This window comes from Dipodomys merriami, unplaced genomic scaffold (assembly GCF_024711535.1).
Source record: "Dipodomys merriami isolate MVZ:Mamm:240054 unplaced genomic scaffold, mDipMer1.0.p SCAF_4, whole genome shotgun sequence".
Lineage (NCBI taxonomy): Eukaryota > Metazoa > Chordata > Mammalia > Rodentia > Heteromyidae > Dipodomys > Dipodomys merriami.
Genome location: NW_027205603.1, coordinates 61738288 through 61882466, shown reverse-complemented (window position 1 = coordinate 61882466; position 144179 = coordinate 61738288). Strand labels below are relative to the sequence as shown.

Sequence of the window (144179 nt, the reverse complement as noted above, 5' to 3'; positions counted from 1 at the left end):
TTTCTTTCTTGCTATTGTTTCTAACATATTTATAAGATGATTTCTTTGTTGCTTTATATGTCCCTCCCCCATGGTAAAACCCCTGTTTTCACTGTATTTGATGTTGGTATACTTTGTGGGGGAAGAGAAAAAACAAATCATTTAAATAGAGATACAGGTGGACCCATTGCAACAATGAGATGTACAAGATGTTATGTCAAAAAATGAACTTTACAACTTTGGCGGGAGTGGGAGGGTGGAGGAAATGTGGGGGGGATGGGGAGATGGAAAGGGATGGGAAGGGGAAACAAAGGAGGAGGCAACAATGCTTGACAAGAAATGTATTCATTACCTTGTTCATGTAATTGTAATTGTAAATGTATGGTATTTTAGAAAAAAAAAAAAGAGTTTCATGGACTTTCCTGCCTGGGCTAGCTTTGAACAGCAATCCTCAGATCTCAGCCTCTTGAGTAGCTAGGATTACAGCCTTGAGCCACCAGTGCCTGGCTAAAAATAGTCTATCTTTCTTGAAAGCAATTTTAAGTTGAGAACAACCAGACAGAAGGTACAGAATTCCTTTGTCCTCTGCACTGGTACAAGGAGATCCCCCCTGTTACCCATATCTGCCACACAGTGATACATTTGTTACAATCTGAACCTACATGAACACATCACTATCACTCAGGGTTCATGGTTGGTGTTAGGCTTTCTATGGATTTGGATAAATTCACAGGGGTGTGGACACCACCACATCACACAGGATAATTGCCCTACCCAGAAAGTCCCCAAGTCATCTCTCTACCCCTCCACTCCCAGGCCTTGACAACCATAGATCTTTTGGCTATCTCTGTAGTATATAGCCTTTTCCACAATGTCATGTAGCTGGAATCATGAAATCTAACGTCTTTTTTGAGCTGGCTTCTTTGACATAGCGATATACACTTACATTTCTTCTGAATCTTCTCATGGCTTGCTTCGTAGATCATTTCCATTTAGCCCTGAATGACATTCCATTGTTAGATTCAGCACAGTTCATTTATCTGTTCCTCTATAGAAGGACACCATGATTCCAAGTCTGGACAATTATGATAAAGCTGTAATAAATGTCATGTACCAGGTTTTGTGCAGACACATATTACTCAACTATATGGGGGAGATACCCACAAAGCACAATTGCTGGATTGTGTGGTAAGAGTGTTTTGTTTTGTAAGAAACTACTCAGCTGCCTTTGCCAGTGGGCTGGGCCACTTTGCCTTGCTGCTAGCAAGGAATGAGGGTTTCTTCTGTCCTGCAGCCGGCCAGCATTTGGTGCTGTTGGTGGTCTAGAACATCTGTCTAGACCATTGTGTTATCTTGTTGCTGCTGCAGTATCTTTTCAGATGCTGTTTTTTCTTATTTGTTTATCTTCTTCATAAAGATGTCTCTTCAGATCTTTTCTCATGTGCTCAATTAGATCATTAATGTTCTTATTGTTTCTTAGTTCCCCGTTTAGCTCTTATCAAATATCCCCCCCCCCTTTTTTGAATGGTACATAGGTTTCAACTCAGGGCTTTGAACATGTTAGCTACATCCTCTGCCACTTCAACTATGCCTCCAGCCCTATTCTCTTTAGTTATTTTTTAGATAGAGTTACATGTTTTTGCTTGGTGCTGGCCTGGGCCATGATCTTCCTACCTATATCTGCCTGTCAGTGGGATCAGAGACTGGCACCACCACATCTAGCTTGTTGGTTGAGATAAGGCATTGCTAAATTTTTACTGAAGCTTGCCTTGATACATAATCATCTTCATCTCTGCCTCTAAAATAGCTGAGATTGCAGGTATGAGCCACCATGCTTGGCCCCAGAGATGTCTTTTAAAAAATATTTTCTACATGTCTATGAGTTGTGTTTATCCTCTTGGCTGCATAATTTTTAGCCAGTTGTAGATGTTTAGTGAATATTGGTTGAGATAATTGAGATAATTCTAGTGGCTGATTACCTATGGTATTCATCAGAAGGAATACCATTCATCAAGATGTATGCATTTCTCTATATACAAGCTACAACTTCAACAAAAAGTTAGAAAAATAACCAGGGCATTCTGACTCACTTCTGTAATTCTAGCTATTTGGGAGGCCGAGACTGGAGAATTGTGGTTCAAAGCCAGCCTGGACATAATGTTCTCCTAAACCCTATCACAGCTAATAAAAAAGTTGATGCTGTGGTGTTCCTGTTATCCTAGCTATGCAAGGAGCATTAGCAGGAGGATTTCAGGCTGGCCCAGACAGAAAGCACGATAAAAAAAATAGTTTCAAATATAAGCTATCTCAGCATTTGTTACAACATTGGAAAGCTAAGTAACACAATATTTTACTACTTATTATGTTTATAACATGCCTGGCATTGGTCTAAGCATATTACATCCTAATATATATTTTCCTCTCAGCTACCTTAGTAACTTATAAAGAGAAAAATATTTGAAGTAATCATATTTGAATAATAAAAAAAGCAAAAAGGCTTGAGGATGTGGTTCAACTGGTAGAGAACCTGCCTGGTGATTGTGAGGTCCTGAATTCAAACCCCACTACTGCCAAAAAAAAAGTTACAGACATACAACCCCAAGGTCAAATACAATTTGGAAGTTAAGTTTCTATTTTATCTGAAATGCGTACTCTTTAGGTAGAGAGGAAGCTAGAATTTTGAAGGAATGTTAGAAATACTCTAGTTCTCACATTTGATGGGTGACAAAACTTAATCATAAAGGGACAATTTGACCTGTCACTTCAATTAGGACTTTACCATAGGAGTAGATCCCCAGAGAATGTGAACAGCCCTACTAGCTCTAATAGACCTGTTCTCTGAGTCTCCATTTCCTTGTATAGATGAATTGGTATAATAAAAACAGACTTCTCGGAGTTGTTATGTGGATTAAATAAAAATACGAGATGGGAAGCAGCAGCCTGAACTGGTGCAGGGTAGGTGCTCTGTAGGTGGCTGGTAGAAATGTCACTGCCATTGCTATAGTCCCAAGCATGGGACTACCCAACAAATAATTACTAAATTCTGTTCTATAGCCTCATTCGGAAGGGAGGAAGGAGGCATGAGAGTGATTTTTGCCTTGGTCCCCAAGAACAAATGAATAATACATGTCCAAAAAAATTTAAAAGATTTTTTTGGAATCTAAAATGACAACTTTGTAAGTAAATGCAAAATATTATTTTCTGGGTCATAGAATATTAATAGTTACACTACAACAATGACCATTTAGACTTTGCTCCTTCTAATTAATTGATTACATGCCTTTCCCACCAAACTAGCTTGGGCTAGAGCTCAAAAGAGCTTCCTAGTTCTCATCCCCACCCCTGACCCTGAATACTGGGGTGAGATCCTGGAGCAGATAAGGAGTATACAGGTCTCAAAGCAAGCAAGTGAGGCGGAAAACAGCCCAGAACGTCTCTTTTCCTATTGATCCTGAAGGCATTGCCTTCTTATATTTTTTGAAATAATTGTTTACTAGTTTAAACATTTAATATAAATGCTTAAAATGTACCACATCTTTTGTTTAAAAAAATACTTATTTTCACACTTCCTTATTTCTACCAGAAGCTTTAAAAACTGGAGTGGCCTTGAGCCCCCATAGATTTGGAAAAGACTCTGTCACCACACCAGTATTAGCATAATAATGTTGATGATGCAGCTTAGTGAGTGCTCAAGCAGAGGTGTGGTGAAGAGTCTGGAGCCACATCACTCACACTTCATACAGGCTTGGTTCAGGCTAGTGTCCTCTGGCTGATTCCTGAGGTTCTTACCTCTGTCATACATGAGGGATGAGCACCTTCTTACTTAGATATGGTGAGGATAATGTACATTAGGATGTAATGTACTTAAATCAGTGTCAGGCATGTTGTACACAAAATAAATAGGAAAATATTATGTTTCTTGGCTTTCTTGTGTAGCAAATGCTGAGATGATCTGCTTTCAAAGAAAAATAAATTAGTCAAGTAAAATGGTGTACATTTGTACTTGAGAGTTGGTGACAGGAGGCTGAGGCGTTCGAGGCCAACTTGGACAAAGTTACTGAGACCCTATTTAAAAACAAAATCAAAGCAAAAGGACTTGGTTATAGCTCAAGTGGTAGAGTACATGCCTAGCAAACTGGAGTTCTTGGGTTCAATCTCCAATACCTCAATCAATCAATCAATCAATCACTCAATCAAGAGAAAAATCTATTTGGGCTCAATTTTAGAGGTTTCAGTTCCCCATTGGTTGTCCTGTTGCTTTGGGGTCTATAGTGGCCGCTCACAGTAGAAAGCATGTAGAAGAGCAAAGTCACTCACCTCATTACCAGAATGAGAAAAAAGAGGAAGAGCCCAACATCCTAGAATCCCCTTCCAGAGCATGGGCCCAATGACCTAAAACCTTCTACTAGGCCCGGCCTCTTATAGGTTCCACCATCGACCAGTAGCTTCAAGCAGAGGACAAGCTTTTGAGTGATATGAGCCTTTGGGAAACATTCCAGACCCAAACTATGGCCCATAGTTAATTTACATATAATACAATTTTTAAAAACTGAAACCACTCCCTGAAGTAGGAAAGACCCGTGCCCAGTCCACCTGAGCCTCACTAGGCCAGGCCATAGGACAACACTGACCATAGAGAGAAGTTCTAAGCTGTAAGGCCCTTCCCACTCTAACCCTTGTCTTACTGAGGTTCTGAGGATGAGGCCTTCTGGGGGTGGGAGCAGGAAACTCCTCTTCTGTCTCTTACTCTGTCATATCCCAGCTCTGTCCCTCTAACAGCTTTTCTATCCTTTTACCTCTTCCAAGAAGTCTTCCAGATGGCTTCAGCAGAAAAATCACTCCTGCTATTCAATCTCAGCTCTTAATAGATGCATTTGCAATCTATTGAGGGTGAGCATCTGTTCCCATTTCACCCTCCTCTGCACTGGAGGAGAAGGGTAACTGTGTCACAATCCGCACACTATGGGCTCTAATACAGCTGAATCACTGGATATTGTATAATAATAACAGTTAACGTTCATTAGGAACTTACTGGTATACTGCCTGGAAACCAAGATGAATGGAGAGGGCAAAGTGAAAAGCTTGCCCCCTCCTTCCCACTCCTCCTGCTCCTACGAGGGGCTAGCAGAACACATAAGGCCAAGGGATGGCAGATTCAAGCAATTCCTGGCTGAGTATGAAGGGTAGAGGGTGGGTAAGATGGAGCTATGTTATTAAGCTCCACAATCCATGTTTAGCCTCATTTGAAAATGCATATTAGTATTATGGCCCACCTCATGGGGTTCTTAGGAAGATTAAAACAGATAATATGGATATAAAGTGTTAAGTGAAAAGCTGGACACATATCGAACATTTATGAACATTAGCAACGTCATGGAGAAAATAGGGCACAGGCTCCACTCCATGCTATGCTCAGAGCTGGGAAGGGTGTCAAGCCTTTTCTACATATGCCTTTTCTACAATCCCAGCCTACTACCAGAAAAAGAGAATAGGACAGATTCTGGACATCTACTTTGGCATGGTGGCACCTATTCTAAACTTGGTGGAAGGGGGCAATGTGGGTGATGTGGAAGCTACCAGCTAGTTCTAGGGGCTGGAAAGTTCAAGGTCAGAATTCCAGTAGATTTGATATATGGTAAGAACTTGCTCTCTGTGTTGGCAGAGAGGTGTTGGAAGCAAACAAGTTCTCTGGGCCTCTTTCATAAAGCCTCAGCCCCATGCTTTTTCACCTTCCAATCGCTGTATCACCCTGGAGGTGAGGCGAACCTAACCTAGAAGATGCACTTAGACTGGGTATAAATGATCAGTACACAGTAACAAGATGCTACCACAGTGTCTCAAGGTGTTTGGCTTCCAATGTACTCCCAGAAATAAGAATGAGCCTTTGTGTTTTTCATTTTCTGGCCAATGTTTGGTATTGTGAAGCATTCTCACTTTTGCCAGTATGATAGATATGAAATAATATCTTAGTGAAGAATGTATCTAGAGTCTCCTACCATGATCAGGACTCTATTAGGGTCTTCTGATGTTCTTCTTGGCCATTTGGATTCGCTCTTCTGACCTTGACCATTCTCTAATTTCCTTTTTTTTTGGTTGATTTTTGTCTTTTCATTTGCGTGGCTTCTTATTGTGGATATTTGTGAAAATATTTCCTCCACTTTATAGTTTGTCTTTTCCCTTTTTAATAGTGCTTTAATTAATAGAATTTTTAATTTGTGGTGAAAATAAACCACATAAAAGTCACCATTTTAACCATTCTTTTTTTTGGAGGGGGGAAGTTCAGGTCATGGGCCTGAACTCTGGCCTGGGCGCTGTCCCTCAGCTCTTCACCTGAAGGCTAGTGCTCTACCACTTCAGCCACAGCGCCACTTCCGGCTTTTTTTTCTCTGCACATGTGGTGCTGAGGAATTGAACCCAGGACCTCATGCATGCAAGGTAAGCGCTCTACCACTGAGTCACCTTCCCAGCCCTTAACCATTCTTAAATGTATCATTCTATGGCATTCACTGCAGTCACATGGCAGTGCAAATATCACCAGCAACTCTAGAACTTATTTTTCTGAAACCATCTACACAGTCTCATTAATAGTGGTTGAGATTTTCACGCATTCACAGTTAGCCATCTTTCCTTGCAAGGATTGAACTTTGTGTCATGTACTAGAAATTCTTTATTAATATATTGGATTTTTTCTGAAAAAAATAGATTACAACCGGGTGCTGGTGGCTCACATCTGTAATCCTAGCTACTCAAGAGGCTGAGGATCACAGTTCAAAGCCAGCATGGGCAGGAAATTGTGTGAGACTCTTATGTCAAATTAACTTTAAAAAAAGTGGCACTGTGGCTCAAAGTAGTAGAGCACTAGCCTTGAGCAAAACCACTCAGGGACAGAGCCCAGGCTGAGTTCAAGCCCTACAACAGTTCCCCCTCTTCCAAAAAATAAAGATTACAAATTTGCCTTTCACTTTTATGCCTTTTACATATAAAAAGAATCTTAGAAAACTGAATCAACTGAAGGTCAATTTTCTATTTGTCCTCACATACAACCAGTTTTTCAGCCTAGTTTTATCCTTGTCTCTTTGATCTTCAATCTTAATTCTGTTAAATATTTTTCCTGTATATGTGAAGATATATTACTGAACTCTATTCATTTTTTTGTTGGTCTCTTTTTCTCTCTTTGTGCCAAACCACATTGCTTATAAATTGTTAGCAATTAAGGGTAACTTATTTTCCCCTATTTTCACTATCTGATTCTTTTAAGACTTTTTTCTTGGTTCATTGCCCTTTTATCTAGTTCTAGTACCAGTTTGTCAAAATCTATGAAAATCTCTGTCAGGAATTTGATTTGAATAGTATTGAGTTTATAGATTTCTCTGAAAAAAAAGTGGTGTGAGTGCTCCTATCCATGAATGTGGTCTATATCTTCGATTATTTAGGTCTTCTTTAGTGTCTTTTGATGAGCTTTATAATTTCTTCACAAAGTTCTTGCATAACTTTGGTTGTTTATCCATAGACCCCCCTCACATATTGTTTTGTTTTTATAAGTAATGTATTTTATTAGTAGTTTCAAGAAACAAAATTTTATTTTGAACTTATATCTATGAATCTAGTAGAATTCTCTCCTAGATTTTTCTTTCCTTTTGGAGGAGGGATTGCTATAGTTCAGCCTGGCCTCCAATGCTCACTAGCTTCCTACTTCAGCCTTCTGAGTTCTTGGATTACAGGACAACTGAGCTTCCATGTCCGCCTCCATCACTTTTTACAATAAAGAACCATTTCATTTGTTCAGATTGTATGCATGATTAATGTCTATTTTATCATAAAGGGGTAAGATAATATCAGAATATAAGTTTATACATATTCAGTTCAAGGTTCATTTTCTACCTTTCTGACTCATCTGTAGACTCATCTAAATACCAAGGTGTTCAGGAAATGAGACAGAAGGATATAAGAGACATGGAGTCATTTATTCCCAGAGGAAGTAGGGATGTTGAAGTAAGTCTACCCTAATCCTTAAAGAAATTGATGCTGATAGTGTCTCCTACCAAAGCCATTTACTCATGCAACACATTTTCAAAGCTCCTACTCAGAGTTCTCACAGTGGATAGCAGTGAGAGTAGTAAGCAAGTGTGCAAGATTCGTAAGAGTCTAGTGACCAACAGTAGTGAAATAAACATGCAGATACACAGTCGTGAATGAAGATAAAGCCATGAAGGGATGTAAATGGGATCTAAGGGTCCCTCTTAAGGTAAGACTTCCTGACTCTCTATAAGACTTTCTTGAAGATGGAGGTGAGGAGCAAGAGAAGCCCAGGGTGGCCAGAGCTAAACAGGGTGAGGCTCCAATGCACTGAGGCTGCTCCAAACCAGACTATATATGATGTTTGGGGTCTTGTTAAAGGTTTCAGTTTTTGTTCTAAGAATCACTGGAAGACACTGAAAGGATTAAATCCAGGCTGAGGGACATGATCCGACTCACAACATTGCACCCAGTTTTATTGATTCCATCATCCTTTTCTCTCTGATCTCCAGTTTTAATTGTGTTAAATATCATTTCTGTAGGTGCAAAGATACATTTCTAAGCTCTCCATTTTTTCTTTATTGGTCTATTTGTTTTCTTCCTCTGTAGCAAACCATACTCATTTCTAATGTGGAGAATAACTTAGGGTAGACATCATGGGAAGACTGGTTAGGAAGTTATCCCAGTTGCCAGTGAGTTATAACTCAGGCCTGGAGCAGGATATGGCCTCATCTCCCAATGGTAAAATCAAGCTGAAAAAACCCAGTAGATGTTGGTTCTGTGTCAAGATATGTCCATGTGCTTTCTCCTTGAACCCTTTCAGCATGAGACCCACCTGGGCAATACAACTGTCGCAGATACCCAGTGGGTGAAAAATGGAAAGCTCACAGGAACAGTGATCTAGTAATTAATCATTTACATCAGTCTTTTTGAAGTTTGCAAAACCATCTTCATCTGGACCATCTGTGTTGCCATCCCTGAAAAAGCAGAGATTTTGATAGACTCAAAAGTATTCTGATCATCCTGGAGACTCACAGAAGACACCAAGGAAGTTGGCCAAGCCATGAAGGTGGGCAACGGATTAGAGATGGAGTGGGTCACCCAGCCTCCAGGACAAGGCTCTCATTTTGTTTCCTGGAGCCTTTTCAGTCTGGTTCTTTGGCTTAGGAGTTCTCAAATTTTGTCTGGAGGAGCAGTAGGGCTCATGTTTCATCCTTTTTCTCCCAACTTTGACCCAGCAATATAGCACAATAGTTAAGACTTGTGCTGGCTGGGTATACATCAGGTATGTACTTTACATTGTATGAACTTGAATGAGTTTGCATCCTTCAGGGCTTCATAGATGACTGGAATAAGTAGCAGTGAAAACAACCCATGGGTTTTGTTCTTTCCTCACTGCCAAAGACAGGTGGCTTAATTTCATTTTTCAAACTTTCTCACATTTAGGGAAGGAAGACTTTCCTTGAAATTTGACAGTTTTGAACTGAAAGGTAAAGTTGGGACATGGCGTAGGAGTAAAGAATGTTGGGAAAGCTTTCAATTGACTTTTATTGACAGTGGGAAAAAAATTCATTAAAGAGATGTGGTGCTTTTCCTCCCCCCAATATTGCTCCAAGAACAAGTTCCAACACTTTGAAACTTGAAATTGAATGCCAAGGGCCTTCAATAAAATAAATATGTTGTCTGTGTTTAAAAAAAAGTGAGAAAAGTCATTCTTCCTGTCAGCAGCCAAGAATTCCTTCTTTTCAACTTGAGTTTGAGAAGGGAACATTTAATAAGTCTAAGGTGGGAATACTTCAAATCAGGTTTGCTTTTCCCTTTATATCACTGATGTTTGCTACAAAGCTACTAACTAGAATACAAGATATTTGCTTAAGTTCCAGCCCAATGGAGTGCTTAGATGGTTATAGACTAAGTTTAGCCGAAACATAAAACATAAAACCCAGAAACATAAAACCCAGATATAGATAATGAAAAATTCCCCTTTGCTTCATTTTCTGATTTGCCATCCTCACATTAGTACCTCTTGTGTGCATCTTCTTGTCTCCACTGGTAGAACGATGACATTTTCTTTTTTACCCTGTGCAGTTGAATAACCTTAATTTAAGTACAGCACTTGCCATCATCAGTAGCTCAGGCTAGCCCATTTTGTGGGCTTCTGGTAGAAGTAGAGTTCTTGGAGGAGATGCCAGATGTATGTCAACATCATCTCCTCTCTCCCTCTATATTCCCTTCCCTTCCTTTCCCTTCTCTTTCCTTCCCTTCTCCCTCCCTCCCTCTATTTCCCTGACCTTGAATTCAGGATCCTCCCATATCTACCTCCCTGAGTAGCTGGTATGATCATCCCTTCAAAGCTCATGATCCACTGTTCTCAAGTCAGCCTGGAAGAGTGAAGTGATTGTGCTGCAGTCCATATACCCAGTGGCTGGCCAGGCCCCTAGGATCCCAGGCTAACCTCAGGCTGTCTTTGTACGCTATATGTACAAAGACAGGCAATATGGTGGTGTTTTCAGACCCTTTTCCAAGTACGAATGTCAGTCCTGAAATGTAGGGGTTCAAGTTAATAAAACCTGCAAAATCATGGACTCAGAGAAGCTTTGACTTCTCTTTTCCTGTGATTCTGCTCAAAAAAGGAACAGGAGGAGAACAGTCCTGGTCTTCAACTTAGCCCTACTCAGGAGGATTGACACAGGTGACTGACTGAGTTATTACAAATCTATCCATTACTGAAACTCTGCAGATGGCTTCACAGTTCTTTCGAGTGTGAATTTTAAGTTAACTCTGAAGATGCACTTGTAGGTTTTGTATTTTTCAATGTCCTGACCTTTCCTGAATTGGCTTATATCAGAAATACTACTGGGGAGCCAGATTGAAGGATTCAAGTTTGAGGCCTGAATAAGCAAAATATAATAATAATAATAATAATAATAATAATAATAATAATAATAATAATAATAATTTAATGAGATCTTATCTCAAAAACCAACCTGGGTGTGGTGGGGCTAATCTCAGAGATGTGGGAAGCATAGAGAGGAGGATTAAAGTTTTATTTTTCTACCTGAAAAGTCAATTAAAGCAAGAAATGTTGGGGATGTGGCTACAGTGGCAATGTGAGACCCTGAGTTCAGTTCCCATTATTGGAAAAAAAAAAACCTCAGTGGAACTTTTGTCAGTTTGTCCTCTAAAATGATGCCCAGACACAAAGGACAACTCTAGGGATAGAGGGCTCTCATTTAATAAGGCTAATGGTTGTCAGACATTGTGGTACAGACTTAACATCTGTCACTATTTGATTGTTACCTGTCTGTGGGAAAGGTTTCCTGTCTTCTTCACTTGAAGCCTAGCAAAGGTAAGGGACTAGGTCCCAATACCTGCTGTCATAAGGATGGACTGTGATCCTAGCACCCTGATGCCTCGATGTGGGGGGTGGGAGAGATGAAAGAGGGCACAAAGGAAACTTCAGGCAGCAGCAAACTGACTAGGCACCAGTAGCTCATGCCTATAAACCTAACTACCCAGCATGCTGAGATCCGGAGGATTACAGTTTGAAGTTAACCCAGGCAGAGAAGACTGAAAGACTCTGTCTCCAATTAAGCAGCAAAAGGCCAGACTATAGGTGTGACTTGAGCAGAAAAACGTGATCCTTGGTACTGACACATGCACACAAAAAAAGCAGCAGCCACCTTATATGCACAGAGTCCAAGCCTCTTTCCTGCATGCATGTGGGCACCGGGATGCTGCTCCTGATAAGCAAGAAACACCAGATTTTCAGCTAATTTCTATTTTCTTCATCCATCCAGGCATTCTGGCCTGCTGAGATATTTTTAGACTAGAAAACCAATGTAAAGCCAAGGATTAAACAACTTTAATTCAATGGCATACACTCACATCTGGCAGACAGAATCTAACTTTATATAAAAATAAATGCCAAGGCAAGCTACAGTTTTTAGTTTGGCATAAAAGCTACTTTCTACCAGTTGTTCATGAGTAAAACATGTTGGGCTGGCTTCTGAAAAGAAAGAAGCCTGGAAAGAAGTTCATGACTTCCAAACAAAATTTAGAGGTAGAGGGATTCAGTACTTTGCAAAGAACAAGGAACTAAGGCAGTGATTTTTTCACTCAAACTGTGCTGGCCTCCGGTGTGGTCTTTTTCAGATGTCCCTGAAGAAACTCTGAGATGCTTGAAAGGGAGGAGGGAGGGCTGGAGAAAGGAGGAGGAAGCATTCTGAAGTCCTCCCTCCACTGAACGCTGGAGCATTTTCCCACACAAATGTGTTCAGCCTTTATGCTAGCCAGACATTTCTTGTGCACCGCAGGTCTATTATCCTTTTCCCTACTCAGGAATTATCCAAGATGTGTAGCCAGCAGTCTCTGCCACAAGCTCCCCCAGCCTTTAGTCTCACTCCCATATATGGAAATCTTTATCACATCTCTTACACCCAGGATGGGACATTTTACAGAAAGTGTTTAGTGTATTGTAGTCTTTCCAGGCTAAATCATCCTAAACGGGTGTAATCAACTACTAGAGCAGCTACTACATTGTTGAACATGTTTGAAGCCCAGATTTTATCTTCCTCAGTAGTTCTGGGATAGCAAAGTGAAATGAGGCTTTTTGGAAGGAATCCTTACTTCCTGTCTAGGAGTCAAGCTGAAAGGCATGATGGGAAGTTTTCCCATAACAAATAAGCCAACTCTTTTCCTGCTTAGGCAGCCACAGCCCAGAAGCAGAAAAAGACAACCAAGTTTCAGGCCAGCTCAGTGGAAGTGTAATAAAGTCAGCGCTTCATAGACAGATCTTTAGTGATGCTCTGCTCTTGCTAGGCAGGTGGATGCATAGAAGAAAACCAAACCTAGAGATTGTACACATTTCTGCTGCACTATGCTGTGCGGAGAATTCCTCATCCTGTTGTCCTTTGCAAGCTAACTTCTCTCACTGGAAATGTGGAATTCCAAAGTATACTCAATCCCTCAGGACCTCACAGCAATACCACCCCATTCAAAATCTCCCAGTGAAGCCAGGTGCTGGTGGCTCACACCAGTAATCCTAAGTACTGAGGGGGCTGAGCTCTGAAGACCATAGTTTAAAGCCAGCACTGGTTGGAAAGTCCATGAGACTCTTAATTAACCACCAAAACAAACAAACAAACAAACAAAAAACAACTGGAAGTGGTGCTATAGCTCAAGTGGTAAAGTGCTAGTCAAGCAAAAGAGCTCGGAGAGAATGCTCAGGCCCCAAATTCAAGCTCTATAATGGGGGGGAGAGAGGGGACGGTGTAGGGGGTAATCTCTCAGTAGCTCCCATTATGTGAAGATCAACTAAAACTCTTTGGAATAGAGTTAGTGGGTAATAACCATTTTTGTTTGGGGGACAGAGGTTGAGAAGATTGCAATTTGATCACATTGTGAGAGTTTGATAACCTAGGCAAAAAGTTATGGAGACTCTATCACAATTAAAAAAAGAAAGAAGAGAAAGAGAGGGAAGGAAGGAAAAAAGGATGGAAGATAGGAAGGAAGGAAGGAAGGAAGGAAGATGGAAGGAAGGAAGGAAGGAAGAAAGAAAGAAAGAAAGAAAGAAAGAAAGAAAGAAAGAAAGAAAGAAAGAAAGAAAGAAAGAAAGAAAGAAAGAAAGAAAGAAAGAAAGCAAGCAAGCTCTGGTGGTAAGGGAGTCATAGGTAGGGAGATATTGGTCCAAGGCTGGCTAGGAAGCATAAACTCAAGGCCCACTCTGAGAAATAAGTATAAAAAGATAGAGACCTGGCTTAAGTGTTAGAGCACCTGATTAGAAAGTTCAAGGCCTTGAGTTCAACTGATGAATTCAACTCAAGTATTGAAAACTAAGTATTGAAAAAAAAAGACCCCTCCCAAACTTTTTTTCAGGTAGCTGTGATTGAGCACTATGGGGGACACTGTGGGGTGAATGAGGCTCTTTAACAGTGGCAGTCTAAGCAAGGAAAGTAGTTGTCATACTAATAAACTGAGTGAGAAAGGAAGAGGGAGAGGGAAAGGGAAGGAGGAAGAGAGGGAGGGAAGGAGTGAGAGAGAATGAGAGTATCATACTCCACTAAGGGCATTAATAATCCCATCATGAAAATCCCAACCTCCTGTAAACCTCATCCCAACTTCATGTAAACCTAATTATTCCTAAAAGTCCTTCCAGATACCACCATACTGTGGGTTAAGGTTTTCAGGGGAGGCAAGTGATGGAGAAAGGCTGAGCTGGGCAGAAATGCCTTCCCCAGCTGCTTTTTCTCCATTGACTTGATTCAGGGTTGCCTTCTCCTGCAAATTTAGATGCACTGGAGTGGGAAAAGGTGGGAGGATGTGTTCCATCTTGCAGGTAGATCATTGTCAGACTGTCAATCAAAGATTAGCAGAGAGGTACAGGTATGGGTGAGGTCTGGGAGGGAGGAGGCTGAGGAGGAGCTACCAGGAAAGATAACCCAAGGTCATAGACAGCAGCCCTGGATGATAATCCTTATATTTCCTTCTGAGAAGATGATCTGCTTGTAAATCCCCTTCTCCCACCCCCAAGGTCTTGCACATGCTAGACAGATCCTCTACCACCAAACCATATCCCAACCCTGTTTGTAAATTCTTACTGACATTTTAGATCCATGTTGTATATTTTCTGCTCTGGGATGTCTGACCTCTTGATCTCTCTTCCAAAGCCAGATTCCCAGAGGTCAACGAGATAATTGCTGTGTCAGTGTAGTCAACTTCCCGTACGTGGTAGGAAATGCCCTTTTCTCTAGTCAGCCCCAGAGTCTCTGCTCTTCAAATCTGGCTTGGGGATGAGTGTAACTGCTTTGCTCAAAGCCTAATCAAGCCAGGCACCTTTGGGCAGAGGCTTGCTTGGGCAAATGACTGTTCAAGATAAGGCAAACCTGGAGAGCATCTCCCATAACCAGGCATCTGTCATGAAACCTGGCCAGATAAACACCCTGGTGTATATGTATCATAGGTTTCATTTCTTTTGTTTGTCTGTGTTTTTAGAAGTACTGGAGATTGAATTCGGAGCCTCCTGCTTGCTAAGATTTACCACTTGCACTACATATCAGTCCTTTTGACTTTAGTTTGTTTTAAAGAAATAAGATCTGGAGATTTTTGCTCAATCCTTGGACCTACTATCACTATCTATATCTTATAAATATCTGGGATTACAGGCACAAGAGACCATACCTGGCTCATTCTTTGACGTAGATCTAGCTAAATGTTTGCCTGGGCTGGCCTCAATCTGTGAATCTCCTATCTTTACCGTTGACTGGTTTTTGTTTGTGTGTATTGTTTTAAATCAATGGTAAGGTTATCACATGACAGCAGCAATAAACATTGGCTCAAGCATACTACTGGGGTTTTGAGGGGCCAGTTTAGCGGTCGTCTAGTCAACATTCCTCATTGTCTACAGGCAAAAACCCAGGCCCAGAGAGGAGGGGCAGCCAGTGAGGTAACAAGCCGGTCACTCCAGAATTGACCCAGGCTGAGTGAAGATGTATCTAATCAATTTTCCTCTCCCATGTCCTTGGATATCTCTTCTACCATTCCAGGACATATATCTCAACTTTTCAAAAATCAATTCTCCAGAGCACTGTTTCTGATGATTCTTATATTTTCAAATTGGACTCTAGTTTCAGAGACTCTGGTGATACCTCTCATTGTCAGGATAATTTGTGCCTGCGATTATTAAAAGAGTGTAAAAGTGCATCTTTTTTTCCCCTAGTGTGAAAAGCTGTCCTGGCACACATGTTCCCAGTGTGAACGTAAGTGCACAAGTGATTACCTCCCTGGAGTATGTATTGTTGTTTCCATAGATACGAATGACAGTTTTCCAGTGTTGAATGACATGTCTGACATGAGAACTCAGTGACTTGGTATATCCTTTGCACATGGACTAGAGGAAGCGGAAGCATGTGCGGGATGGCTCAGACTCCACATCTCACTGGATACAAAAGGCCAATGGGCTCCTAAGCAGAGGGCGAAGCTCAGACTCACTCATTTACAATCTACGTGGCCTGCAGTGCCTTTAAAAGAGAATACATAAAAATCTTTTCTGTGGAATGCGTATTTTCAAACCGAAAAAACCTAGAAAACAAGTCAAATATAAATATCTATCATCTGGATTTTGGAGCATATTGAGCAAGATCTATTTCCAGGATTAAAAATAATCTTACCAATGAAATAATAGTAAAATGACCTATTACTTTTACATTTATAAAACTGAACAATTGAAAGAGAAGCAGTTTTTCATTGTGGAAACATTTGTCTAAACACTGAGAAAATTCTAACCTGTAGAAAGAATAAGGAGGAAAATTTACCTGACATTTTGGGGCATTTTTCTATCAATCTTACTTTACATATATAGGACGTTTGTGAGGATGACAATCATAAATATTTCTCCATTAATATATTTTCCTCATAAAGATCTACTTCTTGCATATGCTATTCTATGCTTATCTTTTCTTTTCTTTTATCGGTTGTGGAACTTGAACTCAGGGCCTGGGCGCTGTCCCTGCATTTGTTTGTTCAATGCTAGCGCTCTACCACTTTGATCCACAGTGCCACTTCCTGCTATGCTTTTCTTTAGCAACTAACCTTTTAGAAGAACTCTAGTTCAAATACCATTCCATATACATCTTCAAGTAGAAAATGGCCTCCCCTCCCCTCAATTCTTTTTTTGTATATATTTTTATTGTAAAAATACTGTGCAGAGGGGTTGCAGTTACATGAATAAGCTAATGAGTACATTTCCTATCAAGCCTTGTTACTTCCTCCTTTGTTTGCCCTCTATCATCCCTCCCCTCCCCACCTCCTTAATTCCTCCCCACCCCCCAAGTTGTAAAGTTCATTTTCAACATAGTGTCTTGTACATCTCATAGTTACAATGGGCCAACCTATATCCTTATTTCAGCATTTTGTTATTTCCCTTCCCCTACCCGAATTAGAAAAATGTATATACACAATTCAGGGAATACACAATTCATGGGAATCAAATACAGTGAAAACAGGGGTTATACCATCCTCCCCTCAATTCTTAGTATTTTCTTATAAATAGAATTTTGGATCTGTTTTATTGTAAGTGCTTAGTTCAACTGATGTTCACTGAAATAAGTAATTGTCTTAATCAGCCTGGGCTAAGTGTGCTGTGATCATAACCAATGCTAATGTCTCAATGACCTCACAAATAAAAGCTTCCTTCTTCGTCATGTGAAAGTATTTTAGGGATCCAAGCAGCCATGCTCCATGTGGCACTCAACACTCCAAGCCAATCTTTGGCTAGTGGGAGAGGTGTGGGGAGGGGAAGTAAACATCCTCACAAGATGGTTCTTAAGTGCCTGCTATCTATCACCCATAGGCAGCACCTCCATGGAGGTGTAAGGAATGTTCTAGTCCCCGTCTCATTAAGGTTTTTGTGATTGACCAACTGCTTTCTGGCCCAAGTCCCAGCAACTTACATGGCTGCTATTATGCCGGAGAAGGTCCTAGACTCACTAGATACTATTCCTTAGAAGTCTGCTACATCGTTGCAGTGGTACTGGAATTTGAACTCAGGGTCTTTCCCTGCTAGGCTGGCACTCTTAAGAGTCTAACCCTCCACCAAGCTGCTTTTTTACTAGTGATTTTTGAGATGAGTCTCACTTCCTGCCAGGGCACACACTTGAGCTATGGCCCATCTTCTTTGGGATCTCAGTCACTTTGGGGATCCCTTCCATAGATTCCAGAGATGGAGTCTCATGGACTTTTCTGCTTGGGTGGGCCTTGATTGCCTTTCCTTCCATTCTCAGCCTTCCACATAGCTTGGGATGACAGATGTGTGCCACTGCACCTAGTTGTCCCCAAATCATGATTCTCCCATTCTCAGCTCCCAAGTAGCTAGGATTACAGGGATGAGACAATGGCATATAGCTCATGATCCTCCTATTTCAGGCATCTCGCCATAGCTGTGATGACAGGTGCACACCATCACGCCTGATTTCTTCTGTCAAGAGGGATTCTCCAGGACTTTTCTCCCAGGGCTGGCAATCATCCCAGTCTCAGCATCCTGCACTTGACAGATGTGAGTCCAGCTGTTGGTTGAGAAAGGATCTAATTAACTTTTTCCCTGGGCTGGCCTTGAACCTTAAGCCTCCTGATCTCAGTTTCCTGAGTAACTAGGATTACAGGCCTGAGTCACAGCACTTGGCTTCTCTTTTCTTATTAGTTATCATTATGACTAATGTGTAAATTAAAATGTTATCATTGGTGTGTATGCATAAGAAAAAATATATTTATCTCTATCTATCTATCTATGGGGCTCATGAAACTATGTAAAATTGTTCATTGTTTCATGCATGGGTAAGGGGGATAACTGTATCTATTTGATCTTTCTCTTTATGCTTTCTTTTCTTTAAAGCTTAAAGATGGTTATTTCTGAGTTGCCTTATGATTGTCTTGTGTTGTTTGCTAGAAACAACTTTGTGAGAACACACATATACATGCATGAGGAGACAAAACAGAGATAGAGGCAGAGAGAGAATAAATTCAGAGAAGAACTGAACTGAACTGTAGCAAGTCCTGAGTATCCAGATCACTTGAGCAAATCCTCATGTCCTCTACCTCCTGTTCCTCTCAACCTGGGCTCCTACTCTCTTATCTCTAGTTCCTCACTGCATGTCCACAGTGCTTCCTCTAAGCAACTTGTTCCCTCACAAGAAACAAAGACATGACTTGCTTGTGTTGAGGGTCAGTGCATTTTAAGTGGAGAGTTTAGTCCTTTACTTCCAAAGGATTAACTTCCCAAGGATATATTGCAGGCGCTGTGACAAGCTGTAAGGGAGACATCATAGGCTTGGAGCTCCTGACTTGTAAGATCAGCCTGGAGTGACAATTACCCAATCTCCTGTTGTTCTTTGTGCTGGCGTTAGACACAGACCTCAGCTCTCATTTGCTCACCTTGGCCAGGTTAGCTCCACATAGATGCCTCTGTTTATGTTATTTATCAGAAAGCAGCTGCCTCACCTGGCTACACCCTCCTTCTGTCATTAGCCCCAACACTGAGGCACAGAACATTTCCAGTTCTGTGGCTTATTTACTGTCCCTCAGTACCTTCCAGACACCCCATCTGTTTCTGTGCTCTGACAACATTCCTCATCTGGAATGTTCTTCATCTTCAGCCAGAGCCACACAGGCAGAGCTGCCACGAACCACCTTCTTCTGAACCCACAGAGGACCTCCATGCCAGGGTCCCCCAGAGTGGGGTGTCCATGGTAATCCTTAGGGGTACAATAAGAGCATCTGATCTTTGCATAGTAAAGGTCAACATCTTAGAACTTTCTTTTTGTGTATCTTTTTATTTTAGTGTATAGTTTATTTTTGTGTGTGTACAGGGACTGGGATTTGAATTCAGGGCTTTTATCTTCTTGCTTGGCCTTTTTGCTTAAGGTTGGCTTTCAACCGCTTAAGGATGCTTCCACTTCCTTTGCATGTTGTAAAATGGATAGAATATATTCATTTTAGAAATATATGACCATTTTGATCATTTCTAGGGCATGCATTATTTATTTAACATCTTAACATTTCTTATATTGGGATGCATTTTACAATTGATGCTTGAAGAAAGCTTACTCATGATTTAATTGGGGGTGACATTTTTCATGGTATATAATATGGAATCATGTACAATCTGTAGCATCTTTCTTACTCAATAAATTCTTGACTTCAATGAGGTTACAAAAGGAGAAAAACTTGGAGTCTATTTACAAACTAGGTTGTTGCTTATTTTTTTTCCACAGGAGAAATTTCAGACTAATATCAGCCTTTTGTTCAGAGACTATTGGTCAGAATACACCCACATGACCACAACTGCTTGCCAAGTTGGTTGAGAAACTAAGTTTAGTTGTGTGTTTAGGGGAGAGGAGAATGTGGATTTTGATGGGTATCTAGCAGTCTGCCACAAATACAATGTCCATGTTATTAAAAAATAGAAAATTAACATACTATGACATCCATTATGCAAATCCTTAGAATAGCCACACTAAGAGAAATGGGCCCAATGCTCATTCCCATATGGACAGTCATGTGACCCTAAAGGTCTTCAGTGTGGCTGGAATTGGTGTGCTTTATTAGTGAGGGACACATCTTCCCCATTTACCATTACTCTCCAATTGTGGTATTGCCACCAATCACAAGAGTTCCACAATTCTTGATTTTAAAAAAATGAAGAAAGCACACATTGCCCTTTATTTATTTTTGCATGCATGCCAATACTGGGGCTGGAACTCAGGGCCCGGGCTTTGTCCCTTAAGTTTTGGGCTCAAGGCTAGCATTCTACCACTTGAGCCACAGCTCTACTTTTTTGCTGGTTAAATGGAGATAGAATGTCATACATTTTCCTGATTGGACTGGCTTTGAGACACAATCTCTCTTCCTGAATTTACATGGCACATACCTTCCTGGAAAAATTCAGTGCATACTAGAGTTGTTTTCTTTAAAAAAAAGGTTTTATGCTTTATGTAAGCTAAATGACTCTAGATCCAGGTAACTATGAAGATTTTTTTTAACCTCATTAACATCCAGTGAGACACCAGGAGGCTGGGAGGGATGAGAGAGGACCTTTTATTGTATAGGACTCTTCTGTGTGTTCCAAGATACCTAGTGTCCCCAGCACCCTTCTGCTTCATTCTAGTAGACTCCCCACATAGTGACAACCAAACATACCTCTAATTGCCAAAGTGTTCCCTAGGGAGCAGCATTGTTTCTACTGAGAGCCAAAGGCCTTGCTCAATAGATACTTGTCCAAGTCACATACAAGTGCATAGATAAACAAATAAACTCACTCATCCTGGCATACTAATAGAAAGCAAGGGATATGGACATATTTGCAATACTGGTCTTGCCCCTATGCTTGGAGCTGTTACATATCTTATCTCAGTCCCCATGACAATAAGTATAAATAGTTTTATCATCACAGTGTGTGGAGAGGGGCCTTAAAAGTGACTTAGTAGAGCTGGGCACCGTGGCTCACACCTGCAATCCTAGCTACTCAGGAGGCTAAGATCTGGAGATCGCTGTTCAAAGTCAGCCCGAGCAGGAAAGTCTGTGAGACTCTTTTTTTTTTTTTTTGGTTGGTCGTGGGGCTTGAACTCTGGGCCTAGGCGCTGCCCCTCAGCTCTTCAGCTCAAGGTGAGCACTCTACTACTTGAGCCACAGCGCCATTTCCAGTTTTCTGAGTGGCTTATTGGAGGTAAGAGTTTCATGGACTTTCCTGTCCTGGCTGGCTTTGAACCTCGATCCTCAGATCTCAGCCTCCTAAGTAGCTAAGATTATAGGTATGAGCCACTGGCGCTCAACTTGTGAGACTCTTATCTCCAATTAACCACCAGAAAACCAGAAGTGGCGCTGTGGCTCAAGTGGTAGAGTATTTGCCGTGAGCTGCAGTTCAAGCCCCATGACTGACAAAAAAAAAAAAAAAGTGACTTAGTGAGTCTGCCTTCACATGATCAGTAGGTGTGGGGGACAGGATTAAAACTTGGACCTTGACTCCAGAATCCATAGTGCTCCCACTGTTATTAGGATGAGCAAGTGTCTCTGTTTGCATCTGTTGTCTTGAAGTAATGTTTATTAGCACTCTACTCTCAAAGGGACCACGTCTGGGTAATTTTTTAAGCTACATGACCCCTCTGAACATTACTGGCTATTATCGTCACCATTACCTATTGTTGGGAAAGTCAGGAGGAAGAGTGAAAGAAAAAAATATTCTTTAGTTTTAGACATCAGTGGGATCACTCAGGATGCACAATGTGCTTTCTCTTTCCAAATTAGCATCTGTGCCCTTCATTTCTTAGGTCATCTGTGGAGAATTTAGTACAACTTCGTTTTTATGTTACTGTGGTTTTGAACTCCGGGCCTTGTGCTAGCTAGGCAAGTGTTCTAACGCTTGAGTTATGCTCCTAGTTATTGTAAAGCAATTTTTAACAGTCAGCAGAGAAACCCAGATTGCACAGTCAACTTTTTCCCATCAAACAAGATGCTGTTCATTCTCTATCAGCAATGCTATCCACTGAAAAATGAAAGCATACATTCTCTTACATCTGAGGAAGAGCTGCACACAGAGGAAGAAGAGATGCTTTCCGAGTAAAGTGAGCAGTTGATGCTTGCTTGCTTTGGATGAACTGCTCATATTTTATACTCATCTTTCTTTTAGGTCTATCACATGTTCTTGGTCTATCTCAGTGTTACTGAGAAATACCAGAAAAAAAGTTTCCCAGGGGCAAATGAACACCTAAGCACAATACTCTTGTACTTTGCTGGACATGGACATTCAATGTCTGCTACTTCCCATCTCATTTGGGTCAAGGAATATCCTCTCCCTGTGCTCTGCCAGCCCTTGCAACGTTGCTTGGGTTCTCCATAGTATTTTGTTATTTTATCTCCCCAGTCTCACCAGGGACTGGTGAGGGAGTGTGGGGTCATCTCATGCCTTCCTCTCATTGCTACCCATTGGTTCAAACACAAACCAACTGAAATCCACTCGGGTTTCTTTCCCAGTCTTCATCACTCGCCTTCTAGTAGGCACTTGAAGATGTTGCTTTTAAAACAAAAGAGTCTAGAAGGTGGTTTCCCCTTCTTAGTTTCCCACCAAAATCTCTGGCACAGGGTGCTGTGGTGAAGATGCTTAGTAATGTTTGAGCCTGTTTGTGGGAGGAAGTATGTCAGACGCAGGTAGGACTGGTGCAGAATAGCAAAGGGAACTTTGGGGAGGGGAGGTGCTGTTTCCCCAGGCACCCCTGCAGAGCTGAGCCATGTGCTTGGCCAAGAGTGGCAGAGAGTCAGTAGAAGGATTGTGGACCAAGGCCAGCCTAGAGATAAAAGAAGACACTCTGCCTGAAAAATAATTAAGAGCAAAATCTCTGGAGGTATGTGTCTAATGGTAGAGTACCTGCCTAGCATGCACAAGACCCTGAGTTCAAACTCCAGTGCTGCTAAAAATCAATTAATTAATTATTTAATGGTTTTTTTTAATTATAATGATGAACTGGGGTTTTGAAAGACCATCCTGGTGAAATATCTGCTTTCATCTACTGTTCTATCAGCCAACAGAGTGATTGGATGTCCACATGTTAATAAAGCTTTGATTTTCTTTTTAAACTAGGACATAAAAGCTTTGTCCTTGGCAAAGACCATCCTGTAGCTGGCCATTGTGTCTCTCTATTTCCTCCCACAGGCAATACTTAGAAATCTCCATTCTGAAGGCCTCTTGCCCTTCAACTAATCATTTGTCACATCTTTACAACCCACCAGAGCCACCCTGAAGTCATTCCTCAAAGTCATTCTTCTTACCTGCTGTTGGCACTGCCACTGCTGTTCCCAGCACATCAAGCTGGAAGATTGGCAGCCAGAATGCCGCCAGGCTTGGGAGGTGAACAGGAAGACAGGTTTGGGACTGCAAAGGGACCCCCTAAGAGCTGTTATAAATGGAGGGACCATAGGTTTGAACAAACAGCCTGGAACTAGAAGTGAAGAGAGAGGTATCAGGTAAAATAATACCGAGAGTGGATTCCTGAGCCATGTAGCGACACTTTTTTTTTTTTTTTGGAAGAATTAGAGTGGGCTTACGGCAGAGATCTGTGAGAAAGATAGAGAAGGGATTCAGTGGTGATAGACTAGATGAAGGATGAGTTGTCAGTCTGTGCCCTGGGGCTTCCTGAGGGCATCAGATCTTCCCGAACATTAGCACATGGTTACTGAATAAATACTGCACTGTCCCTAGGAAGAAACAGGCTGGAGCCTCATCTCTGCAGTCTTAACACTTCACCAAAACATCCAATCCATGACACCACGATTGTCAAGTTCCAGACTGAGTGCTCATGGCAACTTCTTTGTACAACTGCTTAAAGATAATAATAATAATAATAATAATAATAATAATAATAATAATAATAATAATAATAATAAAAGAAAAAAGAGGATGTATATATATATGCACAGTTGACCGATAATGTCATATTGTTTTAATTTTTATTTAAGGTTGAAATAAAATATTGATTACAAGATGGGGACAAAAAATGAGTGTCCAAGAGTCTAGCAGGATCATCTTGGTACACAGATTCAGGGGCTAGGGGCCAAAAGTGGCCAAAGAACAGCCCATGTCTTTGCCCTCCTCCCCCAAAGTCCAAGATCGAATTCTGTGGAGTAGAGAGAGGGAAGTGATTTTGAATATGGTGCTAACTAGGAATAGAAAGAAGAAAAGTCTTAGAGATACAGATCAAACTATAAATAAATAATATACAAGACATGTGCCCCTGAGGATGGGCTGTCAGGTTTATTTTGGATTCTGATTCTGTCTACTACCAATTACCTCTGCCCAGCACTCCCTGGGTGTCAGCCAGGCCTTTGTGGGCCTAGCCTCACAGAGCAACTCTCCCCTCTGGCTACTTCTATTCCCTTTGAGCCCTACTGCTGGTAGTCAATGAATTCTCTACACAGAAGTCTCTGCCTGTGGATCTGTCTCCCAAGGCCTCGGATCCACAAGAGCAGTGCTATTCAACCACTGTGATGGAGGGCATAGACAACAGATGGTACAAATTTTAAAAAAGTATATAGATGCCAGTAATACTTTGTGTGTGGGGGGAGCTTCTTCAAAAGATGACAGAAGTTGAACATGATGGTGCCTACCTGTAATCCCAGCAGCACTCTTGAGATAGCAGCAGGAGGAGTAGGAAAAAGAAAGAACAAAAGAAAGAAGAGAGGGAAGAGAGAGGGAGGAGGGAGAGAGAGGGAAAGAAAGGAAGGAAGGGAGAAAACATGTTGACAGAGTCTTAGGGGGGTGTTGTCCTCAAGGTGTCATCAGGGGCACTGTGCCATTGGTCAATGACAGCCATGTCCCTCGGTGGTCATCCACCAGATTACTGGAAAGCTTGATCCCTCTTTATTCTCACCACAACCATCACTATGACATCATGCCTACCACACACTATACACAAAGAGCTCACTCTTCCAGAAACTGCTAAACATTTCACCCACTATCTAATGAGTCAGATAGCAGAACAGTAAAGAGTAGGTGGAGTGAGACTGGAGAAAGACGACATAATGTTGAATCAGCTTCTCCATTAATGGCAACATGAATCCATTTATATAATTCTCCTAAGCCTCAGTTTCCTCACCTGTAAACTAGGAATGGTATCTGTTCAATCAATCAGAACTCCACGTAAAACTCAACACAATGCTTCACATAGCCAAGCATGCTATAGATGTTGGCAACTTATTGTCTCATTTAACTCTTCAATAACCTTGCAAGAGGGCTTTGTGGTGGAATAAGCAGGGGTTCAGAGGTGAAGCAGCTACTAGATTTCAACAAAAGCTGAACAGTGCCAGCGGTAGGATTGCAACTAAGTGCCTTCTAAGCACCAGCCCTCTCATTCTGTCTTGCACCAGCCTTCTGGGGATGTGTGGAGTGATGAAGCCAGTGCTGCTTTAAATAGAACATAGAAGGAAGGAAAACGAAGACATTCTAGGAAAGAAATTCTGTGAAGAGGAGCTCTTGCTGTTCCGCCTGACCCCTTGGCAGGTTAAGGCTTCCTAAGTGGCATAGCGGAGATTTCTGGAATCTTTGTTTTCTGAAAAGCTAAACTGAGCTCCCTAATTCAAAAATCTGAAATTCAAGCAGCTCTGAAAATCCAAAGCTTTTGTTTGTTTGTTTGTTTCTTTTCACCCTGATGGCATATTGATTTTTCTCCCCAACGCTTTTCTTATAACTCACTGAGTGAGTTATAAGGATCTGGAGAGATGTGTACTTTTCATAGTCATGTGGCCTTATATGAGTGTTACATCAAAATCAAAAATAGTCAAAGGTGATTTTTTTTTTCTTTTGGTAAGGAGGATTCCATGAAGTGATAGCTATGATGTTATGTTTCTGAAACAAAAAATGTGTTCTAAGGCAAGTCTGACCTTGTGAGTATTAGAGATGAGAGATTAAATTGTTTATTTATTCACTCTATTTATTTATTTTTGTGTCTGTATTGGGGCTTGAACTCAGCACCTGGATGCTTTCCCTTAGATTTTTGTACTCTAGGCTAGTGCTCTACCACTTGAACCACATCTAATTACTTCTGGCATTTTGGTGGTTAATTGAAGATAAGAGTCCCACAGACTTTCTTGTCTGGGCTGGATTCAAGCCATGATCCTCAGGTCTCAGCCTCTTCTTTTTTTCTTTGTCAGTCATGGGGCTTGAACTCAGGGCCTGTGCGCTGACCCTGAGCTTTCTGTCTTATGGCTAGCATTCTACCACTTTGAGCCACAGCACCACTTCAGGGTTTTTGGTGGTCAGTTGGAGATAAGATTGTCATAGACTTTACTGCCTGGAGCTGGCTTTAAGCCACAATCCTCAGATCTTAGCCTCCTGAGTACCTAGGGTTGCAATGGGAGCTACCAGTGCCTGGCTAAATCTCAGCCTATTGAGTAGCTAGGATTACAACATGAGCCACTGGCTCCCAGCTTGATTGGAGTCTTTTGTGATTCCCTTCTAAGTATCTTCACTAATTGCTAAACACAAAAATTTACAGACTTACAAGAGCATACTCATTCATTTGAGCAACATTCATTTGAAGAACATTCATCTGTGTTGGGGTATGGCTCAAATAGCACAGGGCCTGCCTAGTGAGCTATAGGCCCTAGGTTCAAACCCCAGTACAAAAAAAAATAAAAATAAAAGATTTTATGTAAGGGCTTTGCAAAAGTTCCTTGTTCTCCAATAAGGAAGAATAATAAAGCTTAGGCTAGGTCATAGGAACCAGTCCAGCTCAAACTGAAGGCAGGCCCAGTTTCTCAATGAACACTGACCAATCTCTTTTCCATTCCCTAGCACTATGGCTTTTGACTCTGTGCTGTAGAACTTCCCTGCCACTTGTCCTTGCCCCAGAATGCTGAGTGTGGTATGACATAGGACTAAAGGTTGGGGTAGGGAATGTTGTAGCTTGGCATCAAGGAGAAATTAGGCTGCTCCCCAGCCTCCAGCTCCTTCCTGGAACTCCTGGAACAGCAGCCACTTGAGTGTTCTCCCCCATCATGTTGAAAGCATGAACTTTTCACATGTTGAATGTATCAATTCCACATTATCCTCTTGTTCTTCACTGTTTATTTAAATGAAATTAAGTGCCCAATGATAGATGCACTTGGTCTTATTTAAAATGACAGGTTCAGAGTTACAAAGGAAGAGTACCTCCAAATAAAGGACTCTTGTCTCAGAATATCTGTTGTGTCTATTTTCTACCATCAAAACCCCACTCGACTGCTTAAATGTGGAGCTGAACAGGTGGAGCATCATTTGACGATTATTTGTCTAGCTGTGCTTTGGCAAATGTCAAGTTCAAGTCTATGTATTTGGATGGTGGTGGACAAAAATGAGGTCAGCGGCCTCCTGGTGGGCTCTCTGTCTGACTCACCCACCTCCACTCAGCCAGTAATCACATGACTTGTAGGGAAGCAGTGGATGAATGAGGCTTCTGGCTACTTTCCCCTTATCGGGTTAAAATTAAAAACCAGTAGATGCAGATGATATTGCCAATCCCCAGCTCCAGAGCTGACCTAAGAGCAGATGCAGTGAGAACTTGGAACACTTAAAATAAAAACAAGCTGGTTGCTAGTTGCTCAGGCCTTTAGCACTAGCTATTCAGGAAACTGAGATCTGAGAATTGTGATTTTGGAGCTCACCCATCTGGGCAGACAGATCCTCAGCATTCTTCTCTATAATTACCCAGCAAAATAAGTGGAGGCATGGTTCAAGTGGTGAAAACAAAAATGCCAAGCAAGAGTGTGAGGTCCTAAATTCAAGCTCCTATACCAGCCAAAAATAAAAGAGATAACAGCAGAGCCAGGCTTCCTTGAGTGACATCTAGGATAAATAGGAGTTATCTGTGCAAGTGGATACAAAGGAGACAAAGACATCACAAACAGAGGACAGTCTACACAGAAGTTTGGATGATATTGCATGGATTTTATTTTCAAATATATCCACACTGATCAAGGGAGGGATGTGTGTTAGGTTTAACCAGCACTCTGGGTGTGATTTGTTAACATGTAAAGGAGCTGGTCAGGAGTACAGATGCCAGAGTGTTTCATTAGCTGTGAAAGTCTCTTGTGACAACTCTATACTGGAGAGAAGCTTTCTGGAAAATAGCTTTCTTAGTCCTTCTTTTCCTGCAGCTGGAGTCATATCTTTACAAATGATTTTCCACTGGTGACAGGCCTGGCACATGAGATATGTGGATGGCTAGGAATATAATCAGGGCCTTTCATGCTTGTAGGAGAAGACTATGAGAATTCAAGGTCAAAAGTCCTTCAGAATGGCTCACATGGTGAAGACCATCAGTCTTGTGTGCCACTTAACACATGATTCTTGGCCTGACTTAGCTCTACTAAATTCTGGAATATTTCCTTATCATGCCAGGTATAGGTCAAAGAGCAAAGATCTGAGCTTAGAAGAAAAGGTTGTGCATTATTGTGATGCCTGTTTCTGGTATAGCAGAATTCAATTGGGGTTTTGCACTCAGCACAACCTGCTCATATCTCTTAGTTAGGTAGTCATGGTATCTATGAGTAAGATTCAGGAGGTGATCTGTGATCTGCACCTCCCTTTAAATATGGTAGGCTCTAGATATCTTGCCAAAAGAACCCAACAGTCACACTCAGCTAAATTGGCTGGAGTCTGCCTTCCACAGCATGGCTCCTGAGTTTGTTTTTGATGGTGCTAGCCATCCTTCCCTTCCACTCTGGGGAGGGAGTCATCCAAGGTGGCTCAGTTCAGCTGAGCAGCAGGAAGGAGCAGATTCCATGGAAATCTGCCCATGTTTTACCAGAAAGACAGTGCCAGACCTGACAACTCTGCAGAGTAAGAAGACCTTTGGGCAGTAGAAGAACTGGGAGCAGGAAGAACAGGGTATGTGACCCAGGTGAGAATGAGGCTGTGAACAGCAGGAAATGAACACAGCACACCTCTACAACACAGCCTATTGGGTTGGCTTGAAGTAGCCACTCCCACCCAATTGGACCAATAGGCTTTTCAAGGTTAAGTTTATTTATCTGTTGCTCCTCTACTTGCCTCTCCCAAGTCTGCTCTGCCTCCCATTTCCTGTTGAGCAATGGCATCACCATCATCTCCCCAATTTTAATCAATCACCAAGTCTAAGAACTTCTAAAAGTGAAACACCCCTTGACTCCATTCCCACTGGCCCACCAGCCCTCCTGACCTCAGTTCTGCTTCTCTTTGTCTCTCCTCTGGAGCAGGAGGCCCTCGCTGATCTCCCTGATACCTGCATCATCTGCTACATTCTTATTCCTACGGCACAGAACAGATGCTTTTCTGAAGTGCAAATTAAAGCTCTGTACAGACAACATGTTGTCCTCAGAACGTGGTACATTGAAAGTGCTTTGATCACAAGGAATAACCAGGACTAGCTTGAGTAGAAGGGAGAGATCAATCATTGGCTTATATGACTGAATTGTAAAAAAAAAAAAAAAAAGTAAATGCTGTACCTGAGGAATCTACAGGACTCAAGTTCCATTGGAATTCTCTCTCTTTCTTTATGTGTTGTCTTTTCTACTCCCTTGCTTCATTCCCTGGGCAGCTGGGGCCTCTGATCTTCCCACTTGTACCCATATTCTTTTTTAGTTCTGTTTTGAAAATCCCGGGGAAGTCGTTCTATTGGTCTGGCTGCAGTAATGGGCCCATCTTTAAGGCTAAGGATTATGATGGCATAAGGCCACCATGATGGATTGTATAGATTCCTGCACAGGGCCAAAGTATGATGTTACATTGGTAACAATGAACATCCTTAGATAGTCCACTAATGTTCTGCCCCAATTCTACCCTCAGCTTGCATATGGCTGAGAAGTCAAGCTCAGGAATTAGAAATTCCAGAGTTCAACTTCCAGCTCTTCCAATAAATTGTGTGATCTTTGAAATGAATCTAACCTCTGTAAGCCTGTTTCCTGATCTATAAAACAGAGAAAGGCAGCATAGAGAAAAGTTGAGGAAACAAGGCATTGAGAGCCCTTAGAACACATTCTGGTTCACCATGTGTTCTTGTCGGCTCTTCCTCCTCCCAGTGGCCCTGGCATGAGTGGGCAGCTTCAGGAGGCAGCAGGGCCTCAGGCTACTGCCTGCTGCCAACTGAATGAGATCAGGGTTAATCGGAGGAACAGTCTGACCTGATTCCCAGCACCCCAGCGAAGTGACCCATCTGACACCTTGGAGAAGACTGTGCCAAGAAGAGGAGCTCTGGGAACATGCTCCTCTCCATAAGGCAGAGCGGAGAGGTCCCTTCAAAGCACCTCTGTCTCCCTGCCAGAGGAGGACCACATCTGGGAGACAGAACTTCTCCAGCTTTGTGGGTATAGTGTTGCCAGCCTTGCAGGCCTCAGCCTGGAATCATCCCCTTATTACATAATAATTAAGACACCCCTGGAAAGGGGAACTGAGTATAATTATATCTGACTCATTAAACTGCCCAGTTGAAAGTGGGAGGTCACTTTCCTCTTGTGGTCCCCACTCCTAGGCAATTTCCACCTGTCTGGAAGCTGCAGGTGGAGCCTCACCTTTGCCTTTTCTGGTGAGGGATGGAGGGGACTCAGACTCTAGGTCACCTCTTTAAGTACACCAATCACTCAAGAAAGGCTCCTGCCAAGCATCCAACTCCAAGGCCAAGTCCTCCCTTTTCCTGTGCTGCAAGATCAAAATTGGTCTTGGAATAGGGAACAGAAGGAAGGGCCGAGGGACCAGCCGAGCAAAGAATCAGCTCATTAGTAGCCTCCGTGGAGGTGTTGAAATTAAGCAAGTTAAAAGCAGATTAGTTTAAATGAGACTTTTTCTAAATGAGGGGAGATGTTTAGGTAGGAAGCAAACGTAATCATTTTGCAACCCAGGCCATAATTTGATAATTAATGGGGAAGTTGTCAGTCTAATCTTGAGGGAGCTGCAGGAAATGAAGAAATCTGTCTTTATTAAGGAACACTCAGGAGAAAAAGTTATTGGAATGCAGGCAATTCACCAGCCAGGCCCTGGTAGCAAGTCTTTATTAGATGTGTGTGTTGGGACAGTCTTTCTGCCACATCTGTATTTTGTCCTGAGTCACCAGGCCCATTACCTCCTGGAATGGAACTACAGAGGAGAGTAGAGAACATAGCAGTGCAGGGGAAAGCAAACTCAGGTTTCTTTCTGCTGCTTAGAACCCTGGAGCACTGGCCACAGGACAACAGGAGAAGACAAACTACCTGGCTCTCCAGAGGGCCGGCCACACATCTAACCTGTGCCCACATCTAACCTGCTCTTCCAGGCCCTGGGAAGAAATTCCCTGTCAAGTCCCTCAGAAGAAGAGCTAAATAGATTCCCAGGTGGTCAGAAAAGGTATGGATCCTGAGGAAAATCACCACCCTTCCAACATGGGAGGAAGAGCCCAGTAGTAAAGACCAGGGAATCTGGAATCAAATGCCTAGGTTCAACAGTCTACTTGGCCATGAGGCATGCTTGACCTCGGCACATCGCTTAAGTCTCAGAGTTCAGTTTCCTGGTGTCCATCTCAGTGGGCGCTGATGAAACATCACTCAGTGTAAAGGACTCACAATAGTGCTGATACCTAAGGTCTGCTCAACAGCTGTCACCTGTTCTTTAAGAGTTTTGCTCATTAGTATCCCAGCTACTAGCTATGGGTACTTACTGAGCACTAGAAATGGACGCTCCTGATTGATATGCATATGTAGAGAAAATATACACAGATTTTAGAGTCCTATCAGGAAAGTGAATATAGTATATGATATCTTCTTGGTAAGCTTTATATTGATTGATCATGGATTTATAGTGATTGGTTTCTACTGAGTTACATACATTATCAAAAATAATTTCACTTGTTGCATAGTTTTCCTTTTTTTAGTTGATACTGGTGGTTGAACTTTCAGGGCCTTGTGCTTACTACACAAGTGTTCTAACACTTGAGCCCTGCCCTCAGTTCTTTTTGTTTTAACTTGTTTTTCAGATAAGGTTTCAAGCATCTGATTGCAATCTTCCTACCCTGCCTTCCAAGTATCTGAGATTATAGACAGGTACCATCACAGTCAGTTTGTGTTTGTGACTAGTTTTTATCTCACTTTGATCTGGGCTGGCCTCAAACATCAATACTCTGGTTTACACCTCCTGAGAAACTGGGATTAAAAAAGATTATTGTGACAAAATAGCTACTAACATAAAATTTACCATTTTGACTCTTTTTAAGTTAGCTTTGGTGATGTCAAGTCCTCATTGCTCTGAAGATTTCCACAATGACCTCATGTTGTAAATTGGAAGCACTCACTCCTTATTTGTACTTCTCCCCAGTCCAGGTAGACTCTGTTCCACTTTCTGTCCCTACAAACATGGCTACTCTAGATATCTCATCTAAATGGAATGTGATATGTCTTTTTTGAGCTGGCTGCGTCTACTTAGCAGAATATGCTCACATGTCATTTGTAGGTTTGGGGGCATGACTTTTGCCCAGCAAGCTCAAGGCATTGAGTTCAATCCATAGAACCCCACAGAAATGTCATGTATGTTGGATCATAGGAGAGAATTTCCTTCCTTTTAAAGGCAGAATTATATTCCATTCTTTTGGGGGGGGGTTGAGGTGGCTGCTAGAAACTTTAAATATTTATTTGTGTCCCATATTAAATTTCTATTGGATGGTGATAGCTAGAACCAGTGGTTCTCAACTCTGCCAGCCCTAGACATTATAATATTTTTAAAGCCATTCACTCTCCTGAAATGGAGCTTAACATAATATAACTCACCACACACATAAAATTTTCAAAAATAGTATAATGGCCACCCAGATGTAAAGATGAAGGAAAGGAACCTATAAAGAAATTATGTCAATGCATGGCTAGACAAGAAAGACAAACAACCAGACAATTGAGTGCCTATGCAGAATCACCATTACTGGGATAATGTTACAGGATAAGTTTGGGCATGGTAATGCCATCAGAGATGAAATATTCTTTTTTCTCCCCATACTCCCTAGAGTTTGAATTTATGGCCTAGAGCTTGCATAGTTGCCTGCCTAGGTGGCCCTCTATCACTTGAGCTACATACACCTCTTCCTAGAAGTGACACACCATGATCCTACAGATTTCAGCTTTCTGAGTAGCTAGCATTATAAACATGAACCACCATGCCTAGCAGAGATGAGATTTTCTAAAGTACAACAACTCAGTCACGTTCCAACAAAACTAAGCATTATTTTTTCCATATATATGGAGAAATACACACACAAACATATATATATACACACATATATATATATAAATATAATTCCACTCCTGAGAAAATGAAATAAATTTAAATGGAGCCAAAGATATGAGTATATATAGAAACTGTAATTAGATTCTAGACCCAGAGACTTCTAAACAGTTTTTTTTTAAATCTTCACAAACACTCAATGGGGTATTTTGGTAAGCCCTCTTAGATAGAGGAGCATGCTAGAGTAATGTTTCTTTATACATGGATACAGGACCTCATACCCAGGGTAGACCTGCAGCTTCCCCTTCCTGGGACAGTCCTAGGCTCTATTTTCCTCATGGAAAGCAGCTGAGCTTCCCAGGGAAGCAGCCATGCTGTGCTGTGAAAACACAGTATGGTAACGCCACAGGTTCAATGTTCTGTGGGCTCTTTTGTTTTCCTCCCTAGTAGTCCCAGCCTTCTACAGATCCCACCTTGGCTTTTAGTGACTCATCATGAGGTCATGATGAGTCTAGCATGTTCCAGAAGTTTCAACCCTGAATTTCCCCCTTGAACTTCAAAAACAAAAGACTTAGTATCATTCTTTTCAAACTCATGTCCTCCCTTGACATCAGGCTCAGTGTCATTAATGTCTTCTTAGGACCAGAAACTTCTCTCCCTCTCCTTCCATCTTCAGCCCAGGTGTTTCCTGGCAGCAGAGTCACTGATACTGTTTCCATTGCCTTATTCTCTTCTTCCCCTGCCTTCCGCTGCTCCCTCTGTTTGGCCTGAGGTTTCTCTATGGCTCCTCATTTCTCCTCCTGACTGTAATCATCACCACCCCCAGTCCATCCCACTCTTCATAGCTGTGAGATCTGCGCCACATCTCCCAAGACATCAGCATTCTGTTCTCCACAATCAGGCTCAACCTTCCTTTGCTTCTCCTGTGAGAGGGAGGCGATGTGCCCTAGTGGTGGGCCCTGGCTGGGGGGGTCAGCAAGACCTATTTCTATGTTGACCTGGTTTTGTATTGGATTCCAATCCAAACTTCACTCATTTGCTGCCTGTGGGAAAGAAGTCAGCCCCATGCATGTCCCTCTGCTCATAGAATGGCATCACATGTCTGCTTTGTGGTAATATTCCAGAGAATGAACACAAATGAAAATGTGTTTGTAAGACACCACAGACTAACCTAACAAAGGAGAAGCTAAGTGAATTCTGGCTTCCTAAACCATCCTTTCTTCTTCTCCTCCTCCTCCTTCGAATCCCCCCAGTACTGGAGTTTGAACCCAGAGTTGGCATTTGCTAGTTAGGAAGATGCTCTACCCCTTAACTTAAACCTTAATCCTCTTACCACTGTCCTCAGAGACAAGGACAACAACCATCCTGGACTTCTTTCCATCCCTCACTGCCCCAGGACACAGGTGTGCTAGGAGATACCCAGTAAGGTGACATGGAAGAAAGATGAAGATGAATACCAGAACATGGAGATGGGAGAGATGGTCCCACCCTATGGATCCACAGCTCTTCTCTCACCTGGGAGCTTTGTTCTTTTCAACACATCTAGGCTGGGACTCTTAGAAGGAGGCAGCTTCCTCTAGGAAGATATTGCCCCAAGTTATCAGGTAGAGATCAAATTCAGGAGTAATCCTTGCTAACTGAAAAAACCTTCACACCGTGCCTTAAGGGGATAGAGTCTCTCCATCTAATGGGGCCTACCATTGGATGGAGAAGAAATTATTTTGGCATAAAAAATCCAAACATCCATTTGGAACCCTTCCTAAAATAAAGAAAAAAAAGAGCTCGTTCCTAAAGTTGTTTCTTCCCAATATAGAACCTACTTGAAACAAAGCTTGACCTTTCTGGGGTTCAAGTTCATTTATTCTTTGCCTCTACTACTTGGGCAGCTTCTTTATTTCTAAGAACAAAGGCTTGTTAAAAGAAAAAAGTCTTTAAAGTCTCCTTGAACATCAAATAGCTCTTCCGAGGAAACGCTTTGATGAGTTAAGTGTAAATGAGTAAGAGGCATACGGATTAGATTTCTCATGGAAGACACATGGATTTGAGAAGTGAGGGGGAAAATCTTTTTTTGAAAATGTGGTTTGGATTTGGATTGTGCCTCCTCTATGAGCACTGATTACGTTAAAGAATATGGATTTTCCTTGTGTTTTGCTCTCCACCTTCAACCCCAGGAACTAGCAATCATCCCTTTCCAAAAGAGTAAAGTCAGATAATCAAGGCCCTAGAGGACTGTAAAGTAGAGAACACATACATTGCCCATGTTTAAGAACCAAATATGATTTTTGTAGCTCACCCTCCCAATAGACATTGTTTGCATATATTTCTCCTTAAACTAAATGTGGCTCGGTTACCATGAGAAACTCTGGGTCTTGTGTTGGTGAGGAAAAAAAAGAAGAAGAAGAAACAACTTAGTGTCTGGTCACCAGATTCTGTGGCTGGTAATCCCATTTGACGAGGCCTCTTCCTCCCCTCGGGTAGATGGTTTTACCAGTTGTGGCCTTCATGTGACATTATTCACACACCACAAGCTGAACTGGATTGAGAATGTTTTCTTTGAGTCAGCACCGGCTTTCATTTCACTCTGTGTGGATGGCGATTAAGTGGGATTAGATTTGTGAAAGCAGTTGACACAGAATGTGGCACAGAAAAGGTGCTCATTAAATGTTGGTTCTGTACGAAAAGCTGAAAATAGACTTTGATTCCCTCTGAGGATCACAATTGCTCATCCAACATTGCCAGGCTAACCATAGGCCCAGGCGTCCCTCTCCCTGAACTGATCACTCCAGGCCTGAGAAAACAGGTCCTATCAGGTCTGCATCCCATGTTTGCTTCTTGTCTTGTTTTCTTTCTTGTTTTCTTTTTCTTTCTTTCTTTCTTTCTTTCTTTCTTTCTTTCTTTCTTTCTTTCTTTCTTTCTTTCTTCCTTCCTTTCTCTTTCCGTCTCTTTCTTTCTTTCTTTCTTTCTTTCTTCCTTTCTCTTTCCGTCTCTTTCTTTCTTTCTTTCTTTCTTTCTTTCTTTCTTTCTTTCTTTCTTTCTTTCTTTCCTTTCTTCCTTCCTTCTTTCCTTCCTCCCTCCCTTCCTACCCCTCCCTCCCTCCCTCCCTCCCTCCCTCCCTTCCTTCCTTCCTTCCTTCCTTCCTTCCTTCCTTCCTTCCTTCCTTCCTTTCTTTCTTTCTTTCTTTCTTTCTTTTTTTGCAGTACTGGAGTTTTGAATTCAGGACTTCAGGTTTGATAGACTCTTCAACCCTATATGCTTTAGGTATTTTTCAGATAAGAGTCTCACAGTTTTACATGGATAAGGTAATGAGTACATTTCTTATCAAGCATTGTTGCCTCCTCCTTTGTTTCTTCTTCTCATCCCTCCCCCCACCCCCGCCCCTGCCAAAGTTGAAAAGTTATTTTCACAATAAAAAAAAAAGTCTCACAGATTTTAATCTGGTCTGGTTTCAGACCAATAGCCTCCCACCTAAACTTCCCTATAGATGGGATTATAGGCATGAGTTATCATACCCAGATGTGGGTCATTTTGTTTTGTTTTGTTTGTTAAATAAACAGCTTTAGTGAGATATAGTGATTTATATGCTGTACTATCTTCCTACATAATTCCACACCATGCATAAAAGTCATCTCTAAATGGATTAAAAAGTTAAATTCGAACCCTGAGTCACTAAAAACTCTTATAAGAAAATGAGGAAAAGGATTCCAACCATTGGATTTGGCAATGGCTTCTTGGCTAGGCTGCCAAAAGCACAGGTGACAAAAGCATAGCCAGACAACTGGGGTTCTATAAAATCAAAAAGCTCCTACAGAGCGAAAGAACAAAAAATAGAGTGTGGAAAAAGTATCTTTATGCTATTAGAGAAAGTATTTGCAGATCTCCAAAATATGTAGGGGTGTGCTATGATTCAACAACAAAAACAAAACACAAAAATGAAAATTGACAAAATAACTTGTGGGCAAGTGGGCAAAAGACCTGAAGAGATATTTCACCAGATATACAAAATGGCAATGGAGGTATGAAGAGATAATTCACATCACAGAGTACCAGGGAAATGGAGATCAAAATAGTGAGGTACCAGCTCCAAGCCTGAAGATACATGATGATATTTCTTTAAAGATATAAAAAAATTGATCTATGCCATTCTCCAACCATACTACTTCTTGGTATATTTCCAAAGAATGTGAAGTCAAAATCACAAAAAGATGTCCTTGCATGTTCACAGCTGTCTAACTTGAAATAACTGAGGGTCTATGGGTGGACAATAAAAAACTGTGATTCATATACAAAATGGAATATTACTCAGTCTTAAAAAGGAAACCTTGCCAACTGCAACATGATTGGACAGAATAAAATGTAATGTTAAGTGAAATAAGTCAGACAGGGCAAATATTGTGTGATCCCCTTTTATGAGGAATCAAACGAAGTGAAATTCATAGATGCAAAGAGTAGAAGAGTGCATGTCAAGACAGATGGGAAATGAGAAGAAATTAATGAATGGGTGCAATGTTTCTATTATACAAGATAGGTAAATTCTATATATCCACTTTATTGAATATTGTCCATAGTTAAACAATATTGTACTGTACTGCTACCAATTTTCTGAGAGAGGTATCGGGTTAAGTGCTTTTATTACAAAAGGAATTTTATTGAAATATATGTATGCATACATACATATGTAAAATGATGAATACATACCTATGTAAATACACATATACATACATGAAGTGGGTGGTTGGACACTTTTGGAGGCTGTGGATAAGTTTTAGGCTTGATTGTGACAGTCTCATGGGTGTGTACTCACTGGATTGCATACAGTGGTTGTATGTCAATCATTTCTCAATAAAATAGTTTTTAAAAAATAAAGCATACAATTCAATGATCTTTGGTATATTCACAGATATGTGCAATCTTAGCACATCTTCATCACTTCAAAAAGAAGCCTGTGCCTGAGGACCAATAGAATAGATCCAAAGACCCAGAAATGAACCCACAGACCATGGCCACCTAATCTTTCACAAGGAAGCCAAGGGGCTGGGAAGGTGGCTCAGTGGTAGAGCATTTGCCTTGCATGCTCGAGGCCCTGGGTTCGATTCCTCAGCACCACATAAGAAAAAAGCTAGAAGTGGTGCTCTGGCTCAAGTGGTAGAGTGCTAGCCTTGAGCTGAAGAGCTGAGGGACAGCGCCCAGGCCCAGAGTTCAGGCCCCACGACCGAACCCAAAAAAAACAACCCAAAAACCAAAAAACAAGGAAGCCAAAAAAAAAATAGGAAGGAAGAAAGACAGTCTCTTCAATAAATGGTGCTGACAGAATTGCCTAAAGAGGTGTAGAAAACTGAAGTTAGATCCTTATATATCTCCCTGCACCAGATTCAACTCCAAATGGATCAAAACCTCGAGGTAAAAGCAGATACCCTGAAAATGTTACAAGAAGGAATTGGAGAAACACTAGGGCTCCTTAGCACAGGACGAAACTTTCCTAATGAAGACCCAGAAACACAACAAATCAAAGAAAAGCTGAATAAATGGGACTGCATGAAACTGCAGAGAATCTGCGCTGCAAAGGACATAGCTAGCAAGATATATTGAAACCCCACAGACTAGGAGAAGATTTTCTTTTTTTTTTATGAGTACAATTTTTTTTTATATGTGAACATACTGTACAGAGGGGTTACAATTACACGGGCAGGATAATGCATACATTTCTTACCAAGCATTGCAGCCTAGGAGAATATTTTCATCAGCCATTCCCCTAAAGCCCCCAAAGAAACAACCACCCCATTAAAAAGTGGGCTAAAGACCTTAAGAGAGACCTCTCTGAAGAGGAAATATAAATGGCCAAGAGAGATATGAAGAATTGCTTAACATCCCGGGCTATAAAAGAAATGCAAATCAAAACAACACTGAGATTCCACCTTACACCAGTTAGAATGGCCATAATCAAGAAATCTAACAACAGATGCTGGTGAGGATGTGGCCAAAGGGGAAAACTACTATACTGTTGGTAGGAGTGTAAACTTGTTCAACAACTCTGGAAAGCAGTGTGGCGGTTCCTCAAAAGACTCAACATAGAGCTCCCCTATGACGCAGCAATCCCACTTCTGGGCATTTACCTAAATGACCACAAACAAGGACACACTAAAGCTACCAGCACAATCATGTTCCTTGCAGCATTATTTACCAAAACTAAGACATGGAACCAACCCAGAGCCCCTCAGTAGATGAATGGATCAAGAAAATGTGGTACATATACACAATGGAATTCTATGCTTCCATCAGAAAGAATAACATTGCTCCATTCATAAGGAAATGGAAAAAATTGAAAAAAATTATATTAAGTGAAGCAAGCCAGACCCAAAGAAAAGTAGGTTGCATGATTCCCTCATTTGTAAGAACTAGAATATGTATATTGTATTCTTAACAGGGCATCTCAATAACCCAACGGCTTAGTGCATAGGACCATATATAATGAAGCACATCAACATGAACTCCAGTATATGGAAACAAGAAGTTATTATTAGACCCTGTATGTAGTGTGTTCTTTTTTTCTATTCTTTTATTTTTTATTCCTTTCTCAGTTTTTTTGAATCTCGTGTTTTGCATATAAGAATATTCAATATGTGGAAAGGAAAGGGAATCACAGAAACAGCAGGATAATGGATGAACCAAAGAAATATTGATACTCACTTGGTCAATGTTGGATATGAACATTACACCTGGGGGAAAGATAGGGGTAAGTGGGAGATGATGAGGGATGGGATAACAATGATTTGAAAACAATTGTACTCATTGCCTTACATATGTAACAGTAACTCTCCTGCTCATCACCTTTTCAATTAAAAAAAAAAAGCCTGTCATCTTCTGCTCTTGCCTCTATCCCTTTACTTCCTCTCTATAATGCTGAGCATTGCTCAGCCACTTCCTGTCTCTATAGGTTTTCCTACTATTGGCATGTCCCATGAATGGAGCCATGTAATGTGTGACCTTCTGTAACTGGCTTCTGTCACTTGCCATGATGTCCTTAAAGTTTATCCAAATTGCAGCATGTACTGCTATTTTACTTATTTTCATGTATAACTAAACACAAATGTGTGGAATGACCATATATACGAATAAATGTACACAGTGAGTATTGAATGAATATATTATACGAATAGACAATTTGTTCATCAATTGATGGACCCTTGGGTTTCTGGTACCTTTGGCTATTGTCAATAATGCTGCTTGAAGACATTATGTTAAATGAAATAAGTTGGGCATAAAAAGACAAAGATATATGGTTCTGTTTACACTAGGTATCTACAGGAATTGAATTCACAGAGCAGAGAATAGATTAGTGGATACAAGGGGCTGAAGGAGAGGAGCAAGCACTGTGGTTTATTGAGTGTCCTGTTTTAAGTTTTGTAAGATAAAAGGAGTTCTGGAGATTCATTGTACAACAATATGAATATTCTTGATATTATTGAGTTATCCATCTACAATTGTTTAGGTGCTAAACTGTGAATGTGTATGTGTCTGTGGGGAATACCATAATTAAAACATTTTGAGAAGCAGTCTCTCCATTTTTTTCTTCCTTTTCTGGTCACATCTCTAAGGCCAGGCTAGAGTCTAAGTGAGGTAAGGCACTAACTACTTAAGACACAGGCCCTGTCCAGAAGAAGTCATGGGGCTCCTACAGCATCCTCTCTGGCTACCTTTCCTCCTCTACAGGGCATGAGAAGGGATGCGGGCAAAATCAGCTCCCACTGTCACTGTTCCATAGGCAGCCACCATGAATAGACTGCATACGAGGTGTTCCCCTTCTGGGTGCTTCAGAGTGCTCCAGGCAGGCTAGGTTGAACTGACTGCTCTCTTTTCTGGCTAGGGTGAATCAACCTCACTTCTCTCTCCATTTTTGTTCATTTCCTGTTGATTCTTCTTTTCCCCAATCGCAAATGCTGCTAGAACAAGATGAACAGACTTAAGTAAGCTTATGACATGGTAACCAAAAATACTGTTTAAGAGAAAATAGTTTGAAATAATGAGGTATAGGAAGAACCAATTGTTCCCTAAGCCTCATATTTTTCAGTCAGAAAACCTCTGTATGAGTATTAGGTGGATTTATGTTCACTTTGATAGCAACTGCAAAAATAATGGTATCTGTCATTTATTGCGTATGTGCTATTTTTCCAAGGACTTAAAATTCCCTATTCAACTTTATCTCATAATGCTGTAATTACTACCTCCAGCTTTCAGATGGGGAAATGGTTTCCCAGAGAATAACATGAGGAAGATGTAAAGCTAAGATTCGAGTGTATGCCTGGTATAAGTCCCACACAGAGAGTGTGTGGTCTTTGTTTGTCTATCAACATTTCTGAAGGGCCCAGTTGTGGACAAGTCTCTGACCTAGGAAGTAGTGGAGACATCAAAACAGAAGAGAAAGAACCCATCCATAGGGCATGACAAAGGAATAGTTTTACGTAACTGCACAGCATTGCTCATGAATGCAGGTTGAGTATGTAATTCCCTATACAAGGAAGAGAGCAATACATAGTCTGGCTGACACTGCATCATGGAATGTTAGAGTTGGAAGGAATCTGATTCCCTTTCTCATTCAATGCAGAGATCTCTCCTGTAACATATGAGCAATCCCATTGTCAGCTTAAAGGCAATTGAGTCATTCCATTGTTTCCCAACCTTTGGGGTTTCACAGTTTCTACTTTTCATCAGCCAAATCTATCTCCCTTTGGGGAATTCTCCATTGGTCCCAGTTTCCTCTTTGAGACCAAACCAAACTGATCACCTTTCTCATTGTTTTGACTTGCTTTCTTTACTTGGAGAAAGAGAATAGAAGCACACATCAACCACTGACTTAGCTCCTGGCCTGTTCTAAATAACCTCCCTAAAGATGATAATGATGTCTTTTGTAAAGGCTCTGAAGCTAAGAGATCTTAAGAAATTTGTCCCAGGTTATACAGCCTAGCACAGTGGAACAGAATCTATGCCCAAATATACTTCTTTTCTACCATCCCATCCCAGTTGTCATTGTCATGTTCTTCTCTTCTATAGACCACAGAAAAAGTCCTTCATTTTCAACCTTTCCTTCTCAGGGCCTGTTGTCCAGAACTCTCTGACAAGATCATGGAGCATGATCTCTGAACATGCTTCCATGTGTCAGTGTGCCTCTTTACATGCAACGTGAGGCGAGGGTGGTGTACTCAGTGACTGCAGACCATCTTGTCTGCCTGCTGGCCTACTCAGGCTTCATTGACATGAGGAAACAGTAGCCTGGCCCATCTGAGGCCTGGGTTCATGTTGGGGTAGTTATACCTCAGGTCTTTTTCATATGGTAGTTTCCAGATACATTCTATCTCTACTTAAGTTGGTGGATTCTCTTAATTTCTTGGTTTAGAGTGTTTCAATATGTTTTTTTTTTCTTGATTGCCTCTTTGTGTTTGCCTCTCTGAATGAAGATTACCTGAAAAATTAAAAAGAAGGTTCTCAGTACTATATCATGCAAGTCAGGGAAACTATTGCTAGGACCAATGGTAAGACCTGGAGACATTCTATTACAGTCTACCAAGTGGCTATCATTGATTAATTCATGCCCTTTAGGTATAGTTGTCTATCCTGTGTGATTGCAGTGAGATGTTTTAACCTCATAATTCTCTTCTTTCACAGTTTATATAATTTAAAAAACACCTTGCTGAAATTGGTCTTAAGCATCCTTTCTCCACATATGCTCTGTAGAACAGTTTATTTCCAGCAGTATAACACTAAACATATTTCCTTGTTATGCAACTTTTTAGAGCCTTTAACGTCTTACAGTGCATTTCAGCTATTCAAGAGGAGCTATCTTAGTGTTCCGGGCTTCAAAAATTCAAGGTATATAAGGTTTTTTGTGTTTTGCTGGTCCTGGGGCTTGAACTCAGTCCTGGACACCATCCCTGAGCTTCTTTTGCTCAAGGCTAGCACTCTACCACTTGAGCTCCAGAGGTACTGCTGGATTTTTCTGAGTAGTTTATTGGAGATAAGAGTCTTGGTCTTTCCTGCCCGGGCTGGCTTTGAATTGTGATCATCAGAGCTCAGCCTCCTGAGTAGAGCCACTGGTGCCTGGTTAATTTTTTTATATATTTTATATTTTTGCTCTGAGATTTGTTCATTTGTGATATTCTCTTGGCTTCCTGATCGGACAAGGACTCAGCATTGGCCTCATGAAACTTGTTCTTCTTTAACCTCTGCTTTCCTGTGGGGCCAGTCCCAGGATACCCTTTAATAATCAGCTCTAGGATTTATTGTGGATTAATGCTATGCTTGCTGATGTAGTTTTCAAAATCTACGTTTTCCTTCCTTTTTCCTGATGTGACACTTTCTTGTTCATCAGAGCTTAATACCTCTGAAATTTAGTGCCCTGAGAATTCCTATCCCAGGAGCCCAGACTTATAAATGCAGTTAGATGTTGTCTTGGGCTTTGGTTCTATTATATCTTGACTGAGAACTTAATAAAGGAAATCTAAGTAATCAGGTTCATGGTCAAGGTTGACTTCAAATGGTCCTCCCTGAGACTTCAAAGCTGCTCATAAGTAGTAGATTTTGGGAGGACAACACTGGCCTGGTGTTGGTGAAGGAGACTGGGTATGATGGGGAAACTCTAATGCATTTTCAAGAAGCGAAAACTGGTCAGAAGGACAAAGATGAGGAAAGAAAGTTCCTGGAGGGTACAGATACCAGAGACTGACTTACAAGACATGGTAAGAAACAGAGTGGGCTGAGGATGTAGCTCAGTTGGTTGAGTACTTGCCTTGCATATATGAACTAGAGTTCAGTTCCCAGAGCTCCTGGCACAAAGACACTATTGCACTGATCTCTTTCACCAAACCAAGGACACTCTTTTGTTTTCCCTCCTTGTGATATATGTTTCATTGGAAAGTGTTAGCCACTTCCTTTTTAGAAAATTGAACACATCTCTTTTTAAATATCTCATGTTTATCAGTGGGAAGATTATCTCTTTTTAAATAAAGTTTCCGTCACTCTTTGTATATATGCTATATGTAGTACATTGTGTGTGTGTGTGTGTGTGTGTGTGTGTGTGTGTGTGTGTGTGTGTGTGTGTGTGTTATCTTTCCAGTTCTGAGCTGTTGGTAGTAGAAGGCTTTGGAGAGTAGACCTGGGTTCTGAAGATGAGAAAGTGTGGAGGTTGAGGAAAGGAAAAAGAAACAATAAAACAAATTCCCCATCTTGGAGCTTTCCCAAGCAACAAGAGTCCTCTTTGGTGTCTTGCTAATGACATGTTGTTCAACAGCAGGAATAGTAGAGATCCAGAGATGGTTTTAAGCCAGCCATGCCCTGGGTCAGCTATATGAGATGTTCTCCATGGTCCCTTCTTCCCAAGGTTGGAATGTGAACATGTAGCGATGTGATAGCTATGCTCTAATAAGGGCTTTTAGCCATTAAAGCTACCACCTCCTCCTTGAAGCATTTGTGAGTCAGAAGCTGGACAGCAGACACAGCATCTGGGAGCAGCTTTCTTTGGGTGGGAAAGGGGTGAAAATGTGTGATTCTGTTTCATTTCCTCAACCATCTTTTAATACAGTCCAGTCTTCCGGTTTCCATCAGCAGAAGGGGCTGGGAAGTGATTACAGGATTGGAATCTTGCAGAACAGTGGGTTGGATTCTTCCTGAAACCAAGTGAATGAGTGGTGTGGCTCAGTTAATGCCAGAAGGAAGTTGGAGGGCTCATACAATGAGGATATTGCAAGTAAGGAGGAGTTTTCTCCAGGAAGTATATTAGAAAATGTTTTATTCACTAGAATGCATTTTACTCAAGAATCTATCGTCACCTATCTGAAAAGCCTATGGTGATTACATGCAAGAAGAACAAAAAAGCAAAAATAGTTACCCCCAACTAAATTGGCCGCAGCAGGATAGAATTAGCTGGATGAAAATGATTAATTCATTTTGGGAACAGCTACCAATGGCCTTTTCTTCTGGGCTCATGAAAGCAGTGAGCAGCCTTTGCAAGATGCAGGACATCTTTTCCAGATACAGAAGCAGATGCAGCCCCTGACAGCCCACAACCTGCTGTTGACAAAGCTTCAGAAAAACCTTCCACCAATGCTGTGTCTATCTGAAAACCAGAATGGCTATAGGTCCCATCAGAAACCAGAACTTCTTTGTAAACTTTCAAATCCTAGGTAGCAGATCTTGACAGCTCCTTAAAAAAGAGGGGGAGGGGGAGCTTGGTGACAGTGGCCTGCAATCCTGACTTCTCAGGAGACTAAAATCTGAAGATTGGGGTTCAAAGCCAGCTTGAGCAGGATAGTCTAGAAGACTCTTATGTCCAATTAACCACTAGAAAACCACAAGTAGCAGTGTAGCTCAGTACTGGTACAAAAAACATAGAGAAAGAACCATAAAAGTGGGGATGGGGGAGCAGCTGAACATTTCCGCTCTGTTTTTGCAGCCAGGCAAGATACTTTGCAGCAAACTCTATTAGCATAGGATCCTAGGACGAAGATACTGAGTGGAGCTCGTTTAAAATGGAAGAAAGAAACAGGGCTACACCTTTTCCTTTAGATCAGTCCTTATAAAAATCTCTTGAATGGATTACATTGGTCTTGGAAGGGATGGCTACTCAGATGAAGACCAAATGAAAGCTCCTCATGAGGAAAAATGGTGGACCTTGTCCAGGCTCCACAAGAAGCAAGAGCTGGGTCTCGGGAGGATCCGTTTGAGGCTCAACCTTCTGACCACCTTATTACTTTCATGCTTCGGGAATGACTGCTTTGTCCATGATGCCACCTGGGCCGCTAGATCTGGGACACTGCTACTGTGGGGTGGGTGTGGTGAGGAAACATCATGGTGGATGAGGTCATTGTTCCTTGCCCTGTGTTGGGGCAGGAGGGTGGAACGCCTCTGATGCTCCCAGTTTGGTAGGATTGACCAGTTCACACACTAGTGGAATGAAGATACCCCTAGTATGCTTCAGAAAATCTGAGTAAGGTGGTAGGCCTCGGTGTAATGTTACACTTCCTGCTGGTAATGGCACTTTAGGATTTGAGATTAATTGGAAAAATATGACACGTGGCTTGCTTGAACTCTAACCAGGTGGAGAAAATTATGCGGGTTCTATAGGGGTTGGGTGCAGATTGAGTATGAAGTTAATGCAAAGGAATGATTTTAAGTATTTTGCATGGGCTCTTCCAAGACTCCAAGGGGCAGCCTTGCGATGGAGTCAGTATTGGATTGTGCGAAATTTCAGGAACAAGAGTTTCCCATATTATCTTTCTGAGGACTTCTAGGATTGTGAATCTCAAACATAAGACCCCACAAAAACCTGGAGGGTTGAGTTATATCCTTGAACTAGCATCCATGGGACATGGGAGGGGTCTCAGTTCAACATGGGCTGAGAAAGTCGAGGTGGCCAGGTGTGGCTGGACCAGAGGACCTTGTCAAAGTCTCCCAAAGAATCAGATGGAACCTCTATGTTGGGTTACAGGAGTCCTATATCTGAAAGGGCTTGCCCATGGCCTCTGTTCTCCCACCTGGTTCAAAGAACGTTGGATGGTAGGTGAGCTGTTGGGGATGGAGAGCTCAAAAAGCCCACAGACTAGTTGAGGAGATGCAACCACCATTAGAGGCAAACAACAGAACCTAAGAGAAGGGAGCTTGCCCATGTGCACAAGGGATTTGGGGGTTGCAAGGTGTACTTGAGATGAATTGGAAGGATGAGTGGGTCCTGCCAGGCAGAATGTTCAGAGATTAGGCTAAAATGTTGAGGACTTTGAAGCATGGTGCACTTGATTGGCCATGAAGAAGACCCAGAGTCCCATAGCATGAGGTAAAAGGATGGTTAAAAATGAAGAAGAGCTGATTCTGGGCTAATGGCTAGGTCAAAGTATGATGCCCTAAAGATACCAAACATCATGGGCTTTATCCGGGATTCTCCTCCCATTGAGTATCAAATCTCACTGCTTCTCTGAGCACTCTTGCCTGTTCCGTCCTCTCCATCCTGTGGCTTCTCTAATTCAGGTCCTAAATAGGTCCTGATTAGTTTACTGAATATGCCCCCTTAATGGTTCTGCCTGAAAAGAAGGTTGTCTCCTTAACAGTGATCACTGTGCACTTACAACAGGTTGAATCCCATTTGATATGATCTAAAAGGAAGCATTTATTCCCTCTTCTTGACAACCACATGAGGTAGGTGTTACTATTCTTACGTTAGAGACAAGGAAACTTGGGAGATACAAATAAAATAACCTGTACAAAGTCACACATCTGTGAGTGGAGGAGGCAGGACTTGAAACAGGGAAGTCAGGTGTGTATGTCAGGATTCTCCCACTATCCCCTCTCAGGTCGAGGGATCAAGACTCACATTCTGGAATTAGGTTACCTGAGTCAGCCCACTTCTTCAAACCTCTTGTTTCTTCATCTGTAAAATTGGATGACACCACTGAGGAGTTGGTGAGGAGTCAATCATCTCCCCCGACCATGGGAATCTCCAAGCATGTGACTGGCACATAGTCAACCTAAGTGTTAGTTTTTAACTTTCCAATCACATTAATAAAGTAGTAGAAACAGAGTAGAAGTGGTGTTTATATCATTGTATTAAACAGCAACTCTGCTGTTCCCAGCAATGATGTCTGGAAAAAAAAAAAAAAACAGTGACAATACAAGTTAAATTGATACACCAATATGTCCTGGACTGGTTACTTCTTTCATGAGTTAAGCTTACAAAGCAAATCTGAGGCTGACATATATATTTTCTGTGGATATCTATTCTTCTTGTTGAAATGTGTAGATGCACATGAGCTGCAATCCTGTATAAGGACAAGATGCTGGGGAAGGGACTCCCAACTGAGTTTATCTGCGTGGCCCAAGTGTGCATTTTCGAAGACCATTTCTTTTTCATGTGCTAGGTGGGCTGGCTTTCCATACTCAAGCTGAGGCTGGTATGTTGTGAGCCACATGTAGTCTAAAGAGAACAACAGGAAGACACACAGAATGAATGCGGGAGTGAACAGGTGCTCCTGAGGTGATCTATTTTGTGGCAGATACGACTGTGATTTTTAAGCATCATATTCTCACACACAGTGTGTATACTGTTCCACTGTTAGCAGACTTCTGACCACACCAAGAAAAACAGGAGCCTGGTGATGAGTTTAATAGGTGCTCTGGCAGACTCAAGGCTGTTACAACAGTAGCTTGGGAACTCTGAGCCCTTTGTGTTTTTTCAGCTTTCACCCATCATTTTGAATTGGGCCAAGGCTAGGTTTAAAAGGGGGAAAATTGCTGAACACTGGCACAGCAATACCAGGCATTGGCTTCTGTGGTCTGAGGATTCCGGCAGCAGGAATTCACGTGGCCAGGGGCCACTACTGCCCAGCTTGTGAAACCTAAGGAAGGAGCTGACCCACCGCTGGAATGAAAACTTTCGGATGGCTTTGTGGTTGCCTTAACTGCTTGCAGCAGCAATAAATTGTTCCCAATCAGTGAGCAGAATCTTGACCCATGAGGAAGTTGAAGAAAATTCCAACTCTCACAATCTCCTCCTATGAAGTTAAAGCTGGGGGTATCTAAGTGTGGACACTGCAGGGTATCAGCAGGGGTGGGGAGGAGTAGTTTGGGATGGTGAGATACCAGATCACCAGGCTGATAGTATGGGGTCTCATCATCATCTACTGCCTTGTCCCCTTTTGTGAAGAGTGACATTTTGCAGTATTTGGCTAGTAAGTCATCTCAGAAATGTTTTTTTCATTTTGGAAAAACATTGGACCTCAGCAGGACTTTCTGCTCTTATCTATTCTCCCTAGATATATGGCAGAAAGAGAGAGAGAGAGAGAGAGAGAGAGAGAGAGAGAGAGAGAGAGAGAGAGAGAGAGAGAGAGAGAGAGAGAGAGAGAGAGAGAGAGAGAGAGAGAGAGAGAGGGAGGGAGGGAGGGAGGGAGGGAGGGAGAGAGAGAGAGAGAGAGAGAGAGAGAGAGAGAGAGGGAGAGAGGGAGAGAGGGAGAGAGAGAGAGAGAGAGAGAATGTGTTTATAAGAGAGTAGGTCTCAGAAATTAAAGCCATATGCATCCCATATTAAAAAAAAATCCTACCCAGACCATTACATTATCGCTGACCATAGGAATTCAGAATTTATGATTTACATTCTTTCCCATACTTGCTGTTTTCCAGAGGTGAGGAGCAGAGCTTTATGGCCTCTGCTGATTGTAAATCACATTCCTGAGGGCAGGGGGAGCTGCTACAGAGGACAGGATTTGCCTTCCAATGGCTTAAAGCATGCATCAAACCACCAGAAAAAGTACCTAGGTGGAGAGAAGAGGTAAAACCCTGTATAGAGGAGGCCCATAGAGATCTGTATGACATCTTGGCCCATTTAAGCCACAAAGGAGTGGAAAGACTGGGAACCATTTACCCATCCAACATGGCAGACACTGATAGCTAACACCAGTCATTTCCTCTACTATACCCACACCCAGTCAATGTTACCTGGAACCAATATCCACAGAGTAGCTTGATATTTGATCAGGAAGTGAGTCCCTGAGAGTTGAGGCTATTTTTAAGGAGAGAGAGAGACAAAGGAAATGGCTGTTCATCATCCATGTGTCAACTGCTCAGGGTGGTCAGGAGGGAGGTGGTAGGGATCTGTGAGGCCTGTGGTCTGGCAACGGGGCATAAGACTTGTGCACACCACAAGCCAAGGAATCTGGAAGGTAGAAAGAATCTCAGGTCCTAGGTTGACCTGATACCACCCTCCTCCTCCAAGATTCATGTGCCTGAGGCAAGTACCCAGCCTCTCTTTGCCTCTGATTCCTGGGAAATAAGAAGATACCACCACAGTCACAGGACTCAGAAAGGACAGCTATTTTTGTGGGGATCTGCGATGCCCTTTCCTCTAGAATTAAGATGTTACACTTGGCTCACTAACAAACCCAATCTTGCTGGCTGGTAGGGAAATTGATGAGCAAAATGAGCTTCTAAAAGCCCTACACAGGGGCATCTATCCCCCAAAAGACTTTGTCTGGAAGATTAGTCATAAGGAAGCCTTGGTGAGATTCTCCTGCTCCTGAATGGGTTTCCTTCACTCAAAGGTGAAGGATCCTAAACATTGTGCATGCTCGAGATCTTTTATTCTGTCCTGGGAGTTACCCCATAAATTACCTCACCAGCCCATGATGTTATATAGCAGTCAGATGGACCAGGAAGAGCGCAAGCAACCCTTTGTTAGGGCAGTGGGATGAGTCAGGCTTATAGCACACATTTCCAAGCACAGAGCATTCTACAACTCAGCCTGCAACTTGACCCTGTCATTAAGGCTATTGTGTGTATGGTTCAGATGTGAAAATGCAATCTTTTGGTTCTTTGGTCTGAAATGTTAAGAAATCATTTTCTTTTAAAAGCAGAAAAAGAAAAAAAGGGGGGCGGGGAACACCATTTCATTTCCTGTGGTCTGTAAAGCCACAAGCCCCCTTTACTCAGCATCCAGAAAAGAGACACACCCTGCCCTGGAACTCTAGTTCTGATTCCTGGGAACAGGAGGAGGTCAGGCGGTGGTGAGGAAATCTTCTTGCTATCCCAGAGCATCATGGGGCCCCGCAACATGCAGGCCTTGGGCGGCATGATGCTTTTAGAACATTCCAACAGCGAAGAAAACACAGTCATTAACACAAAAAGCACAAAAAGTACAAGAGCCCAGGTCAGCTGAAGTGGCTTAGGAGTTGACTCAGCTGTGAAAGCAAAGCCCTCTGGCAATATCTTTCTGAAAGATGTTAGTGGCTTTGTTGAGCTTTAAGAAGAGGAGCAGATTTAACTGGATGCTCCAATCTCTTCTCCATGAGAACAATAAGGCTGCTGGCTTGGGAGCCTCTTTTACTATGACTCTGGGTAGAAAGCTTGTCTGTCACCTACCTCTTTAGCCAGCCAGGTAAGCTGAACCTGGAGACTGGTTTTCAACAAACAAGAGTATCACACTTTCTGAGAATTACAAAGTGTTAAGTTCACCTGAGCCATGTGAAGCCTGAAAGGGATCTGGGCTTATTGTGAGCCTGTGTATGGTGTCGGGCTGTGGCCACAAAGGGGATGGTGCTTGAACTCAGGACCTAGGTGCTGTCCCTCAGCTTTTTTTGCTCAAGACTAGCCCTCTAGATCCACAGTTCCGCTTTTGGCTGTTGAGTAGTTAATTAGAGATAAGAGGCTCACAGACTCTCCTGCCCAGGCTTGTTTCCAACTGCAATACTCAGATCTTAGCCTCAGGAGTGGCTAGGATTACAGGTCCAAGCCACCAGCGCCTAACCACAGATGACATTTCTGGAATGTACTAATGGCAGTTTTAGTGGACATCAGAGGCAAAGGTTTCAGTATGCTTACCAATAAAAACAATACAAGTCCCTCATTTCTTTTGTAGACGTCAATGATTCCTCTAAATTCACAGAAGAGAGCAGTTTCAAAAGGCCGTATTTATTTACAGCATCAAATTTGGTCTTAAAAAGTACTGCAACCCTCACCTATGTATCTTTAGGTTTAGAATAAAAACTAGTTAGCAGAAATGCTGTAATTATGAGTTAGCAATACTGCAATCCACCAGGCTCAACCATTCCCATAGTGACCCTTGCAAAGAACAAAATCTCAACTAGTCCTGGAAATGTGCATACATGTATAAAAAAAAGGTGTTCCATTAGGTGATGGAATACTTATCAACAGTCACAGCCCACTCTCACATTCTGATTTCCATCACACGAATGGGAAATACATCAAGCACTGTAATGGTCTGCCTGTGGGGTTTCTAGCTGTCCTAACAATAAGAAGGATATCAACAACACTCATCTGGTACACATCTTGGTGGGCGCAGGAATTCACAGAAGCCACTGAGTACAATGTGGACAGAAGAGAATACACTGCAGGCTCAATGGGCTCATTGCAATCCAGCTCCAACAGTTACATTTCTTCTTTCCCAATCTATAGACTAGACCTACCCTTCTGGGTCCAACCTCCTTACTCCTTAGTAACTCTGTGAGGTCCCCTTAATGCACCACTGAACCCAAAACTCTCTGCAAGTCCACTTTCAACAACAGCAGGCTTTGCATCCGGACGCTATGGAGTCAGTGGCTTATGAGGAAAGACCAATGGGGCTGAAGCTGATGAACTTGCTAATGAGTTTTCTTTCTCCTGGGTGAGAACTTGACTCTGGAGCTAAAATAGCAGTCATGATGTAAGGAAGGCAGGCATTTCCAGGATGCTTTCTGTCATTGTATAAACATGTCAGTGGCACATACTAGCACAACCAGGAGGGTAGTTTGGCCAAAGCTTTTACAAATGGTGAAGTGGACAGAAACACAGTGGATGAGGCCTGAGACAACTCAGCGTCACTCTAAGAACTGAATGACAAGCAAAGAAGAGTGCCTAACACTCAATACAGTAAGATCTATGAAGAAAAATGCATTAAAGCAATCACCATGCTTCATGCCCTCAGCAGTGCTGTCTTTAAAGACAGTAATTTGTAGTTGGTATGAGGTGATGTACAATCAAATCATCTCAGATCCTGAAGGCTGACTTTGAGACATTCTATTTTCATCAATGTTAAGTCCATTGCCATAGAGATGGTAGAAAAGTAGGCCAAGCCCAGCAGTGTGGTTGGGAGGAGAAATGGTACTTGTGGCTCTGGCCAGTCATGGAAAGTACTGGCTTTGTAACTGCTATAGTCAACAGCACTGACTGAAAGGGGAAAAAGAAAGTTTAAATTCAATGAAAATGTATGGAAAGTATTGAAGGACTCTCCTAGCTATTTCCTACAAAGCCACAGAAGAAAAATTCTCATGTATATTTCGCTCTTTGATTTATGCCACAGCAAAGTTGAACTCAACCCCCCCAATCTATAGGTCACCTCCTCTCTCTGGTGGTAGAGAAAAGTCATGGACCTCTTCTGGAGGAACTGGACTAGCCATCAGAGTGCTTTGGTACCAGGCCCAGCTCTGCTGGAAAACAAACTTGAAAACTCTCAGTGACATGCCATGGTACAGACACCATGAAGGAAGAATGTAAGCCTTCCCAGTTCAGAAAGCAAAATGCAGAGTGAAACTAAACAAATGTTATCTATTGCAAAGTTAAAAATTGTAACTATAAGCTGGGTGCTGGTGGCTCATGCCTGTAATCCTAGCTACTCAGGAGGCTGAGATCTGAGGATCGCAGTTTGAAGCCAGCATGGGCAGGTAACTCTGTGAGATCCTTAGCTCCAATAAACTACTCAAAAAAGCTGGAAGTGGTGCTGTGGCTCAAGTGGTAGAGCACTAGCCCTGAGTGCCCAGGACCAGCCATAAGACCAGCAAAAAAAAGAAAAAGAAAAGAAATTGTAACTAAATTCAAAAAAGCTTCAGATGGGAAGAGTGCAAGGCAAAAGCTCCTGGCAAAGCCATTTGCTTAATATGTTCCAGACCCTGGGTTCAAACGGGGGAGGAGCGGTGGTGGAGGTGCAGGCAGGTATGCAGTAGGCTCCTCTTTCTCTTCAGTACTTTTATTGGAAGGTTTCAGATGCTGCTGGAAAGCAAAGGGAAGTTCAGAATCACCCCCAAAAGCTCCCCATACATCTGTCCCATGGTGTGGGCCAGCGATCTCGGATGCTCTGCTCCCTGCCATGTCTGGCTGCAGGAACAAGTCTGTGGGTGGCTCTGGACAGAGCTGTTGCCTAGAGCACAGGATGTGACCCTGGCTCTGCATGATTCATTTAACCCCTTCACCTCAGAGTTCTTTAGCAGGAAAAAAAAAGTATGACCCTTCTACTTGCTAGAGAAAGAAAATACAACCCAGTAACCATACCACAGAGGAAAAACAATGACTATATTGTTTGTTTCCAATGGGGCATGAACTAGAATATGGGAAGGTCAAGAACGAGGATACATATATACATATATATATATATATATATATATATATATGCCTTTTACAATAAATATTTTTCTTTTGTTCCTCATCACCATATGCCACACAGGCATAATACTTTTTCCCCTAAAGGTACCTGAACAATACAGATTCCTGCCAACCATGGAAATACCAGTGATAGGAATTTTGCAAAAACAGACCTTCAACAGGCTTTAATGTGAATTGTTTTATTTAAAACTGTAATCCATCAGAGGTGGAAAACTATGAGAATGTGCTAGAGCATGGCACGGATGAAAGGTAATACTCACCAGAACCTCACACAGGACTAAGAGACAACACGGGCAAACACAACGTGGAAGGAACCCGAGCACACGGAGAAGGCACCTGGCAGAGGAAGAGCCATGGTGTCATGCCCTTTTGCAGCAGGGTGGCTTTTGTGTGCTGTAGATAAATCTGGACACGTAACATTTGGAAGGAAACAAAAAGGTTGCCACTGGGAACACAGGCAGCCAGCCTTTCGCAGACGGCTGGTCACCTAACGTGGAAAGCTTGATGTACTCAAAGGGGTCAGAGTTGCTAGAGAGGAACACAAAAGCCTCCTGCTTTCCTCCCCCCACCCCCCAATTTGTCTCTAAAAGGAAAGCCTCCCCTTGTGTTCAATTTCAGCAGTGGATTCTGGAGGCTTGTAAATTTCCTGACTTGAAAGCAACAAAATAAGAGACAGTCCAGTAGCCTCAACTTAAATCAAATGGAAAGACAGACTCACAAAAATAAAAGCCAGTGACCAGTCCATTAACCACCTGGTTAAGGCTGTTCTGAATGAAGAAGCTTATCTGCATCCAAAAGATACAGCAGCACAGAGCTGCTCTCGGGAACAGCCAGCAGCTACCTTGTCCTTCCAACACACCGCAGTGTTAGTAATGACCCCATGCCAAGGGCTGAAGTTAGGAGAGACCCCAGATTGGCAAAGAACTCCAGGCAACGGTCTGTCTGATGTGGCCAGGTTTTGGGGAAACAAGACTTATGCTCTCAAATCAGGACCCTCCCTGACTCCCTTCCTGTTCCTATTTGCCCTGTATATATTGATCTCCTGATGGGAAGGTCCAAATGAGTCCTGTTTCCTTGCAGTTCTAGGCACTCTCTGGAACATCTCTGATCAACCAGGGTCTTTCATTTCTTCCCAACTCCATTGGTGACTTTGGACTTGGAATGTCGGTTCCTCCTTCTGGAAGAATGGCTTTCGTTGTTGCCTGAATGCTTGGGTGGGCTATCTTCAGAACCTGGTGAAGGGAAGCAGAGTCCATGGTCACCAGGCGCTGCTGGGCTTCCAAAACTCCTATGATGTGGCTCTTCCTTTACCAACCAGCCCTGGCCTGCTCAGCCGGGAACAGGCTCATCCCTGATCCCCGCTCGCCCTCTAGCGCCCTCATTAAGAAATGAAGGCTGACCACACAGAAAGCTCAGCACTGAATTGGGTTCAGGTGGTGCCTTGGGTGTGTTAAGGCAACAACCATACAGAAATGAAATGGTTTCTGAAGAAGTTTTGCATCCACATGGTATAAGATAGACTGTGATGATAATGACACAGGGGAGGAGCTTAGCAAGTACTAATGAACTCAAAGCACAAACTACAGGACTGTTGAAACTCAAACCACATGGGTGTCCATCCTGACCTTGAAAACAAAGGTCAGGCTGGCCAAGTTTGCATACCTTGCACGGTTTTAAACTTCTCAATTGGAAAAGGATTCTTTTTGTGTCTATAGACGTACCAGGGCTTGGACTTAGGGTCAGCTCATGCTGATGCTGGTGCTCTACCATTTGAGCCATAGAAAAGTCTCATAGACTTTTCAGGCTGGCTTCAAACCACAATCCTTAGATCTCAAGTCTCCTGAGTAGCTAACATTATAGGCCTAAGCCACCAGAACCCAACAGAAATGTTTCTTGACTTTATAAAATTAATGCCATTACGGAGGAGTGACTCTCTTACAAAGATCCCTGATGCCCATGATGGAGCCTCAGAGTCTTAAGTTTCCCTGGGCTACCGGTAACCCCCTGGCCAAGCACTGAGCCAAAGTACTCTCAACCCTAGGACTCCAATGCAGCCTTAGGGGAAACCTCCACCAACATCAAAAAAAGGGAAAGTCCCCAGACAAAAGGTTTGTCTCACTGTAAATATCATTTCTTAGTTGAAACACACTTTTAGTACTCTGCAGGCATTTTTTTTTTTTGTTCTGTCTACCACTGCTGAATTCTTTTCAGTGGAGAATCCAAAGGAGACCAAGATTAGTCTAAAAGTGAATGGTTCTAAAGGAGGCGGGCTGGAGGCACACCCCTTCCCCATCTACATCAACATTACAAAACAGCTGTGGCTTGATTTCCTGGATTTGTAAGAAACTGTACAGCAACTCAGCATGGTTTATACTTGCATTTCTCCAGGGCCATCTGTAAAAGCATGGCCCTGGAGGACTGTAGGCAGGAGACCGCTCTGGCTCAGTGAGCATCCTCCCCACATGCTCCTGTCTCCCCTCAGCCCTGCTTCCCAATAACTTCATAAGAACTGACAAGGAACCACTGGCCAATAAGGCCTTCTAGTTTCATGATTCCACCAAATCTCATTCTTTCAAATGACCACAGGGCCCTCTCTGGAGAAAGCCCAATGGATGATCCTTCACTACACTATTATAACTCCCTTTTTCCCCTGCTCTGCCTCCTACACAAATACCATTAAGCTGACCCACTTCTGAAAGCCTCCTCCTCCTCCCCACTCCCGGACAGCGCTCTCTAACCCTTTCACTCATGACAAAAGCCCAGAGGAAGAACATTCTTGTGATTCTGTGAGTGTGGTGCATGATTCCTTTTTTTTTTTTTCTTCCTTTTGTTCCTGTAGCACCAGGGGTTGAGTTCAGGGCCTCCTGCGTGCTAGGTGAGTGCTCTAGCCTTCAGGGCATGTGCTTAGTGCTTTTGCCTTGTTTTTCAGATAGGGTCTCACACGAACCATTGCTCAAGCCAGCTGTGATCTTCCTCCCTCAGCCTCCCAATTATCTGGAGGTATCACTATCACTTCCAGCCCATCTGTATTACTTAGTGAGTGACGAGAGATCTGAGCCCTTTGAGGTCTACATCACCAGTGCTCAGAGACTGAGTATCAATCACCCCAGAGGGAAAGTTTTAAACAATAAGCAAGAAAAAGATAATTTTCCTACCTTTCCCATGATGCCAGGAGATATCCGGACTGTACGTGCCATCCTCACACTCTGAATAGGTCTAGGGAGAGAGACAGGCTTACTAAGAAAAGAATTTCAGGCTTCTCTATGAGGACTAGCTGGGCAAAAATTGACCCTAGAGCTCATCCTAACCTAAGAGAGCAACCACAAAACAAAAAAGCTCTTCTGTTAAGTCATAGAGAAGCAACTTTCTAGAAAGTGCCTTATGTTTTACATTAAAGGTTTAAAGGATAAAGGCATTATTTTTGCATTAAAAAAGCACTGCTGACAAAGATGGTTCTAGTGTTTAAACCCATTCACACCTAGTCTCTACTGCTCTGCCCCTTAGGGACTAAGAGAGGGAAGGCAGGTGTCTGCTGACTGCAGATGGGACCGGTGAGGCGGGATCTCATGAAGAGGCAAACCCCCCAAGAGATGGGTCCAAGGCTTTCCCACTTCTACCTGCTTTATAAAACATATAACTAAGATTTCAACCCCTCTTACAAATACCGACCTACTGACTGCCCAGACCAAAGCAGGACCAGCTAGTGAAAGAATGAATCCTGGCTCAGTTAAGTTTCTATTGGAAGAGAACTTAAGGACCACTCCCCTCCCCCACAAGGCCCCCTTCTTCCGTGAATGTGCTTGGGGCTACCCTCTAGGCCTGAGGAGATTACTTTAAAGGAAGGCCAACTCTGCCGCTTGCTCACCTTTTCCCGGTGACCATAATGCTCCGCATACCAGACCATGCCATACAGGCACAAGAATGTGGTAAAGGCCTGGAAGACAGAAACACACACATACAGCCGTTACAAATGATGACGCACAAAAATGCTCTACTTCCCGGAAGTTCTGGGTTTCCATGGGAACCACAGAGGAGGGCGAAGCACAATTCTGCCGTCTGTCCAGACAGGCTTGTTACACAATGACCAGGTTTGACAGGAAAATGAGTGGGCCTTGGGCCACCTGCTTGTGACCAAGCAAGTTAGGATGAGGCCACAGTCGCCACTTCTGACTACGTCAGAATTGCAAAATGATCTCAGATGGGGGAGGGGCATTGTGACTTCTGTTCAGGAAGAAGCCGATTGGATGGGAGGGCTCTGGACTGCTGATTTTCTTGGCCTATCCCCTCCCTGCCCTCATCACTGGCCATAAGACTCAGGGTGGGGAAGGAGAATTTCTGAATGGAGAAGAAGTCTCATTCAGCCCTGCCACAAAGGTGCCTGAGGGCAAGAAGGACAAACAGCTCAGTGTCCAGCAGAGCTGGGCAAGACAAGGCTGCCCTTTCCCAGTGGCTTCTGAGTGACCAGCCCCACCCTGACCTCTGTTTTTATAGCTTTTGGGTCTCTTACTTAAGTAGACAGGAGAATAAAGAGGTAGCCATGTTTTGAAAGGATCTGACCGTAATGAGACATGTGTCCATGCATACCCGAGAGGGTTACCCACACTCTTTCCCTCAAATGATACTCCAACATGAGGAAAGAAAATAGTTGTTTCTCTGTACCACAGCTCCCCCAACTGCTCACTCAATCAACCGTGGATCAAATATATTAACTGTGCTTATAGTACCATTCTCTGAACAGTCTATATTGCATAACATTCTATTAAGTCTTACATTTAGGTATTATTAACCCTTGGTGTTATACATCAAGTATAGTAAGTGATTTAGAGGTGAATTACAAGTATGCATGAAAGATGTACAAAGGCTTTGTTCATCTTATATAAGAGACTTGAGCATCAGTGGACCTTGGTATCCCCCATGGATATCAAGCAATGACTATACAAGAATCCAAAACTTCAGCTGGGTGTGGTTGATAACACCTGCAAAGAACTGAGTTTGAAAGCCAAGCCAGGCATCAAATTAGGAGAACACATCTCAAACAACCAAAAAGCTGTGTATGTCTGGTGCACACTTGTTATCCCAGCTACACACATAGCCACAGGTAGATGGATCGTACTCCAAGGTAGTCCGGGCAAAAATAAGAGACCTTACCTAAAATTAACTATAGCGAAAAAGGGTCAAAGTATGGTTCAAGTGCTAGAGCATCTGCCTAGCAAGTGAAGGCCCCAAGTTCAAAACCCAGTACCACCAAAACCAAACAAAGCAAAACCAAATGAAAAACAAAGCAAAACAACAATTAAAAAAACAAAAAACAAAGAACAAACCGAAGGGCTTTGGAGGAGCAGGGTGTAATGGCTCAAGTGGCAGAGCAAATGTGAAGTCCTGGGCTCAACAGCACCAGACTGTACGTGTGTTAGGTCCTTAGCAGTGGGCACATGGGGCTGACCTGAGCGTCACTAGAAGGCTGGAAGTTAGATTCTTCCTGGCAAACCTGGTGCTGGCTTGTGGGCTGGGGAGGGTAGGCAGGTGGAACCCTCCATTAGCCTGTCATTGCAAACTTTCACCACCAGAGGGAGGGTTCTTCCCTTCTTCAGTGAGGCAGCAGCTGGGGCTCCCTCCAGCAGCAGGCAGCAGGCAGAGCCGGCTTTGCAGAGGGGCCAGAAAAACTTGGGCAAGTGGCAGGCAACAGGTGCTCATCATTTGATCCCTGCACAAAGGACCCGCTGTGGTTGCTAAAGCTACCACTTTACCTGAGTAAAAGAGGCTCATTTTTATACTCCTCCCAGGAGACAAAAGCTTGTAATTTACGGGTTTGCAATCACACCTGTGGATATGTAGGCACGTACCCATTTGAAGTGTCAAAGTCTGGGTTTAAACCAGCAATTGTAGCAATGTTGTTTAAAGAAGGGTGGGGGAAGGGAGAAAAGAACACTGTATGGGATGAGAGCCAGGCCGGCAGTGACCTGCAGGTGTGGTAGCTAGGAAGGTGCAACTGTTCTGGCTTGGTTTCCTTGGTATGATAATGAGCATTAAGATTCGTGATTATGGATCAGACAACTGTATTCATCAGCACTGGAGATCCTTGCTTCCACATTAATCTCAAGCTCTATGCACGTCTCTTGCCCAGCAAGGGGAATAATTAGGGGCTTCATTTTTGAATAGTGTAGGAGGCACAGTGTAACTTAATGCTCTCTTACTGAACAATGGTTGTCTCGTTCCTGAGCTAAATCGTGCTCTTTAAGAAAGGGCACTCTGTGTGTGTGTGTGTGTGTGTGTGTGTGTGTGTGTGTGTGTAAAAGAGCTAGGATCTTGTTTCCATTCTTCCTTCGTCAGTAAATGGGTTTTGGTCTTGAAGGTCTCCTAAAGGCCCATGTATTAAAGGCATGCTCCCCTGACTTAAAACTTTGCAAAGTACTGAAACCTCTAAATGGTGGGACACAGTGGGAAGTCTTAGTATATGTGCTGCCGAAGCAAGTACTGTGGGGAGTCTTAGGTCCAAGGGGACGGGGGGGCGGTGTCTTTCAAGGGGGAAAATGGGACCCTGGCTCCTCCATCGTTCCTTCCCACCACATGGTGAACAGGCTTTGTACTACCATGTGCTCACACCACCATATGCTACCTCACCATAGGCCCAAATACAACAGGACCAAATGATCTGTGAAGCCTCCAAAACTGTGAGCCAAAACAGATCTTTTCTCTTCAAGTTGATTATCTTAGGTTTGTTACAGAAATAGAAAGCTGACTAATCCAGTGGCCTCTTCTACCAAAGTCCTTCATCCTCAATCACAGACTCTGCCTGCCTTCAGTCTCCCTGTCCTGTGATTGTTCCTCCTGCTGTCTTGCCTCTTAAATCCAGCTGCTCCATGGAATCCATCCTTAACTGGCTTCCCAGCTTCCCTGATGTCTCCTAATTCAACAGAATCCCATGGCTTGAACGAACTGCTCACCCCCCCCCCCATCCTGCCCCCAACAGCTCCTACATCCTTTATCTCCAATGACTAAGTCTCTCCACTGTCCCTGGGCAGACTAGAATTCCCAAAGAGACAGGTCTTTTCCTGGAAATTCAAAAGGTTCCTGCAACCCCAACCTAGAACCAAATTTGCCTCCTCCTTTCACGGGTACCTCCCCTACCGCCTCAATCTATTAGCTCAAAGTGGAGACCTTGAGTCGTCCTCAAGCTCCTCCTCAGCAATCACAGGGGATGGGTGCCCTGCTGAGCTGACCTCTGGACCAGTTCTCAAAAGCAGGCCTTCCTCTGTACTTCAGTGCCTAAGACTTCAATGCCAGGCACTTGTCACCTAGGACCCGCCCCACAGCACCTACTCATCTTCCTGTTCTCTGCAACACAAATCAGAGCACATCATTTCCTCACTTACCAACCTTTGAGGCTCTAACTACAGGCATATACAGCCTGGCCTAAGCAGGTCACATGACCTCTGTCCTCCTCCAACTTGCCCTGGGCAAATAGATCATCAGCACCCTGAGCCACCGTGGGGACATGATGGTCCTTCAGACCCTCTGGACACCTGTTCTCTTTCTTCCCTCCTTCCTTCTCCACACATTTGCCCAGTCAGGTCATATTCCAGTCCAAACCTGAGGTCTGGATTGTGCCAGAGGGAAAATCTCCATGCTTGTCAGGCACATTCCCCTAAGAACATCCTTCTATGAATCTCTAAGAAGACTTGGTACCCAAAATAATTCTAGTTTTGTATTTTCTTTTCAAGAGACACCATCGGGGTGTAATTAACATTGGGAGGGGGTGGACATAAAAGTAATCACTTACCACACAAAGGAGCCAAAGCACAACATAGAGTATTTGAGTCTTAGAGAAGAGATCTTGTCCAAACTTTATGCAGACAATAGCTTCCAGGAAGCCAATGACCCTATGGAGACACAGAACAAGAGGATAAATATGAATTCTTCCTATGAGGGCATGGACGTCCTCAGAAACAGGTACAAGTAAATAGAAAAGGTAAATAGCCACAGGTTTCTGCTGGAGACCTCACAGGAGGCCCTTTACAGACCACATTGTGTCAGCCCACTGTACTTCCTTTTGGCAGGGCACTGGTGGCTCATGCCTGTAATCCTAGCTACTCAGGAGGCTGAGAACTGAGGATTGTGGTTCAAAGCCAGCTGGGGCAGGAATGTCTGTGAGACTCTTATCTGCAATGAGTCACCAGAAAACTGGAAGTGGCGCTGTGACTCAAGTGGTAGAGCACTCACCTTGTGCTGAAGTGCACAGGGACAGTGCCCAGGCCCAGAGGACAAGTCCCATGACTGACACAAAAGAAAGAATACCTTTCACCTCTTCCTCACCTTAGATTTCAGTAGCTGAGGGCTCCTGGTATCACAGAACTCAGACCCTCTCCTCCCATCCGAGCCCCGTGATACCCTGGGGATACTCTCAGGAACACAGAACCTGTATCCTTCACATCCTTTGTGAGATGGCTCGCTCACTCACTCTAGCTGCTGGAGAGCTCCTTCCCCTTCTACCAGTGAGTTGGTTCCCACTGCCCTCAGCCGCCACCAGAGTGCGCCAGAGCCCACCAATGGATCAGCTGACACCTGGAAAGTATTCAACTGCATTTTCCACATGCCTTCTAAGAATTTCCAGATGAAAAATCCTCTGCTTTTACAGGCACAACACACTCCCACCTTCTCTTGATTTGGAAGCAATTCTGCTAAATACAAAACCTCCCCCTCTTCCATCCTCTCCCCATGTCTCCTTTAATTAAAATTTTATTAATTAAATTAATTAAATTATTAATTAAAATTAATAAAAATTTTGATTAAGGTTTAGAGGCTAAAGGTGGGGGTTATATAGTTGGTCATGGTTCCCAAAAGCAGCAGGGGACACTGATTTCAGACAACTCCACCTGTGGGACTCCTTGTTCCAGAAGGAATCTGGAGAGCCAGGGATTGCTGTGCTCCTACACACACAGGTATTTGCTACAAAGGCAAGAGGGGGCCAAGAAGGCCTGGCTGGGCCCCCGACCAATGGCAGGGCATCAGACATACGGCTCGCTCAAATGACTATCTTGGCAAAAACAGAAAAATCAGCCAAAGTCTACTGAATGTTGCCTCCCACCAATGTGGGATTGTCCTCCCAGTCTCAATGAAAGAAGGTTTAAGAGAGGTCGGCAGGAATCTGGAAAGACCACTGCTCCTCCCACTCCTAGCCCCCAGGTACAACAAAGCCAGTCATAGATGAGAAGATGAGAAAGGATCCCTTCAGCTATGTAATACAATACACACAGAAGGCCTTTCTCTGTAGCCAGTGATCTGACATTACACGGTGGCTAAGCTAGGTTACTTCAGCCTAATCTATCAACTCCTATACCAGTTTAGAACACAAGTGTGACCATCTATACTAGGCCAGACAGAATATTCTAAGTTGACTTGGAAGGTTTTTGCCAAACTGTGGTGAGTAGCAGACTAGAGTTGGCAAGAAACACATTTTCCATTATAATGCAGTGTGTGAGCATGTGTACACACACACACACACACACACACACACACACACACACACACACACACACACACACACACACACACACACACACACACACACCTTCATTAAATAAAAGTGATAGAAGGGTGTTGTTTGGGACTAAGTTCCTACAGCAGGCACCCATCGATTAGACTGAAAATCAAAATGAAGTCACTCATGAAGTTCCATGTCACCAGAGGGAAACTCAGTTGCTGTTCTCACCTGAGAAGTCAGAATTAGAGACAAGAGCAAACTTCCCAATTTAAATACTGACCAGAAGCAGGTGCTCATGCCTGTAATCCTAGCTACTCAGGAGACTGAGATCTAAGGATGCCAGTTCAAAGCCAGCCTGGGCAGGAAAGTCTGTGAGACTCTTATCTCTAGTTAACCATCGAAAAACAGAAGTGGTGTTGGGGCTCCAAATGGTAGAGTGCTAGCCTTGAGCAAAAGAGCTCAGGAACAATGCCCAGGTCCTTAGTTCAAGCCCTATAACTACCACCACCACCACCAACAACAGCAACAAAAAACTAAATACTAATGTGAATCCACTCAATTGAGAAGAATTTTTCCACAGACCAGTCCAGGGCCAGCAGCTCCAGGGTCTGGGTTGCTCTGGAGTGCTGAGTCTTAGCTAAGCCACAGTCTGTGCATGAGGACAAATCTCTAAGAAGGGGAGAGCTGAGCAGACCCAGACAAGGGAGCCAGCCGTGAATGATTTGGGTGTGGAGCGTCAGGCTGAGGCCTGCACATAGGAACTGCAGGAGTGGGGGGAAGGGTTCAGTGAGGTTAGGATCAGGGTCATTTCGGTCCTGAAGGCTATGCTAGTGCTTGGCTTTTAGTCAATAGAGTTGTGGAGTTTGAAATACAGGGTTTAACATGATAGCATTCACATTTTAATCAGATCCCTCTGATGAGAGGAGACAGGAATGGACAGAGGGAGGCTCTGTGTCAGTTCAGGTATGAGGACAAGGAGTCATGAGAAGTGGTAGGGACTGGGATGCATTACAGGGATTGATACCAGCTATTGTCCCCCAGCCACTAGAGGGAATCTAAATCAACAACCACCTTCTAGGAGTTTAATGTCCCTGTCATATCAAGACCTGAATAGTCTAGTTTGGGCTGAGGCCAAAGCCTTGGGCACAGCGTTAGGAGATACCACTTACCTTCCTCCTGAGTAGGGGGTCTCTCATTGCACAATTCTGAAGTAAGTCTCTTAACTCAGTAAATATCTGTGATTTGCTGGGTCAGGTGCCCCGAATTCTAGTTTGATGGAATTCAGCCAATGTCTCTACATACCCTTAGGTGCCTGCTGCCACCTTCATCTTTCTTTAGCAAGGTTAAAAGGCAAATACACACGTGGTGGCTGAGGTGTTGCGCTTCGGGGTGGGCCCTAGTGGATCCTCATTGTTCCTGGTCTGCTGCCTCTCTTGGCAGAGCTACTCATTAGGTGATGCTAATGCAGAGCCAAGAGTGAGTAGTTTCTCAGCAAATAGAACAAAACTACAGGCAGGGATTTTATGGAAATTGGGGCATGAAAACACTAGGCTTGAGTGTAAGCCAAGCCTGGGGAGGAGAGGAAGGGCTTTTGGTTTGCCAACAAAACCTGCACTCAGACTGAGGATACCTCCAACGGCTATGGTCACGAGGCCACCTTCCTGGAGTCCTATACACAGCTCCCTACAGAGGCACAAGACTGAAGGATAGGAGGGTCAGCTCTCCCGCCGTGATGTAGCTAGTCCCCTACAATGGAAAAGAGCTGTGTATCTGTTCATGAAACTCAACTAACACACATCCAGGAAGCCAGACAGTGCTCCCCAGGTTCGACAGTATGGTTCCAGTTCTGACTGGGGTGAGCCAAGATACTTTTCTAGAGGAAGTGAGAATTGAGCTGGGCTTAATAGAGATGAATAATAGAGATGAAATTGTTCAAGGACTTTCAGAGAATTTCAAGAAAAGAAGAGCAGAGTATCCTGTGTACTAACTACACCACTGTTATGTACTGGTGCTGGAGTTCTTGAGATGTCATTGGGTGGGGATGGAGGGTGGTGGTGGTGGTAAGTGTCTTGAACCAAGGAGTATGGCGTGGAAGGATACAGACAGGATCAACAATGTTAGGTTAGAGTGATAGGAAAGATACTGCAGATAGAAAACTGTCTCTTGGCCAGGTGCTGGTGGTTCACGACTGTAATGCTAGCTACTCAGGAGGCTGAGATCTAAGGATCACAGTTCAAAGCCAGCTGGGGCAGAAACGTCCGTGAGACTCTTATCTCCAATTAAACACCAGAAAACAGAAAGTGGCACTGTGGCTCAAGCGGTAGAGTGCTAGCCTTGAGCTGAAGAGCTGAGGGACAGCACCCAGGCCCAGAGTTCAAGCCCCACGACCACCAAAATAAAAAGAAAATTGTCTCTAAAGCTACACTGGAAGTGTGAACAGAGGCGAGTGCTTAGGGCTAGAAGGAAGGCTGAGACATGTCAGTCTGTAGGATAACTGTGACCTGGAAGTACAGTCACCAGGTGATGACAGCGACCTAGAAGTGCTGGGCAGAGTCACCCACATGGATACCCCCTACAGAGAAGTCTCTGTTTTATTGTTTCATCTGCCCTTGTGAAGGACAATTTGGAGCTATGAGCCTGAAGAACAAAAGCATCATTAAGAGGTAATTCTAGAGTGGAGTGGAATGAGAAGCTGGCAAAGGAAACAGAAAGGTGGGAGGAAAGAGAGAAGGGGCCAGCTTTTCCGAACTACTGCTCTCCTTTCTGGTATAGTCTCTATCCCTTCGCTGGCTCTATCCCTTCCCTGCTCTGTCATGTGAAACAAGTATATATAGTATAAGTAGGCATTTTTTAAAGTTCAAATTCATGTTTCAACTTAAATAAGACATGGTTAATCCGAATTTAGCTAAGTATCTCACAAAAACAGTCTGATGGATTATCTGCAGAAGAGACAGTGCCCCCTTGTGGAGAAAAAGATGTGAACTGCTGGGAAGGAAGCCTCAGATGAGAGGCTATTTTCACCTTTGTCCTACACCCTCCCCTCCCCGGGCCCCCAAATGTGCGATGCTAAAGCCTGGGGTCATTCCTAAAAGCCATAAAGCAGCCACTAGTTAACAAAAGGAAACCAGACTGTTTTCTGTTTGGATAGCAGAAGAAATAAAGAGAGGGCCACAGGGAGATAGGGGAGAGGTAGGGCAGAGGGGGAGATGAAGGCTGAGTGACAGTGGTTGGATCATGGAGTTGGGCGGTAAATATTTCCCCCTGCTGACAAGTGCAGACAGCACAGGCAAAGGCAGTGTTCCTGAGGGTTCATCAAGCACTGAGCAGGGTCCCTGTGTGTCATATGTGAAGAGGGATTTATTATTTTTAGTCCGGCCTACTGGTTCTCCCCAGATTACTTAATCTTGGCATCACTGTCCTAGAAGTTCTCAGTTCTCCAGAAGGCAAACTAAATCACCACTCTTTGGTGTTTTACTTTATTTTAATCACCGTCCAAAGAAGCAGATTTCTATCCCAGGATTTTCTATTACTCATACCTATTTCTTACCCTCTTTCTTCCCTTTCCCACTTCTCTCATTATAGTGACTATAGTTTTCAGCTCCAATGAGAAAGAAACTATCCTATTACCACCTCCCCTGTAGGTCAATTATTAAAACATCCACAATAGCATCTAGAACTTTTAACTATGAAAGGAAAAACACACATGGAAGAATCCGTGAGAAAGAAGAGCTTGGCATAGCCATTGAGAGGAACGGCCTACATGCCCCTGGCCTACACGGGCTCCTCTGCCCAGTCCAGCAGAATTCTGTATGGTATGCGAATTTTCCTTCTTGCCACACATACGAAAAACAAAGGAGACCTAACCTGCCATATCACTCTGAAAGCTGCAATCTCCTGAGTGGGAAAATGGGCTTACATAACAGAATGTAGGAGAGACAAATTGACAACAGCTCTTTGTCTTCTGGAGGTTGAGAGGGACTTGCTGACATCCAACTTGAGTTATCAATGTTTTTATCCTTTAAAACTACAGATAATCTCTGTTTGGAATGAGAGGTCCTGCAACTGTGCATACATGCACATACACACATGCAAAAGATGTCTGGAAGAAATGAAAGATCACATTACATCTCCAAAGGTCTGCACTTTTGTTTCTTCTACATTCCTTTCTCAAGTTTCATCCACGTATATACACGACTGTTTTTTGTGGAGTTTTTTGGTATTGGTCCTGGGGCAGGGCCTGGATGCTGTCCATCCCTGAGTATTTCTGCTCAAGGCTAGTGCTTTACCACTTGAGCCACCTGGTTTTTGGGGTGGTTAACTGGAAATTAAGAGTCTCACAAAATTTTCTTGTTCTAGCTGGCTTTGACCTATGATCCTCAGATCTCAGCCTCCTGAGCAGCTAGGATTACAGACATGAGCCATCACTACCAGGCTGTATGACTTTTTTTTTCTTTTTCTTTTTTTTTTGCCAGTCCTGGGACTTGAAATCTGGGACCTACGCACTATCTCTGAGCTTCTTTTACTCTACCATTTGACCCACAGTGGACAGAGCCACTTCTGGCTTTTTTGAGTAGTTTTTCTTTTTCTTTCTTTCTTTCTTTCTTTTTTTTTTTTAAGGTAAGAATCTCACAGACTTTCCTGCTTGGGCTGGCTTTGAACCACAACCCTCAGATCTTAGCCTCCTGAGTAGCTAGGATTAATTAAATGTAATCCACAGGCACCCAGCTTATATGACTTCTTAATTGCAAAAAGGTTATTCTATGTAAAATTATTAGAAGCAGTCACTTTTTTACTTCAAGTTTCCTTAACTCTCCTACGCAGTATCACTCACTAACACTGAGTCTTGATCTTCTACTATATACCTCAGGGACTGAACTTCCTATACAGATATGCTAGGCCTTGTTGGTGTTCACACAAAAGAATGACTGGCCTGAAACACTGAAGAGGGGCTCATGTACAATGGTGGGGAACTATTTCACACTGGTTAAATAATAGTAAATTAAATCACAGCATTTGTATCCACAAGACAATACATTATCATCACTGTCTGTGTTTATTCTCTGAACAATAAAAATACAACCAGCAACTCTTTCAAGGGGCCTAACAGCAAAAGAAGGTGGATTATGGTTAAGTCCATGATGGAGGAGACCTCAAACTCCAGATACGTTCAGAGGAAACTCAACCAATCCATTCTCTGTTTCACAAAACCAAGTGTCCTCATTCTATGTGCAAAGTATCTTCTGATTTCCTAATACATTTTTTAAAGGCAGCAGTTTCCCTGTTTCTACAATTTCCCAAGTAATTCTTATTAATATAAATCACAGGAGGAAATTAGAACGAAACATGTTATAAACAAAACAGTATTCATTATTCATCTTTCTTTCTGGGAAGTTACACTATAAGGCACTTCACACAGAGCCAAGAAATACTCCCCAAAACCAAGGGTAGTACATGGCTTTTAAACCCTTGCAATAGCTGATACTCACCCAAATACCCAGCACTGCGTCCCTACACGTTTGCATTGCGTGTCGGTCAGGTAAGCATAGTACTGTCTGAAAGAAGAAGAGTTGGAATTTACTAAGTGCTTCTGGAACAAGACACTTCACAATGAAATCACTGTCAGTGAATGTAAAAGCTGCCTGGTCTAGTTCTACTCAAGGAAGCAGAAAGCCAGGCCATTGAAATAGTCCTGTAAGGTATTCGGAATCCTGCCTAAGGTGGGCAGGAGGGAGGGAGTGCAACTTGAAGAACCGCAGTCAGCCAAGATGGTCTTGATCTGGGCCTTCTCTCAGCTTAAAGCCAAAGCAGTCCGGTGGCTAATTCAGCCTCTCTGGAGGTGATTCCTAAAGGTCAACTTTGGGCTCATCAACTGTCTCCTCTGGCACTTCTAGGACAAAGGATGTTGATGGTAATGGGTAAGAAATGCACACTTGGCTCTCTGAAGCCAGAACAGGACCTCAGTTCAGAACACTGTTGACCTTGAGTGTTGATGACAAGAACAGAAAAGGTGTTGAAATGCTGAGCTGCAGCATATAATAACTGTTATGAGCCACAGGTGCCCACCGTAAATTCTCCAGTTGCCACATTCAAAGAGTAAAATTTTCAGTAATACACTATTTAGTCCAGGTGTTAACAGCTCAGGCCTGTAATCCTACTACACTGGAAGCTGAGATTTGAGAATCATGGTTCAAAGGCAGCATGAACAGAAAAGTCTCAAAACTCTTATCCCCAATTAACCAGAAAAAAAAAGCCAGAAGTGGAGGTGTGGCTCAAGCGGTAAAGCACTAACCTTGAGCAAAAAAGCCAAGCAAGAGCGTGGAGGTCTTAAATTTAAGCACCAACACAAAAAATAAGTTTTAATTTTATTTTTGCTAAAGCACCTTGCCAGAGTTACTTATATAACACTGCTCAAAAAACAATGTAAAAGCATAAAAAGTTGTTGATCTTTTGAAGGTTTTGTGTGTGTGTGTGTGTGTGTGTGTGTGTGTGTGTGTGTGTGTCTGTGTGATCCTGAGGTTTCAACTCAGGGCCTAGGCACTGTTCCTGAGCTTCTTGTGCTCAAGGCTAGCACTTTAAGAAAAGTAGTTGGAGGGGGGCCCATCAGCTGCACTAGACATTGATGAAAACAAACTGGGCAGCGATGGGAGGGAGGGAATGAGAGGGAAAGAGGGAGCAGCTTACACTAAGCAAAAGGAAAGAAATGTACATATCAACGGATGTCAAAGAAATAGTTGTATTGTCAAAAGCTCATAGGACTCACAAACATTATAGACCATGATAATGACAATTTGCCTTGTGAAGGTTAAAATGCGTTTGTAACTTTTAATTAAGTATCACTATCTCACAATACTGTGAAAGATGTGAAATTTATGTAATCACTTAATCTCAATAAAAAAATATTTTAAAAAAGAAAAGTGGTTGGTTTTTAAGCAAAAAATGAATTATGTAGGAATCCATAGTTAGTGGCCAAACCTTTGAGCTCTCAAATTCAAAACACTGACTTTTTAGATTTCGTTCTTTGTTTGGAAATACTAACAATGCTGAAATTTCATGATCAACCAGTTGAGGCTTTTTTTTTCTCCTCTCATTGATATACTCTTAATTTTATATAAGAACAACTCCTAGGTGGGCACAGGCTGGTTATTTCAGCACTAGGGAGAGAGAGGCAGGGGAAGATTATAAAGTCAAGGCCAGACTAGGCTATACAGTGAGGCTCTATCTCAAAAACAAAAACAGTTTGCCTAAATTAACAAAATACTTGTGAAGTCTCAAATGAAATGCATTTTAAATCAAGAGAATAACATGTGTTAGACTGGGACTTCAAAGGGCTGCTGGCTTCCAAACTGACACTTCACTGCTTGGTTCAAAATAAAAAGGACACATGGTATTTTGGATGGAATTCCACAGTACTCAGGTATGTCTTAGTTGCTTTGGTTTGTTCAATCTAGGGTCTGGGAGGTTGCTTTTTCATTTTTAAATATAATAATGAGTGGTGACAGGAAGAAATGTTCTATTTGGGGGCTCTGATTCTCCCTAACAAGTGAACTTCTTATGTGGTTGGCAGACATTGAAACATGATGGTGTTTTTCTTTTGGGCAGTATTGGGGTTTTGAACCTCTATCCTCTGGATTTCAGCCTCATGAATAGCTAACAGCTGGCACCAGGACTGAAATGCTAACTCTTAACAGCTTATGTGTCTTTATTCTGATTGGTCCGAGGGCAGTAGTGTTTATAACTAATTGATCACGTTACAGATTTGTGTTCTTCAGCAGCACAAAGAAAGGGCAGATCTTTGGCCTGACCAGAGCGTATACTCCCTAAAACCCAAGGGCTATTTTTTCAATACAAATGAACTGAAACAAGTCAATGTGTTTGGCTTTGAACTGCCCTGGTTTAGTGTCAGTAAGGAACAGTATGTGACACCATCTAGAATAGAGAACGGAAGACTAGGGTGACAGATTGTAAAGGAGTTTTAAAATAATGACTAGTACTGTTACTGTGGCATTGATTATTTACTTTCCTTCCTGAAAGCCCAAGTATGATACCAAGGTCTGATAGCACCATGTTTTCTTCATATTCTGGCTGCATAATTCCTTAGCATAGCTTTTCATGGACATCTACTAGCCAACAGGAGAATGTGGAATGCACTCTTACCTCACTGTGGGAGCCGTGATGCAGCCAATGAAGAGAATCCTACACCAGCTTAAGGGATGGCTGGCCTGGAACACGAAGATGTGTTTCAAGAAGAAGGTATTCAACTCAGTTAGCTGACAAAAAGAGAAGAGATTAGTCATCTGCTGTGTTGTGCTAAATTGTAAGCCTATATCCTCAATAGATACTCTATAGCTAAAAATAAGTCAAGCATCCAAAGCATTTACAGAAAACATCTGGGCTCTCCCGAGGGTTGCTATTCAAACTAGTAAGAGCTATCACATGAGCTCTGCCCAGCCCAGGGCCTGTAGGAGGAGCTGGGGTGCCAGGTGCCAGGAAAGCACATGAGGGCTCAGGACATAAGCTATTTGTCATGTTTACTGTTTTGCATGACTGTCACTTGGGTCATGAGTGATCTGCGAGGATGGTCCTGACAGACATGCTTTCGGCACAGCACAAATCATTTAAATGGGTGCTGTGCAGCGTTACAGAAATTAGGTTAGGTCTAAAAGAAGCCCAACCATGGATAAGTTAGCTTATATCCAAACAAAGCCTGAGATGCATCTCTAAGGAAGGATGAAATGCCCAGGTAGTGGCTGGCACACCTCAGGGATGGACCAGACTTTTGGCCACTTAATGCAGATATTAAATGCAGGTATTAACATTTGGTTCAAGCCCCACCTGGGAACAGTGGTACCGTTCCCCAAGCTTAGCATCACAGTGCAGATCACCACAATGAGCCCTCAGCACATTCTACAATGTGTCTCCTCTACCCAGGGTTCATCTCCACACTTGTAGCAAGGGGCACAGACCACGGGAAGGTCACTGTGCTTTGAAAACACATTGCAATGGAGTGGTAGGTACATTTCAATTACAATGACTTCAAGGACACAAAAAGCAGACATGAGAAATGGAAGCTGCAAGAACTGCTTCTAGGGGTTTCCAAGTTAGCCGGGATAACAGGAGTGAGCCATGGCACCTGACCCAAATTTTTGATGATTCTGAAAAGATCCTTTAATCAAAAGCTAGTTTTCTTTGGTAAGTCTCCAAAAGTTGCACAAATACCTTGGGGACAGGAGGCTCAATACAAAAAAAGGCTGTCTCTAGAAAACAGAGATGTTTTCAGAGATATGAGAATCCTTTTGGCTATCTGGATTACTTACATTATGTAATAGCACATTTCAAAGTACAGCTCCTCTCTGCTGGGACAGCTCTCTGTAGGACCTACATCCTAAAGGCCCCACTCCCTATTCCCACAGATATCTGAGAGCCAATTTTGCTCTTTATACATTGCCCAGAGTGTAATGCCCAATTCTGAACATCAAGCACTAAATCAGAATGGTTTAAAAAAAAATACTCAGGCTGGAGATGGAGCTCAATGGTAGATCACTTGCCTAGCATGACAAGGCTCTGGATATGATCCCCTGAAGTGCAAAAATTAAAAGCAAGTAAAAATTAAAGCTAGGCACCAGTGGCTCACGCCTATAATCCTAGCCACTCAGGAAGCTGAGATATGAAGACTGCAATTCAAAGCCAACCGGGGCAGGAAAGTCTGTGAGACTTAATTTTTTAAACACCAGAAAATCAGAGCCTTGAGCTGAAGAGCTGAGGGACAGTGCCCAGACCCAGAGTTCAAGCCCCACAACTGACAAAAAACAAAACAAAAAATTTGTCTGTTCGTGTGTGTGTGTGTGTGTGTGTGTGTGTGTGTGTGTGTGTGTGTGTGTGTGTGTGTGTGTGCTGGTATGAGGACTTGTCTGTTCGTGTGTGTGTGTGTGTGTGTGTGTGTGTGTGTGTGTGTGTGTGCTGGTATGAGGACTTATAGTCAAGGTTTGAGTACTATTCCTTAGCTTTTTTTACTCAAGGCTGGTGCTCTTCTACTACTTGAGCCACAGCTTCACCTCTGGCTTTTGGGCAGCTAACTGGCGTCTCATAGACATTGCTGCCCAGGCTGGCTTTAAATTGTGATTCTCAGATCTTGGCCTCTGAGTAACTAGGATTACAGATATGAGTCACTGTGCCTAGTTTTGAAAACGATCTGAAAAACAATGAAAAGCAATCCAATGCTTAATTCCTTGCATGATGTTTTGTGGGTACTCATCTTTTTCTGGTTTGTAATTCAAAGACTGATATTTTACAATATCACATAAACAAAGATTTAGGCTTAATTATTCCATATACCAGCTACAGAGTAGGATTATCTTGTAAACATCTAGCTGGCATGATAGATGTAAACCACCATTAACTCTAAATTTCCAGAAGTTTTTTGATTGCTTTTTACCCCATAGCTATGGGCATCTGAAAAAAATTACCTGCCAGATGATCATAAAAAGGTATATTCCAGCCACTCTCTGAAAAGAAGATTTGGGGTCAAACCACCTAACATAGGTCCAGCTAGCAGGTGTGAATTGTAACACCGCACGCTTGATCTTGCCGGTGGTAGTGTGGATGTCCCTGAAAGGGAAGAATGGCTCCAATGAAAATCCACAGAGACAAGAGAAATACAAAGACAAGGGAAATACAAACAGCAAGGAAAAACATGTGTATTGAGAATATTCTAGCAAATGCTCAAATAGAAGAGTGTCTTTTCTATTTGCACAGCCCAAAGCAAGGTGCTGCTCTTCACAAGTAAAGAAGGTGACAGAGACACACCCAAGAGGGGAACACTTCAGTGCTGACAGGCAGGGTCCAGAGCTGTCATTAGTGTCAGGAGTCAGGAGAGATCTTCATTTGTGAATTGGAATTCACCTAGGAGCCTGGCTGTCCACAAAGATTAAATGACTTCTCATTGCTTGGCTGTCTTCTAGCGGGGGTGTTAGGTAAAAGGATACTTGCTCTATCCACATACCTCAGATCACCACATCCTTATTTCTTCCCCATACTTTGGGAGTTGACAAACAGTAACATTTAGCGTTTCAACTGTAATCGTAACAATCATTCAGTAAAAAGTTTCATATGCCCAAGACAGAAACAAATAGTCCCATGGTTTACCCAGACTAGCTTTGAAAGCTTCAGAGCTGAGTGGAGATTCTAGCTCTTGCATATTAGGTCAGGAGAGCTGATATCCAAGGTAAGTATCATTTAATACCTGGTATTAAATTCAATTAATGTTTATGCAAAGGGTTTTTATATCTCAGACAGTAGGCTAAGTACTAAAGGCAGATGACAAACCTTTTCTTTAAAAGGGAAAGAACATAGCAGTAAAAGAAACAAGTTCTAGTCTTTTATACCTCTGCCTTCTAAACATAAGGATATATGGGGAAATATCACAGTAAAAAGATTTGCGGCCCAATGGCAAAAAAAATGAAAAGTGTGAAAGCCCTCTATGTTATGTATTTATTTTTATGCCAGCCCTGAGGCTTGAACTCAGGGCCTGGGTACTGTCTCTGAATTCTTTTGCTCAAGGCTAGTGCTGTTCTAATTGAACCACAGCTCCACTTCTGGCTTTTTTGGGTACTTAATTGGAGATAAGAGTCTCGTGGAGTTTCCTGCCCAGGCTGGCATCAAACTAGGATCCTCGGATCTCAGCCAGAGTAGCTAAGATTACAGGCATGAGCCACCAATGCCCAGCCAAGCCCTGTATTTTAAAATGGTAAATGCACAAGAAAAGACCTAGAAAACAGAAAATAGAGATATGACACATATCAGATGCAGAGTATTTAATACAATGAAGAGGTTAATTTAATTTAAATTCATCTATAGTCATTTGCATATTTAATGGGATTTCAAATGAAACTTTTTCATTATAGTCATTGGGCTTCTAATTTGGAGTCTTGACAAAATGATTCTGATGTTGAATATGAAGCATGAATGTAAAAAAAAAATGGGAAGGATTTTATCATGTTGAGAAGGTCAGCCTGGTACAAATATGGATCCCATAGCTTGCTAGCTATCTGATCATCAGGAAAATCACTAAACTTGAGCTTCAGTATCACTCTCCTTGAGACAAAGAGAATTGTAGTGTTGGCCTTCAGGACTGATGTCTTATCACATACTGCCTTAGAAAATATGAAGAAATCTGTTCAAGACAGTATCATAAGAATGAATTATTAATACAAGGATGGGAAAAATTAGTTAGCTATGGCAATAAGTGTGAAGTGAAATCTCGCCCTTACAGCACATGCAGAAATAAATTTGAGGAATATCAAGTGAGTTACTTATAAGAATAAGAACAATAATAATAAAAAAAAAGATACCACTATTAAAGATTAGAAGAAAATATAGGTTCACATTACCTAATAAAAGAATAAAAATTTTTGGAGTATTAACTTAAAAATCTACCACATAATGAATTAAAAAGAAAATTCTAAAGTGAAAAATAAAGCTACAAATTGTTAATATCCCAGAACTTTAAAAAGGAGTGCTAAGAGAAATAAATATTAGATTAGAAATCCATTATCACACCATTTTATATAGGATCAAGTTGACTAAAATTTTTAAAAATTCAAGGAAACAGTGAATGGAAACACAGACACACAAATAGTAGGTAAAAATATAAACTGTGTACCATGGTTCTAAGAATTTGGTTACAAAAAATGATACACACAAAGATATATGTCTAAGAATTTTCATTGTAGCCTTCTTATAGAAGTAAAAAAAAAACCTTGAAAGAACAAATGAACCATAAAGGAAATGAGTTTGTCTATATGTTGAGATATTACAAGCATTGTAAAATCATTTTTCAGAACAATATAGTATAACATGGGGCAATGCTCATATTTTAAATTAAACTTTTAAATGTGGTGAAAACAATTACTATTTTCATGATCACTTCCATGCTTCTCTTCTTTATCAAATGGCAGATTCCTGTCATAAACTGGGAAGCAAGGGGGAGCAAGCAGAATAAAGTAACAACAGTGACTTGTGTTGCTCTCCTTGGAAATAGGGAAGATGAGTATAATTAAGTGTCTTCCCAAAGTGAGTGAGCAACAAGAAGGATGAGTAGCTTGGTCCCCAGAAATGGACTGAATCCTAGGTAAAGAGATCAAGGAGTAGGTGCATGGTCACAAGCCTTGGGTACCTGGGAAGATCGGAAGCTCCTCCCTCACAGCCCACGGACATACAATTTGTCCTAAAGACCAGAAAAAGCCACCACAGGGGGTAACACTCAAGCATTAGAGTGAGAAAGGTTGGGATGGGAAGGAGGGCTTCCCTTAGGGACCAGAGACTAATTAATCCAAGGACACAGGCTGAGGCAAATAGAAATCAAAGGGAAGGGACAGACTTGAGAATTACTTTGAAATTAAGGAAGTCTTGAATCCTCTACATATACAGGATGAGAAAGAGGAAAGTTGTAACAGGATAGCATTTTCTGGGTGAATGGTTGAAATTAGGATTACAGTTATTTGTTAGTTCCAATTGCTAATGTGGAATTTATTCCTTATCATCAAAGACCCCACCTAAGATCACTCCTCACAAAGCACTTCAACATGTTAGGCAACAGTGTGAATAACCCTGAAAAGAAGAGGAAGAGGACTCACTTGAAGCTCGCCCAGTGGTAAGTCCTCATCTCTAAGAACCGGCAGACGACCATGCCCAGCCAGATGCCGCCTCCATTGCACAACAGGATATCTAGAATGACTTGGTCCCACCAGCACTCCGCGAAATTGGGCAGAAGATGCATGAAGAAAAGCTGAGGAACACAAGAGAAGATTGTTGGGGGAAAATAAAAATAAAAAAGCAAAACTGGGATGCCACGCAGAATGCCACATTTCCTTCCAATCACACATGGTTTTAGCAAGTGTTCTTTCCTCTCCCACCCCTCTCTATGTTCAAAGTCTGTAATCCGAGTCTTGCAGATGGTTTGCAAACAATGTGTATCCCAACAGCTTTCTTTACTTGACACTGGGCTTAAAAACAAAAACAAAAACAAAAAACAATAGTGCCTCTTAAAAAAGTGTATGTACCCAACAACAAAGTACTGGCACAATCCTCAAAATGAGCAGCTTGAGAGAATTCAAGCTGTGCATTTTGGAAATATTCCATACATTTGTGGGTAAACCAGTGAGTGAACTGCAAAAGCAGAAGGGTTGTCCCTGATTCGAAATGAAGGCAACTGAGCGTAACAGGACATCTCCCACAGACTGATGACATTATTTTTATTAGGCGTACACGATGTGCACCGTGGTAAGACAGAAGGAAGTCAAGGTTGCTGATCTCAAGGGGTAAAGTCAGATGTGTACCCAAAGAACTACAAATCACAAACTAGGCTTGACTCAAGCAAGTATTACAAGAGTGGCGTGTATAGAGAAAGCTGGGGCAAAAGAGATTCATTTATAAGTAAAGTTGAAAAGGCTTCTTGAAGGAAGACATATTGAAGTGGGAAGATTAAAATCAGAAATGACTGATTTCAAAAGGCACTTAGGGAATAAGAACATTCCAGAAAGAGGAACAGGAAGATTACTTTTAGGAACTTTCTGTTCTCTAAAAAGAAAGTGTATCTGAGCTGTGTGCAGAGCAGCATGACCTGCTGTGTGAAGGCCTAATTTAAGAAGGTGAAACTAGAAAGACCATGCCAGAAGATTCTCTGGAAAGAAATGACTCTTGTCATCACAGACCTCTTAAGTAATAGAATAAATACCGCAAAGTCAAACTAGTATCCATGAAACCATTTTGCAAGCTATAAGCAAAAGATAAATATAAGGTTTCCTTCTCAAGGTGCATACTGCTGAGAAGCTCCAAGTCAGCGATGGCAGGTGATAGATAGCTCATAGCTACATTCTTCACTAGTGGAAGCACTGGGTGAAGAGCTGACCAGACCCATGGGGTACATTCCCAGGAACTAAGTCACAGGGAAGATCTGGGGATCTGGACCTAATGAGGAAGCAGGATACTGAAGGAGAAGCCAGCAACATGTTTTCTGAACCAAATCTATGAATGACCAGGAAGGATACTCTCTAGTCCAGTAGCTCTCTGGAAGGTACTAGATTCTAGTGTAAGATAGGCATTGAGAACCAATGTGAGGAGTTGGAACTGTGTTCATTCACTCAGAAGGAATTGTCTGTGGTATGTAAGGAAGAGGGGGCAGGATTGAACATGGATCTGGCTAATGTAGGGGTGGGGAGAGTGTTTCTTCAGATTCTGAGCCCTGGAGGCACAGGCTAGTAGGTGAGGAGCACAGATGAGACTTGACTTTACTTGGCTGAGGGCTTCTGTGGGGAAAATCCCAAGGTCTTCAAAATAGAGAAAGCAAAGATGGCTGGACTGCAGGAGTTCCGTGAGGCTGGGCAGAGAGGCAGTGCCCAACTCCCCACAAACCTCAAAGGCTGTCTCAAAGTCTGGATTTTGTTTTAAGAGCCAAGGACAATTAATTGCTCAAGAGCTTCTAGGAGGAGGAGGTCTTCATCTGAGGCCTGAGAAGATCTGCTTTGGCCACAAAGAGTATTCAGACAAGCACTGTAGACAAGACATAATGGAGGATCAGATGCAAGTGAGAGAAGATTTTGATGGACTTTACAGGTATAACCTGGGGACCACAACACGAAGGGGAACAAGGGCAGATGGGATGGCAGAATGTCTAATCTGAAGGGTGGGTAAGATGGAGCAAAAATAGGCAATGGTGGCTGAGGTCCAAGTGCATTGCCTAAAGTCATGTGGTGACTGAGTGAAGAGAAGGCTTGGTCTCTAAGGCAGAATGTGGTGTAAGGGCAGGAATGCAGGCTTTGCAAGCAGATTGCAAGCCTGGCTAACACTGACCTGTATGACAAGTATAATACATTGCTGTCTTGGCGCCTTTTTTTTTTGGTATATGAAAATTTGTATATGAAAGGTGTTGAGCAGTGAGTTGGAAGGGTTGGACCGTATCTTCTCAAAATTCTTAATGTCTAATTGCTCAGAAGTGAATTAATTTGGAAGTGGAGTCATTGCAGAGGTCTCATGGAGTAGAGTAAGTCACTTATCCATTCTGACTGCTGTCTGTATATACAGAACACCAGGGAGGCTAGTCATGAATGCAGCAATCTTGGTGATGCCACTACAAGTCCAGGAAGGCCAAAGATCAACAACAAACTATGAGAAGGCAGGAGACGTCACTGGAAAGTCTCCAAAACAGTCTTCAAAGGGAAGTGGTCTTGCCAGCAGTGACCTTAGACTCTCAGTTTCTAACATGGTGAAAGGTACATTGACAGAAGACATCTAAGGAATACACTTCTCTAAGTTAGGGTCTAGACAGTGATTGACACCAAGAATTATACTATATATCTGTTGCTTGGGGCTGATTAATAATGACAGAAAACTGAACAATAATGATTTTGTTTTCCATTTGTGCTGGTCTTGAGACTTAAATGCAGAGCCTAGGTACTGTCCCTGAGCTTTTGTGCTCAAGGCTAGCACTCTACCACTTGAGCCACAGCTTCATTTGTTCCCTCCCCCCACTCCCCCCTTTGGTAGCTAAACAAGGGTGTCATGGACTTTCCAGCCTGGTCTGGCTTTAAACTGTGATCCTCAGATTTCAGTCTCCTGGGTAGCATGACCACAGGTATGAACCACTAGCATGGCCTCCAAATTTCATTTTGCTAAAATTCTCAAAAATATATCTCTTGCACTAGTTAAATAAGACAAACCTTTGATCACAGATAATGGAGTATATTGGGAAGCCATTTTTCAGTGAGAAAATTATCTTTGGATGCCCTTATAATTCCTGAACACCTTGTTCCATTTCTCCCAAACTGGAAACTAGTATTTGGGCAAAATGACTTACATATATACAGAAGTCCTCCTATTTATTTATCTCACTTGGGATTTTAACTCCATTCTTTAGCTTGATTTCATAGAAATGAAAATATTCTTTAAGATTTATGGCATCAAGGCAGACTTAAGTAAGTGAGGATTTTGTTTAGTTTTCTTTTTTATGAAAAAGGTATTCTGGCTAGATGCTGGTGGCTCACATCTGAATTCCTAGCTACTCAGGAGGGTGTGATCTGAGGATCTCGGTTCAAAGCCAGCCCAGGCAGTAAAGTCCATGATACCCTATCTCCACTTAACCACCAGAAAACCGGAAGTAGACCTATGGCTCAAAGTGGTAGAGCACTAGTTCAGCAACAGTGCCCAGGCCCTAAGTTCAAGCCCCACAACCACCACCACTAACAACAAAAAGTATCCAATGTTCTTATAGGATGGTAAGTAGAGTTTTGAATCCCAGTGCTGGAGAGAGGACTGCCTGTTATCTGCCCACTCTGCCTCCTATACACATAAATTGTAGAATGGAGTCCAGAAACGTCCCAGGCCATTTCTTACCTCAGTCAGCTCCCAAGTGATACTGATTGTCCAGCAGAGGCCGTAGCTGCGGATCAACAAGGCCTTCATGGCCCAACCCCAGAAATGCCCAAAGGCAAATATATCAAAGTGGCTGACAATCCTCTCCCAGGTGATCACGTGGCAGTTCACAGCATACTCCTGTTGAACAGAGAAAAAACGGAAAATGAACAGAATTGCAGAAACCAACTTCCTCCCAGGATTTAGGTGTGGAATCAAAGAACTCACAAGATCTGACACCAAGTTTATATATATTGTTGAATTTATGTGTTTATTTGTGTGTGTGTGTTTGTGTGTGTGTGTATATGTGTGTGAGTGTGTGTGTGTGTGTGTGTCTGTCTGTCTGTCTGTCTGTCTGTCTGTCTGTCTGTTACTAGGACCCCACTTACTAGGGCTTGGACTCAGGGTCTTTTATGCTCCAGGCTGATGTTCTACCACTTGAGTCACACTCCCACTTTCTACCCTCTTTGGTATTTAATTGGAGATACAAGTCTCACAGACTTTTCTGTCTGGGCTGGCTTCAAACGTGGATCCTCAGATTTCAGCCTCTTGAGTAGTTAGGATTACAGATAAGAGTTACCAGTACCTGATTTTTAAGAAAGTTTTAAAACAAGATTCATGGAGAATATGAGCAAGTATTAGAATTTACATATAATTACTTGGCTCTGAATTGCAATGCTGGGCTAGAATGAGAAGTAAAATAATTTTACAAAGTCTCAAGGCATTTTGAAGAAGTCACATTACACAGACCACTTGTCTGGCCACAAGGCAAGTAAGGGAAAGCCAGTTACAGAAATATAAAGAATTCCAGTAGATAAAGAAATTTAACATGTTTTTCTAAAGATTATGATTTAAAGAGGAGGTCATAATAAACTTTTTAAGTTGAGTACCAAAGAATGAAAATAATGGGGGGGGGTAAATGTTACATAGAACTCTGAGGAAAACGCAAAGCTTGAAATGCTCTACTGGAAGCGCAGAACTGCCATCATTCCACCTTCAGAGATAGGAAGAAAACAGAATTCCCCACCTAAAAATACATCAGCTTCTACAGAATTCAAATACTAGAAAATTCTAAGGCTTTAAAACAAATTTGGTTCCATCTTCTTGTTTTGACTATGACATATATTTCTCACTAATTTTAAATCTCCATATACTTACAAAAGTAGATACCTTTGGATTATAGGACAATACACATTTCAAGGCAATCTCTTCCTTTCATATCCTTTCTTCTCAAAACAAATCTGATAGTAAGCGTTGGGAAAGATCTACCTATTATCAACCCAAATAGAAAAAAAATTCCTACAAAGTGTGCCAGGCTCAAAATCTAGAAGTAACACTTTCTGAGAGAAGAAAAGAGTAAGTGCTTCCCATTCTCTTCTGAATCCTACCATATCTGATCTCCTTCTCTGATAGAGGGCATTGCAGTTTGCACAGCTAGAAGGACTTACTTTTTTAAATCTACCTCCGAAAAGTGGCGGGATGGGAAATTACTATGTGTAAGTGGGAAATCTAGAGAAAATGAGAGAAGATTTAATAAGAGTAAGTCAAAGCTTAAAACACACAAACAGCACTGCATTGCAGAGATTCTCAGATTCTCAACAGTATTTTCCTGTCACAGGGACTCCCAGGCTGATGCATGAACATCCTAGCGCAGGCCATATATCAAGGCAAAGAAAGTAACAAGGTGCCACTATCCTCAAATTTCTCAACCTCCCTTCCCTCTCCCTGCTTTGGAATAGGAGGCTCAGAGGCTAGACCAGGACATAGGGTCAAGACTGGGGATATCTACTGTCAGATTACTCTCAACATAGGCTAGAGGTGGTTTTGGGAGGGCCATGACACTTCTACACTTCAATTACAGGAGGTCATTTAAAAATATAAAGAGCCAGTGGTATATACTAATATTAGAATTATTAACAAGCAGATGTTAATGACCTGAGGTCCTGGTCCTGGGAAAGGCTTAGGGGATACTACAATTTATAGCTGTCTCTTGGTCTCCTGGTGACCAGTGCCAGGATACCCCAGGATACTAAAATCCATGGATGCTTAAGTCTCTTATACAAAATGTGCACATTTTTTATACATATCCTTTCTATACTTCAAATTATCTCCAGAGTACTTCTCATCTAAAGAAGTACTAGAAATACAAATGCTTTCTAAATAGCTACAACTGTTTTGCTGGAGAAATAATCCAAGAGAAACATTGTTTCTAAGTATCTGTGAGCTACAGTAGGATGACTCCATGGATGCTCAGCCCAGACACAGAGGTCCAGCAGTAGTAGAGCCCAATAGCTTCCCACAGCACAAGTCTAAGAACCTGAAGAAAGAGGTACCTGGAAATGGGCTGAGTAGTCAGGTATATGACTTAATGGTAAGTAAAGATGATGCTGCCACCTGTCCTCCTGCTAATCCTGCTGGCTCCACCCTCTTCTCCATAGATAACACTGCAGTGTTCACATTTTTGCAATGGCTTTCTAAAGTTGTAACATGTTTCAGAGATATAATAAAGTACAGATGATACTGTAACATATACCTGGATAATGACCTTCAGCTTAACACTATAAAGATGTTTCACTAGTTACCCCGTGTCTACTTTTGTTGTGTGTGTGTGTGTGTGTGTGTGTGTGTGTGTGTGTGTGTGTGTGTGTGCGCACATGTGCTTGAACTCAGGGCCTCCTGTTCTCCCTTAGTCTCTTTGCTCAAGGTAGGCTCAACATACTCCCACTTAAGCTTTTTGGTGGTTAACTGGAGATAAGTGTCTCAAAGACTTTCCTGTCTGGGCTGGCTTTCAACATCAATCCTCAGATTTTAGCCTCTTAAGTAGCTAGGATTACAGGCATGAACCATCAGTGCCTGGCAGAATACATATTTTTTTTAAATACAATAAGAACTATGCTTGACTTATTTTGTGTTGGGGATCCAACCCAGGCTTCATTCATGCCAAAGCAGACTGTACCAATGAGCACACCTTCAGCCAGAATCGTTATTTTAGAAAGAAGCAAACTGTCCAACTATTAAAAATTCCCTACCACCATTTTAATTTATAACAAATTTTAAGGACAAAGGGAGTATGAATTTCAGTGGCCAGAGTTATCAAGGTAAGTGGGTATCAGGGTGAAGGATACAGAGAACAGATACCCCAGGACCTGAGCCACAGACTCTCAGTCTTGTACCAACAACTTTTTTTCTACAAGTCCTGCAATGTAGAAAGCATTTCTCCACAGAAAAGTGTAAAAACGACCTGCAGAAAGTAAAAACTGATGAGGGAGAGAGAACAGGCCATTCCAGCTCCAATCAGACCTCTAGAAGCATCTAATACACTCATGCTTTGCTTAGTTTGGCAAGAAGAAGTAGGTATTATGGGAGACTAGATTTCAGAAGCCAGTTGCAGTTATAATTGTGACACTTAGATGTTCCTGTGATAAGAGATTACTAAGAGAGCTAGAGGTCAAGTACGTTATTGGATCCAGCCTCTTTCTCGCAGCTGGGGGAACTGGATCAACAGGGCACCAGCACAACCATCTGCAAGTTGGTTTGCTTTGAAATATGATCACTTTTGCTCAAAGGCCTAAAAATGATGCCTGGGAAAATATTTTATCTGGAATATCGTCCTCCCAATTTCAATTTTCAAAGGCTCTTGCGAATATGCTAGTACTTTTTATAATTGTAACTAGCAGAACTGAAATGGAGTTTTGAAGCCAGAGAGATAGCAGCTTGAGCTCTGAGTGACATACTTAACCTTAAAACTTCCATTTCCTCCTCAATGAGATGATAACAAACACTGAGCACACGTATGACAGGCTTATATGGACTATCAATAAAGTGACCAGTCGAGAACCAGAACTGCTATCATCATTTTCATTACTACTGTGGTTTGGAGCTGCAATGTCCTCCAACTGCTTTTGTGTTAAGTGTTTGGTACCTAGTTTGCTCCTACAGGAAGGTGGGGGAACCTTTAAGAGGTGGAGCCTAAGTGGGAGGTTCTTAGGTCATGGAAGTATGCCCTTGCAGGGAACTGTGGGATGCCATCCCTGGGCTTCTCAGCTGCCTGGAGGAACAGCAGCTTCCGGCTACGTGCTCCGCAATGGGCTGCCTTGCCACAAACCAAATGACGCCTGTCAGTTGACAATAGCCAACTGATCTCCAAAACTGTGAACAAAAACAGACTTTTCCTCCTTCTAAATGGATTCTGTCAGGTATTGTTACAGTAATGGAAGGTTAATACAATTATCATCATTGTAAGCTACTAAATCATCTTTTGCCATTCATGACTTTAGAATAAGAAATCTACGACAAACTGTTCTTCTTGCTACTTATAACTTTTGCATTGTCTTTGTTTTAATTGTTCTTTATGAAAACTGAAGTTAAGCTGGGCACTGGTGGCTCATGTTGATAATCCTAGCTACTCAAGAAGCTGACATCTGATGATCTCAGTTCAAAACCAGCCTGAACAGACAAATTCTTGAGATAATCTCCAATTACAATTCCAGAACTGGAGATATGGCTCAAGCGGTAGAGACCCAGCCTTGAGATAAAGCTAAGCAAGAGCATGGGGCCCTGAATTCAAGCCTGGTACTGGTATACACACAAAGAAAGAGAAAGAGAAAGAGAGAGAGAAAGAGAACGAGAAAGAGAAAGACAGGAGAAGGGAGAAAGAAGGATAAAGATATTGAGAGGGAAAAAGAAAGAAAGAGAGAGAGAGAAAGAAAGAGGGGGGTAGGGAGGGAGGGAGTAGGAGGCAGACATTAAGAAGATTGTGGTTTGAAGCTAATCCAGACAAAAAGCTAGCAAGATTCCATCTAAAGCAATAAGACAAACTTGGTGATTCATATCTATAATCCCAGTTGAGCAGGAGACATAGGTAGGAGGGTTCAAATCCCAGGCCAACCCTGGGTACAAACTTGAGACCCTACTGAAAAATAGGTAAAGCAAAAAAGGGCTGGGGCTGTGGCTCAAGTAGTATGGTACCTGCCTAACAAGTACAAGGCCCTGAGTTCAAACCCCAGTACCAAAAAAATATTAGTTTAGGCACAAGTCTGAGAAAAACGTTTTTACTTTCCTTAATGTATGTGCCTTCCCTTCATGACAAGATTACATTTCCCTGGATCATATCACTTCTGAAAACCATGCAACCTAATAGCTCACCTGAAAGTCCACGATTTAACTCTGTACACAGGAATTATGGAGAACCAACGTAAAATGCCAGGTCTATCACGTACACCCAAGAGTCTACCCACTTCTCTCCAGTGCCACTGATAGATACATACCATGATATCTGCTTCCCTTGTGGCATATCGAAGATTTGGATCTAGCCAATACATTAGGGATTTGACCTGCTCAAAATTCAGGAACAGGAGGAAGACCAGGAACAGGAAGTAGAGCACGCTGAGTCCTGCAGAAACAAAAGTAGGTTTGTGTTTAGCAGTGATACACAACACACATCGACTTGAATTCAATCCGTGTGATTACTGCAACATTGTCCATGGAGACCTTAGCCAGATATCTTTGATACTAGGGTTTGAACTCAAGGCCTGGCTTGGAAAGTGTCATACCACGTGAGCCACATCCGAATCCAGGTGTTTTCTTTTAACCAGGGAGGCTGATTTGGAGTCCTAAGTCAGATTGAGAGGAAATCAGTGTAACTGTCATTGAGCAAACAAAATTGGAACTGAGCCTTGAAAGATTGGCCACCAAGGTTATGTGGGGCTTGTGGGGAGGTCCCACAAGGAATATCTGTGACAATATGGCTCAGGTGCCTGCAGAGAGGGGATGAGCAAGTGGCACTGAAGTGACAAGCGGGGAGCCACAATGGGGTAAATGAGGAGGACATAAGATGACCTAGGAAACATCTTAGGAGACCAAAGGAGCTGACAGGCTCAAGCTGGGTTGAGGACATCTCAGCCTTGGGTCTCGCTGGGTGCACCATGGGTAGTAGACTTTGGGCCTCTCATCCTAGATTTGCCCTCCATATTAATAATTAGCCTTTTCAGGCTTCATATTCCTGTCATAGCACTTCACAACTGCTAACCTAATAACCATGTACCATGTCAACTAAAAAAGAATGGGAATTCAATTTCAAAAAACTCAAACTCTGTGCACCATATCTCAGAAAGATTTGAAAGTCAAGCACAGGGGGCGGGGGCATTCCCACTTTTTTCACTTGAGATTGTAAGAAGGAAGACATTACATTAATACATGTGACCTCAGGGCACAGCTGCCCCAAGCACAGGCTCAGCTGTAATCCTAAAGAGACACTCCCCGAAAAGGACAGCCATGGCAGGCCCCACTTTCCAGAAAGTGCTACAGTGCAAGCTGCCCAATGGGGCTTCTTGGGTCCTCAGGAAGGGCAGAGAGGCCAAGAAGGACCAGGAATGATCCACACGATATGCATCCCTGAGGCCAGGAATACAAATTTCTAGGCATGTGATTAGGGCAATTGCCTTACATTGATGTACCAGTCACTGTTATAAGCTATCACCTTAAAGTCCCTTTATGTACTTGAAAATGACTATTTTGAGGGAGAAAGAAACATTCTGTGATATAAAAGGTCTTAAGCTTGAATTCTCAGTGGAGCTTCAAGGTCTGGACAACACAAGTAGGATGTGCACAGGTCACATAGCAGTGGGCATGCACACACTCATACACATGGCCTTGAAACACAACACCCCAAACTTGGCTCGGGTCCTGGGGAAAGGTCTACAGGTCTTATCAGATTATTAAAGGATTTCATGTTCCAGAAAAGCTCTCAAGTTAAGACATAAACTGCTCAATAGCTACAATGGATCGATCATTAGAACAAGAAAAAAAAAAACAACAAAAAACACCTCACAAGTGCCAAACGAATTGAAAGTAACTTAACACTTTAAGCAGCAATACACAGTCTGTGGACTGTGAGTATAATACAGCCAGGACTCTTTTTAAAAATATATGTGCAACTGCACCATTCCTCTGGGAAAAACTTTGGTGAGATTTCCCAATGCACATACCCTTTTCCCCACCTGGCCCACACCCTCAAAAGCTTCTTTTTTTTTTTAAATTATTATTGTGAAAATGCCATACAGAAGGGTTACAATTGCATGGGCAAGATAGTGAGTACATTTCTTATCAAGCATTGTTGCCTCCTCCTTTGTTTCCCCCTTCCCATCCCTACCCCTCTCCACCACCCCCACCTGCCAACTCTGACTGTTCCCTTTTAACTATTCTCTGTGTTCAATAAACCCAGGCCATGCTGGCTTGGAACATGCAAAGATCTTCCTAGCTGTGGGGCCAGTTTAGCAGCTTTTCTCTGGCTGGAAGGCGTCTCCCAGATGTCTTGGACTTTCTTTACTGCCAAAATTTCAATTAAGCCTCCCCTTCCTACTCAAGCTTTAAAGCAGTCACCCGTGAGTGCCCCTCACCCAGCTTTAACTAACTTCTCAACAATGGTGACAGCTGATAAGATTTGTTAAAATTTGTCCACTATAGCTATCTTCCTTCCCCTGACTTAAGGGTGGCTCCCAAGGACACACAGGGAACATCCTATGTGTCTGATCCTCCATGGAGGCCCATAGGCCAGCAGGGTCTGCTACACTGCCACTTGCAGTGAGGAGATAATGAGTGAAAATCCACCAGTAAACTCAGAGAACGAGGATCTCTGACAGTTGAAAGACAGGAAGCACTTAGCAAAATAACCATTCTTTGGAATCCTTTTAACGTTTTTACACAAGATCATATTTCCCAAGCCTAAAATAATTGTATCTGATGTCTTGTTTAAGTAAGATGAAGACAAACAGTCGAACTTTTTGAAGATTTATTTTATATTCAGGCAATTTCCCTTTTTGGAACTCAAAAAAAAAATCAAATGAAACTAAGATAGTACTGACATGCTTGATGATACATAGACTAGTTCAGATAAGGGCTCTTTGTCAGAATTCTCTCATGTTCACAGCGCTGAGGAGGCTGAGTTGCTGCTGTTTTTGCATTCCCTCAAGCTGACAAGACTAACATTCTGGGTATTAAGAGGGTGGAGGCACAAAGGAAAATGAGGGGAATTTGCTGGAGTCAAACCTGTGCACACTCAGAGCCATGACATCAAAAGGGGCATGTGGAGAGGAGCCAGTATGTGGAGAGCATTAAAAGCAACATCAAAGTTGTTGTCAAAGACATGTAATAAAAAATCTGTACTGGGCACACTAAAAAAGTAAAACCAAAACAAACACAAAGTTTAACTGCAGAATGGTTAAGTATAACTGTGATGTAACACATAGAAAAAAAATTTTTAAAGAATATATTTTTTGCATCTACTAATGCAACTCACCAAAAACCATTCTCCATAAGGCTGGATGGGGTCTTGTAAATGGACCTGCAGATAGAACATAAAAAGTCAGAAAGAATAAACTGGTTTGAAACAGGAGAAAACTGAAGAAAACCCCGATGATCTACCTGTAGATAACAATAGCAAAAAGGCCTCCATTTTCTTCCCTTCCCTTCCTTTCTTCCTCTCTCCCTCCTTCACTCCCTCCCTTTCTCCCTGCCTTCCACTCTAGGGTCAAAGTCAAGGTTGGAATGTTTTACCCACACTGTGACAGTTAGTTACAGAAATCATCACAGGCTCCACTTTGCATAGGAAGTTTTGTAAAGATTTATTTTCAAAAGTGGGAACATAACTTCCCATGGTAACAACATTGTAACATTGAGGAGGTCAGGAGGCTGGCCGCTGGCATGTGTAATACACATTTTGCTTCTCAAGGGAAATCTGGCTGCCCCTTAGACAGAGAAGGGGGTTCAGGACAGTATCTGCGGGTGTGGGTGTGTGTCTATGTCTGAATCTAAGCAGGGAGTGAGAGAAAGAGAAAGTGGGTGGGGGGAGGGGAGGCTCAATAGATGGCTGAAAAATGAAAAAGAACAGCCTATGTGTTGGAAACACACACACAAAACCCACAACAACAACAGCAACAACCGAGGTCCCTGGAACACGCCAGTACAGTGGCTTTTTCTTATGACCTAGATTCCACACAAATGAAATCCAACGTATCACAGGACAAAACTTACCTTTGCTGCAAGGGATACACCAATACTCATAAAAGGAAAGAAGCAAGTAAGCTAAGGCCTTGAGCTACAAAGCAATTTTATCTCTAACTGCAAAGTTACAACTCACAGATCCATAAAAAGCAGTGCTCTTTCTTGTTGGGAGCCTACCTAGTTTGGGGTTCCCAGGTCTTTCTTTGAGAATTGCCAACATTATGAACTGCACATGCCCAGGGCACCTGAGCTTGTTTCCCACCTTTCTGGCAGGAGAGATCTATTCCTTAAAGTCTGTCCTGGCCCCTGTTTTCCAAGCCTTCCTTGCTAGATGAGTCTATCCACATCCTTTAACACGTAGAGCCAACTTCTGTTGCTTGCAACCTTTAATCTTGCCTAGGCAACCATCACATTTTAATTTTTGTTCTGGAATTCATTTTTTAACTACTTTCTTTTGACAAATCAGGCTCATTTCAAGAACTCGATTTATAATATCCACCAAAATCCAAATGTACTCCACTGCTGATTGTCCACAGTGATACTCTGCTTCATCCAGACACATCTGCTTCCTGAGCTATGGATGGCAGAAGGAAGGGCTTGGATGGTGAGAACTGGTCAAAAATTATATCTATGAAGCAGAATAGATAGATACCTGTGAAGACAGGGAAACAACATTATTTTTAACAAATAGAAAAGGGCTAGACTTAGAAGTTTAAAAGCAGAAAGTAAACAGAAAAAGCAGATCAAGCTCCCTTACCATCTCAACTCTTTTTTATTTTATTTTTGTTGTTGTTGTTTTTTTTGTTTTTCTGTTTTTTTTGGTCAGTTGTGGGGCCTGAACTCTGGGTCTGGGCACTGTCTCTCAGCTCTTCAGCTCAAGGCTAGCGCTCTACCACTTGAGCCACAGAGCCACTTCCAGCCTTTTCTACTTATGTGGTGCTGAGGAATCGAACCCAGGGCCTCATGCATGCGAGGCAAGCACTCTACCACTGAGCCACCTTCCCAGCCCCTCAACTCTTTTTTAATGCTGAGTTCTAAGATAAGTGAGAATTATAGGAAGGGTTACAAATAGCTATCTCCTTTGAAATGGTAAAAATGCAGGAACTCTTTTAGGAAGCAAGGTTGAAAGAATGTCAGACACAAGCAAGTCCTGGAGATCACAGCAGCACTTTCCTGAGTGCAGAAAGAGGACTCTCCTGTTCACACAGCCTTCAAGTTTTACTGACACCACTCTGAAGCAGGAGCATTGCACTGGGCCATGCAGCCCACAGGGCTCTGTGCCTGTGGTCGAGATGCACTCAATCTGCAGGTTAAGTGGTGAGGAACTCTGAGTGCCTCCTATGACTACAGTGCAGGGTCACCTCAGGAAGAGAAGCAAGGGGGAGTCCAAGGTTTGAGTCAGGACTGGTTTCAGTGCCAGTTGTACACTGGAGAGAGACAGAGAAGGGTGCTTAGTGCTGATGACACTAGAAAGAACTGAAATCCATGAGCAAGGTGAGGGAAAACAGGAAAGACCAGGCAAAGGGACTAGGATGCCTTCTGAGATGTCAGCAGGTAATTAATTACTAGAAGGTTTCACCCACTTAGGGTGACAAAAAGTCCTGGGATATAAAGTAGCACTGTTAGTAGGTGATATCAAATCCAATTCAGGTTGTATAACAACCGCATATCCAATCCAGGCTGCCATACATTCATCAAGTATGCCTCACCCCACTCCCACCCAGCCTAAATTGTGAGGTTTGTCAAAGCTACCTACCTTCTAAGAAGCAATGTATATATAATGCAGCTTATTTTTAACTATATAAAATATTGGATATACTTATATCAATTTATATATTTATATTTACCTATGTGTATAATATCTAGCATATAATAAATGCATATTATTATTTTAATTTAATAAATTTTATTTTATATTGCTTTATTACAGTAAGACCATTGCTATTTTATTACTTTATTATTATAATATAAAATAATCTTACATTATAATTGTAATAAAATTTATTTTATTATAAAATAATGTATAATACAATATAATTTATAATAATATAATACAGTTTATATTATATTAACTACATATTATATATTTGATATATTTATATATAAATTTATATATTTATACTTGTGACATTTAATATATATTATAAATACAGAATTATATATTATAATATAAATGCATATTATCATAATATAATATAAAACAGATATATTTTATGTGTAAAATAATGTTTATGTTGTATAATATACATAATATATATTCATATATGTAAAGCAATATATTATTTATTATTGTAATATAATAAATTATGTATTAATTATCCTGTTAATTAAATTATTTTCTATATTTTTAATAAAATATAGTGATATAGTAATAAAATATTTTCTATAGTTTATATGGTATTTAACATGTTCTTTTTTTTGTCAGTCGTGGGGCTTGAACTATATGGTATTTAACATGTTCATAATATATTCATTATATATTAAATGTATTATAAAATATATTTTATAACATATAATATTTATTATATAGAAGAAATGGGACACCTTTCAGATGGTGAAGCAGAAACAAAAGACTGCCACTTTTTAATATCTATTATCAATCTTCCATCAGATACTACAATCAAGTTTAATCTCAAAAGAGCTAGCATGCCATGAGAGAAAAGTAGCATTTTTAAAACTATCTCAAAAAGTATAAGATTGTGTTTGATTAACCAGAAATGGTTATACTTGTAAATAAATAATGAGGGATGAAAATTTGGGGAAATATAATTTTTTAACCCAAACAAGAAGTTGCCTGTCCAACAGTGACCCATTTGTACCTTGAACCAGAGACCCGGGTATGCCCTTTTAGCTTGCTTCTTCTTTTCAGAATGATTATTTTAAACTTAGAATAAAATTAGAATACTTAGAAAAACTTAGAATAAAATTATCTGAAAGCATATTCAGACCTAAGAATGAATTACTATTTTTTTTTTTTTTGCCAGTCATGGACCTGAACTCTGGGCCTGGGCGCTGTCCCTTAGCTCTCCAGCTCAAGATGAGTGCTCTACCGCTTGAGCCACAGCACCACTTCTGGCTTTTTCTGTTTATGTGGTGCTGAGGAATCGAACCTAGGGCCTCATGCATGCAAGGCAAGCACTCTACCACTGAGCCACCTTCCCAGCCCTGAATTACTATTTTTCAAAGAAATAGTACCAAAGTTGAAGTCACATAATGAGGGAAATACATATGTAATATTATTATATGTTATATATATTATATATTATATAAATACACTTTTTTAATTTAGAAGACAGTAAATCCTCTGGATAACTTTCTATCATTAAAAAGACATGATTAGGACAGGCATAGTGGCTCATACTTATCATCCCAGCACTTGGGAGGTGAAGGGAGAAAGACCTTATGTTTGAGGCCAGACTGGGTTATAATAAGGGAGACTCTGTAACAAATAAAATAAAAGGTGTGATCTTCTGAGTTCAAAGAAGTCAAATGAAGAGATAAGACAGAGTGGTAAGCTCGGGAAATACTAGTATTTCACTTTCCTCCAGACGTCTTTTAACAATGATGTCAGTCTTGCAGAGATACAAGGAAGAGAGGGCTGCTTGCTTCCATGAACTTCCTCTTAGTGCTCTGCTTCATCACCTAAGTCAACATGTACTTCCTGAGAGGAGGCTGGGGCCAGGCATGGGGTACAGACAAGGCTGGGTAGAGGAGGTGGGACCAGTGGTCGATAGCAATCTCCAGGAAACAGACGGTTGCTTGCTAGAAGAAGTCTCTCAACTAAACTGCCTCCAACAGGTTTCTCTGTTTCACTTCCATGATGTAGTGAAATAGTTAAAATTACACTTGCATTTCAGGGCCATTTGCTATACTGGGATGGATATAGCATTTTATAAGAATTTTTTTAAGCCACAAGTGAAAGGAGAGTGTGGGGGGAGCAGGTGGGGGAAGAGACAGCTAGAGAAGTAGGAAGTAGAAACTCATACTCTTTGCTGCCCTTGGTCTCCCTCTAGGACACAGTGAGCTGCCCCAGCACCTAGTCATAGCAAAGACTAGCTAATGGTCATGTGTCTACCCCTCTCCAAGTAACTCAGAGGAAGTCTAAAGCCATCAAAGTAAAAACTAGCAACTGCTCTTTCTCAGTCAATTCACACCCATTTAACATCTGCTCCTCTGAGTGTTGTGAACTCCTGTCCTCCAGATAGACTGGAGCACAGGGAAGCATGAAGCCCAGTTCTAGCCCAGGGTGTGAGAAGGGACCTGAGCTGGCCTGAGGAACAGATCCTATAAGACAGGAATAATTTTCAAGTATCAGAGGTATAAAGAAAAACACAACACAAAGTGATCACTTAGAAATGACCAGAGGACACATATGTATAGCATGCTCTAGGGAAAGGTACAGGAGGGATTAAGAAAAAAAGGAAGCAACTTGAAAGAAACAGTTCAGAGAAAAAGTATAAGTCAATTGAAAACATGGCTGCAGAATAAACTTGGTTTTTTTTTTAAAAAAAAAAGCTTTGCCTCATTCTCTAGAATCATGTTTGGGAGGTTGGGACATTCATGATAACCATTATCTTTTTTTTTTTTGACAGTTCTGGGGCTTGAACTCAGGGCCTGGGAGCCATCCCTGAACCTCTTTGTGCTCAAGGCTAGCGCTCTACCACTTGAGCCACAAGGCCTAGCTTTTTCTGAGTGGTTTATTGGAGATAAAGAGTCTCACAGACTTTTCTGCTGGGCTGGCTTTGAATTGTGATCCTCGGATCTTAGCCTCCTGGGTAGCTAGGATTACAGGCGTGAGCCACTGGCACTCAGCTTAATCAACTATCTTTTTTTCCTGACAATAAAAATTCATCTTACAAAATATAATCAGCAAAGTTAGTTGTGATAGGCTATTTGGGACAATGAAATATTTAATTAATACTCCTTAGTGGGGAGAAGGTGAGTAACAATAATTGAGTATTATAACTCAGCTGACAAAAATAACAGCAACAGAAAGAACAGCTTGTTGGAAGCTCATAACCTGTCAGTCTCTGGGCAGAATTTGCTTGTTTTTGATGTGGTTTCTCCCTGGGAATTTGCTCTCAAAGTATGGCAATGCTAAGAGATGAAACCTTTAAGAGGTGGGAGATTACTGGTGGTGTTGCCCTCAAAAAATTATCAGTGCAATTCTCTTGGGACCCTTGTTAGCATAATAACCAATTCTGGCCCCTCCCTAGTCTCTCTGGCTTCAGGTCTCACCGTGTGATCTCTCCTTTGGTAAGTGCTTCCACTATGCCACGGCCATAACGTGAAACCAAAGGGACTCTCACTAGAGACAGAAATGTGGTGCTGGATGTTTAGTTTCTAAAATTGGAATAATTCTCAAATATCAGAGGTATAAAGAAAAATATAACACAAAAATGATCATTTAAAAATGATCAGAGGGGCCTGGGAAGGTGGCTCAGTGGTAGAGCGCTTGCCTTGCACGCCTGAAGCCCTGGGTTCGATTCCTCAGCACCACATAAGCAAAAAGAAAAAAGCCGAAGTGGCGCTGTGGCTCAAGTGGTAGAGCGCAAGCCTTGAGCTGAAGAGCTGAGGGACAGCGCCCAGGCCCAGAGTTCAGGCCCCACAACTGGACCCAAAAAATAAAAAATAAATAAATAAATAAAAATGATCAGAGGACATATACGTATAGAATGTTCTAGGGAAAGGTGCAGGAAGGATTAAGAAAAAAAAAGAAAGCAACTTGGAAGAAACAAACAAACAAAAAACAACTGGGAGTTCCATTAACCTCTTTTCTTTACAAAGCACACAGCTTCAGGTATCTTGTTGCAGAGAAGGAAAACATACTAATACATGGGATTCTACATGTATTAGTTTAGCTATCTCTCACAACAGTACCTCCTTGTTATCTCCATTTCACAGAAGATAAACTGAAACACTCTAAGAAAGCCAGGGGCTTCAATGGAGTCACAAATCTAGGAAGCAGTGGCAGAGCAAGACTGCCTCCAAATCCTGGGCTTCTGACTACTACACAAAACCCAGTTTATTCTTTTCTCCATCTTCCAGTTTCTGCTTCTAAATGGCTCATGTCTCAAAAAAAAGTCACAAGTACAGGATGCGCAGGGGAAACGTGACAGCACAAGACATCACTTACCATTGGGAAAAGCCAGCACGCTGATGATAAGGAAGAAGAAGACGACAGAGAGGATGCCCCTCCAGATGTTGTCTTCAGGAACAGAGTCATCCCTGGAAATAAAAAAAAAAAACAACACTGAGAATTCATTTTCAGGTCAAAATAGTTAACCAGAAAGCAACAAGATTTCCACCAGCTAACCCTGGGAGACTGCTCTGAGCAAAGTCCTTGTCTTCACTAGTCACCTTCCTGTCTTAAAATCACAAATCTCATAATATACCACCACGTTCAGTTCTTTACTAGAGACAACTGAAGGGCTGGGGGCATAACTCAGTGCTCTGTGTATGCTTACAATGCACAAAGGCTTCATTCTATCCCTAAAACATGCACACACACACACACACACACACACACACACACACACACACACACACACACACACACACACACTATGCATCCTTACTCACACTCATTTGAGAATTGAACCCTAGGATGTCAAAACATAAGATTTATTTTGTAGAAATGTCTTTTAGTCTTAAAGATGATATTTGTTGATATAAAATGTGACAAAGAAAAATGTCAAGAATCAGAAAAGGGCTTGATGTATGGGCTTGTCTGTAATCCCAGAAAACTGGGAGGCAGAGACGGAGAGAACCACAGTCCAGGATAAGAGTTAGCGAGAACCATCTCAACAAATAAAAGGGGGTGATGCTACCTGACTGTCTTCTAACTACCTATCCAAAAGGCATAGGTAGGAAGACTGTAGTCCAAGGCTGGCGTAGACAAAACGCCAAGAGACTATCTGAAAAATGAGTAAAGTAAAAAGAGATGGGGACATGGCTCAAGTGGTAGAGTACCAGACTAGCAAGCATGAGGTCCTGAGTTCAAACCTCAGTATGGCTAAAAAATTATGAATCAGAAAGGAAGCATAAGATGATGAAAAAGAAAGCAATTCAATAACATAATTTATTCCTAAAAATGGGCAGTTGGCTTTCTGAGGGATGAGGCATAATGAAGTGTTTGTGTGGGGGGAGGAAGGATTGCTAGGTTATAAGAACATACCTGTAAACATAAAAGTTAAAGAGAAAACAAAATTCATGCTTTAAAACCAGACCACAAGTGAATGAATTAGAAGGAGAAGGAATAAGCACTCCTCTGCCATGCCTTGTCATTTCTAGCACATGACCTATGTAGTCTCAATACCCAGTGACTAAAACAAGCCCATTTGTTGGCTTCTGTGTCCCTGTCTCCCCCACAGGAAGCAGCAGGCAACTCCCCACTTCTGTTCTGAGCCTGGCAGAACATTCAACACATACCTGTGGGCTGCTGTTGACTAGGGAGATTATTTATTGTGTAAAACCAGAGCAAGTTTCTCAAATGGAAGTTCACCTTGATAGATAAGGATGGCTTCGGTGTTTCACAGTTCATCTAAGAAAAGCAAGAGTCTAGAAACACACTTGGGATGGAAGAAAAGCAATCAAAAGGGGGAAAAGAAAAATCTAATAAGACAGCCAGAAGAAGATTTATGAATTATTGATTGTTACTGAGAAGCTGGGGAAGAAAAAGGTTTAAAAAAGGCATTTTCAGTTTTGAAAATGGAATGACATGGAAGGAGTTCTTTTAGACACAATGAAACAGCAGCAATCAACTAAAGATGATCAAAGAAGTTGAGCTTAGGGAGAAGAGGAGAGCTATTTGAAAAGCTTAAGGGAAAAGCAAGTTTGCAGAGAAAAATAAAATCTAGATCATCAAAAGACATGAGATGGTGTGGAATGCAACCACAACAAATTTCCTTATTGAGCTCTCAGTCCTAAGATATGCATTTACAAACAGATGTTAACTTCAAAAATCAGCTTGGGCACAGGTAGCTCACGGGTACCATGATTCATGCTGTAATCTCAGCTACTCAGAAAGCTGACATCTGAGGATTGTGATTCAAAGCCATCTTCGGCAGGAAAGTCCCTGAGACTCTTATCTGCAATAAACTAACTAAAAAGCCAGAAGTGGAGCAATGGTTCAAGAGGTAGAATACTAACCTTGGGCAAAAAAGAAGCTCAGGATGGCATCCAGACGCTGAGCTCAAGCCCCAGAACCAGCATATACACATACATAAGGAGTCCATTTTTGTCTAGGCAGCTAAGTTTGGCACCATATTCAACAACTTCCACAGGTATAACAGGATTGGAGCTGGGTTCTTAAATAAATGCGTACAATATTTCCCATATCATCACAGGCACCCAGATAGTACAAAAGAACAATTAGTGCTGTTACTGTCATAGATCAGATTACAAAACCAAACCACAGAATCAGGCCACCTTCGTGAGCCAACAAGTACAATTTTATTTTTATGGACACCCTAACAATTGGCCATCTGCCCAGAGGTTATGAATATGGCCCTACAAATGCCAGCCTCATTCTTACCAGGGTGTTTGAATTGCCCTTTGGCTTCAGCAGGGAACCTGCCAGGGTGATTTCCAAAACACCAGCTGTGACTGAAGAATGGCTGCCCAGGGAAGGAACACATCTTCCATATAGCTAGGATGGTGGTAACAACAGCCCCTGCTATCAAGTGTCTACTGAACTAGACCCCCACAGGCAGTGCATCGGCATTACCTCTGTCACACCCAACGGACAGATGTGGTATTATCAACCACATCTTCAAAGTGAAGTGACAACGGCTCAGGAAGATCAAGTCAGCTGCCCAAAGCTGCAAGGCCTGTATCCGTACCCACATATGGTATACAACCTGAACATGACTGTCTTCTCCCTGGATCACTCTGCCCCATTGGGAGATTATCTGTCACCTGAAGTTGCAAAAGTGTAAGAAATACTTGGACAACACCAAAGCTACAAATTAAAGGCAAGGCAAAAGTGAGTAACTATTGCATGGGAAAAGAAGGGAGAGTCTGTAATTCAAACTACACCAGCATACATTCTGGATGACTGAAAGAATTTAAGGTAAACTGTATGTGTGTATGTATGTATGCATGTATACAAATATATATATATACACATATACTGGAAAAATTGATCAATGGGAGAATTAAAAAGAAACAAAAATAATCAACAAGCCAAGCACGGGTGGCTCATAACTGTAATACTAGCTACTCAGAAGGCTGAAATCTACCTGATGATTGGGATTTGAAGCCAGTCTGGACAGGAAAGTCTATAGGAATGTTATCTCCAATTAAACAGCAAAGAAGCTGGAAGTGAAGAAATGGCTCAAATGGGAGACTGTAGTAAGCCTTGAGCGAATAAGCTAAGGAACAGCACCCAGGCCTCTAGTTCAAGCCCTAGTAGCAGCATGTGTGCACATATGTACACACACACACACACACACACACACACACACACACACACACACACACACACACACACAGAGTTAACAATCTCAGATTAGGAAAAACTCTGAAGTAAGACCCAAATCCCAGAAGTCATATGAAAAGAAATGGATACAGGAAAAAAAAAGGGGGGGGGGAGTAACAAAAACCCAAGACATAAACGTGAAGAAAATATTTGCAGCTCCTATCAAGACAAATGGTTAATTCTAATATGCAAAGCATTCCTTCCAAAATCAATTAACAGAAAGAAAAACAAGGGGACACAGCAAAGTAAACAGAAACAGGCAAAGGATACAAAGATTGTTGAGAGAGAGGGAAATCTAATAGCTCTTAAACGCAGAAGTCACTCAACCTCACTTAAGTTAAAGGGATGGGTAAATCAGCATACAACACCACTGCTTTGTATGTACCTTATTGACAAAGTAAACACTGAATGACTAAACTGGAGAGGAACAAGAAGAAATAGACAAATTTGCAGCTTTACATATATTGTAGTGGTAGTAAAAATGTAGACCTCTTTTCTGGATGGCACTTTGGCAATATTTTACATTTATAAATACATATGCCTTGTAGCTCAGCAATTCCCATTCTGAGAATGTATCCTTCAGATAAACTCATGTATGCAAAAATGAAATGAGCACCAGGCTGTGCACTGCAAAACTATACAGTCACAAAAGACTGGAAACAAGCTAAAATACTCATCAGAGCAAACTGATTAAGTTACAGTCTCATCATACAATGGAAAAGTAGTCACCCACAGGAAGGATAAAAAATATTTTAATGAATTAACTGTCACAATAATTTAGATGTCATGAAATTAAGAAAGCTGTAAAGTGGGTATAAGAAACAACTTTTTGTGCCTATAAATGGACCTGCACATGGGAATGTAAATGATAATTTGTGTGAATGTATACACAGAAGTATTCTGGATGCCCATCCATCCAAGGAATGAAGAACATTGATCTTCTGACAAAAAAGAGAAATGAGGGGCTGGGAGGGAGGTGGAAGGGGAGACTTTTCACCACATACCTTTTGCTATGACTTGTATTTCAAGCAATGTAAATATATCATTCTTTTTTAAAATAATTAAAATTTTAATTAAATAAATGACCTAAATAAATCAGTATATCAGTCTCTATTTTCAAAAAAATCACTAACTAGTCAAAATGCTCAAAACCATACACCAACACAGAATTTATAGAAACTTGAAGCAATAACAAATAAAGACAAACAAACTAAGGTAAATAGGGTGATACACACTTGGAATCCAAGCACTCAGGAAGCTAAAGTAGGATCGTGAGTTCTAGTATAGCCTGGCTGCACAGCGAGACTGTGTGTCAAGAAAAACAAACACAAACCACAAACAGCAAAAGCAATAAAACTGTAATTCTGTAAATTGTGAGCCATTTAGTTGGAAAGATGTAAATGCACAGCCTAGGTTCCGAGAAAAATGAGGCAGTAACAACAGTAAGAAATCTAAAAACTAGGGGTTGGGAAGGTGGCTCAGTGGTAGAGCCTTGCCCTGGGTTCGATTCCTCAGCACCACATAAGCAAAAAGAAAAAATCCGGAAGTTTGAGATGTGAGGACTAAGGTTTGAAGCCAGTCCGAGGAAGAATAATTCAAGAAACTCCTTATCTTCTACTAACTAGCAAAGGCTGAAAGTGAAGATGTGGCTCAAGTGATTAATTGCCAAGCTTGGGCAAAAAAAACTAAATGACAATGCTGATATCCTAATCCCAAGCCTGATTCACACCCTCTCTCTCTCTCTCTCTCTCTCTCTCTCTCTCTCTCTCTCTCTCTCTCTCTCTCTCACACACACACACACACACACACACACACACACACAAACACACACACACACAGAGTATGGAAGAGGGACGATGAGGTGTTTAGATAAGCTGAAGATATAAGCACAGAAAGATCAAACTACTATAGTCAAAGAATGGGGATGGACAAGCTTAGGAAGAAATCTGAGTCCTAGCAGATCACGGGGTCCACCTTCAAATTCTAGTATGTTTCTGGAGCACAAAGAGGTTGTACCTACGGTACTGATTGAGCACAGCCCTTCTAAGTAGTGTTATGCTGCTCAACACCCTACAGGTCCCACAGCAACCTGAGCACACAGGGCCACGCAGGAAGGCCTGGGGAGTCCATCTTCTCTAAACTCCATATAATCCAGAATTAACCGTGTGCCAAGGTGCACTGAAATTTTCCTAGTGGATCATGAGAAGGAACTTGGCTGTAAGAGACATACTAATGACTCACAAAACCCCATCCCCGGGGACAAGAACCTTACTTATAGATTGTGTGCTACATCAAGCACACACTCACTGTTGATGAACACTAGTTCTGAAGTGCAAACTCTCTCCTGTGTAGGTGGCCATATAGCATAGTTAACAAGGAGTATCAGCTCTCTGCATGTGCCAGCTCAGAATGACAGCTGGATGGCCTTGAGCAGATAACTTAAAACTCCTTGAGTTTATTTTAGATAAGTGACAAACAAGACATGTCCAATATGATAAATTCCCAATGTCCAAACAGTTTCATCAATGTCTATTCATTCCTTCATCAAGTTAAGTGTCTGTTCTTTGGCAGGGGCTATGGTTGGGGCTGAGAGGAGCAGACATAACCGTATTCTTAGGAGGATCATATTCTTGGGAGGATCTTTTGCTTTACAGCAAAAGAAAAGATGATTTTTCCAGATGTGAAAGCTTCCTGACTTTCTCCAGGGTCTAACTACAACTACTAGCAAGCAAGAGGTTCCATCTAGAGGACCTCAGGTTTTCCACAGACCCTTCAGGCTGGGTTTTCTTTCCCTGCCTCCAAGGGGAGGGGGCAGCGTGAACTTTACCCTGGTTTGAAGGAGGGAAATGAAGCTCTGGGTTTGTCCTGTCCGCAGCCACACGTGGAGGAAGCAGAAGCAGGTCCCAGGGTCACCGGAGTGCCAATTCTAGGTCATGCCTGCTCATTCACCAATAACACTCAGTACAGGCGCAAGGAGGTGAAGTCCACTCCCACTCTTCCATGTCAGGAACACTCTCAATACATGTCAGACACAACAGTGAAGATACTGCCCAGTGTAGGTGCAAATAAGATTGTTGTTTTCATTTAAGCTCCCCCTGGGGCACAATTTCTACCCTCTCCCCTCCACTGGACTTCCAGCACCCAACATGATACTTGTCATGTAACAGGTATCTGCAGTATGTGTTGGATGGCAAGAATATGCCAAATGACACCACAACATGGGCTAAGCCACTCAGATAACATAGGGGAACCCAGCCTGACTCAGACTCTACTGATCTTCTTGTCCCCTAGCAAAGGGTCACCTCCAAGAGTCTACTGAGATGATGATCTACAAGTACCCATGAGCAGGTTTTCAAACACTTTAACTCCAGTGGAACACGTTTTTAGTGAAGCAGAGTGTCCTGGAAGCAAAGAAAGTGAAAGGGAAAATCCTGAGTTTAAACAAACAAAATAAAATGTACTTTTGGACTCAGACTCTGTGTGTGTGTGTGTGTGTGTGTGTGTGTGTGTGTGTGTGTGTGTGTGTGTGTGTGAGAGAGAGAGAGAGAGAGAGAGAGAGAGAGAGAGAGAGAGAGAGAGATCTGTTATCTGGGATGTTGACTTCAGGAAACCAAAGCAAACTCCATACACTCATTATCCTTGGCTTTCTCTGGGAAGTTGGCAGACAATGGCTAGCTTTTATCTTGACTGCTTCTTCTGGACTAATTGCCCCTCTCACCTCCCATCTTTCTCTTTCATTATCTTTCACTTGAGTCCTTGAATTACACATATACAGTGTCAGTTATAGAAGACTTGCAGAGGTATAGGATTCTCTCCCCCAACAGAAAATATAATCCTGGTTTATAAATTAGACCAATGTCAATGAGATCTGATTCTATCTTAAACCTGTCATGATCTTTGTGAAGAATTATTGCTGAGATAGAAGTTCTCAGCAAAGTTCTCCCTGGGTATATGATTTCCTGTGTGCCATTTATTTAATATGCCTATTCTGGATGATGAAAAATCTGGCCTCAAGAAATTGACATAGAAACAATTATTACATGATAGGGCATTTAGAAGTCTATCAATGTGTTTTTCTTGGTGCTGTCCATCAGGAGGGGACATCCAAATGGGTTAGTAAGGACATTATGGGCTTGGGGATGGGCAGGAGTCACCAGTGGCTGCTGTTCTAGAGGACAGGGTGTGGAACCAGGGAGCCACGTAGGCCTGTAGGGACCTGTATACAGGTGTATGGACATAGGGATAGGATGCAGTTTACACTGGAGAAGAAAACTAGTAGGAAAAGACTTTGGGATCTAGCTTGTCCTTTCCTTCGGGTGGTAGACTTTCAGTGACGTGAGACTGATAGGATTATATACAGTCTTAAATGGACTGCAGGGGGAGTCAATAGCCTAGGGACATGCTATTCCCAGCAGTGGAGGGGGAGGTGTGCTGAGCTAAGGCTGGGAATGGATGGAGAATGCTTCCAAAGCTCCAAAGACCCAATGAGACTTGCTGAAGAGAAGCCAGGAGGTGAGCCAAAGGATGGCAAAGACAGGGCCTAGGCAGAACAGAAATTGTAGAATTGGGTAGATGGATTACATGGGATGCCAGGGCTGAGAAAGCAAAGCAGCTGACTTAACTAGCTTCTAGATTAGCTGAGCGAAAATGTTCCTAACTTCTAGAAATCTAGAGCAATAAGGATTATATCACAAGATGGACTGTGCTATGTTTCAGACCAAGTTTATACCTGAAATAGTAAACAATTATCGAAAAGACCAACTTGAATGCAGAGTCTGAGAAGCAGCATTTCCTAGATAAATAAACTCTCTGGGGTAAGGCAACATCTAAACCAAATAAATACTTGAGTCACCCACGTGCTTATTTACTACAGGTTTACTCTACAGAAATATATGGCCCTTTAATAACTTACAATCTAATTAGGGATAAAAAATACCTTATATATAAGCATAATAAAAAATTATCCAATGTGTACTTAAATCCAATTTCAAAATATGACCTAAAGAATAAAGAAAAAGTAAAGATCAGTGTCAACTGGACTTCAAATACAATCCAATACAACTAAACCTAACCTAACAATACTCCATCTTCACCTCCATGCTTAGTTTGACCCCAGGACACAGATGCAATACTTGATTAATATTGCTGGTGTCATGAGCAAGGACATCTAGGGCTTCTATTATAGAGAAAGAACATGATGTACATGAGGAAATGGAACCAAGGCAACTGAATCAGCAGTATCAGGAGACATTTTCTACTGGGTATTAACATGGAGGAAAGGGAAAATATGGGAAAGGTTATTAGCAGGCACCCTAGAGAGATCCTTACAGAAGGTCAGAAATATAATAAACTCAAGTTCTAAAGCCAATAAGGGAAGTGGAATAAAAAGCCATTATTACCAAATGAGTCCAATAAATGAAGCCTATCCATTTCCCTGCCCTTCTCTGTCTCCTTAGCTCCATGCCAGGAGAAAACTAGCACCAATGATGACCACTCAGGCCCAGCACTCTGCAGAAAGGCAGTATCCTCTAGGCAAAAAGCCATTTTTGTGTGCGCTTGTTAGCAAAGGCTCATTCTACTGTTTAATGGCAGGTCATTTAGAGAAAGAAGTGTCTAAGAATGTGATTTAGTCCATTTTGATGTTTTCAAACCCAAGGCCTGAGGTTTTGCAAAGAAAGCCATTCAGTATTTCCAAGTCTATCTACTTCTGAAAGCCAAATTAAATAGGAGAGCACTCAGCAATGACTACAGTCTGAGCTGGAGATAAAGGCTTAACTTGTCTCCTTTGGCTGAACAGTTAGCATTTGCCCACATATCTACTTTATAATGTATTCTAAAATATGGCAAAATGAGCTTTTCAAATCTTAGGGAAATGATCAGGTAGCATCTGAAAGCAAACAGTGATGGAGACATTGGGGCTGCACACTGATTTATGAATAATTTGGCCTAGTTGCTATCTGTATCAGTAAGCATTGTGGCTGTAATAAAATACTTGATGCAAGGCTACTTATAAAGAGGGAAGAGTTTATCTAGCTCATAATTTGGGGGTTCAAAGTCTAAATAGCATAGCACAGGCTCTAAGGTGAGAGATACCCCTTCACTGCAACCTTTAGTCAGGAACAGTGATGTTGGGAACAAGTGTGATTACATGTCAAAATAGAGGAAGAAATAACAGGTTTACTCTATGTATAACCACTCTGAGGTAGGGGCAGCATAAGAACCGCCTTGCAAGAGCACCTGCCACCCCCCCCCTCTCTAGGCTCCACCTCTTAAAGGTTCTACTATCACCCACAGCATTACTCTGGGACCAGAGCTCCAATCACAATGGATACTCAAACCATTCCTAAACCATAGCATAAGTTAACAAAAGAACTATTTGGCAAATCTAAGCTTCTCTCAGACATCTGTGTATGAACTATCCATTTCCTCACAATTGGAAAGGGAGGTCTCAGCCACCTGGGATACACTACACAGACACTAATTGCTCATATACTTGTAAGTGGTCAGATCAAAACTATTCTCCAGTGTTCTCAAACAACATGTCTTTGCAAAACAAACTTTATGGCATATTTTTTAAAATTTTTGCTGGAAAAACTGTATGGGATGAACAGTAGTAATCTAACTAAATAGCCTTCCAAAGTAAGTATAAGGTGATATGATCACTATAAAAATCTGTGGGATGAAAATATTTCATCTAAGAGGTCATTATTTTCTATTTTTAAGAGAGCTATCATATCTTACTTCAAAGTATCATAAATCATACAAAATGAGCAAGAAATAATAAAACTAATAATTCTATTAGCAGGCTTATCATTTCATATAAGGCGAAACTTGTTATTAATTAGTTCTTCATGATGTGACTGCAGTTTTCTTATGAAGTTACAGTAAGAAGTGAAATTATTATCAGGTTTTGAAAGGACCATGCTCTTTTCAGATCTATGGCTTTCCACAAGCTCCATATTAAAATCCATACTCATTTCTTACACTTTCACTGCTGCAGTGCATCAATGGCTTTTGTGGGATAGGTCATCAAGAGAAAATTCCAAAAGAATGGGACTTACTGTATTTGAAGTAAAGAAGAAAGATCTATTTTGAAAGTGCCTACAATATTATCAAATATGAAAGGTTGTAAGAAACTGTTCATTCCTGCTCCTCATTATTTAAAATAAAATAGCATTACTTTTCTCATTTCCAAAAAACAAAAACCCTTCAAAAATTCCATCATTTCAAACTCATATATAAAATAAATTGCTATTCATGTAAAGTTGACAGGTATGTTTTTCAATGTCTATTTTCCAATACCTTTATCCTTTTACCCAATGCAATTGTGTGTTACATATTCAATACATTTTATGTATTAAGCTAAACAAAGTAAAAGATAAATTTAATTCTTACAAACAATCTTATGAAGAACTAGTATTGCTGTTTTCATTTTCATACTGATAAGGTAACTGAAGGTTAGCAGGATCAAATATATAGTAAGTGGGAAATTTGGGTGACATGATGAAATATTTGAGGGTAACCATAATAAGAACCAAGGGTGATTTTCTACAAAGCTAGATATATGATGGTTAGAGGCTGTAGAAAGGAAGGTCTGGTCTGCACAGCATTAGCAGACTTCACAAAAATGGTAGCCCTATACTCTTCCCAGTTATTAAAAAGTAATTGTTACCTATGCTTTTGTACCCTTTGATGACTTGTGCAAATAAACACATAATAAGAAACAAGAGTCTGAATGATTATGGAGATAAGGAAAATGATGATGGGAAAGGACAGGTGTTGTGAAAATCTGAAAATAAAACTGCAGTGATTCCCAAGGGAGACACCACTGGCACTTGACAGATGTTTGGGTGGGCAACTGAGTCTCGGTTGTACAATGTTGTCCTCTGTGTAGTAGCCTTTATCTCCCACCACTAAATATCAGAAGTGTTCTCCATTCTTGTGACCAACATGCTCAAAATATCCCTACACATTTTCCCTTGACCCATCAGGAGAGGCCAGGTATGAAGGTATATGTCTGGCACCTCCAACACTCAGGAGGTTGAGACAGGAAGACTTCAAGTTCAAGGTTTGCTTTGGATATACAGTGAGGCACTAGCTTAAATAAATACTGAAAACTGAGAAGAGAACTGGCATTAATTGGGCATCATGTACCAGATACTCTAGTCAATGCATTTATAATAGTCATTCAGTCATCCTAACCAGTATGAGGTAAATACAGACTTTACCCAATTTTACAGGTGTGGAACTTGATAGTCAGAGCATGTTAAGTAACTTAACCAAAAACCAACAGGCTGACTCCAAAACTACAGCCTAGGTTCCTGTCTTTTAAGCCTTAATAGCGTGGTGTGCATGAATTTCTTTAAAAAAATTCATTCAGAACGCAGAAAATAGTAAGTAGAATATGTGTATTTTAAAAACAAACAAACCAACCAGGGATCTATTAGCTTGTGCTCTGGGGTGTGGGGCCCCTGTGGTGCCCTGGAGTCATGTGGTGTGTGACCAGGCAGGTGTATGTCAGGATGTTTGGTAGTGCTGGCACCGGTAAGGCACATTTCACAGGAAGTCATGGGTATTGGGGTTGTGCTGGAAAGCAAAGATAAGGCAGTGCTGTGCTATCTAGAAGGCCAATCTCTGTCCTGATATAGATGGTAGGTTTGAGGATGGGGGAAAGATGATACTAATGCTAGACGGTTTGTATGCAATGTATGGGAAAGACAGTGTTGTGTATCTCTCATGTGCTCATGTGTGCGCGTGTGTGTGTGTGTGTGTGTGTGTGTGTGTGTGTGTGTGTGTGTATGTGTGTACCTACCTAGTAGTGGTAAACTGGAGTAGCTCCATGGGAAAGGAAGGATTGGGGGGTTTTATGTGTATAGGGTGCTGAAAGTGGTGCATACAAGATGATTCATGCGATGTGCTGGAAACCGAGCAGGGCTGGAGGGGGCTGCAGAGAAGAGCGCCAAGTCGTGACGTGGGTAGAGCAATGCTGAGGGCAGAGGGTGGAGAGGATGGGGAGGGTGAAGAGGGAGGGAGGGAGGGTACGCTGTCTGGCTAGGTGGCTGGCGTGAGTTCCTGGGGTGGCCCCAGGCACGGTGAGGGAGAGGCCCATTTTAGAGTGGGGTTGGGGGCTGGGCTTTGGGCGAGGCACCGGGCGGGTGGAGCAGTTGCGCGGGCGGGCGTGGGGGCCCCCCCCAGCCGACTTCCTCACCTCGGGCCACACCGGGCCACCTTTCCCCGCCACCACCGCCCTCCGTGGCTTCGCCTGAGCACCCCGCGGCCCCGCACGCCGCCGGGCTCGCCTCACCTGGTGAAGGCGAAGTACATGAGGCTGACGATGGTGAAGCTCAGCAGGGTGATGGTGTGGGGCCGGTAGAAGAAGTCGATGGTGATGTCCTCCACTTGCTGCTCGTTGATCATCCGGAAATGCATCTTGTAGTTCACATCATCCTTGCTTAGGGTCCGGCTCCCCACGCAGGACGCCATGGCCCGCCTCCCCGTCCTGCCGCGGCGCCGGCGGCCCCGGCCCACGGAGGCTGGGACCCCGGAGGTGACAAGCCGCAGCCGAGAAACAGCCGGACGGCGGGGCCGGGTCTGGCGCCCAGCAGAGGCAGGGAGCAGAGGGAAGGACAGGCGCGGGAGGGCGGGGTCGCGGCACAGCCAATGCGCCCTCGGGAGGAGGATGCCATCGGTCTCTCCGATTTGGTCTTAGAAGTGGGGGCCTTTCTGAGCACCCGCCGAGCCTTCAGACTCACACGCAGCCATGTTCAGGGACGGGGTGGTGAGAAGGAAGGTTTCCGCGGTCAACGGTTAGCTCTTCCCTGGACTCACAGCTCGCCCCCCCCCGCACAGTTGCCACATGGTACCGTCCACTCCGTGCGCAGCCCACGTGGGCCGCGGAGCCCGGCAGCGCCGGGTCAGACCCGCGCGTCGCTGGAGTCCGGGGGCGCGCGGCTCCCGGCTTCGGGAGTCTGGAGGCCACCGCGGAACCCAAGGCCGCACACGGTAAGGGTGGAGCCTCTCCGGAGCGCGAGGGCTGCGGCCCGAACGGGGCCGCCCCGACTTGGAGGTCCTGTGGCCGGGGCCCGGGCGGAGGGGGGGGGGCGGTGATGGGTTGTGTTGTGCACTTTCCCCAGGCCGCGGGTGAACGGCGCGGGGTGACGGCGCGGGGGGCTCCTGCGCCCGTCCGGAGGGACGCGGGCGGAGGCCCGCGCGTCGGCCGGCTTCCTGCGGAAGTTGGGTTTGGGGAGCTCAAACGGCCTCGGCGGGGACGGCGCGGTTTCCGCGGCCCTTGCGGGGCGCCGCCGCCGCGCCAGCCGCCCCGTCCTCGCCCCGAGGTCGTCTGTGTGCGGCGGAAACTTGAGTCTGCCCTCCATTTCCAGTGTTTATTCCTAACGAAATGCCGCGGGTACAGTTGGGACGCGGCGTACCGTGTTAAACGGACCATGGATCTTGCTTTTTTGTGGTTTGGATTCAGGGACTCACTAGGTAGACGAGCCAGCGACGCTTCGTGACTCCGTTTCTTCGGACTCGAGTTGCCCAGGATGTTTACCCTTTTTTGTTTTGTTTTTATCAACCTGACTTGTTTAGACTAGTGATGTGATCATGTAAAGATAGCGTACTTGTAAATAAAAACGAAAGGATAAACGTTATTGTTCTTTCAAAGTCTGGTGGGATTTACAAGGGAATCAACCAGAGTGGATTTGGGGCTTCAGAAGTTTGCTCTGAGGCAGAATGAGATGCTTAGCCAAACTTTGGGATCTACAAATGGTGGGCATTGTGGTACACCGCCTGTCATCCTAATCTCTGGAGGTTGAGACAGGAGGATCCTTAAAATGAAAGAAAAAAAAATTAAGGGCCTGAAAATCATTTTATTGTATCCCTAACCTTTACAGCAAGCACTATTTTGGAGCTGAGTGAATGATAAGATCACTATTGACCCTGAGATGACTCTACAGCACCACAAAAAATAAGTTCTTGAAGAATAGTTATACTGAGCCACTCTCATGAGCTAGACCTTGTGCTAGAGCAGCACAAGCAGTTTAATGCCGTGATGGGCTTCAGGGCAGAGCCAAGTTGGTATGGAAAAAAAAAAAAAAAAAAACACCTGACAGGTCAGTGGAAGCTCATTTCCTACCAAATTTTAACATACTATCAATACCAGAAGATTACTTTTGAACACTTAATTTCCTTTCTAAGGTTATTTGAAAGTGAAAATTCCTCTTTTATAAATCTCTTTTCAGTAGACTTTCCAAGTAACAAATCTCGCAGAGATTAGACCTCAAATATGCAATCTAATTCAGAGCATTAAAATAAGCTACCTTCCACTATGTAGAAAAAAATCAAAAGTTGCATACAATTAGTGGACAGAATTAGTGGCATTTGGGGCTGGGAAGGTGGCTCAGTGGTAGAGCGCTTGCCTTGCATGCATGAGGCCCTGGGTTGGATTCCTCAGCACCACATAAGCAAAAAGAAAAAAGCCGGAAGTGGTGCTGTTTCTCAAGTGGTAGAGTGCTAGTCTTGAGCTGAAGAGCTGAGGGACAGCGCCCAGGCCCAGAGTTCAGGCCCCACAACCGGACCCCAAAAAAAAAGAAAGAATGACATTTGACCATCTAGTAGTAATAGTAATAATAATGACTCATTGTTAAGTATTTCTTATTCACTTGTCTCCATACTGTGTTGTATGTAGATTATTTAGTGTAAGATAATATACATCAAATTTGCCTAATTAGTTGGCCTAATGTAAAATTGATAGTTCAAAAGCTAAAAGTGGCAACAACCTTTCTTCTTAAACAAAAAACTATGCAGGGCACTGGTGACTCATGTCTTTAATCCTAAACTAATCAGGAGGCTGAGATTGGAGAATCACAAGCCATCCTGGGCAAGAAATTCCTGAAGACTTTTACCTCCAAAAAGCTGGAAGTAGGGGCTGGGAAGGTGGCTCAGTGGTAGAGGGCTTGCCTTGCATGTATGAGCCCTGGGTTCGATTCCTCAGCACCACATAAGCAAAAAAAGAAAAAAGCCAGAAGTGGCGCAGTGGTTCAAGAGGTAGAGCGCTAGCCTTGAGCTGAAGAGCTGAGGGACAGCTCCCAGGCCCAGAGTTCAGGCCCCACGACCGGACCCCCTCCCCCCCCCCCCAAAAAAAGCCGGAAGTAGAGCAATGGCACAAGTAGTAGAACACTAGCCTTGAGCAAAAAGCTCAGAGACAGCACCTAGGCCCTAAGTTCAAGCCCAGGACACCAGTATGTATGTGTATGTTATATTTAATATATGTATTTACATATTTATTTGTGTGAATATTTACACACCCATGTATAAATATATTTTTGGTAAAATGATGTATTTATGCATTACTGCTCTTATTTCTTTCTGACACTTGGTTTTGTTGCTTTGTTGAGACAGGAGTCTCATGTAGCCCAGGCTGGCCTTGAATTTGGGATCTTCCTGTTTTGCATCCTAAGCACTAAGGTTATATGTATGCACCACCAGTCCTGGCTTTCTAGCTGTTTTGACCTTTTACTTTTGAAGGCTGTTATTTTTCTTGTTCCGTACAGTGAAACAGGATTTGGCAAAACTAGTTCTGTTCAACTCTGTCTTGAAGAATAGTATTCTATCTGAAATAGCAGTGATCTCTGAGGATAAAATACAACCTTCAGTGTTTTGTATAGCTTTACTAATATTATGATCCATTTAGAACAGTGATTTTCTGTTTATTTTGTGACTATACAGAGTTGTATTTGAATTCAATATTTGATTTTTTTTTTCTCTGTTGTTCTTGCGACAGGGTCTTACTGTGTAACCCAGGCTAACCTTGAACTCATTTGTTTGTTTTCTTTTTCCAGGCCTGGGGCTTGAACTTAAGGCCTAGGCACTGAAGGCTAGCACCCTACCAACTTGAGCCACAGCTTCACTTCTGGGTTGTTGATGGTTAATTGGAGATAAGACTTTCCTGCCCAGGCTGGCTTCAAACTGAGATGGTCAGGTCTCAGCTTCCTGTGTTGTCTGAAAGGAGAGATTAGTCGGAACTCACTTTTTGCCTCAGTCTTTGGAGTGCTGGGATTCTACCAAAATGTCTTTCAAACCAAATTCCAAAAACATTTCATTCCATCACTGTATTTTCTATTGAAATAATGAAACTATCAGGTGTAAACCATGGTGGAGAATGCCTACAATTCTAGCACTTAGAGGCTGGGGCAAGAGGATTGAGAATTGAGGGCCAATCTGTGCTACATAGTGAAGCTGTCTTAAACAAACAAACAAACAAACAAAAGAATCATGTGAACTAAATTATTAGCACGTGAACTAAATTATTAGTTCACCTGGACTTTGAACATTTACAGATTTTTGGCTTAAATGTTTTTCTTTCTTTTTTTTTTTTTTGGTCGGTCGTGGGCTTGAACTCTGGGCCTGGGCACTGTCCCTGCGCTCTTCAGCTCAAGGCAAGCTCTCTACCACTCGAGCCACAGCACCACTTCCAAATGTTTTTCTTATACCAATGATCTACTTTGTTTTTTAATTATAAAAGCATATCTTTGTTTTCCAATTCAGAAGTTACTGCTTTCATTTTTGTCGTTGCCTTTGTAGCTTTTCCTATATGAGACACATCTCACTAATTTAGTTATAAAAATTTATTTAAGCTCCTTTCATTTAAAAAAATTCCAGTTTATCCTTTGTTTGTTTGAATACTGCTTTCAACATTTAAATAATTGAATTTCTCTTTTGATGGTTATATTTTTCTCTTGTAGGCTACTTTAAGAAAAATGGCCCTTTCAGCCCAGCAGATATTCAGATGGTTCAACTCAATTAAATTGAGTAGCTTCATTAACACTGTACAACTCACAAAACATTTTCCGGGACCAGGGAGAGCCCTGTCACAGGGCTTTTGTGTTCCAGCTCAGATGTCCTCTGATAATTGCTTTCTCCAGTGGGGATTTAAGACATACAAGACTTCCTCCTTGTGGAATAGTTCCCAACCTATTAACTCCAGCAGGCCAGACAGCAGGCCTGCTCAAGACACGCTACCTCCTTCAGTGAATGAAACATCAGAGAAGATACCCAGTTTTGATTCTGAACTAGCCCTAGAAGGTAATGCTAAGCTTCTGGAAAAGTCCCCTTTGCCCACTTTAGGGTATAAAAGGTTGCCTGTTTCTATTCTGATCGCCCATTATAGGTCTTATTTTGTGTCGGCCAAGAAAATAAACAATGCCAGTTTTTCCATGTACACACGTATGCATGCTAGTACTAAGGCCTGAACTTAAGGCCTTGCTTTTGCTCAGCTTTTTCAGTCATGGCTCACTTTACCACTAGAGCTATGCCTTCACTTCCAGCTTTTTGCTGGTTAACTAGACATAAAAGTCTCTCAAATTTGTTTGCCTGGACTAGCTTTGAACCAGGATCCTTAGATATCAGCCTCCTTGGTAGTACCTGTGGTAGACTCAGTCTCATAAAAGAAAATGTGCTTGAAGAGCAGTTGACCTTTAACATTTTTACCTGTTAATGAAAAGTGAAGGAAAAGAGTCCCTCCACCAGGTATGGTGGCACATTCCCTGTAATTCTTGCTCTTAAGATGATGAGGTGGGAGAAAAAAGGAGTTTTGTGCCTTAAAAGTTACCCCAAATTTTCTTACCCTGGAGAAACAGTAGTTGGTGTAAGGCAGAATATTTGGATTTCTTAAATGTTTAATGATAAAATGATCCCAGTATTTAACCAGTGAAATAGGAAACTAGGAAAGGGCTGATCTATGTAGAATACTTGTAGGTTTGTACATTACTGTGCTAACTTGGCTTTGTTTTTTTCTGCTGTCTCTAAGAACTGGATGACTTGCCTCCATGGTCTCCACTGCAGCCAATTTCTGAGGAGGAGGCTATTCAGATTACTGTATGCCCTCCATTGCCTCTAGCTTCATACACACTTCAAGACTACGTAGATCATTCTGAGACTCTGCAGAAGTTAGTGCTGCTAGGTAAGTTTCCAACCTACAGGTACATTGCTTCTTCATTTACTTTTTGGCAGTACTCAGATCTGAACTCAGAGCCTTCGGCTTCCTAGGCAGACAGTCAACAGCTTGAACTACTCCCTTACAAGTACTTCTTGAGGAACTCTGGGTTTATTTTTTCCCCTTTTTAAATTAACATTTTAATCTGATCAAAGGAAGAGTATTTTTGGATTTCTTAAATATTTAATTATGAAATGATCCAAGTATTTACCCATGAGCAAAATAGTCTAGTGCTGTGTCTAGGCCTCCAGTAGAAAATTGTATTCCCTGCTCTGTCCCACTTAACGCTACATCCCCACTTTAATCATTCCATTTATATTTGACCCCCCCTGGGCTCTGTTTCTGAGCTTTTTTGCTTATTGCCAACATTCTACCACTTGAACGACAGCTTCATTTCAGCTTTTTGGTGATTAATTGGAAATGAAAGTCTCATGGACTTTCCTCCTGGGTTGGCTTCAAACCACAATCCTCAGATTTCATCCTCCTGGGTAGCTAGTCTTACTGACATCAGCTGCTTGCATGCACCCAGACTTTTGGTCTTGAGGCCATCCTTGATTCATCTGGAGGTGAATCACTTCACCTCAGCTAGTTTAACATCTTTCTGTATGTTTCTCAAGTCTGGTAGTATCAACCTTCATCTAGGGGCTCATTTATTACTGACCAACTGTGGGTAATTTCTGACTTGATAATCTTATCCACTATATTGGCCCTGAAAATCTATGTTATGTTAGTGCTCTTTCTATAATGTAAATGTGACTTAACTTAAAAGTTCCTCAAAGCCTTTCCAAGCCTCAATGTTCTTCCTGCTTTCCTCCCCCTTATCTTTCCATCTTCATTACCTGCTACATGTTCCTTGGCCAACCTGAGAACTTAGCTCAGAGTTACAGCAGCTTCTGAAATGTTTTCTTTGACTCTGCAGACAGGATCTCCCTCTTCGCTCCCATTTTCTTCCTGGCTTACTTGGATCTTAGCACTAATAAGAGTGAATGATAATTATTCACCTGTCCCTGTGCTTAATTACCTAGAGGTTACCAAAGTGTGTAGAGAATGGCCTTTGTTCTCAAGAAGCTGCAGATGTTCAGAAACATCGAAGCTCACATATTTAAGGCCATAGCTGGATGTAGAGTTCATTTTATTAGTTCATTTTATTGGCTCTGGGTTTCATCACCAACACAATAAACAAAAGAAAACAAAAAAAAACAACTGAAGTGCCAGGATGAAAAGTAAAGTGGGAAGTTCCTAATAGAAGATGCAGATAGTTTTCCATGAGTCAACCTAAGTGTCCATTAGTTAAGGAACAGATGAAGCAAAGTGCTACAAATTTACAATTCCTTCCCCAAAAAGGAGATCTTGTTATTCACATCAGCATAAATGAACCCGAAGGACATTATGCTAAGTGAAATAAGACAGACGTTGGAAGACATATAGATCATGATCTCCCTGTAATATATTAGAACTAAAGGGGCTGGGAAGGTGGCTCAGTGGTAGAGCGCTTGCCTTGCATGCTCGAGGCCCTGGGTTCGATTCCTCAGCACCACATAAGCAAAAAGAAAAAAGCCGGAAGTGGCGCTGTGGTTCAAATGTTAGAGTGCTAGCCTTGAGCTGAAGAGCTGAGGGACAGCGCCCAGGCCCAGAGTTCAAGCCCCAGGACCGACCAAAAAAAAAAAAAAAAAAAAAAAAATATATATATATATATATATATTAGAACTAAGAATTACAAACTCACAGAAGCAGAAGATCAAATGGTTGGGAAAGGATTAGGAGCAAGAAAAGGAGGGCATGGGAAAATGTTGGACGAAGGCACAAAGTTTCAATTAGATACATGTTCTGAAAAGTACAGTGCAGTGTGATGACTATAGTTAATAATCATATACTGATACTTGGAAAGTGCTAAGTGTAGTTCTGGTGGTTGTTTTTTAATTTTTTAGTTTTTTTCACTGTGCTGGAGTTTGAACTCAGAACCTTGCGCTTGTGTGGCTTGCTTGCTCAGCTGGTGTTCTACTACTTGAGACATGCCTGCAACCTAGCTTTTTGCTGGTTATTTTAGAGATGTAGTCTAGCAGACTTTTCTGTTCTGACTGACTTCCACTGTGATCTTTGGGGTCTCCACCTCCTGATTAGCTAGGATTACAGCTATAAGTCACCAGCTCCTGACTTACTAAGAGTAGATTTTAATGTTCTCACCACAAGAAATGAAATGTATAGTGATACACATTAGTTATGTTGATTTAGTTATTACGTATGGTGCATGTATCAAAACATGTTATACCCCCAAATATTTATAGTTTCAAAAAACTGTTCTGTTAAGTTCAGAGGTGAGAGGTGACATTTGCTGTGGGCCAGAGAACCACTCACCTTTTCTTCAGAATAGTTTTCTTGGTTTATGGGAAGTACCCTGGTAGAGGCAAGATAAATCTTAAGACATGGCCCCTGCCTTTAAATAATTTATAGTGTATATAGAGCTTTGGAATATATTCCATCCTTCCACTATAGCGGAAGGACCAAATATATTCTATGACAAACATAGAAGAACCATGGCTTGTCAATGTTTTTGAAAATTTGTCTATTTGCTTGGCAGATGTTTTCTGCTTTTCTCTGCTTGTTCTATATCTCAGGAGGCCAATCCCTGGGCCCAGGGGCTCTGATGCCAGCTGGCTTCTAGGAAGGTTCAGCCAGTGGGAGGAACCTTCAGGGGAGGAGGCTAGGAAGCCAGGTGGGGCTGTTCCCCATGTCTCCCTTCTCTAGGTCCTGTAACTGTCCCTCCATGACAACAGGTCTGCAGGAGCATCCTGTCTTTAATAGTTTCAGGCTCACTCTGGGCTCTGGTTAACACTCTGGCCTCCCTGTGTGTGGTGCCCTATGTGTTCCCTTAACTCTGCTTGTGCCACTGTACTGAGTTCCTCCCTTACAGTTCTTTCTGTTTGAGCTTTCCAAGGAAATGTATTTGTTGCCTACCAGACCCTGACTGATAAATATGTGTAACCATAAATGAAGACAATAGTCATAGTAATATTTGTAGCCCAAAAGCTGATCTTGTACTGGTTAGATGGTATAGTGTTCAGTTTGTGTATCCCAGTGCTTAGCCAAGGGCCAAGCAGGCATTCAGTGACCATGTTTTCAGGTTAATGAAATCATGAGTGAGCCCAGCTGAGTTGACTGAACCCTGTGCTCTCCTGATGAGATTCTGCTCTCCTGGGGCTGTTAGAACACAGCTCCTCAGGGTCTCTGCTTGGGCACAGTTAGGGTGTGACAGCTTATGCAGAGCAAGGCCCTAGAACACATATAAGCTGTAATTGCTAGTTAAATGTGAAGTCTGAATCTTTAATTGTCTTTTATTTATCACCGATTTTTGAACTTGTTTCTATTTTATCAATCTTTTAATTAGGCTTGTTTTTCTATTAATAGTTTTTCTATTAATAGTTTTAACTTATATAAGAATAACATCTAGTTGTTAAGAGTATAAATATTGCAAGAGATAAACCTCTTTTCCTCTCTCAGTTTTCAAAGATAACCACTATGAATTGAGTTGTTAAATAACTTTCCAAACCTTTTTCTAAATGTATATGATAAAGTCATACATAGGTTTTATATTTTTTGTGGTTCACAGTTTTCAAATTACATAAGCGTATTCTGAGGGATGAACCCTGCAGAATAATTACATTATGCAAGAAGCTATAGACAAGAGGTGATGGCCTGGTGTCCTTATGGTTTAGTGAATTTGTCTTTGGGGAAACTTAGACTCAGATGCCCTTGTTTTCTTGTATACTTGTCTTCAGAATAAATGTATAATGCATTTGTTTCTAATCCTGTAACCAGTATAATTTAAAAATATTTAAATCTCCTACTTCAGTTCTTTGAATAGACTGTTGGTGAGTAATTCTTGTGCTTATCTATTTGAAACTCATGGCTGAATAATAAGTTATCTTAACACTGTATTTCTAATTTTTGGAGGAGTGGATTTGTCCAAGATAGAAAAACATCCAGATGCAGCCAACCTCCTCCTAAGACTGGATTTTGAAAAAGACATTAAGCAAATACTACTATTTCTCAAGGATTTGGGTTTGGAGGATAACCAACTGGGAGCTTTCCTAAGTAAAAATTATGCCATTTTCTCTGAGGACCTTGAAAATCTTAAGACCAGGTGGGGCTTTTACAATAATTCTCATATAACCTAAGAAGTGGTGGGAAGATATATGGGTGTGAGAAATGTGTAAGTCTGTTGCATGGGGAACTCTGGGATGATGAGCATTAATTGTTAATTGTTAGTATTGTTACAAATCTCTCATCTAGTTAAATGTAACAGTGCTTTTAGTGAATTATCCTACAATTTTATCATTTCAACTTATTGCTGAGTCAGTAGACTGTTTTGTGTCATAAACTTGAGTATATTTTTTCTAAACGCTTCTATTAACAAAAAGCTGAATTATCTTGAATAATTTTGAACACATGACATTTAGTGTTTCTCTTTTTTGTTTTTTTAAGCTTTAGCTTAGACTGGCCTTGAACTCTTCATCCTTACATGTGCTTAGATTGAAACCACGAACTGAGATTGAAAACATGCACCACCACTGGTGACTTTACTGTCCATTTTTTTTGGTGGTACTACAATTGAACTCAGGGCCTTGCACTTGCTATGCAGGTGTAATACTACTGAACCATGCCTCCAGCCTTTACTGTGCTAGTTATTTTTGACATAGGATCTTGCCTGGTGCTGAATGCACTTGGATACCTACTTTATGTAAGGTGATAGACACATACTACAACATCTCGCTCTTTCTTGAGAAAGAGTTTCATGAACTTTTCTGCCCCGGCTTTCCTTGAATTGTGATCCTCCCCATCTTAGCCTCCTACATTGTGGTGGTTATATAAGTATGATACACCAGTAGCTCAGCTTGTATTTTTTTTTTTTTGTGCGTGCGTGTGTGTGTGTGTGTGTGTGTGTCAGTGTGCCAGTCCTAGGGCTTGAACTCAGGCCTGGGCACTGTCTCTGAGCTTCTTTGGCTCAAGGCTAGTGCTCTACCCCTTGAACCACAGTGCCACTTCTGGCCTTTTCTGAGTAGTTTATTGGACATAAGAGTCTCAGGGACTTTCCTGCTGGGACTGGCTTTGAACCATGATCCTCAGATCTCAGCCTCCTGAGTAGCAAGGATTATAGTTGTGAGCCACTAGCATCTAGCTTTGTATCTAATTTTTGATGATAAGACACTAACATTCTCTTGGCAATTGGCTATTGTGGTTGTTGTTTCTTTAAAAAAAATTTTTTTTTACTTAAATAGTTCTTTGTAAATACCTTCATACTTCCTTCAACATTCAAAGAAATGCTAAATTTGTGAGAAGCTGTACAATGAGATAGTAGTCTCTTGAGAATGATTTTGCTAGTTAGTAAGAAATAAGACAAAGTGGGAATAAGACAAAGCTTTAGTCCTTTAGGTTTTTTTTTTTTTTTTTAATTCATCATACCCCTTCCTCTAACACTGCTCTATTTTGCTGGGTTCACTATGTGAGAACACTACGCTGTGTTCCATATTACTCAAATTAGAAAAACTAGTATTAACTTTGGCTTCTCCTCTTTTGGGATCACATCTGATAAATCACCCAGGCCATCAGCTCTATCTTTCTATCTCCCAGACCAGCCAGTGTATTTGTCTTCATCTCCACTTGGAATACCCCAGCCCAGGTCCCATCAGTTCACACCTACATCATGGCAGTGGCCTCCTAGCTGTCTGTCTGCTCTTACGCCCCTACTGTGTTGTCCACACTAGTGTTGAGCCTCTCAACATCTCAGAGAGCTTTACAGTTTTCCAACCTTCATAATCTTATGCCTTTGCCCTTTTTTTTTTTCTGAGTTAGGGGAAAAGAAAGTGAAACAGCTTTCCTTTCTTACATTGATCAGACATGAAAGACTTACTATCTTCTATCATGAGACTCATAGGCAGGTGTCATATAGACAATCACAGTACAGGGGAGAGAAAGTTATTCTAGGAAACTCATCCAGCTTTTTCCTTCTGGCTGCCAGGAATTTCCTCACGATTCCCAAACCATCTTGCCCTGATTGCTCCAAGATTTCTTCCAGGAAGCTTAAGTAGAGCAATTAGGCATTATTTTAGAAGCTACATTATGATCGTCACTGTCTCTGGGAAGCAGAGAGGTTCAGTAATTTATCCAAGATTGCACACAGCGTGAGTGGCAGAACTGGGACTCAAACCCAGTTCATCTAAGCTCCACAGTCCTTGCTACTACACCATAGTATCCCCCTACATGTAACTCTGAAGAAAACCTAAAAAGCGAATTTAGACCTTAAACTTGCTCAAGACCACATATGCTCCTAACAACTGAGGAATATTCCAAATTTGGGCTGTAAAATAGTGTTTTTATCCTTTTTTAGTTATCTTTTCTGATTTAAGAGCCTTATTATTTTTAAAAAATAATTCTTTTGGAAAATAGCATGACATGAGTAAATGTTTATGTATATATTTTTATTTCTTACTAATGTGTATTATTCCCTAGGGTGGCTTATCTACAATCAAAAAATTTCAGTAAGGCAGATATTACACAGATGGTCAGAAATGCACCATTTTTGCTGAGTTTTTCAGTGGAAAGATTAGACAACAGATTGGGATTTTTCCAGAAAGAACTTGAACTCAGTGTAAAGAAGGTAAAAAAAAAAAAAAAGAAAGAAAGAAAGAAAAGAAAAATAACATTTCAATATCTAATACTTTTAGTGACTGTTAAATAACATGTTCTTAATACCTAGCCCATAAGAATCCCATAAATTCCTGATACTTTTTGTACAAAAGTGAATTACTCTGCAAGGTTAAAATAAAGCTACATCATTCAGTAATCTTATCACATTGCTTAAGTTTGGTTTTCAATGTTTGTTTTTTAGATATTCCCAGGCTTTTTCTCTGGACATCCTTTGAACTTTAGCCTTATATTCCTAATCTGGCTTAGTTTGTTTTGTTTTGTTTTTTCAAATACTGTTAAATGTGTGTGTACAGTAATAATAGATTGTTTTGTTTCTAATTGTAGACTAGAGATCTGATTGTTCGTCTACCAAGACTACTGACTGGGAGTCTAGAGCCTATAAAAGAAAATATGAAGGTAGGACAGCCTCAAGCATTTGAGAAGTCCATTTCTTTCTTTATGTGTTTAAATTCTTTGGAGAGAATAGATGTTGCTATTAGTCTTGTTAAAGAAAACTAGGTTTCTAAAGACAGCCAAAGCCAAGTGTCGGTGGCTCATGTCAGTAATCCTAGGTACTCAGGAGGCTGAGATCTGAGGATCATGGTTCAGTCAGCCCAGGCAGGTAAGTCCATGAGCCTCCTATCTCCAGTTAACTACCAAAAAGCTGGAAATAGCAATGTAGCTTAAAGTGGTAGAGCTCTAGCCTTGAACACAAAAGTTCAGGGGCAGCACCGAGGCCCTGAGTTCAAGCCCCAGGACCAAACCAAAGAGGCGGGGTGGGGAGAAGCTAAGACTAACTAGTTAATATACAAAGTGGCAGTGATATTTGAAATTATTAATGTAAAGCCTGGTCTCTGAGGTGCTAAAATGTTTCATATTCAGTCATTAAGGAAATTGTTAGTGACCAACCAACCACCTACCCAAATACTCTTTGGAGAGCTGAGAATCTAGTGTAGGTGACAACAGTGGCTTGGTAGAGGGGGATGTGAGGTGGGAGTGTGTCATGGGTAAGATGTTGAAAATACATAGAAGGCTTTCCCCATATGGGCTAATTTTGTCATCTGACTCTGGAATCTTGACATAGTTTCTCAATAACATATAAGTAGCTATGCTTGGAAACAAAGTTCAAAAGCACTTGGAAAGCTTTAACACTCATCTGCTTGTAGTCCTCACAAACAACCTACCCAGGTCTCCCTTCCACCGTTATCCCATCTAAGATTCACGGTGCTCCTTCAAGGGACCATCATGATCACTGTGCTGTCATCCTTAGGAGAGAATTGGAAGTTCAGTTGCACCCAGAAGCAGGAAGGCACACTCTCTTGAGGGCATTGATAGTGCTACTCCCAGATTTTTTTAATGTCATTATTTTCCATTTAAAAAAATATGTCAATTTGTTTCCTGGTATATTACCAAAATAGCTATTTTTATTCCTGACGTACAGAAAATTTATTTTCTTCTAGGTATATCGTCTTGAACTTGGTTTCAAACATAGTGAAATTCAACACATGATCACCAGAATCCCAAAGATGCTAACTGCAAATAAAAGGAAGCTTACACAGACCTTTGATTATGTGCACAATGTGATGAGCATCCCCCATCATATCATTGTCAAGTTCCCACAGGTACTACATATCCCCCAGCTCTCGTGATAGTGCCCTTGCCCCACATGTGGGCTGCCCTCCACATGCAAAGTGGGGGCACTTATGTGACTGTCACAACTGTGTGAAGAAAGTAAATATAAAGTGATTTACTTGTCCAGAGTTACTGATTTAACAGGTGGCAAAACCCAGACAATTAAATAAACCCAGGCTCTTTATCAAGACACCCTGCTACTCTAGCAGTGATGTCAATCAGTAAAAGAATGAGTGGCATTTACCAGGAGGAAAGAAACCTTCCAAGTAGAGGAAACTATGAGCTAACAAATATACCATAGTCATAGCTGGCAAGCCCAATTGTAGAATGGGCTTGAGATTTTCCAGCTTCTTGAACTCTATTATTGAAAATGAAACAAGATAGAAAGATTATTAGTAAGAAAATATATTGATAAACTGAGGGACCCAACAGATATTTTAAATTTTTGCAAGGATTTTGAAACTGCATGCATGCTAAGAAGCTTAACTTTCTCATAGATATAGTTCTGGTTAGCATATATAACATACAATAAATTTTAAACTGGGAAAGAACTATCACACAAGAAAAGATCATGAAAGCCAGGGCCAGTGGCTCACACCTGTAATCCTAGCTACTCAGGAGGCTGAGATCTGAGGATCACGGTTCAAAGCCAGCCCGGGCAGAAAAGCAAAGCAGTTTCAGGATAATGACCAGGAGGAAATCACTACTCTAAAGAAGGAGGCTATATTTAGGTTCCCTAAAACCTTGTTGCCTTAACCTTCCCATTAGAGTTTTTGTGAAGGCAAAGCTGGGCTCAGCTCACCTTAGGATAAGAAAATGAGTAATTATTGGGAGTAATTTGGGAGTGTTTTTGAGAGGAAACCCAATCTGAGCTGTGGCTTTTGAACCTGAAATAGCATACAGTTCTCTTATAATAAAGTAACCTTGACATATGGTGTGGCAGCACTGCAAGTTCCAGAGCAGACAATCTACAGAGTGACCCTGCCTCAAAAATAAAAACATGAATTCATTACATAGTAACTTCAGACCATTGAAGAAGTAAACACAGTATCTGGTCATAAACTATATAAATGCTTTAAAGTATTGTTAAATTTAGGTCTTTTTTTTTTTTTTTAATTTCCTGGTTTTTGAGCTGTACTAGTAAAAAGACAAACAACAAAAGACATCTGAAGCTTCTTATACCATTAGTAGTAATGATGTGGTATGGGACATTTAGTTACCAAGAACGTCATTTGTGTTTTTGCAGAGACATAAAAAAGAGTCATTTTGTCCCCAAAGCATATTGATTCCATTTTTTAATTAGTACCTTGTATTTTTTTGGCCACTGTTCATTGTCCCTTCCAAGTGAACTATTACTACTTTGTTTCCTTTGTACACCAGGAAAAAGGCCTAGAGCTTACAGTGTCTCCTGCACTGAGTTCTTCTGTCCAAGCCTGGGTCCTCACCGTCAGTGGGACACCTGCTTACCACAGACATCCCTCCCCTCACCCTCCAGCATCTTGCCCTCAGCCTCTGGAGTTTGGCTCTGACCACACTTCTGCCAGACCTCCAGGCCTTCAGATCCTTTGTAAAGTTTTCACCTCTCACCTGGCTTTTTGCAAGTTTTATTGCTACCTAACAACTTCATGGCTTCACTGTTTGCTTCTCGTTGGGGAGCAGCAGGAATTCTTTAAAGGAAATTTCACAGATTTGCAATCTTATTATTTTTTTTCTGACATGGACATTGGTTCTCAAATTTGGCACATAATCAGAATCATCTAGGAAGCTTCATAAAGCAGGTTTCTGAGTCCCTACTCTTAGTATCTGATGAGATAGGTTGGAGATGAGGCCTGAGATTTGTTCTAACACATTCCCCTCTGTCTCTGGGGTAGTCTGTTTTCTTTGCCCATCATGTAACTTTTAATTCCTTTCTAACTGTCCTAATTGATTTTTTTTGTTTTTAATAATTTTTTTCTTGAGCTTAAGTGATTAATAAATTTCACAAATTTATGTGAAACACATTGTAACCTTCACCAGGCAAATTGCTATTATCATGGTCTTTAATGTTTGTGAATTCTTTTTTTTTTTAATTGTGAAAATACCGTACAGAGGGGTTAAATTACACAGGAAAGATAATGAGTACATTTCTCATCAAGCATTGTTGCCTCCTCCTTTGCTTCCCTTTCCCATCCCTTCCCATCGCCCCCCCCTTCCCCTGCCTCCCCACAAAGTTGTAAAGTTCGTTTTTTTGACATAATGATTTGTACATATCATTGTTGCAATGGGTCTGCCTGTATCCCTATTTAATGTTTTTGCTCTCATGCAATTGTTTCTAACATATTTATAAGATGATTTCTTTGTTGCTTTGTATGTCCCTCCCCCACAGAATAACCCCTGCTTTCACTGTTTGTGAATTCTATGAGCTTTGACAAGACAACTATTTCTCCCACCTAATTGCTTTTTGAGTTCTTTTTTAAATCATAATGTTGTTATTTGGTTTTTGAGAGAGGGTTTTGCCCTATAGCCCAAGCTGGACTTCATCTCTCAATCTTTCTGCCTCAGCTTGCTGAGTACTGATATTGCATGCATATACTACCACACCTGTCCTATCTTTTAATAATATTTACTGCTATTCTGGGGATCAGTCTAGGATCTCACACATAATGGACATGTACTATACTATTATCCTACACCCCAGTCTGTTTCCTCATAACTTTATTTTTTTTACAGAAACAAGATTTGAATTTTTCAACATGAATCATGGTTCTATTTGTTAACCTCTTAAAATATTTAGCCAAGTAATTTTTTAGTACTTTATCTTTTATTGTATAGCTTTCTTAAATTTATTTTTAACAAAATCTTCATTTTTCTTTTCTAGGTATTTAATACACGGTTGTTTAAAATTAAAGAAAGACATCTGTTTCTTGTCTATTTAGGAAGAGCACAGTATGATCCACAAAAACCTAACTACATCTCTTTGGACAAATTAGTATCTATTCCTGATAAAATATTTTGTGAAGAACTTGCCAAAGCTTCGGTAAAGGACTTTGAAAAATTCATTAAAACTCTTTAGTTTTTGATGAATGCTAAAATGAAGTATTGTAAAGTACATATATGTATATATAAATAAATTTATTTTTAAAGTAACTGTCCTAGGTCTCAACTGATATTAGAAATAATTTATTGGTATTATATATTTGGGTCTATACATTCTTTCTTGTAAGTTCCTTCTGACTCAATTCTTGTTAGACTCAACCATAACCTTTCTATTCAGGAAAAAGAGAACTGAAATAAAAGCAAGCTTAGAGAAAGAGCTTAGGAGCAGATGCTTTGTTATTCCTGTGAAGGTTCAAGAGGGTCTTTCTTCTTCTTGAATTCACAGACTTTTTAGGTTTTATACCATAAAATACAAGTTTCTGAAGCATAATACATCATATCAGCCACTACTTGGTTCTCAAAACACATTGTTTTGGACTATGCATAGTGTTGTATTCCTGAGCTATATATGTTGTATTCCTATGTTCTGGTATTCACAGTTGTCCATAAATAGCCACTGAAAATCAGGAAAGAGAAAGGATAGGGAGAAAAAGTTTGAGGCAATGAGATTTAATAACATTTAATAACACTTTGGCTTACTACCAGCAAGCAGATTTATAGTAAGAATTGACATTTTCTCCCAAGGGAGAAAATGATTTTAATCTCTTGAGTCTTTGCTTCTTTGTAATATGGGGCATCACTTGAGTCATCTGCCTTACAATCACCAGGTTGTGGTACACTGGTAGTTCCCAGTGAACCAAACCTAGAATTTATACTCTTGAGAATACCCCAGTGACTCTGAGCCAATCTAAACTGGCCCCTGAGATATTCTGAAGCAGAGGTTAACAAGCATTTGCACATGGGGCTTGTCCTCTTGGGAACTTTTTCTTGGAGACCTAAGCCATATTTAAAGAAGCCCCATTACTGAAGAAAGTAGGTGAAGTGGAAGATTCCTGGCCAAACTCCAGCTGGTCCTGTCATACCAACTGAATGCCAGACATACGAGAAGTTTTTAATATTTTATTAACTTGTTCAACCTAACCTTCCAACTAAAATGGCTTGATGTAGATCTTTAGCTAGAGAAACTGAAAACCAGCGAGGTTGTCTTTCCCAGATGCATCATGTGACATGCAGTCCTAGATTAAGGAAGCCTGAGTTGGTACCTAGATTCTTCTAGTTATACCCTTCACACTTTACTCACCCTGAATGAGGTTCAGCTTTCCCTTTACAGTGGAGAACATCACGGTAATTAGACTATAGTTGTGCAATTAAGTGAGAAAACTGTGGGTCCTCCATCTCTGGAAATTACATGTTCAACCCTCCAAGAGGGATGGAAAAAAATTTTTTTTAATGAAAGAGCCCACCTGTAATCCTAGCTACTCAGAAAGCTGAGATCTGAGGATCACAGTTCAAAACCAGGCAGGGCAAGGAAGTCCCTGGGCCTCTAATTAATCACCAGAAAACCAGAAGTGGCGCTGTGGCTCAAGTGGTAGCCTTGAGCTGAAGAACCCAGGGACAGCACCTAGGCTCAGAGTTCAGGCCCCATGACTGACAAAAAACAAACAAAAATAAAAACAAAAAAACCCACCTATGTTGCTATTGAACATGTGCATTTTGTTGTCGTTCCTTATGTAACAACTACTTGCAAGTATTTAGGTATCGAAATTAGGTACTGAATTTGTATCAGGTATTGAAACTAATCTAGAGAGGCTAACAGTGTAGGCTCAAGTAGTACAGGGCCTGGCTCGAGAGTGCCAAGTCTTGAGCTCAAACCCCAGGACTGCCAGTCACCAAGTGGAGATGATTAGCAAGAACAGAGATGTGTGTAGGTTTCACTTATAAACGACATCATTTTATATAAAGAACTTAAGCATCCAAAGATAACCCCCTGGGTCCTAGAACCAATCCTCCAGTCCTATACGCATTACCTGGCTCTTTCTGCTCCATTAATACTGCCCACACTCCTAACTACTAAGTAACATAACCTAGACCAGCGCTCGTGTGTGTGTGTGCGTGCGTGCGTGCGTGCGTGTGTGTGTGTGTGCGTGCGTGTGTGTGTGTGTGTGTGTTCGTGCATACATTTTCCCCCCATTATATCACTAGCCCCTTGCAAATACCCCATTTGCCGCCCTCTAGTGGGGAGACAGCAGATTGCTCACACGGGCCGTGAGAACTGCGCCTGCGCATACCGCCTCCGGCGCGTCGCCACGCCAGGCGCCTGCGCATTGGGCCCGGCGCCCTCTAGGACTTACCCAGAAGGCTTCGCGTCGTTCTCGGGTCACCATGGCGGGCAGGTCGGCTGGTAAGTGACCGGGCCCCTCTGCTCCGTGACGAGCTTCGCGGCGTTCGACCTCGCTCCTCCTCTGTTCTGAGTGGCCGGGGGGCTGCGCACACGGGAAAGGGCAGGCCCGCGTGTGGCTGCCTGCGGGTGTGAGGAATGGGGTGAGGCCTGGGGACGGTGGCGGTGCCGGGTGCTCCGCGCGCCGGCCGCCGCGTCCTCCCCGCGGCCTTTGAGGCGTTCCGGGCGGGGAGACAGCGGGGGAACGGCTGCCGCTGAGTGGAGCGCCGACCCCCGCGCGTGAGGCCCGAGGAGGCCGGCCTGGGGCCCTCCCTGCCCTCGCGCGCGCCTCGCCCGGGCCGCTGCGCAGGCTTGGGGCGAAGCCTCTTGAGTTCCCATCCTGGGCGCTCTGGAGCCCTGAGCCCTCCGGGGCGCTTGGAGGGGTTTGCGTTTACTGGGGGCATGAGGACTCACACGCAGGGGTGGAGGGGGTGTGCACTTCAGATAGTGTCAGCCCCCCCCACACACACACACTCACCCCACCCCCGTGCTCTCGGGCAGCAGAATTTGGACTCGCTTTTGTCTTTGTAATTAAATACTGTTGCCATTCTGCCCTGCTTCAGAAATGGTGAACCTGTCAAGGAACATCAGTGAATTGAGTTTTGTGAAAGTGCGTAAGACTTGTTCAAGAATGTATTCCGTGGGTGGTGCCTCACGCGGGGTAACCCGGTAGTTAAGGCTGAATCAAGCGGATGTCAAGGTAAAGGTCACCTACACTACCCTAGTCAGACTCTGTCTTAAAAAAAAAAAAAAAAGGACTAGAGCTTCAACTCAGGGCCTGGGCGCTGTCCCTGATCGTCTTTATGCTCAAGGCTAGCACTCTACCACTTGAGCCACAGCGCCACTTCCAGCTTTTTCTGAATAGTATTGGAGATAAAAGAATCTCAGACTTTCCTGCCTGGGCTGGCTTGGAAAAGCAGATCCTCAGATTTCAGTCTCCTGAGTAGCTAGGATAACAGGGGTGAGCCGGCGGTGCCTGGCCACAATAATTCACTGTTATTGCTAACTTCTCTACAGCTTTATTACAAAAAAAAAAAACCTTGTAAATATGGGTAAAGCAAACAGGACAGTGCCTGGCACACTGAAATGTTCAGTGAACAATAACCATGATCATTATCACTTGCCAGTATGTTTACAACAAGTATGTTTGGAGATAACTATATTTTTAGATAGTTGACTGATATTTTTATCTAGAAATAATTTTATACATGGTTCTTAATTTCCAAGGAGAGTTTCCAAAGTCATGTAATCTGTATTAAGGAGTCTGTGGTTGAAGTGAAAGGGCAGTTTGATTTTCTTCTTTGGTAAGGGGCTAGCCCTCAATGTTGGTTTTGTGTGTGTGTGTGTGTGTGTGTGTGTGTGTGTGTGTGTGTGTGTGTGTGTGTGTGTGTGTGTGTGTGTGTGTGTGCATGCTGTTAAATTTATTACTTTATTTTTTGAGACAGTGTCTCAAATCCTCACAATCCTCTTGCCTCAGCTTCCTCAGTGCTAGAATTACAAGTGTATGCTCTACCACACTCAGCCTCTTTAGTTTTCATGTTCATAGTCTCTAAAGAGTTTTCATGTTCAAATTCATTATGTGTTCACATACTCATTCCCTTAATGGAAAGTTAGCTGCAAAGAAGATAACCAGAGGCAATAATAATAATACATATAAGAGAGTGGCGGTTTGTAGCCCTGCCACCCATCCTGAAATCCAGCCCTCTTTTCATGTACCTCCTCTTCCTTTGAAAAGAACAGTGTGCAGTTATTCTTGTAATTTATTTCTGCAACTACAAATTGTAGAAATGTTCTGGGCTCCTTTCCCATCCCCAGTTCTGCAGGGATATTAGGGATTGGCTTGTTAAATCTTAGGGAGGCTGACCTGCCGTAGTTGTACCTAACGATCTTTTTATATATTTGCTGTTTGAGCTTACCCTCTTCTCCCATGATGTGCCATATATTTTATCTAGTCATTTTTGTTCATAGATAAAGCAAAGAACTCTTACCTATACTGTAGAGAATATGATTTAATTTTTTGGTCATGGGGCTTGAACTCTGGGCCTGGGCACTGTCCCTCAGCTCTTCAGCTCAAGGTGAGGCCTCTACTACTTGAGCCCCAGTGCTACTTCCGGTTTTCTAATGGTTTATTGGAGATAAGAGTCTCACAGACTTTCCTGCCTGGGATGGCTTTGAACCATGATCCTCAGATCTCAGCCTCCTGAGTTGCTAGGATTACAGGTGTGAGCCACTAGTGTCTGACTGAGAGTATGAATTTTTAATAGGACATTCCTTCTTGTATTTGCATGAAGATAGCTATAAGAGTACTGGTTGCTTATGTTCATAGAAACTAACAATGCAATAATTACCAGTTTCAGCCTCTGGATGGTGGCTGGATGGTGTTCGAAAATGGTATTACAGTGCTGCAGGATTCAACAAACTGGGTAAGTTCACTCCTGTTTCCTTTTTCTTTTTATAAGAGGTTTATTATTTTAAAAAATACTTTGAGAAAGCAATGATTTATAGTAGCAAGACATCCTTATTATATTTTCCTCTCAACTCCTTTGGTTTTCCATTGTACCTAGTGATTTGGACTCTCAGTATTTCACCCATGTCCTGAGTTATAACTCATAAGAGTATTTTGCTCATTAGGGAAAAAATACTTCCTTTTTATTCTTTTTTTGATAGATTTATTTTTCTGTCTCAGGGTTAATGCGAGATGATACCATACAAGAGACTGAAGATGTAAAAGAAGCCATAAGAAGGCTTCCTGAGAAACTTTATAATGACAGGATGTTTCGGATCAAGAGAGCTCTGGACCTGAACATGAGGCAGCAGATCTTGCCTAAGGAGCAGTGGACAAAATATGAAGAGGTAGAACAGCTTTATTGTAATTGACATTGGTGACAAGGACAGGAGTATAAGATAAGTGTATTGATTCCCACTGCATTAGCACTCTCAACATTATGTCACATAACTGTCCTGACCACAGCCTGCTAAGCTTAGTAGAGCAAGTATTAGCCCCATTTTAGAGAAAAACACATTGAGACTTAGAAATAGAGTGACTTCCAAAGTCAGAAGGAAAATCTTCTGTGATAGACCAGGTGCTCTCCTTCCCAGGGCGTTCCCCCTCTTCACTCTCTCTCAGCTCAGATGACATTTAGCATTCAAGTCCACTGAGTGGTCCCTCCAGGTCCAAAAAAGGACTTTTTACCCCTGAACTATGCTGGAACTAGGGAAAAGCCTATAGACCATCATCCTTTCTTTTTTCTTTTTCTTTTTTTCTTTCTACTTTTGTAACCTATCAGAGCAACCTGTAATATCTTTGTGGACTTTTACATCTTAAAAAGCAAATAGTATCTGGGTAAGGTAGCATGTGCCTATAGTCTAAGCTACTTCTATTCAAGGCCAACCTAGACAAAAAGTTGAGACCCATACTAATAAACTGGCATGGTGATGTGTGCCTGTGATCCCAGGCACAGGGAGGCCATGGTTAGGAAAATCAAGGAATGAGGCTCGCTCCAGGCAAAAAGGCAAGCCCCTACTTGAAAAATAAAGCAATAAAGGGCTAAACAAGGTTCAAGTGGTAGAGCACCTGTTTAGCAGGCTCAAGACCTTGTGTTCAAACCATAGTATTGGCTAAATAAATAAAGACATAGTTATCAGTCTGGTTGAGTATTTATTTTCTTATGTTGGAAATAAAAAGTAATTGTGGGTTTCATTTGTTGAGACCTATCAAGTGTTTGGGATATATCAGAATACAATCATAGGATATAATTTTTTTTATTTATTTATAGGATAAATTCTACCTTGAACCATACCTGAAGGAGGTTATTCGGGAAAGAAAAGAGAAAGAAGAATGGGCAAACAAGTAATCACGAAGTTGGAACCTGTGAATGCAGTTGTGCTCAGAGAATCTATGAAGTAAATTAAATCTGAAACATACAATTTAAGAATATTTAAATAAATATAATCATCGATGGAACTTTTGAATTCTAAACCTTCTTCTGATGACTCCTGAATTCACTTTTGTCACAGTTCTTTCCAAACCCTCTTATCTGTTTGTTCCAGTACTGAGGCTTGAACTCAGAGCCAGGGTGCTCTCGCATAGCTTTTTCACTCATAGCTGACAGTCTACCTCTTCTTCCAGTTTTTTTCTGTTTAATTGGAGATAGTCTCACAGGCTTTCCTTCCTGAGCTGGCTTCAAACCTCTCGATCCTCAGATCTCACCTGTTGAGTACCTAGGATTACAGGTGTAAGTCATTGACTCCTGGCTTCTTTCCAAACTCTTTTTTTGAGTGGGGGGGTTGGTCATGCACTGTCCCTGAGCTCTTCAGCTCAAGGTGAGCGCTCTACCATTTGAGCCACAGCACCATTTCCGGTTTTCTGGTTGTTAATTGGAGATCAGCTGCACAGACTTTCCTGCCCTGGCTGGCTTTGAACTGCAATCCTGAGATCTCAGCTTCTTGAGTAGCTAGGACTACAGACGTGAGCCACCGGCACCTGGCTTCTAAACTTCTAAGATAACATTTAGTGCTTAAGTATACCTTGAAGATCAGAAGCTACTTTCATCTTTTGCTTATTGGTTGGATAATTTCTCAATCTTACAATTTTTATAAGCCAAGCAAAGTCACCTTTAGATTGTGCCCTTCATAGGTTACTGATGTATTTGGAAACTGCATCAAGGCCTGACTTATAGGAGTGGGATGGGGCAAGAAATGAGTGCCAATGACTGTTTTTCCTAAAGTGAACAGCATGCAAACAGACTGGCTGTCAGCCTCAGAAAGGACTAGCATTGCACAGTGTTCTGTAGCTACTGTTATGGGTAATGGCAATGTCAGACTGTCCTATGCAGTGCAATATCAGGATCTTACCTGAAAGGACCGGAAGGGACCATTCCTTCCCTTGCTTGTCAGGACCATCCTCCCAGTAGACATATTTGCATATTACCATTTAAAAAGGAATTATGCATATATCCCTATATGGGCAAAACAAATGATACTTCAAAGCTTTAAGTATCATCATCTTTAAAAGCTTTAAGATGATAAGCTAATTTAAAAAATATAAACTACTGGGCTGGGAAGGTGGCTCAGTGGTAGAGTGCTTGCCTTGCATGCATGAGGTCCTGGGTTCGATTCCTCAGCACCACATAAGCAGAAAAAGCCGCAAGTGGCGCTGTGGCTCAAGTGGTAGAGTGCTAGCCTTGAGCTGAAGACTGAGGGACAGCACCCAGGCCCAGAATTCAGGCCTCACAACCAGCAAAAAAAAAAAAAAAAAAAAAATATATATATATATATATATATATATATATATATATATATATATATATACTACTAATTCAGTAATACTATTATTTTTACTCCTAAATTCTGAAGTGCTTTTGGTACAAGTGAGATCTGGGCTCACGGTGAGCAGGCAGGAGTGGTAGGCCCTATGGTGCAGTACAAGATGACAGAATATGAGAAGTTTCGTCTTATGTTTAAAATTCATAATCAAAATACACAAGTCTATTTGGCATCTTTTCCACAAAACAATGCTGAAATAATACATTTGACTTTTGCAACATAATCGCAGATTACCTTTTAAAAGTTTTGCTAAAATATTAGCCCTTTTGCAGGTCACCATTAGCTGAAGCCTGTAATCCTAGCTACTCAGGAGACTGAGGTCTGAGGATCACAGTTCAAAGCCAGCATGGGCAGGAAAGTCTGAGATTCTTATCTCCAGTTAACCTTCAAAAAGTTAGTAGATCTGTGACTCTAGTAGAGCTCTAGCCCTGAGCACAAAAGTTCAGGGACAGCACCCAGGCACTGACTGCCTCAAAACTAACATGTGCACCTGCATATTCATACACATAACACACAGTCTCTCCTCTGCTACTTAGACTATAGTTTGAAATATCTCTCCTGGGGCTGGGAAGGTGGCTCAGTGGTATAGTGCTTACCTTGTATGCATTAAGCCCTAGGTTTGATTCCACATAATAAGCAGAAAAAGCCAAAGTGGTGCTGTAGCTCAAGTGGTAGAGTGCTAGCCTTGAGCTGAAGAGCTCAGGGATAGCACCCAGGCCCAGAGTTCAGGCCCCACAACCGACCAAAAAAAAAAAAGTTTTGAAAATTAGGGAACTTGGGATGTATATGGGTGATAGAATGCTTGCCTAGCATGTACAAGGTCCTGGGTTCCGTCCTTAGTACTCTCTTAGTTCTCTCTTTTTGGGGGAGAGGGAGGAATCAGGAATTTATATTTTTATATTTTCGTTATCTTTAGTTGTACAAAGGAGTTGCCATTCCAACAAGGCATCATATAAATATATTGCATCTTGATTGATTTCACCCTTTTCATCATTCTATATCCTTACCAACTCTACCCCTACCCTCAATTTTCTTAATTTTGTAGGATATGCATTGAATTTTATGGCTGTATTCTCTATTTGTCTATTCCCTGTCCCTTAATCTCACCTCCTTTTCAAGTCCATTTCCTGGTGTTTATTGTATTGGACTGTGAGCCTTTCTAAGGAATTGCACTGTTGGAATGTTCCCCTGAATATCCTATACTTCAATTAATACATTTGTGTCCTCAGTTCTCTTTTGTCTAGCCTGAGATAGGTCCTCTTGATAATGATTTTGCTCCAGTGAAAAGCGGTTTAGTGCCTTAGACATTCAAAGGGAATACTAAGGGTACTACAGAGCGGACCGGCTGAGGTATAACAGGAAGAGGAGACTTCGGGATCCACCTGCTCATACTAGAAAGTGTGGCATTGCAATCGGGAGCCTCTTACAGCCAAGCTGCCTAGTTCATCTTTGCTTGATTACTTGGTTATAAAAACAAATATGAACAAGTATGGTTTTCTTTTTTTCTTTTTTCTTTTTTTTTGGTCAGTCACAGGGCCTGAACTCGGCCTGGGCACTGTCCCTGAGTGCTTCAGCTCAAGGTTAGTATTCTACCACTTGAGCCACAGGGCCACTTCTGGCTTTTTCTGCTTATATGGTGCTGAGGAATCGAGCCCAGGGCCTCATGCATGCAAGGCAAGCGCTCTACCACTGAGCCACCTACCCAGCCCAACAAGTATGGTTTTCTTTGAAAACTGTAGGATGCTATATCAGTGTTCTTAATTATAGATTATTATTTGGCTTGTCATGAGGAATGAGAAAAATAGAACTAGTATTTGGCTCCATGAGAGATTAAGCCACTAAGAACTTTTTAATCATGAGAGATGTTTCTGTGTTATCAAAAGCCATCCCATATAACAAGTCATGATGGAGGGTGTGAAACACAGGCCTTCATCCTGAATACAGAACAGCAGAGCACTCAGCTGATTCTGGACCAGGCTTCAATCCATTTACTGTGTAAATTTAGGAATCTAATTCAACCTCTATGTCAGTTTCTTTAGCTCTAATATAGGGCTAATGAGTCGGCCTATTTTACAGGGTTGTGAAAACTATTACGTTATATATCAAACACTTAGAACATTTCCTGGCACATAATAAGTGCTGTGTAAGAGCTTCTTTAGGTGAATAGAAGAATAAATAATTGGGTAAAATGCTAAGTATGATCAAGTCTAATGGACCAGTAGGCAAAATCCAAGGTGTTCTATCTACTTCAAAGTACTTGTAATCCATCACCTGCCTTGGATATCAGACCTGAACAAAGTACTTATCACCTGAGATGAGAAGTAGCAGAATTGGATCCATGTGACTACTTTGATTAGATGAGTCTCCAGCTAAGAGTTTGGGTTTAAAATGTTCAATAACTTTCCATGTTCAAACTTTGAGGTGGGCCTGGACTTTGCATGTATAGTTTTCCTAGACTTCCAAGAAAGAAAGATTTGTTTACTCAGAAGTGTGTTATATTCTATTTTTTTCATTCTACTATACATTGCAGTTTCTTCCCCAAACCAGACAATTGGTTTAACTTCACTGTCATGCACCTGATACGTTGTTCAGTGTAGGCACTTTAAGGCCTCAGACTTTCCAAATGTGAATTCTGGTCTGAATTCTATATTAAATAGAAATATTTGATAATATTCTAAAGCTAAGTTCTCATTGCCTAACTATGTGACTCTCTGTATTGGTACCTCAATATTAACTAAGTAAACTTAACTAACAGTACTTTTGCCTACTTTTAAATTCTAGAATCTTAAGAAAATCCAAGGACTCTCTTGTTTAGCTCTGCACTAATTCTGATTCAAGAACAGAATAAAAATTAGATCAAAGCCCAAAGTCCTATAGCCATTAAATTCCTTCCAAAGTCACAAACAGGTTGGTATTTTAAAAATATAGACATCTGAGCTGGGCACCGGTGGCTCATGCCTGTAATCCTCGCTACTCAGGAGACTGAGACCTGAGGATCATGGTTCAAAGCCACCCAGGGCAGAAAAGTCCGCAAGACTCTTATCTCCAAAAAACCACCAGCAAACCGGAAGTGGTGCTGTAGCTCAAGTGGTAGAGCGCTAGCCCTGAGCTAAAGAGCTGAGGGACAGTGCCCAGGCCCAAAGTTGAAGCCCCACGCCCGACAAAATGTATTTTTTAACGTGTTTGTGGAGAGAGAGAGAGAGAGAGAGAGAGATCCTACGTGTGCTTTGAAAATAACCAAAAGGTTTGAAATTTAAAAGGCGAATATTAAAACTCATAACTAAGTCTGTCACGGTTCGGTGAGTGGAGAACAGGTGGGGTACACTATACAGAGCTCATTTTAGGAGCTCCAGGATCAGAGATGAACAATTACCAAGTGCATGAGATAGCTCCAGAAAACTTGAAGAGTCCCTTTACTGTAACAAGGAGGGAACTGCTGCCACTAGGTGGCGACGTACTACAGCCTTACACGCTAGGTACAGCACACCCGGGAAGATTTATCCATTTTGTACCTGCACCAACTCCCTCTTGCTCATTTTTCAGGATGACAACACCTTAGAGGTTTATGGCCATCGGGAGAATTTACAACTAAGCCACATACTGATGTAATGAAATCTAATATATGCTGTGAAGTGAATTATGAGATGTGATTTAGTTTGGAGATTTTATTACTTTAATCAGTTATGACCATATTTCCTTTTATATGATTGCTCACTCTTTAAAAATACCAGATGACTATATAAAGAACACTTAATAAAGCCTATCTATGTTAAAATATATGTATTGTATTTGCCATAATTTGTTTAAATGCTGGTTATCTGGGTGTTTATTAAAAGCCGTAGGAGGTTAGCATATGAATGAGATCTTGAATTTGATGATGCCCCTAAGTCATATTTTGCTAAGAAATTTTTATTAGCAATTGAACAGGAAAAAGAACTGTTATTGCAAGGTAATTAATTTTTAGCAGAGATGTCAAAAAGCCTGTTAATATTTGAGTGGTTTATGACAAACTATTTAAATAGTCATTCTGGAATCTGACTATATCTCCTTTAGTAGAAAGAATGTATTATTTGTTTAACTTTGTACTTTAATATATTTGCCTAATTTTGCATAAATGCCAAAAATGTAATTTTAAAATAAACCTCTGTAACTTCTAGTAACATTATTCACTTGAATTATTCGGTTAGTATTCTAACTATTTTTAAGAAAGTTTTACACATACCTGTAAAAATTGTTATTATAAGCCAAGCCAAAAGAAGGTAATTATTTATTTTAGAAGAGTTAGCTTACAATTTCTTCCTTATGTATGCATTTAAAATGTGGTTTGCCATGAAACTGGAAACTCAGATGCCAACAATTTGGTAAGGTCGTTAGCCTTTATCCATGGGGCTTTTCAGCAATGCAATGAAAGCATTTGACTACAAAGTCTTCACTATTAAACTGGGTGCTGGTGATTCACATATGTAATCTTCACTAGTTAGGAGGCTGAGGACAGGATGATCATAGTTTGAGACCAGCCCAGGCATATACAATAAACCCCATACCAACCAGTCTCAGGACACAGTGGTACACACCTGTCATCCCAGCTATGTGGGAGGATGAAATTGGGAGAATCATGTGTCCAGGCCAACCTGAGCATAAAAAGTTTGCAAGACTCCATCTAACTCAGTGAAGAAGCTGTGTGTGGTAGCTTCTTGTCATATGACAAGAAGCACAAAATAGATGAATTGCCATCTACGTGCAAGCTTCCGCATACATTGAGACATTACTGTATCTCAAAATAGCCAGTGCAAAAAATGAGCTGGAAGTATGGCTCAGTGGTAGAGCACTTGCCTAGAAAGCATGAGGCTCTGAGTTTAAGCCCTAGTACTTCCCCGCAAAAAATATCCCCAAGCCTTTAATACTCATTTCAGAACCAACCATTCTGGGCCTTTGATTTTATTCACACTTACTATTTCAGGATGAACTAATGTGGATGAGGCACCAGCTGTGTACAACATCCTAGCATAGATGCTTGTCTATTGTTGAAGAAATTAGAATTTAAAAGTTCACTTTAAAGCCACCATGGTGGCATACACCTGTAATCCAAGTACTTGGGAGGCTCAGAAAATGAATTTAAGATGAGACTGGGGTACCCCAGCAAGACCCTGTCTCAAAGAATAGAAGTTCATTTTACATCATTTCAGTATATAGTTTTGTATGGTTTTTGTGAGAATGGTGTATTTTCTTATGTTCCAAGCTAGTCAGAAGCTAGATATAGGACAGGCTTTCTCAACTACAGCTATGTTAGACATCTGTGTGTGTGCGTGCTGGTGCTGGGGCTTGCTCTCAGGACCTGATCACTTACCCTTAGCTTTTTCACTCAAGGCTACATCTCCACTTCCGGCATTTTGGTGATTAAAATGGGATAAGAGTCTCATGGGCCTTCCTGGCTGAGCTTCAAATCATGATCCTCAGATCTCAGCTGGTGAGCTACCAGTGCCCAATTTCAATTGACTTCTTAGGCTGAATAGCTTTATTGTTAGGGACTTACTTGAACATTGTAGGATGTTTAACAACTTCTTTGGCTACTACATTCCAAGTACTAGTACCCTCTTGCCTCTTAATTGTAGAAAAGAAAAAGTTCTAGATACTTTCAGAAGTCCCTTGAGGGACACAATTGCCTTCAGTTGCAAACTACATATGTAATCTTCACTAGTTAGGAGGCTGAGGACAGGATGATCATAGTTTGAGACCAGCCCAGGCATATACAATAAACCCCATACCAACCAGTCTCAGGACACAGTGGTACACACCTGTCATCCCAGCTATGTGGGAGGATGAAATTGGGAGATAGGATACAGAGAAAGAAACAAATATGGTGGAGACAAATATGTAATTAGATCCATAAATATGTAAACAGCTACAGAAGCAAATATATATTTTCTGTAATAAATATGTACAATGGGTGCTATGGAAACAGCAGGAAACTCCCATGGATGATGAATAGGGTAGACCCTCTAACAATTTAGCTGATTTGAGAAGAGCCAGCAAGCCTAGAGAAACTAAGAAGATGAGGATGGGCTTTCCAAGCAAAAGAAAATGAGCAGAAAGTTGTATAGGTTTTGAATTTTTTCATCACATATTTAGTAGTTTTAATATCAGTACAATATGAAAACACCTACTAATTTGATATACCAATGGAAAATAGCAAATAGGTAGAATGGGCAATTTATAGACGAGCAAATGCAATTGTAATACAATCATCTTTTCATGATTTTTTTATTGTGAAAATGCTGTACAGAGGGGTTACAATTACATGGGCAAGATAATGAGTACATTTCTTATCAAGCATTGTAGCCTCCTCCTTTGTTTCCCCTTCCCATCCCATCCTCCCCCCCCCACCTACCCAACCCTCCTCCCCCCCCTACCAAAGTTGTAAAGCTCATTTTTGACATACTACTTGTACGTCTCATTGTTGCAATGGGTCCACCTGTATCCCTATTTAAACGATTTGTTTTTTCCCTTCCCCTCCACAAATTATAACATCAAATACAGTGAAAGCAGGGGTTATACCGTGGGGGAGAGACATACAAAGCATAGGTTTTGAATTTCTAGAGTGAAAAAAGTCATGTCAGATTTAGCTACTTGGACTTCATTTGCAAGCACCTGAGTATATAGACAAATTTGGAGAAATGAAGGTGTTGGGTCTGGGGGTTGAATATTTTGTTTCTCGCTATTAACTACTGATTTTCTTTTTACAAGTTTATTATAATTTATGCTTCTCAATGAAATTCATGAGAGTTATTTTCTGCCTATATTGAGTGCTTTCATAAAAAACTGTTTCTGTGGTAGGTGTGGTAGTCTCAGCCCTTTAGAGACTGAAGCAGGAGGATCCTGAGTTGGAGGATAGATAGGCTAGATAGGGATTTCTAGTGAGACCTTCGGTCAAAACAACAACAATAAGCCCAAACAAACAAAAGAAAAGCTCCTCTGAAAAATAGACTTTGAATTTTGCTAAAGAAAGTTTCTTGCTCAAGTTTGTGTTTCTTAGAGTGAAAAATAAAATCATTTTTTATCTGCTGTTTTCAAGTTGGCCTGCCTGCCATCCTTCCTTCCTTCCTGCCTGCCATCCTTCCTTCCTTCCTTTCTTCCTTCCTTCCTTCCTTCCTTCCATCCTTCCTTCCATCCTTCCTTCCTTTTTTTTATTGCCAGTATCAGGGCTTGCTCAGGGCTTTGTCTGTACATGGCTGGCATTCTATCACTTGAGCCACACCTCTAGTCCAGCTTTTTTTTTTTTTACTGGACGAATGGAAATAAAAGTCTTGTGGACTTTTCTGCTTGGGCTGGTTTCAAAGCATACTCTTGGGATCTCAGTCTCCTGAGTAGCTAGGATTATAGGCATGAGTCACGAAAGCCTGCCTGGTTTTCCTTTTTCATCAATCTTGTTTATGTCCTTTGCCTGTGCATCTATTTTTATGTTCGCAGCTTTTTCCTTATTTGTTTGATTTTCCTTTCCTCTTAGTTCCTCCTATTCTCCTAAGTTTGGTTCAGTTCTTATCTATTTAGCAGATCTTTATATATTTAGATTTATATATTTATATATTTACTTCTTTTACTTAAATTTGCTGATGTGATATTATTTCCTTGTTTGAGGTTTATTCTGGTTATTTTTTATGCCTTTTCAACTTTGTTCACGGTGGCTTTTGTCAAATGAAAGTTTCCAGTTTTTGCATAGTTCAAACGATCAATCTTCTCTGTGGTTTTGCCCTGAAGGTCTCACTCTGAGAAGCTCTCCCTTTACTCTAAGGTTATATAAATATCCAGTCAAGTTTTCACCTAGTAATGTTAGCTATAAAAAAAATCAAACCATAAATCTTTCATCCATATGGGGTTTAAGTATATGGTGTGTGCAGACTATTTGGGGGCCATACTCGGAGGTCCAATTGGCAAAGCTAGGTGATGGATTGGGGTTGTGAGAGGAAGGTGCGGAAGGACCTTAATAAGGGAAGGACATGACTAGCTCATGACTAGCTCCTATGTGCTTGTCGTTCTGTAAGACAATTGCTGTGTGATATTCCCCATCAGCTCTTGAATCCCCATCCTGCCTGTGACCCTAAGAGGCTAATAGATATGGACTGTATAATATGCACTCTTTCCTTCTGGCTTGTGGCTTGGGCTTATCCCACAGAGGAGTCACCTTCCAGATAGAGAAAATCAACGGAGGCGGGAGCTGGTGGCTCACTCCTGTAATCTGAGCTGAGGAGGCTGATCTGAGGATCAACGTTCCAAGCCAGCCGGGGCAGAAAAGCTGAGTTTTAGCTTTAGTTAATCAGTAGAATGGTAGACTGGAGGCATAGCTCAAGTGAATAGAACACAAGTGATGAGCAAGAAAAGACAAGCCAAAGTGCAAGGCTGATAGGCACTGGTAGCTCATGCCTGTAATCCTAGCTACTTGGGAGGCTGACATGTGAGGATGGTGATTTGAAGACAGCCTATGATGGTAAGTCCCGGAGATTCTTATTTCCAAGTAATCACAGAAAAAGCAGGAAGTGGTGCTGTGGATCAAGTAATAAATCTCTAGCCTTGAGCAAAAGGAGCCTAGGAACAGCCCCCAGGCCCTGAGTTCAAAGCCCCAGGACTGGAAGAAAGAAAGGGAAAAAAAAGAGTGCAAGACCCTGAGTTAAAGCCCTAGAAAGAGTGTGGAGATTGATAGAGTGGGAAAGGGAGAAAAGAGGAGGGGAGCGGAAGGGAGGGAGGAGAAGAGAAGCAAGGAGAGGGGAAAAGGTGGGATTTCCCACCACACACTCCCCCCACCCCTTTTCTTGCCTAGCACAGACATGGCTGGGCTCCCTGGAGGTGGGTATCCCCACAGAAGTTCCAAATCTTGCCACTTGAAAGTGCTTTGGGATCTATTCCTGGCAACCCAGTAACTTACTGCCCTAAGGTTGGCGAAGAGTCAATGGGCAAGAGGCCACATGAGTTTCCGTGAAAGGGAGCACCCTTCCAAAGCCTGTCTCCTGCCATCCCCTACCCCTCTGCCTACAGAGGTCTGCTTCCAATCACAGCCTTACCCTTCCATACCATCGAATGTGCATCATGCCAGCGCCACAGAGATGCTATGTGATGGAAAGCAGAAGGCTCACTCACCTGGACATATCACTAGTCAAGCTCTTTCCTTCCTCCTCTCCAGACACACTGCAGGATTCCACCTCTCACCTTCCCTCCTGTACCTGTGTCCCCTGGGATGCTGCTAGTGACCTTCACTATTCCCTCCACTTGCCCAGATCCTAACTTACCTTCAGGACATTAAGTTCTACTTTCCCCAAGGAGCTCTCCCTGACCCCCCGACACCTGGCATTCCTACTTTACTTGGAATTTCTGAAGTACTGACTGCTTTAACCAATGGTTTGTTCTTTAACAATAATGAGTGCTATTTATGGGGTGTTTGCTGGGTACCACTCGTGGTCTCATTGCTTCAGACATTTGAAAATGTCCCCTAAGGTGTGCATTCCTGTTCGCTTTCAGAGGCTAAGAGATGGGAAGTAACTGGTACAAGATCACAGCAAGGGAGAACAGTAGAATGGACGTTCAGTGCATTCTACTGCTGCTGGGCTGTCCTCCTTTATGTAAGATGTACAATATAATCTTTCGCTACGCAGGCAGTGTGAGATGACTGTTACCATCAAGCAAATTAAAATACCCACCTCCAGCTTCTTTTGTGTTCATGGGGCAAGAGCACATGAAATCTCTTCTCCTAGCAAAATATCAGTACACAATGCAGTATTGTGAGACTTATTCATCATACACACTTATGAGAATGTGTCTATGTATGTATGTATGTATGTATGTACTTGTGTATTTATTTATTTAGCTGGTACTGAGGCTTGAACTCAGGACCTGTGTATTGTCTCTTAGCTTTTTCATTTAAGGCTGGTGTTCTACTATTTGAACCATAGCTCCACTTATCACTTTTGGGTGATTAACTGGAGGGGAAAGTCTCAGGAATTTTTCTACTCAGGCTGGCTTTGAAGCACGATTCTTGGATCTCAGCCTTCTGAGTTACCCAATTTGCAGGTGTGAGCCACTGGTGCTTAGTGAGTCTCCATCCTTGGACAAGTTTTCCCATCATTCCCCACTTCCCAACCTCTGGGAACCACTGTTCTATCCGGTGTATATTTGACTTTTTCGAGTCCACATGTCAATGAGATTGCTCAGGATATTTCTTTCTGTATCTGGCTTATTTCACAACGTGGAACATCTTTTGGGGGCCCAACTCATGTTGTTGCTAATGGCAGGAGCTTGTTCCTTTTAGAGACTGAAGAATATTTCACTGTAGATACACACTGCAGTTTCTTTATCCATTCATCTGTAGGAAAACATTTCACTTGTTTCTGTATCTTGACTGTTGGGGACAGAGGTGCATGTGCTTGAGGTGTAGATGTAGACGTCTTTAGATGTAGGTATAGATGTCTTTCCCAGGTAGTAATTTTATATCCAGACAGGAGATGGCTGGATCAAGTGCTAATTCTGTTTTTAACTTTTGGAGGCACCTTCCTGCTGTTTTCTGTAATAGTTGCATTTCTACTGGTTATATGCAAATGGTCCTTTTCTCATATCCTTCCCACACTTCCTTTGTCTTTTCCTAAGAGCCATCCTAATAGTGTGAGTGATAGTGCACTGTGGTTTTCACCTGCCATGAACTGCTCATTACTGATTGGCTAT

At 41.9% G+C, this 144179-nt stretch overlaps 3 protein-coding genes across 3 annotated transcripts; 2 read left to right on the top strand and 1 right to left on the bottom strand.

The window, feature by feature from the left end:
* Positions 1-54287: 54287 nt before the first annotated feature.
* Ptdss1 (phosphatidylserine synthase 1) lies at positions 54288-109072 on the bottom strand. Its single transcript, XM_069991110.1, has 13 exons — positions 108794-109072; positions 96145-96236; positions 89305-89349; positions 86276-86400; positions 80991-81149; positions 77237-77388; positions 74069-74210; positions 71760-71872; positions 69092-69157; positions 61905-62004; positions 57990-58058; positions 57280-57340; positions 54288-55356 (listed from the first exon to the last, which is right to left on the bottom strand). The coding sequence occupies exons 1-13, from the start codon at positions 108970-108972 to the stop codon at positions 55247-55249; spliced, it is 1413 nt and encodes a 470-aa protein (XP_069847211.1). The 5' UTR covers positions 108973-109072; the 3' UTR covers positions 54288-55246.
* A 62-nt stretch (positions 109073-109134) lies between these two features.
* On the top strand, positions 109135-125923 carry Mterf3 (mitochondrial transcription termination factor 3). The gene is made up of 8 exons (XM_069991109.1): positions 109135-109491; positions 113232-113571; positions 114296-114448; positions 118433-118622; positions 120989-121136; positions 121511-121582; positions 122626-122787; positions 125655-125923. The coding sequence occupies exons 1-8, from the start codon at positions 109150-109152 to the stop codon at positions 125847-125849; spliced, it is 1602 nt and encodes a 533-aa protein (XP_069847210.1). The 5' UTR covers positions 109135-109149; the 3' UTR covers positions 125850-125923.
* Positions 125924-128038: 2115 nt separating this feature from the next.
* Uqcrb (ubiquinol-cytochrome c reductase binding protein) lies at positions 128039-132129 on the top strand. The gene is made up of 4 exons (XM_069991107.1): positions 128039-128114; positions 130502-130573; positions 130837-131003; positions 131927-132129. Exons 1-4 carry the CDS (start codon positions 128096-128098, stop codon positions 132002-132004), a joined length of 336 nt encoding a protein of 111 aa, XP_069847208.1. The 5' UTR covers positions 128039-128095; the 3' UTR covers positions 132005-132129.
* The last annotated feature ends 12050 nt before the right edge of the window (positions 132130-144179 follow it).

What these genes read in the sequence shown, in the direction of transcription:
- Ptdss1 (XM_069991110.1), bottom strand. Translation starts at nt 108,972, where the DNA reads ATGGCGTCCTGCGTGGGGAGCCGGACCCTAAGCAAGGATGATGTGAAC. An exon ending in TTTTTATGATCATCTGGCAG is followed by an intron (nt 71,873 to 74,068) that starts GTAATTTTTTTC and finishes TCTTTTTGTCAG; the next exon opens with CTAACTGAGTTGAATACCTT. An exon ending in TGCTTTGGCTCCTTTGTGTG is followed by an intron (nt 58,059 to 61,904) that starts GTAAGTGATTAC and finishes TCTGTCTTCCAG; the next exon opens with GCCTTTACCACATTCTTGTG.
- Mterf3 (XM_069991109.1), top strand. Translation starts at nt 109,150, where the DNA reads ATGCGCCCTCGGGAGGAGGATGCCATCGGTCTCTCCGATTTGGTCTTA. An exon ending in GGAACCCAAGGCCGCACACG is followed by an intron (nt 109,492 to 113,231) that starts GTAAGGGTGGAG and finishes TTTCTCTTGTAG; the next exon opens with GCTACTTTAAGAAAAATGGC. An exon ending in TCATTGTCAAGTTCCCACAG is followed by an intron (nt 122,788 to 125,654) that starts GTACTACATATC and finishes TTTCTTTTCTAG; the next exon opens with GTATTTAATACACGGTTGTT.
- Uqcrb (XM_069991107.1), top strand. An exon ending in TGCAGGATTCAACAAACTGG is followed by an intron (nt 130,574 to 130,836) that starts GTAAGTTCACTC and finishes TTTCTGTCTCAG; the next exon opens with GGTTAATGCGAGATGATACC. An exon ending in AGTGGACAAAATATGAAGAG is followed by an intron (nt 131,004 to 131,926) that starts GTAGAACAGCTT and finishes ATTTATTTATAG; the next exon opens with GATAAATTCTACCTTGAACC.